Source organism: Notamacropus eugenii, chromosome 2, assembly GCF_028372415.1.
Source record: "Notamacropus eugenii isolate mMacEug1 chromosome 2, mMacEug1.pri_v2, whole genome shotgun sequence".
In the NCBI taxonomy this organism is placed as follows: Eukaryota; Metazoa; Chordata; class Mammalia; order Diprotodontia; family Macropodidae; genus Notamacropus; species Notamacropus eugenii.
In genome coordinates this window covers 316,448,517-316,570,412 of record NC_092873.1, presented here as the reverse complement: position 1 = coordinate 316,570,412, position 121,896 = coordinate 316,448,517, and the positions used below count along the sequence as shown (strand labels likewise).

The window sequence follows — 121,896 nt, the reverse complement described above, 5'->3', positions numbered from 1 at the left end:
CTAAATATCCCTGGGTCTAGTATCTGGACTGAAACTGAACTTTCTTTTCCAATTAGAATGAATTTTTTGAGAACAGGGACAAGTGCACCTTTCTGTTTGTATCTCAGGGCTTAGCATAATGTTTGGTACATAGTAAGCACCTAAAAATGCTTTTTTTGCCCATTCTAATTACTATTCTACATGTTAGGTCTTATGTGTACACAGAAAAGATAGTCAACTTTGAGATATTTGAAGGAATACTTTCTGTAACATTGCTCTGATAAAAAGTTTCTTATATCAGAAATAAATTTATTTTGGTAATTAAGCTATATGATAAAATTACAAATACCCTCAGAAAGTTTATGATAAGTCATTAACCCTCCAGTACAAATTGATATTACCAAGTACTTTTCTCTTGACTTGTTAGTTAAGATTAAAGTATAGAGGGAATGGGAGTTTGAGAAGGTTGTATTCACATCACCTAAAATGGAGGCACTCAGATTGGAGATAACCAGGAACTGGTTCTGGGAGAAGATATTCTGTGTTCACATGGGTGGGAGCAACCTTTTTCCAGGGTTTTTATTTTAATTTTAATTTTAATTTAATTTTAATTTAATTTAACAAACATTTACTATGTTCAAGACAGTCACTGTTCAAGGCACTGGAGATACAAACAAAAAGTAAACATTGGCCTATTGGCCTATGACTAGGTTATCATCCATAGTTTTCCTCAAATGGAAAATTTTTATTTGGATTTCCTAAAACTATGCATAAGGTATAATCAGAAGAGACTACATCTTTTCAACCACTAGATTCAGACAGGCTCTCTTTTTCTGACTCTGTCCAAAGGGTGAACACAGCATGGGCACTGTGAACTGAGCTGAGTGAAGAAAAGGACTGCCATCTGTCTTCTTATTTAGACCCTGTGTTTTTAAGAATCAGGCTTGGGGTTTTGGTTTAGTTTACTCCCTTTGTCCTCTTCCCTTCTAAGCATAAACAGTGGAGTCCCCAGATGTCTCAAGCCATAGTGACCTTATTTGCAAGATTTCAATCTAGATTTGCAACCGTTTAGCAGGGAAGCCCTTAGAAGTCAAAATAACCAGGACTTAAGCCAAGGGTGGTTTTAGATTTAGAAGTTGTTGGGACTAGGCTTTATAGGAACTGAATTAAAACATGAATCCTCCTCCCTCCTCCTTCAGAGACTGAGGTGGTGTTTGTATGTACATGGGGGTGGAGGAACAGGAGGATTAAGAACTCACATGGTGAATAGCTGGGAACATTTATATTTTTCTTCTTAGCTATATTTTTGAAGCAAATATTCTTTTATAAAGCCTAATCTGACTTTTAATGGTTAAATGGAACTAGAGTACAAGACCTCCCCCTTAAAATTGGGAGTATACAATTTGCAGTAGCTAGAGATAAGAGACATCTCTAAGCCTTTTAAGAATACTGAAGAACCGTGGGAGACGGGTGAAATGTTAAACACTAGTCTTCTAGGCAGTGGGGGCCAAGGTGGGCATCGTTATATACGGAAAGGAAGATAATTTAGAATTGTGGAAGACTGTCATGGAGGCTGTGTTGCAGGTTCTGGGCAACCTATACATATGGACACTGAGGTACATAAGAAACATGGGACAGAGGGAGATAGAAAACACAAATGTGCTAGAAAAGCAAACCACCCTCCAGTTCCCTCTCCACCACCCCAGCACCTATACTTATACCCTCTGCAGATTATATCTAGGAGTCCATTGATTCCTGAGTGACTAAGGCCATAAATATTGTGAATTTTGCATAAGATATCCCTAATCTTTTCTCAAAGCACATAATAACTGATGAATAGGTATGGCAAAAGAAAAAGACAGACAAGAGAATTCTTCGCAGTTTCGCTAATTTTTATCTTCTAGAATATTAAGTATAAAACAGAGTGACAAAGACTTTCACATTTTGTGTTTCTTCAGTCACCCAGAAGTATCAGGATTATTCCTCACTTATAATCTTTGTATGGACCTCCCTACTCTTCACCCGGAGCTTGTTGACCTGGGACTCAGCAATATCAGCCCGTTCCTCAGCTTCCTCCAGTTCATGCTGGATCTTGCGGAATTTGGAAAGGTTGACATTAGACTGTTCCTCCTGAGAATAGAAAAGAATTTGTGAGAGAATGAAAGACTGATCTGGAACCTGAGGATGTGGATTCAAATGTAGCTCTGTGACATAACACACATGACCATGAGGAAATCATTGAACCCCTCTGTAAAATGAGAGGCCTGAATTAGATACTAAGGCAAGGGCAGGGAACCTGATCTAAGGTAACTTTTGGCTCTAGAACTTTTGATTCATTGACTCTTCTTGAATCCAAAATCAGATAGGGCTTGAACCACTCAGTTTATTTTGGTTTTATGTTTTACATTTTAGAAGAACCATTAAGACTCCTGTAGAACTCATCTTTAAAATGTTAGAATTAATTTCCTTGATTTTTAACATTTAATGATTGGCACAATGGAAAGAATACTGGTTCTGGAGTCAAAACCCACCTTGGACACTAATTCTTGTGTCCTTAAAAGTCATCTAAAATGATAAGAGCATTTATGCAGAACTTTAAGGTTTACAAGCTGCTTCATACATTTTTCATGTTATCCTCACAGCTCTAAGAGATAGGTGCTATTACTACCTTCAATTTATAGATTAAAAAATTGAGGCAGATAGAGGTTAAATAACTTGTTCAGGGTCACAGAACTCAGGCTTATCCTAACTCTAGATCCAGCACTCTAACCACTGTGTCACCTTGTTGCCTGTTGGGACCTCATTTATAAAATGGTAAGGTAACTTCAGTCCTCCATCTATGATCTTATTTGATTTTTAAGCTCTTAATTGGCAATCTTCATTAAAGGAAAAATTGAACAGGGTATAAATTTGACATCCAAATAAATAATTGAAAGTCCCTAAGCTTATTTTTCTGTGACGCCAAGTAGGAATCAGCCACAGAAAACAAAATAAAAATGCTTACCACCTATGTGATCTGATCTTTGCTATCTTATTTGAGTTTTGATTGTACATTACTGCCACCTTACACTATCTATATTTGTGAATTCAACAGTTTAATTTAATTTAATTTAACAAATATTTACTATGTTCAAGACAGTCACTGTTCAAGGCACTGGAGATACAAACAAAAAATAAACATTGGCCTATTGGCCTATGACTAGGTTATCATCCATAGTTATCCTCAAATGGAAAATTTTTATATGGATTTCCTAAAACTATGCATAAGGTAATATGAGTTCAGAAAACAAAATAAGATAAGTAGAGAATTTCATTTGTGACATCTATCAAAAGGATAAATCTATTTTACTTCCAAATGGAAACTTTGAGTATAGCCAGGGGTCAAATCACTCAACTTGGTTTTGTTATCACTGAAAATGGCTTTTAGATGTTACTGCTCTGCTGGTAATAGTCTCCCCTCCTCCCTTTTCTATCTCTTTCCCCTTCTTCCTTGGTCCACTTTGTTTATTTCTCCTTTCCTCCTAGTTAGCTCTGGAACTGAACTGAGCCTAGAAACCCAGGTGAACAGCGAGCTTTGAAAACATCCTCAATCTGAAAAGCACTGGGATATCATCGAATCAGTACTGATCATTGAATCAGTATCGAACTTGATGTTAGAAAACCAAGTTTTGAGTCCTGGCCCTTTGCCCTGGTAGATGGGTGATTTTGGGCAAGTCACTGATACTCTTTATGCTCCAGTGTTCTCATCCATAAAATGGGAGTAATAATAACTGTACTTCCTTCACACGGTTATAGCAAGGAAATAAGATGCCTCACATAAAATCCTTAAAACTTAGAGCTGTACAAATAAAAGACATTATTATGAACAAATCTATACTCACAGCTTCCTCGGCTTGTCTCTTATATGCTTTCACTTTAGCTTGCAGTTTGTCCACCAGGTCCTGAAGCCTGAGAACGTTCTTACGGTCTTCTTCAGTCTGAAAGATTTTGTAAATCAGTGGTTTATTTGAGAATCAAATATTCATTAGCCTTACAAGAGAAATATTTGTAATTCTACTGTAGACTGTGCCAGAGTCCAGAAAGTCTCTTCCTCTTACTTGGTAAGTGAGCTCCTTCACTCTCCTCTCATGTTTGCGAAGACTCTTCACAGTTTCAACATTGCGTTTCTGTTCACTCTCAACCTCTCCTTCAAGCTCACGCACCTGAGAAAGGAGAGAAGATCTTGACTCAGCGTACCACCACTGCTGGCTGCTTTATGTTTCATTTTGTTTTGTTTTGGGGATTTATTGAAAAAAAACTTTTATTGTGTTTGAAATAGTGCAAAAAAAAATTTACAGACATCAGGAATACATACTCTGGCCTCCAGTTTCTGGATCTGCTTCTTCCCTCCTTTCAGGGCCAGCTGCTCAGCCTCATCCAGGCGAAGTTGCAAGTCCTTCACTGTTTGGTCCAGGTTCTTCTTCATCCTCTCCAGGTGGGCACTGGTGTCCTGCTCCTTCTTCAGCTCTTCAGCCATCATGGCTGCCTGGTTAGCAAGAAAACCAAGACAACTATAAATATCATGTAATCATATAAATAGATCAAGGAGGGAAATCAATGTGTTTTCTGCTCACATCAGTGATAGCCTTCTTGGCCTTCTCCTCTGCATTCCGGGCTTCCTGAATTATGTCTTCCATCTCACCCTGGATCTGAGTAATGTCTGTTTCCAACTTCTTCTTGGTGTTGATCAAGCTGGTGTTCTGGGTAAAAAAATAAAAACAAATTGCCCTTTTTCTTCTTTCCCAAAAACTACTGGAGATCATAATCTTTGGGAAGAGGGGAGGGAGGAGATGGAGACTTGTGATTTCATTAGTGGGAAGAACTTCAAGAGGAAACTCCCTATATCCATACATGTTAGAAAATCAGCTGTAGTATACGGTGTTGGTGGGTTGCCTGGGGTTGCTGAGAAGGTTAAATGCCTTGCCCAGAGTCACACAGCCAAAAGTAAGGTCTTCCTCACTCCAAGAGTGGTCATTTATCACCATGCTATGCTGTCTTTCAGAAACTATAATTACAATGCTTAAAATGCTTTATACAGTCAGTTATTGATCATTAAAGTTAGATACAGAGAAGCACTCCTAGTAGGGATTCAATGCAAGTCAATAAGTATTTTTGGAATAGTTGCTTTATGTAAGGCACAACTATAGACCACCAATAAGTTGCAATGATGAATAAAACATAGGTCCCTCACCATGGAATTTATATTTCAGTAGAGTATGATAATATAAAGCTAAATAAGTATAAGTGTAATAAAGGATGTACAAAGTACTACATGGGTAGAAAGGAAGAAGGGATCATCTTCTGTTAAAGGAAGCAAAAAAGAGTAGGCCTTGAAAGATGAGTAAGATTTTGAAAGTATAAAGCAGAGGAAAGAGTAAAAAAAGACATAAGATTTTGAGCCAAGGTTACTGGAAAGATGTTAGAGATATTAATAAAAATGGGAAAATCACAATAAATAGATGTAGGTGACAAGAATGAATTTAATTTTGAGCCTGTTGAGTTTTAGGCATTTGAAGGAAACATGGGTGGAGAAGCCCATTGAATATTTGGGGACTGAATACTGGTAATCTAAAAAGCTAAAAAAAATAGTAAACTTTTTTTTTCTCACAGAACTTCCTTAAAAGAGTTCTGACAAGTATCTAGATATATTTAAGCAGGATCTAATTTGAATTTTTCCTTTTTTTCTATTCTTCCAATAGATGGTTGTTATTCTGTTGTCCAGACATGTCTGCCTCACTGTGACCTTATGGAACATAGCATGCCAGGCCCTTCTATCCTTCACTGTCCACTGAAGTCTATCCAAGCTCATATTCTTTGCTGCCATGACCACTATCTATCCATCTCATCCTCTGCCATTCCCTTTTCCTTTTGTCTTCAATCTTTTCCAACATCAAGGTCTTTTTCCAATGAGTCTTATCTTCTCGTTAGGTGGCCAAAGTATTTAAACTTCAACTTAGTATTTAACCTTCCAGTGGATAGATCTCAATACAGACATTGTTGTAATTGTGCTCACCTGAGTGTGTAGGAGTTGCACACGCTCACTGGCATCCAGAAGCTCTTGTTCTGCCATCTTCCTGCTCCTCTCAGTCTGTTCCAGAGTTGCCCGCAGCTCCTCAATCTCAGCCTGCAATAGGTTGGCTCTGCGCTCCACCATGGCCAGCTGCTCTTTCAGGTCCTCTTGGCCTCGGAGAGCATCATCCAGGTGGAGCTGGGTATCCTGGGTACAGCAAACAAAGACCATTATACATCATGCTCTCAGGGTTCAGCTAAAAGCAGCCATTTAGGGATAGCTCCACTTGCCTTAAGTATTCCTTGGGTATTTCTGTAGTTCCTTAGGGCCTCTGCAGCCATTCTGTTGGCATGATTCAGCTGGATTTCCATTTCATTCAGATCTCCCTCCATCTTCTTCTTTAACCTTATAGCATCATTCCTGCTTCTGATCTCAGCATCCAGTGTGCTCTGCATTGACTCCACAATACGGATGTGGTTTCGTTTCAGCTGATCAATTTCTTCATCTTTTTCAGCAATTTTCCTGTCAATTTCAGACTTAACTTGATTCAACTCAAGTTGGATACGCAGGATTTTGCCCTCTTCATGTTCAAGAGATGCCTTAATGAAAGCCAACAATCAAGTGAGTAAAAGAATGAAAGAACTCTCTGTTCTAATAAACTGAACCCCCAAGGAACCATTATTCTGTTTATTCTGTATCTTTCTTTAGGTCCCTCCCTAAATACCCAGAGTCAAGCCCAACTCCTTTCTGAATGTATTGGTCTACAATCTGTGTGTACCTCAGCTTCTTCCAAAGCAGCCTGAAGTTCACTCTTTTCTTGCTCAATTTGTTTCTTTATTTTCTCCAGTTCATGGATACGTTTGCCTCCCTCAGCAATCTGCTCTGTCAGGTCAGAAATCTCCTCTGTGGGTAGATAGGTAGGTAGAGATTGAGTGAGATAGGTGGAAAAATGGAAGAGTCTTCCAAGTTAGTGTTAATCAAGCAAGTGAAAGGGACTCACGTTGCAAGTTCTTGTTTTCTCGCTTCAGGGTTTCCAGGTTGTCCAAGGATTCTTCATAAGCATTCTTAATCTTGAATAGTTCCGTGCTAAGGGAACGAGACTCCTTCTGGGAAGCTTCTAACTCAGCATGAGTTTCCTCGTATTTCTGTTTCCATTCTGCCAAGATCTGAAGAAGGATATAGATTTATCACCCTATGCAATGGAAGAAGTCAGAAGGGCTGAATTCATGTATTTTGTCAACTCCCATTCACTTGGAAGGATATGTATAGTAAACAACATTAGATAATAAAAACCCACAGATATGCCCTTTAGGTTATTTGGATTTTAGCATTTCTTACAGCTGTTTCATCTGGTGTTGTCAATTTCATCTTTCCCTCACATGTCTCTTATATCATATAATATGAATACAGGGAGAGCAGCATGACCTACCATCTAGGTATTTTGTACTTATGGTAGCATATGGCCCAAATTCATATAGCTCTGTAGATATGAACCACCTCAATCAGGTATAACTAGGTATAGTGCATACATATATACACAGGTGTGTAATGGTAAGTGCTTAAGAACTAGTGCTTGGGAGGGTGGAGAGAAAGAGGGATCAGGAATACATACAACATACTTTAAAATTTAACCTGAATTATTAGCATTTTCTCCATCACTTTCACTTGACCATAAAAAAGCCCTGATTTATAGATTTGCAGATTCCAAGGTATAAATGCTCCCACTGAAAATTTAACAATAATTGCTCAAGAGTGCATAGGAGTTAATTCCAGCACACCGCTGGAACCCAAACAAATAATCTTGATGCTAATAATAGGGAACTGACTATATGAGAAACAAAACTTAGGATAAAATACCTTATCAAAATTCCTTTGCTTTTTATCTAGGGCTGCACAGGCTGCATTTGTCCTCTCCACATCGATCATGAGGTCTTCCACTTCATTCTGCAGCCGTTGCTTGGTCTTTTCAAGGGAAGCACATTTGGCATTCACAGCTTCTACATGTTCCTCAGCATCCTGTAGACGCTGGGCCAGCTTCTTCCTGGAAAGAGAAGTTTTCAATTCAGATTAGTGATCATAAGGAGCTCTGTGTTTTGGAGTATTGTGGAATTATATGAAGTCTCTCTCTCTCTCTCTCTCTCTCTCTCTTTCTCTCGCTCTCTCTCGCTCTCTCGCTCTCTCGCTCTCTCTCCTCTCCCTTCCTCTTTCTCTTCCTTTCCCTCTCTCATCAGTCTCACAATAACTATATTTGACTATCTAACTTGGAGTTGGTAGGAGTGGTCACACATTTAGTAGCAAGAATAGTTTTTAGAAATTAGATTTGTGAAAATAATTTGAAGAAATAGAAGAAATGAAGAAAAATAAAAGAATAGTTATTTTTCAGTTCATTAAGCACTTTTATGTGTTGACAGCTCACTTATTTAGTAAAGCAGAAACACTTAGTTAGAATAGTTAAACTAGGAAGTCATCAGATGGGACTAATTAATAATATCCATCTAAGAGGTTATATTAATTCTCCTTCCAGTATTCTAATACTCATAATCCCAACTCCAGATAAACTAAAGTTTTGCTATTTATTACTTGTATTGTCTTCATATAATGAATTACAAAGTTGACTTGGGAAAGTGTTCCATGTGGCTTGTCCTAAATGTCAAAATTGCTAGTTATAGCTCTGTGCAAGTGTAAAATGTCCACTCTGTTCTGTCCAGTGTAAGCCAGGCAATCTGTGGAAGGCTACTCTCCTGATCCGCATGCTGGATTAGGTTATTTAGATAATTATCTTCATTAGTTATGAACATAACTCCTTCCCATCAATTCTAGCAAGCATACTTGGCCTCCTCCAGTTCCTCTGTGCGCTGAATGGCATCTGTCTCGTATTTGGTCCTCCACTGGGCCACCTCACTGTTGGCCTTGGACATTGCCCTTTGTAGCTCAGCCTTGGCTTCCTGCTCCTCCTCATATTGTTCCCGTAACAAGTCGCAATCATGGCGGGATGACTGCAGGGCATGGGCCAGAGCATTCTTGGCCTATGGGAACAGAAAATTTAATGTCATTATTGCATTTACTTTTTGGATATTTGAACCAAGATTACTGATTCCTCATCAATAAAGAAAATCTCTAAATTTAGGCTAAGGGAATCACTGAAGATTACCTTTATCTCTTCTTCAAGCTGCCTCTTCAGTTCCTCAATTTGTTGAGTAAATGCTTGTTTGCCTCTGGTCAGCTGAGAAACTAAAGATTCTTTTTCATCTAGCTGACGTGAAAATTCACCTGTGGTGGAGGGGAGAAGGAAGGGGAACAACTTAAACAGCCTGGAATTTTAAATTAAAAGTTTAAATTAAATTTTAAATTAAAAATCAGATAACAGAATAAAAAGTCTTTTAACACTTGTTTTTTGAATGAGGTAAATGGTCTATAAGAATTTATGAGTCGTAAATCTCATTCTTCCTTCCTGGATATATCAAATTAATGGAGGTAGATGTGGCTTTAGGAGTAAAAACCTTATCAAGTCTCTACTATGTTCAAACCACTGTGCTAGTGTCATTCACAATTTTAGGGCTCAAACTCTGACCTATGGACCACTACTGTGTTTCAAGACTTTTTAGTCCACATGCCACCAATATCATCTGGTTTTTGATAGGAGGTTATATGAATAACTGAAAGAGAAAGAATGAGACCAAAATCTGCTTAGCTTGGATTTGCCAGTCAAATAAAGTCAAATAAATATTCAAATGAATATTTAAGACCATAAGCTTTCTGAGATTAGGGATTGCTTAAGTTTTGGTATTTATATCACCATCACCTATCTCAAGGGTTACTGGACTGGATCAACTGTTGTCCTAATTTTCCAAAAGTAGGAAAATAATGGATATTAGGATAGAATATCTAGGATATTGAACTTGACTCTGGTTTCTACCAAAATTCTAATCAGTGAGAAAAGGAAATAGAAATCATAAATCATCCAGAACATAGGTCATATAAGACTAATCCTACTTGCTTTTTGACAGAACCTTTGATGCTCTGCTTATGATGTGGGCAAGATGATAGTGTAAGTATACGGATAGAAATCTGAATGACCAAACAAAGAAGTGTCATTTGTTTAAAGATATCTTAGAGAGAAGTTTCTAGTGCAGTCACAGGACTCTGTGCTTGGCCTTGTGTTGTTATTTTTTCCATTTTTAATTTATGACTTTGTGGCTTGGATAAAGATATGAATGCTTATCAAATGTGTAGATAACAGAGATGGAAAGATACCCAAATATCACCCACAGAGTCAGAATCTCAAAAGATCTCAATCAGTTAGAATGGTTGGCTATCTAAAAGATGAAATTGCATAGGAAAAAAGTAAAGTCCTGTACTTGGGTTCAAAAAATCAGCTACCCAAGTAAAGGATGGTGAAGGCATGGATAGAAGACAGTTCTAGTGAAAAAATATGTAAGGGTTTTTATTAATAGAGTTTGATCCTTTTAAGTTATATCATATATAACATTTCTTTTTCATACCACTTAGCTCAGAGCTCTCATACACTTACCACAGACTTGTTTCCCTTGCAGTTCCTAGTACAATGTGAATTGTACATAGTAGCTCCTAATGAATACTTATTCAATTGATTTAATACACCAGACTTTAAAACAGTTTGGAACAAATGGTCCAAGGTGGGCAGCAGTCAGTTACTTACCAGATTCAGTCTGCAAGCGCCCTCTCTGCGCAGTCAGGTCATTGATCAGGCGCTGCTGTTCCTCTTCCTTTGATTTAAGTTCACTAACTTGATCTTCTAGAGTGCGGCACATTTTTTCAAGGTTGCCCTGATTACAAAATTATAAAAGGAACTGTGATGTTGAATCAGAGGACCTGTGTTTGATGACCAGCTCTACCACTCACTACCTTGGAAAAGTAATTTTACTTCTGAGCCTTGGTTTCCTCATCTATAAAAATAAGGGGATTGGGCTACACGATCTCAAACATTTAAATAAAAGTGTGTGCTTATCTAAAGTTTTTAGATACAGCAAGTTTTTAGGCACAGCACTTATTTATTAGAAGAATAAAGTAACTTATAAATAGATAGCATACCTTGAAGTAAGGAAAAATAAAAAAAACCTAGGGTCAAGTCCTGTCTCAGATATGGGGCAAGTCACTTAAATTCTCAGAGTTCTATGCAACTCTTTAAATTGAAGGAAATATGCCAAACTGCTACAGAGATTCCTCACCACAAAGAAAAGTTGTTGTAGAAGTTCCCTAAAGACCAAAATTGCAGGGCCCAGCCTGGCTGTGCAGAGATAACCAGCGTAGGTGGAAAATTTTGCAACCAAGAAATAGAGGCATGGTTTCTCTCTTTTCTTTAGCAGGGTTAAGTGACTTGCTCAGGATCACACAGCTAGAAAGTGTCTGAGGCTGAATTTGAACTCAGGTCCTGACTCCAGGGCCAGTGCTCTTTCCACTGAGCCACCTAGCTTCCCCCATACTTATTCATCTCTCGTTGTCTTGGTTTTCTTATCTGAAAAAAAGTCGTTGCATCTCTAACAGTGTATTTGTGAAGATCAAAGAAATACTTGTAAAAAAAACCTTTAAAACTTTAAAATTTAATAAAATATAAGATATTATTATTATGTAAATAGAAATAATAGCTTTAAAATGAGTAGAGTTGTATTTCCGAAGTTTTGTTTCAAGGGAGATTTGAAACATGATGAATCTACTCTTCAGGAAACTGTACATTCAGAGTTGGGAGGGAACTCATTTTAGCCAAAGCCTTCATTTTACAGATGAGAAAACTGAGGCCCAAGGAGCTGACGTGACTTGCCTAGTGTCTCCTTGGCCCTCATAAATAGCTAAACTCTTCCTGTCAGGGAAAAAAAGTAACCTAATAAATTCGCTGTAAAATGTTACTTTTTCCCAGGGCTGATAGCATTCTTTATCCCCAAAGGAATGATGTTTAATTGTAGCACTTAAGGTATTATGGGACCTCATATCGCTTATTCTCATTAAAATAAATTCAGGGACCTACTTTAGCTTTGGATACAGTTTCCATATTGCTGGCAAGGTCGTCAATCTCCATCTTCATTTCACTCTTCTCCTTCTCCAGTTTCTGCTTGACCCTCTGCAGGTTGTCGATTTGCTCCCCAAGCTCAGCGACACTGTCCGCGTGCTTCTTGCGCAGAGTGGCCGCTGTGGCTTCATGCTGCAGGGTGGCCTCTTCGAGGTCCCTGCGCATCTTCTGGAATTCAGCCTCTCGCTTCTTGTTCATCTCAATCTGAGCTGAAGTCGCCCCACCAGCTTCTTCCAGGCGCTCGCTGATCTCCTCGAGTTCCCTGGAGAGATCGGATCGCTGCTTCTCAGCTTTAGCCCGAGAGGCGCGTTCTGCCTCAATTTCCTCCTCCAGTTCTTCAATGCGGGCCTGGTAATAGGGGAAAACAGATCCATCAGCCCCTTCCTGTCAGTGACTGATTCTCTGAAGGCTAGAATGCAGGGAAGTGATGATTTTTTACCTGCAACTCCTTTATTTTCTTCTGCAGCTGCATAGCCAATGCTTGTTCATCTTCAATTTTGCTTTGCAGGTTGCTCATTTCAAACTCTTTCCTTTTAGAAAATCAATACATGTTAGAAACCATAATTCCATAAATTTCCCTTTACTTTTAAAAATTAAACATTAGAATCCCTCTGTAATACAGCTTTTGGAAAACAGGGCTAAGAGACACCTACTAAGTCAATTGTGCCTTGTAAAACTTTTCCAGTGTCTATTTTAATTCTTCTTGGGACATATTTTTTTTCCACCAATGTTTTTATCTCAAACATGTGGCAATGGAATTATGCTCTACTTGTACTTACTTTTTTAACTTTTCATCAAGCTGTGCTTTGTCATTTTCGATATCCATTATGGATTCTTGGGCCAATTTTAGGTCACCTTCTAGTTTCCTCTTTGCTCTCTCTAGGTCCATACGAAGTTTCTTTTCTTGTTCCAAGGATCCTTCAAGCTGAATTTTTAAATACATTTTATTAATTTGATTTCTTAGAGTATGAATCCTTTGTCACCTATATATATGCAGTGAGATGGAAAATTTTAAGCGACACCAACTTCAAATTTTCAAATAGTAAAAATCATTAGTGGAAAATCAGTTATGTTAAAATTTTCGTGAATGCAGTACCATTATTCCTTCAATATAAAAACAGTTTATTTTATATAAAAGAAGGAAATTATATTTTTTTTATTTCCAGCTTTAAAATTCTATGAGTCAATCAGTATAAAAAAAACTCTAGGTCTATGTGTTTTTGCACTCACATCATCCACTTGTTGTTCCAATTTTGTTTTGGCTTTAGTCAGTGTATTCACTTTGTCCTCCTCTGCCTGCAGGTCATCCAGGGTCTGCTGATGGGCCTCTTGGAGGGCTTTCTTCTCTTTGGTGAGCTTAGCAATGTTTTCATCCAGCCCTGCCATCTCCTCTGTGAGGTTTTTCACCTTTATGAGGGAAAATGCTTTTCTATAATTGTGCGTTTAGTATCATACTTACATGTACCATATACACATTATAAATTATTTTGTTTACATGGGTATTATTTGTACCTTGTTCTCAGTAGCATGTTTCTCCTTTTCCACCTTGGCCAGTGTCAGCTCAAGGTCATCAATGTCTTTCTTGAGTTCTGAACATTCATCCTCCAGTTTCCTCTTTTTGGCTGTCAGTTCAGCATTAATCTCTTCCTCATCCTCAGCTCTTTCAGTGACTTCTTTGATTTTAGCCTCAAGTTGGATTTTGGTTTTGATTAGCTGGTCACATCTCTCCTCAGCATCAGCCAAACTATCTGCTTCCTGAAAAGGATATTAGACTAGTTTGGGGGGGGGGGGAGTTCTTGATGCTTAATTTTATATCAATAATATCTTTTCTATGCATTGGCTTACTTGGTTTTACCTCAGTCAACACACATGTAAATAAAAAAAAGACTACTTGTATGTCCTACTACAAGGTCAATATTTGTTTAATTGAATTAAGTCCCTACCATTTGTAAGGCATTAGGGAGTAGAGACATAGAGAAACATATAATCTCATATAATTTCCCAACACATGATCTTAGTAATTATTAAAAATTCTAGAACTTTATTTTAGTGTTCTGAAATTTAATCATTAGCAATATCTGTCCTTATTTTATATTCTTCTTCAGAAATTAAGTAACATATGGCTTTCTCTGACATAGGATTAGTGTAGATGTCTACATCTTTCCCTAGTGTAGAGTAAAGGGATAAGGAAGTATCAGACAAAGTGATTGATATAACCCAGAGACAGAGTAGATTGGTACTGGAGCATCATTTCTGGAAATGGCACACAGGTACCCAAAAGAGAAGGGTTAGAACCTGCAAGGGTCATACTTAAAATGTGTGCTGCTTAGAAAGAGAGATAAGGGTTTGAGACAAATAGCATGCATGCTATTTGGCAGGAAAAGGATGCTGAAACTAAACTAAACTAAATTAAACTGAAACTAGAACTAAATTGACGGGAATGGATAGTTGTGAAGATCAAACAGATGATGTATTCAAAGCACCTTATGAATGTCCACTTTTTAAATAATCACAATCATTATTATGAGTACAAATACCAAAGCTTCAAACAGTGATCTAGCTAGAGATTTCACTCATTATGCAGATCTTCCCCCTTCAGCACTATCAGCAATAATCTTTTGTCACATGGACTTCTCAATAGTAAATTTTTCGAGAGTACATTGCCTATCCTCTTTCTCTGAGTGAAACAAAGGTGGTAGGCTAAGCTAAAATTTGTTTAGTGTTTTATTGGTTACAGAACATTTTCCTACATATTATCTCATTTGATTCTGACAAGAACCTCTGTGAAGATAGACAATAATAATGAAAGTCAATATTTCTACATTAAAGTTCACAAATTATCTTTTTCACAATAGCCCTGTGGGCTAAAGGAGCATAAGAATTTGCTTCATGGTTTTGAAATTAGGCTGCCTGAGGATCAACTTCTGCTTCTAGAATTTACCAGCTATGTGATATTAACAAACTGCCTAATCTCTCTGAGATGATTTCCTAACCTGGGAAAAAAATGGGAATAATAATAGCATCTACCTTAAAGGGCTATTGTGAGAATGAAACGTGATAATATATGTAAAGCCCTTTGCAAAAATTAAAATCCTAGATAAATACAAGCTTTAAACCTTGCAAAGCATTTACAAATATTATTTCATTTTGTCCTCATTACAACCCTGGGAGGGAGGTAGTATTATTATCTCCATTTTCCAGGGGAAGAAATTGAGACAAACAGAAGTTAAGTGACTTGTCCAAGGTCACAAAGCCAGTAAGTGTCTGAGATTGAATTTGAACTCAGGTTTTCCTGAGTCCAGGTCCAGTACCATCTAACTGCCTCAGAACTGGAGGTTCAGAGAGACCAAAGTCAATGGGGAAGTGGCCAGTGGTAGTTAAGTGGTGAAGACAAACTCCAATACTCTTTCCAGTATATCATGTTGTTTCTGGGAATCCTAGTTAAACCAGATATTTCTGAATAAAACTACTACCCCATTTTTTTAAAGGAAAGAAATGATGTTGCATATGAGAAGAATCATTCATCTATGACTACAGGAGACTTGACAATCAAATATTTAAGAAGCAGAAATGCAGAAAGAAGCATTACATTTATTTTTTAAAGATCCTTGAGTTAAAAACCAAATCTTTCTGTTTTAGACTAGGATCCAGTAAAGTGATACACAACACTCACAGATTGAACTTGGAGCTGCAAATCATTTTTCTCTTGCATCAAAGTCACCATTTTTTCTTCCAGCTCTTTCCTTTTTGCTTCTGCCTTTGCAAGGCTTTCTTTAGTTTTCTCAAATTCTTCCTTCATGGTGGCCATCTCCTTCTCTGTCTCTGCACTTTTGAGCAGGGGCTTGATTTTGAAATACAGCTTCATCCAGGGCCAGTGTTTGACATTCATAAAAGAACGGACATTGTACTGGATGCAGAAGATAGATTCCCTGTGATAGGATGTAAATACATACGGTTTTTGTTAGCTGGAGTAGCTCTCTGAGAAGGTACAGGAAGGCAGACAGGGAAAAATTAGGTGATGCAAAAAAAATCTATAAAATTTATTGAAAAAATAAAATGTGTAATAGATCCAAGGTAAAAATAGAATGGCAGACCAATTTTAAGACTTGTGCCAATTGGGATAAATAAATAAATTTACCTTCTTTCCACCATCTTCTGGTACTCCACTCTTGCTAAGAAACCCCGACACATGGCTTGAGTTCGAGTAATAAGCTGTGCCAACTTGTCATCTCTCATCTCCTCTAGGAGACCCAGAAGACCAGCTTTGAAGAAGACCTACATGAGGGAGTCATTACAGATCATTGGTTTCATTCTACAAAAAGTAGAAGCTGACTGGATCTGGCTCAGGTAGATTTTACAGAGTTAGTACCTTGGTGTGGCCAAATTTATACTGGGTGTGGTCAATATCTATAGAGCCAAGAAGCTTCTCAGAAGCTTTCTTGCTATCAATGAATTGTCCTTCAGGAATAGCACTTGCATTTAAAACCTTGTATCTGTTGAAGTAAAAAAAAAAAATCAAGCTGGTGTCAATAGTTAATAGATATTCTCTTCCCATCCCACTGTAAATATGGGTTTTTTTTTGCAACATGATTATATAATAATTATATAATATATAATAATTATATAATAATAGTATTCTCCTACTTAGGGTTTTTGTTACATATAAAAGGTAGCTTAGGTCTCTAGATTTACTGAGTTAAAAGTTGTTGCTTATATCATATTACATTAATTTGTCTCTTTCACCATAAAATCAAAAAGCCTTGTCCTTTTTTCTATTTCTAAATTTAAACCTAGAAGGAAAAATGAAGCCCAGAGAGGAAATGACTTATCTGAAGACACAACTAGAAAGCTCAGTGGATAAGGTGCTAGGCCTGGAATCAGGAAGACTCCTCTTCCTAAATTCAAATCCAGCCTCAGACACTTACTAGCTGTGTGGCCCTGGGCAAGTCACTCAACCCTGTTTGCCTCAGTTCCCTCATCTATAAAGTGAACTAGAGAAGGAAATGGCAATATGCCAATAAAACCTCAAAGGGGGTCATGGAGAGTCAGACACAACTGAAAAATGATATAACAAAAGGTCACAAAAGTAGTCAAGACTCAAATCTAGCTCTCCTGAAGCCAAATCAGCTGTTTTCACTGTCCATTTTAAAAGATTTTTCTTTAAATGGTAAAATTTATGCTGCTAAGTACCAAATATTCAGAATGGAATAATTCAGAATGGAAAGAGGCTGACCTCTGTTTGAAGTCAGCATACAGGATTCGACTTGGGAATCCTTTCCTGCAGATTCTGATGCCTTCTAACACACCGTTACACCTCAGCTGGTGCAGGACAAGTTCATGTTCCATGGCACCTGAAACAACCCAAATGTATGTGGCTACCATACCACAAAATAAAAAGAAAAAGTCAAGCTGTAAATTTGAGTTCTAGAAGTCCTTACCAGGAGTTTTGGTTTCATTGGGAATGATACACCGTACAAAATGAGGGTGAGTGCTCCTCAGATTGGTCATCAGCTTGTTTAAATTCTCCTAGGAGACCACATGAGAAGGATAATTGAATTAATATATAATTTTATTCATATGCAATTATCACTGGTAAGTATCGTGGTCTTTGATATAGATTAATATGAAGAAAAATGTCCAAAAGTTGTATCCAAAGTGACTCAGTTCAATACTGGTTCTATCAATTACTACCTGTATAATACATCCAGCAAGTCACTTCGTATCTCTGGGCCTAAGTTTCCTCGTCTACAAATGGAGGAGTTGGACTAGTGGCCTCTAAGATGACTTCCATCTCTCAATCCTGTATTCTCTATATTGCTTCTCTCTCCTCATATTTGCTAAGAATTACACAACCCTATTTTTTCTAATTTTTTCTAAGCATCTTTCTGGGACTCAGTTCTTTTATTTGAAAAATGAGGGGATGTGATATTTAAGTCCCATTTCTGCTCTCAAGGTAAGATATTAATATACCACTGAACATTTCTGCAACCACCTAATTTCAGCACTACGTCAATTTTATAATGTAAATTTAAACCCCTTGTGAGTATGGACTATGCCATTTAAAAAAGCTTTGTGTCCCAGTGGCACGTATATATTACATGCTTAATAAATGTCTATTGAATTATAAAGAATATAATCCCCTTTGTTTGTTTACTGATTCCTAGTTTTTCAAGTATCTCCCATCTTTTAATTCTCCCTGCTGAAAAATTCTCTCTCTCCATTTTATTGTGACTTTCTCAAACTAGTCCCTTCTCTACAGAGCCCTTCTCTCCCTACATATCCATGAAATCCTACTCTTTATTAAATATCAATACTTTATCAAGTATATAAATCCTGCTATCTTTATCTTTATCTGTTGATCTGTCTTCCCATTTTGCCACATAATCAGTAATCAATTAAAAATCATTTAGATACTTAATACCCATACCCCCACACACAGCACTATCTGTATCTACATATATATTCTAGTTCTTTCTACATATTCTAGTCCTCCACCAACTACCTGGTGATTTTAGTTTTTTGAAACATTATAGAGGACAAATGAAGATCATACCCTGAAAAGAGCTGACACAGTCTGGAAAGATGAACCCTTCTTCTTGCCACCTTTCTTTCCTCCACCACCCTCTGAGGGAAAAGAAAACACGTAATCAAAGTGTACTTCTCAAGATCATATAAGTTTAACAAAGTATTAACTACGCAGAAAAATACCTGCTTCACCAGCACCTGCCCCAGTGAAGAGCAAGGCCAGAGTTTTCATTGCAGATTTCTGGTACAGCCCAACCACGGTATCATTCAGGGGGTCCTTGTTCTTATCTAGCCAACCAGTAATGTTGTAGTCTACAGTGCCAGCGTAGTGTATCAGAGAGAAGTGGGCCTCAGTCTTCCCTTTGGCAGGCTTGGGTTTCTGGAAGTTGTTGGATTTCCCCAAATGTTGTTCATATAGTTTGTTCTTGAAAGAAGTGTCTGTTGCCTTGGGGAACATACACTCTTCTTCTAGGATGGAGAAAATGCCCATTGGCTAAAAGGAGGACGATAAAGACATGATTATAGTACATCATGGTATAGTGATGAACACTAGACTTGTATTGAGAAGATCTGGGTTCAAAGCCTACCACTGGTATTTCTATACTGTATGACCTTTGACAAATCACTCAACTTTATATACTTATATGTGTGTGTACATGCATATACATATATATGTATGTATGGGTGTATATATGTGCACATATGTGTATATATGCATGCATGTATATAAATATTATTGTAGGTTCATTGATATTAATCAAGGTATATTTCCTTAATGTGTTTTGGTGAGATTCCAAGGATCTGCTATGCTTATTAAAAACTTATTGAAAGGTCTCAGAATACAAGATCCACATGCCCCAATTTCCATTAAAATGTGACCTAGAATATAAAATAAATCTTATCCACAAAACATCAAAACATTCCATCCTGTAAAGCCTCTTTTTATCCACCCATCCATCTATCTATCCACACATACACATATATTTAAGTATTTGAAGATTACACAAACAGCCAGTAATAAATGCTAACATTTATGTAGTTCTTACTGTGTGCGGGCACTATGCTACGTACTTCACAATTATTATCTCATTTGATCCTCACAACCCTGGAAAGTAGGTATAGAGCTGAAGAAACTGAGGCAAACAGAGGTTAAGTGACTTACCCAAGTTCACACAGTTAATAAATGTTTAAGGCTGGATTTTAACTCAGATCTTCCTGATTCCAAGCCCATTTGTCTATCCACTGTGCCACCTAGCTTCCCATAGAATACTCAAGCATACAGAGGAACAACTTTCTCAAGGTCACCTAGACCAATTGGCAGATCCAGGGCTCAAATGAATGTTATATGTATAAAAACTGGAGAGCTGGCCTGAGAGTCAGAAAGACCTGATTTCAAGTCATACCTCTTACACACAACACTATGGAACCATGGACAAATCAATCAGCCACTCAGGGCTGCAGACAGCTTTTTAAAATAAAGTAGGTATAGATGGCTTTTAGTATAGCGACTTCCCTCACTGGGAATTGCTATATTATAGCAAACACAAGCACAGTGCAAGTTCAAATATATGTATGTATATATATACACACATATATACATATTTAAACATATATAAGTACATATATATCTATAAGTAAATGTATATGTATACTTATGTAGGTATGTATGTGCATATATAATATACATATATATTTCTATATATCTCTATAGATATATAGCTTGTTTGTGATATCCAAAATTAGGGATTATTAGCAGATTCCTTGCTATTTCATTTGTGAAGGGAAAAAAAAGAAAATCTTTCAATGTAATAAGTACCAAGATATTATGTTTCTCTTTCAAAGGCCACAGTAGTTTTGAATGGAAGGCCCTTAAGCCTTCAGTTTGATCAATGGCCAAACACACCTTCTCAATGAGCTCGATGCAGGCAGCCAGGTCCATCCCAAAGTCAATGAACTCCCACTCAATCCCTTCCTTCTTGTACTCCTCCTGCTCCAGCACGAACATGTGGTGGTTGAAGAATTGTTGCAGTTTCTCATTGGTGAAGTTGATGCACAGCTGCTCGAAGCTGTTGAACTGAGTGTGTCAAGTACAAAACACTCTGAGTGATTGGAAAAAACAAGTCAAGTTGAAGAAGAGCAAATTATGTAGATTTCTCCATTTAACGTTTTGTTTCCTCTAACAACTTACATCAAAGATCTCGAAGCCAGCAATGTCCAAGACTCCAATGAAGTACTGTCTGGGCTGCTTGGTGTCCAGCTGCTGGTTGATGCGAGTGACCATCCACAGGAACATCCTCTCATAGACAGCTTTAGCCAGGGCACCCACAGCATTGAGCACCTGAAGGACAGATAAGTACAGACATATCAATAAACATGTAATTACTGTCTTTATTAGAGAATTGTAAGGAATATTTATTTTCTATGTATCAATATATGTACATGTTATCTCCACCAATAGTTTGTAAGTTCTTTTCATTTTCATCTTTTTCAGCACCTAGTGAAGTGCCTGATATATTTTCAGCTGTTTCAGGTATTCAGTCATTTCAAAGTCTTTGTGACCCCATTTGGGGTTTTCTTGGCAAAGATGTTAGATTGGCTTGTCATTTCCTTCTGCATCTCATTTTTACAGATAAGGAAATTGAGGCAAATAGGGTTAAGTAACTTGTCCTGGGTCACATAACTAGTAAGTGTCTGAGGCCGGAATTGCATTCAGGAAGATGAGTCTCCCTGAGTTCAGATCCAGCACTCGATTCACTGCCCCACCTGATATCTAGTAGGGGGTTAATAAATGTTTATTGATTGTTTGGTAACTAAATCTCTAGCTAAGAAACTAACTTACCTGTTGCACAGTCTGACCTTTGGTGACGTATTCATTGCCAACCTTCACTCTAGGGTAGCATAGAGCTTTGAGGAGGTCAGCAGAATTTAGATTTTGGAGGTAGGCAGCCTTGTCAGCAACTGTGGGGAAAGAAAGGTAGTAATGATAGATATAACAGGCCAAAGAAACCCATTTATTAAAACAAAGTTTTTAACATCTAAAGCCTCATCATAATATAGAGCTGACAATGACCCAAAGTCTAGGGTCTGACCAAACTTCAAATTCAATGTCTATTATATTTTTAATATTGTATATATTGAATTGCACATGTTACATGCATTATGAATTGTATATCTTTTATCTGAAAACCAACATAACTGATTTCAGAAAATTTCATCAAGAACTTGACCACACAACAACAATTTTTTTAGCAAGCCTTTTGCCATCCCCTACAAGTCTTCTCCTTACAAATTCATGAACTCTGAAATTCCTCCCTCTGCCTTATGATTCTTATCCCTATTCTTTGTTCATACCATGACCTCCAATCCCTTCACCTCCTGGTTCTTCCTGAATACATCACTCTTGTATTGTTTACTCTCTCCCATTTCCTATCTTGACCACTTGGTGAACTAATTCAACTCTACACACTTTCCTTTTCACCTGAATTTTTGCTTCTTTATCCTATCACCAATCTTGTCTTGCCAACTCCAAGGCTTAGATTACTCCCACTCTTTGTTGCTTTTCTCCTATTTACATGTTGCCGAACATAGCTGGAGAAAATCACTAAACTGTGCTGACTGGGTCTGTTACAATTTTTTTAAACATAATCTCAGTTGGTTCCTCATTGCAGCAAGACAGTCCTTTTACATCTCCCCGACTCACTAACTCATTCACCACAGTGTCATTTCTATACTTTTTCATTGTTCCTTAAGCCTCTCATAGCTCCCCTCCCCAATTCTTTCAGCTTAGTATTTATATCAAAGTTCACTGAAAAATTTCAGGACATTCATTAAGAGCTTCCTCTTTTCCCCTATTCCTAATCAACCAATCCCCAACAGCTATCACTGTATATCTTTTGTAACTAAACTCTTTTAGAAAATAGTTTATAATTTGTGCCTCCTCTTTTATTCTCTATCTCTTATTAATTCTCTGTATTCTGGATTCTAAACTCATCATGCAAACTGAAACTGTTCTCTCCAAAGTTACCAGTAATTTCTAAATTGCCAAATATCGTGACTTTTTCTCAATCCTCATTCTTCTTGACCTTTTTGTAGCCTTTAATACCCTGTAATTTTCAACCCCTTGATATTCATTTCTCTCTAAATTTTCATGATATTCTCCTAGTTCTTCTGCCTATTTGACTACTACTTCTAGGTCTCCTTTCTTCATTCAGGTTGCCCTTGAGAGGCACGAGTATCCTCCAAGGCTCTGTCCTGGGCTCTCTTTTCATCCCTCTCTTTGTTATTTTGCTTGGTAATTTTATCAGCATTCTTGTTCTCAATTATCATCTCCATGTAGATGTATGTAGATCTATTTATCTAATCCTTATCTCTCTTCTGACCTCCAGTCTTGCATTTCCAACTGACTGTTGGACATCTTGAACTGGATGTTCTATAGACATCTGAAAACTCAACATGTCCAATATTGAACTCTATTTTTTCCCCCAAACCTTCCTTTCTTTCTAACATCCCTCTTGCTGTTGAGAACATTACCATTTTCTCTGTCTTCTTAGCTTAGATATCATCCTTGACTCTTCAATCTCTCTCATCCTTATCTAATTCATTGCTAAATCCTGTGGATTCTACCTTTGTCACATTCCTCATAGATGCCCCATTCTCTCCTCTGACACTGCTTCCACTCTAATGCAAGCTCTTACTACTTCATGTCTGGATTGTTATAATAGCTTTCTAGTTGGTCTTCTTAAAGTCTCTCCCCTCTCCAGTCAATTTTCCATTCAGCTGCTAAAGTGACCTTCCTAACGTACAAGTCTGACATTGTCGCTTCCCTCTTCCCTTAAATCCAGTAGCTCCTTCTTAACTCGAGAATCAAATAGAAATACTTCTACTTCCTTTTTTAAAAATATTTACTCTGAACTTAATAAAACAAGCATTTCCTTAACATAGTAAAATAGGAAAAAAGATGATTGTATGCGAAACTGCAAATCTGTTATAAATAACTTGCTATTCCTTTAGAGTATATAATAAAGTTATCATGTAACTTTTTTTTCTTCTGTTCTCCCTCCCCCACTATCCTAGAGGTAACTACCATGACACAAATACACACACATATGTAAAGATTTTCTATACATACTCTATCAATTTTTCTCTGGATGCAGATAGTGTCTTTGTTCATATGTCCTTTGTAGTTATTTTGGGTATTTATAATAGTAAAAATGACAGTCACTCAGAGTTGTTCTGAAAACAATATTGTTCTTACTCTATACATTTTCTCTTGGTTCTTCTCATTTCACACTTCATTATTTTGTGCAAGTCTATTCATATTTTCTAGGATCATGTTTTCTAGGATCATAGAGCTCATAATTTCTTGTAACACAATGGTATTCCATCACAATCATATAATACAACTTGTTCAGTATTTATATTCATAAATATTTCCCTTAAGGTCCTTCATATCATGATCCCCTTCTATCTTATCAGTTCTTATGTCCTACTCTTCTCCACATACTTGATGATCTAGTGATTCTGGCCTCCTTTTTCGTCACACAAGACATATCATTTTCCAGCTCTGTACATTTGCCTTGGCAGTTCCCCACCTCTGAAATGATCTCCTCCTAATCTCTTCTTTCTGGCTTTCCTGACTTCCTTCAAGTGCCAGTGAAAATCTTATTTCCTAGAAGAAGGCTTTCTTGGTCCCCCTTAATGCTGGTGCTTTTCCTCTATGTTTATTTCCAATTTATCCTTCATATATCTCTTGTAAATAACTGTTTACATATTGTCTTCTCCATTAAATTATAAGCTTCTTCAGGGTAGGAACTGTTTTTACCTTTCTTTTTATTCTCAGTGCTTAGTAGAGTGCCTAGAACATAGTAGGTGCTAATAAATGCTTGTTGCCTTACTTTATGAATATTTACTAAATCAAATGAGACAATACAGATAAAAGCTGTGCAATCATTGAAATACTATTTAATGTTTTTGTTATTAGTGTTGTTGTTGATACTGAGAGTTTGTTTCACATTGTAAATATAGACCTGGTATCAACATCGAAAAAAGGTCAAGTCCTACACATATACCCTTGGCAAGTCCAGCCCCCCAAAATAAAGTTATTATTATTAGATATGTCTGAGATGAGGGACTGCTACTACCAATGTAGTTGTAGATACTTGAAACAATGAAGTATGGAAGGGCTTTAAAAAGGCCAGAAGAAGGCTTGCAATGGTCTCAGGACAGCCTTTCAAACACTCCTGACCAATTTTGTCACTGATTCAAATATACTTGTACAGACACCTATTCCTATGTATCACAGGATTTTAGAGTTGGGAGGAATTTGCTGATGTCAAACTCTTACTAGCTGCGTGGGCAAGTCACTTAATCCTGATTGCCTAAAAAAAAGGAAAGGAAAGAAAAGGAAAGGAAAGGAAAAAGGAAAGGAAAAAAGAAAGGGAAAGGAAAGGAAAAAGGAAAGGGAGGATGAAGAAAGGAGAGGAGGGGAGGGCAGGGCAGGGCAGGGAAAAGGAGGGAAGAAAAAGAAAGCACATCTAATCTAAACTTCTTATTTTATAGATGAAGATACTGAGGTCTTGACAGATTGGGATGTGATCAAAGTCACACAAGGCGTAACGACAAAGCCAAGATTTAAATCCAGGTTCCAAATTCCATATTCACTGCTCTATCTAAAATAACATGATCCACTTCTTGAGTTTGTAGTGTTGTCATCTATGGTAACCAAAAATTTGGCAGTAATTCTTAAATACTTGAATTCTTAATTCTTAAATTCTAATTTCAAGACTGGAGAGTCTATGTCCTCCATGATACCTTTAGCCCTCTGAGTTTTTCCATTAATTTTCCATTAATTAATTCCATTAGTTAAATTTTCCATTAATTTTCCATTAATTAATCATTCATTAAGCACCTAATATAAGCTACCATGAACCTATATTTTTACATATGTATATTCTGTCTCTCTAACTAGACTGAAAGTTCCTTGGAATCAGGGACCATACATTGCAAATCTTTTCTTTCATCTTCCAGCTTCCATCACAGAATTCTCCATACATTAGATAATCAGTAAGTAATTTTTGATCGTGTCTTTTTTTTCTAGAGGAAATTTTAAGAGTATAATCTCAAGGGGAACATAAATTAAGAATAAGATTTTTTTCCCCTAGTTATTTAAAAGTAGATGAGGATTACCTTCAGTGCCATCTGGCTCAGCTTGTTCCTCTCTTTGCTTCTGCTTGAATTTCATGTTCCCATAATGCATGACAGCCCCAGTAAGTTTGTAAATGGATACTTTTTCATCAGATGTGAAGCCCAGGATATCAATAGCACTCTGCAAAACATTTAGTTCTGTGAAGACCATATAATAGAACTTTAACTAATTTTGCTTCCTATCATTTACTTACATCAGTAGCAATTAGCTCTTCCTGGTCATCAATGCTCGGAACAGTGATCTCCCCTTGACTGACAAAGGCATAGTCATATGGGTTGGTGGTGATCAGTAGCATCTCTGTAAGAAAGGAAGAATGTATGTCTTAAAACACTGGAAAATCTTGAAATCTCCTTAAAATTTTTTATCTTTCTCCCTTATTAATTACCAATCAGTTCTGGTTTCTTGTTTGACGTGATCTGATAAAATATATGATAGCTTCTTTCAGCCTTTAGCTGGAAAGTAACCCTAGACTTCTCCAGCAGATCTGAAAGAAAATGTATAATTAACAAAATCAGAAATTAATAAAGAAATTCAGATAGCACAGATTTACAAGTTTCATTATTTAAAGCAGTAGAATATGTCAAGGGATTCAAACAATCGATTCTCATCTGCTGAAATTCATTTACTTCTTGAACAGTTACTCAAATATGCTTTTAGTGGTTGATTCTAATCACTTACATGTTTCAATGTCAGCTGAAGCCAGTTTCCCAGTAGTACCAAAGTGGATCCTAATAAATTTACCCTTGAAATGAAAAAAAAAAGTATAGGTATAAAAACATGGAAGGCAAATAAATATATTTATCAAATTGTTAGCTATGCTAGTGGAAATAAATACCAAATACAAATTTCTTACAATGACCAGAGAACTTACAAATCGAGAAGAGTTATCATTCCTCACAGTCTTGGCATTGCCAAAAGCCTCCAGCAGTGGATTGGCGCTAATGATTTGATCTTCAAGCGTCCCCTTAGGAGGAACAAATTATGATATTAGGGACTTCATACATACACCTCGGAGCATAGGAAGAGGTTTCATTCTAATTCTGGTAATGGACTCACCTGCATCTTTCCAGGCTCTTCCTTTTTCTTCTCCCCAGTCACTGCAATTGTTGCAAAGTACTGAATGACACGCTTGGTGTTGACAGTCTTTCCAGCACCGGATTCTCCACTGCCAAACACAAATTGTAGTAAATATAAAATCTTCAAGACTTTAAGTTAGAGAAACAATAGAGTCACCCTCAACTAGACCCTATATTTTATTCATTTTCCTACTAGTAGAAAAGACAAAAGCATTGGATTTCAACTCTATGATGCTACTTTCTCCAGGTCTTTCTGCCTGGGTACCTGACATTCTTCAAGCTTCATGCTTATTAGAAGTAGAAAAATATGGAACTAGTCATGCCCTTGGCCAAGGAAGAAAAGAGAGAGATATATGTGACAAGCATTGCTTACCCCATCATGGTTCTTATCCAAGTAATATTATTCTTTCCCAAAATTCCCATAGAATTTATTTGTGCTATTCACAATAAGAACAAAAACTAGCATTTATGTAGCACTAAATGGTTTGCAAAGTGCTTTACAAACTATTATATTTTATCCTCACAACAACTCCAGGAAGCAAATACAATTATCCACATTTTACAGATAAGAAAACTGAAGCAGACAAAGTGAAGTGACATTTCCAGATAAATTGTCTGAGGCAATATTTAAACTCTGGTCTTCCTGACTCCAAGTCTAGCGCTTGTCCACTGTGCCACCTGGTTGCTAGTTCATATACTGCCTTACATTGTTAGTTTTTCTAAGAAGATTGTAAACTCCTAAAACACATGATCTTTTATTTCCTTTATTTTCCCTTTTCTAACACTCTCCATCTCATTTTCCACAAGGTCCTATAATATTTTTGCCATTCAATAAATTCTTGTTGAAAACCAAACCCTAATATTAAAGTAAAATTTAAAGTTTAATCACTCAGGCAACTTGCATTTATTAAGCACCTACTATGTGCTGAGCTCTGGACACATTGTGTTAAGCACTGAGAATTTTTTTCTAAGGGAGAAAATTAAGCCACTTCAATAATTTTTCAGAAAAAGTTTGGACACTTCCATCCAGAGCAGTGTTCTAGATGCTAAGAAGATAGGAAGATTAAACAAGACAGCCCTTCCCATGAAGCTTAGAATCTAGGGATGAAACAAGGATACCTTGAGCAGAGCCTGATAATAACTTTCCTTACTGGCTATGATGGTATTTCATCTAGCTACATGTTCAGAAAACTGCATTGTTCTGGCTATGCTTTAAAAATGTGATGCCTTCTATTCACTAGTAAGCACTGTAAGAGGCAAGAGAGCCCCATCTCTGGAATAGACAGGCTAAAAGAAAAACAAAATGAAGAGAGATTTATTGTGACTCAAAACTTCAGTACTTCTAGTACTCACAATCTCTCTGTTTATGCTGGTTCCTTTTGGAGAACACACATGGTACCGCAGAAAGACTTAGAACTATTAATGTTTGAACTACCCACCTTACTAGGCTTTTATAAGGAAAGTGTTTAGTAGATTAAGTGCTACATAAATGCAAATTGTTATTATTTTAGATCAAACTCAGCTTCTCCTTTTGTTCTCAATAGCTAATGGATCAAGACTAGACTGGGAATTCCCTAGGCTGTTGCCTGTGCTATAGATCAGCATGTGAAATGCCTGAGAGTTCTCTCTCTCTCTCTCCCCTGACCATAATTTTACATTCAGATGAAATCTAAGACATCGATGAAAATGAAAATTGCTGTGTAGACCTGTTCTGATTCTGCCCCTGCCTTGCTAGATTACTGGAGAAATTTTTCCACTTCTCTTATTTCTCATTTTTGTAACTGCTGAAATGCCTCTTTGGTGTTAACATAAAAATACTTACGTGATCAAGATAGACTGATTCTCTCTATCTGTAAGATAAAAGAAAGTGAGAGAGATTTAGTAAGTGCATAATCCACATATACTAACAGTCTGGCAAATAGACCCTTTGACTGGCAATAGAATGGTGTATTGGTTCTCAGTGTCAGCATTTGAATATTTAAACTTGGGAACACTCACTCCTTTGATTTATTCTTCTAGTTAGGGGTGGGGCACTTGTGACTATTGTAGTAGTTTTTATTAATAAAGCATTTATAGCACTGGCTATATGCCAGACATTGTGGTAAGAGCTGGAACTGCAAAGAAAGGCAAAAACACAGCCCCTGCCCCAGGAAGCTTATATTTTAATGATGGGGACAAGTAAATTACTAGGTAGACAAAAGATCTAAGCAGGGTAGATAAAAAGGCACTCTGAGAGAAGGTTTTAACCAACTGGGGTGGAGGAGTGAGATGAAGAGGGGAAACCAAGGGAAGGCCTCCTGGAGTAGGTGAGGTTTGAGTTGAGTCTTGAAGGAAGTTAGAGGAACTAAAGGGTAGAGGTTAGGAGATGAAACATTCTAAGCACGGAGAACAGCAGTGCATATTAGAGGAATAGCATGTAGTCTAGAGTTGCTAGAACACAGTCTATAAAGACTAACAAAGAAGGAAATGGTCAGGTCATAAAGAATCAAACAAAGCAGTTTGTATTTAGACCTATGTGATGGGAAGCCACAGGAGCTCCTTCCTCAGGGTTTTCTTTCTGACCCAAATTCCATTTCTTACCCTAATTCTATTTCTATCAGAAATGCTGAGGTAGACTTCTAATTAGACATCTTACTTTTATTCCCTCCTCACACAGATATAAAAATAATCTCCCTGTCACATATTTGATCATATCTCTCCCTTGTTCAAAAATACAAACTTTCCAGGCATGTATTTAAGATCCAGTGGAAGTACAAAAGGGATAGCTAGATAGAACAGTGGATAGAGTGATGGGCCTGGAGACAGGAAGAACTGTGCTCAAATTTGAATTTTGACATTTAAGTACTAGCTGTGTGACTCTGGGCAAGTCTCTTAACCCTTTTTGCCTCAGTTTCCTCATCTGTAAAATGAGCTGAAGAAGAAAGTGGCAAGCCATTCCAATATCTTTGCCATGGAACCCCAAATGAGGTCACAAAGAGTCAAACAGAATTGAAATGACTAAAACAATTACAAGCAATGAAAGGAAGTACAAAAGAGGGAATTAAAAAATGTCAGGGAAACCTTCCTGATAATGAGAATTGTCAGAAAGTAGAAGGAGTTGACTCAAGCTTTGGTAGATTTCCTCTTGCTGAAAGTCTTCAAGCAGGGGTTGGTGGACCACTTGATGGGCATGTTATAGCGAGGATTCTTTGAGGGATATGGGTTAGACTAGAATCCAAACTTCATAGAACAAATCTGTCAAAGGGCTGCACTTGAGGAGGTAGAGAGCCTTGGTTCTCCACCTCTGGACTAGATGGTCACTGAGATCCCCTTCCAACTCAAAAATTCTGCCATTCTATAATCCTATTCATTTAATTGTAGGAATTAATTTGGCCCTTCCCCTATGAATATTCCAGGCTTTTAGAGAGAGCTTTAATTATCTTTTTTTAATGGATGAAAACCTATGATACAAATCACAAATCTACAGATATACAAAGAAAAACTCTACATTTTAAAAGCAAAATGCCTTACTACCTGAATGTAGGTATGTCAGCCTTTAACTCAAAATCTCCTGTGTTTGTGGTGAGAAAAGCATAAAGGGATTATCTTCCTAAGCACAAAAAATGAGCTCATTTTCATTTAGTTATGTGTTATCACATATTAGATCACCAGAATTGTTCTCTAGTTATCACTTGCAGGCTTAATACATTCTCTTCCAATATATACATTCTCTTCTAATCCTTGGTTAATATGGAAAGTCAGGAACATGGGAAGACCTTTGGATTTAGAACTAGAAAAGTCCTTAGAGATAATCTTGTTCAACCTCCTTACTTTATGGATGAAAAAAAAAGCCTAGAGAGAAGTGATTCTCCCAGAGTCGTGCAGCTAGAACTATATGACAAAGGACAGAACTAGGATTTGAATTCAGGACTCTGACTTAAAATCCAGGGATTTTCTACTCCATGTCGCTGACTAATTAGATGAAAAGATATTAAATCATGTTTGAACTAGTTAGTTTAGTTGTTAGTGCTCAGCAAAAGGTGGTGCTAATTCACAAGACTAAGGGTGGGAATTTTATCTCCATGTAAATCAATTAGCTTCCCAGAGGAAGTGGGAGACAATTCTATTTCCTAGCCACAGACTATAACCCAAGCCCAGTCGATCATCTCACAAATGCTCAAAGGCTACCAAATGAAAGGTAATGGATAGATCAGTACTACATATCACCACTACTGGAAAGCAATTCAGAGCTTAAGCCCTTTTGAAAGTAGGTCAGTGATGTATCATCTTCATAATGGAATATAATATTTTAATAACTCTTACAACTTCTAAAAATTGATGACAAATAAGTAGCCTAGATTCTTGAGAGATTTGGCTTAAATAAAGCATTCTGATTCTACTCTAATTTCTTACTCTGAATCCCTTTGTTTAAATTTCTTTGCAGAGGGCACATAACTTAAAGAGACTATAAATAAAAGCCTCAGATACCAACTATGCAGTAATTGATGACATAACTAATTTTACAAAGAACTGAATTCCTCACCAGTTAACATGAACTGATAGGCATTGTCAGAGATAGAGAAGATGTGGGGAGGAGCCTCTTGACGCTTTTTACCCCTGTAGGCAGTTACCACCTCTGCATTATACACTGGCAGCCACTTGTAGGGATTGACAGTGACACAGAAGAGGCCTGAATAGGTCTGCATGAGAAAAAGGAATTAGAAGCACATAACAGGCAATTAAGTAACTAAGTAAAATGAAAATTTTCCAGGAGATAACCGAAAGGGAACTCTTGCAAATTTACTTACGTAGATCATCCAGGCTGCATAACGCTCTTTGAGGTTATACAGGACAGCTGGTTCATGCAGGTGAGTCATCATGGCCATGTCCTCAATCTTGTCATATTTAGGAGGGTTCATGGGAAACACCTGATCATCTTTAACAGTCACAGTCTATTAGAGAAAATAGAAAAACAAGTATGAAATAAATGAAGCAGATAAGAAATAGGTGGGATAACCTACAGAGAGCTTGCTTACCGCTCCTGCTTCTGTCTTTGCTGTCACTTTTCCCCCTTCCCGGCTCTGAACAACAGCCTTTACAAATGATTCTTTAGCATCCACCACAAAGACAGACGACTTAGCATCAAAAGGCTTGTTCTGGGCCTCGATTCTTTCTTTTTCAGACTTTCGGAGGTAAGGAGCAGCCTCTCCAAAGACGGCCATGTCAGCATCCGAACTCATGGTTGCGGATTATTTGGGGGTCCACAGGAGAATACTTTAAGAGGAGGAAAAATGATAGGACAGTGAAAATTCAGGATTTAGACTTTATTCTCTTACTAGTTTATCTCTAAGCATAATGTTGCTCATGTGTAATCCCCTGGCTTTGTTTCAGGTGAAATGTTAAATCCCAGGTGCCATTTGCTAGTGCGGTCAGAAATCAGTCATGCCTTTGGAAAGAGACAGAGAATTTTGGCTCACCTACTGTGACATTTTAAAAATGTTTTCCCTGCCTCATTTGTCACAACATCACTTCATAACTATGGTTGCATGGGGTGCCACAGACCGGGAGCACTTGCTTTTCCAGGAGCTTATATTGAAAAAAAACCCCAAGATATTTCTCTGTTATCTTTCTCTAGCATTTTCATGTCCTCGCTTGTGTTTCCAGGTAGACTATATGCTGCTTGAGGGCAGGGACTATACTTTCCATTTACTATGTATATCCTGGAGCTCCTAGCACAGTGTTGGGTACCTAGTACACTCTCAATATATTCTTTGTGAACTGAAAATAGAAAAAATGAAAATAATAGCAATTATTTTGTAATAAATGAAAACTGTCAGTAAAATAATTGTTTTGTTAAAGGTTATCTTGTTTAAAGAATGATTTTTGTTTGTACAGCTCACTTTTATGTAGAGCATTATACTTTTTAAAACATTTGTCTCACAACAACCCTGTGAAACCATATGTTTAGAATATATATATATATATATATACACATATATATATACATACAAATATTTATTAGGCAGTTTTATTATACATTCTGGACTACATTGTTCCATCTAATTCTAAATCTATGATCCTAAGGTAGAATGTAGTATGTGTAAGGGAAAGATCCAGACAAAGCTTTCTAAGAAGATTTGAGAAAGGAGAGAAAGAAACAAGGGGTCAGAAAGGTTGTTGTTGATGGTTGTGGTGGTTGTTTTTTTAATGTGAGTATTATTATTCCCATGCTACAGATGTGAACACAGGTTCAGAGAAGCTTAAATGACTTGACCAAGGTGAGACAGTCAGTAAGTTTGGGAACCCAGGCTTGTACCTCAAGCTTTGACTCTAAGAAAAGCATCCTTTCTGCTGAGCCCCACTGCCTCTTCTTTATATGTCCTTTATACTTATACTTTCTTATTTCCAATCTTTGCTTTCCTGCTATTGCTTTGAGTGTCCCCATTTTTCTTAAAAAGATTCTTCTCCCTTTCTAAATACTCTAAATCCCATCCATCAATTCTTTTTTGACATCACTGTAGAGGATTTTGTAATAACAGGAATGTAATATTGCAATTGTTTTCTTGAAAGTAATTTTCTTAAGGACTTGATAATGTCATCCCATTAAACAGACTATTGTGAGGATGACAAGATTAAAATGGTTTGTCTCCTATCTTAGTTTCACTGATAGAAAATCAAGAAACAGGTTCAAATTATACTGTGCAAAGTCACTGGAGACAATTAAACATTGTGTACTCATCTATTAGGCTTCATCTTTAGAAATTTAAGTTCAAATTATGCATTTTGACATAAAGCACCTTTGACTAACACTGTATAAAATGCCAGTTATATGTGCACTTCCCCTACAAGTAAAGAATACCATTCCAGAACATAGCAATTTCCTGCTCGTTGTAATTTGATCATCAAAAGAATATTGTATCAGATATTGCCTACATGATAAAAACAAAAAAGCATGCTATCTAGGGATCTGAAAAAAATGTTTGCTTGTGGGGCAAAATTTTGGATTTGGTGAAAACTCCTTCCAGAATCCCCAGTTGCCTTTACACGTTGTAACTACTGCATATTCATAGTAAAAATCCGTATGTTTAGATGCAGCAATATCAGATACTAAGGGATGCAGAAGGAAATGCTTTTACTATAGGTTGCCTCCTCTACATTCCATCTGTAGAATGGGGTAATAAAACTCACATTAAAAAAAAACAACACCTTTCTGAAGCCAGGGAATAGGAATAGGATCTTACCTTTTGTTTTACAGATGAAAAAGATGCAAGCTTGAAGGAGGTCAGAACTGTGAGAGAAAGAATAAGTTCCTTCTGATTGACTTATTCAGGCTCCAGCAATTGCCTAGCTTTAAAATACGAACCTTTGAAAATGACTGGGAACATTAAAATACCTAATTAAAATCCCTACAGATCAAGTTGATATTGTACTGAAAGGACTGCCAGAAACAGCAGGACCAAGGATGAATGGCATGCAAGTGGACAGCCAGACATGCTTTCCCTGATTCCCATCCCTTACAGACACAGAGCTATCCTCAGACACACTTACCTTGAAGCTTTATGTGGAAGGACAAGTCATTCTCATTTCACAAGGCACTTTTATAGGATCAAATATGGAAAATATGTAGCCTCCTCCTCTTTCTTAAGTCAAAACATTGTTGGCAAAACTTATTTTGGCAATCTAGTCTCCTAGCATAATTCTCATTCATATTAAGATGTTTGGATATAATTAGAAATATTTTATCCCATATTGAGTAAGTATGTGAATCAATCTCCTATAAATAATTCAGGAAGGGAGCAATCTGAAAGTGATCTGAGAGAGTATGTTGTTATAATGTAGGTGTTGTCTGAGAGCTTGTTCAAGGATTAAGATCTCTGGATTTTGTTGCCTACTGTACTCAACTCAGTGTGTTGTCTTTTTCAAACTCCAAAACTTTCTAAATAATTGCAAATATATATTTTTGGGAAAGTTTTTTACTGATAAAAAATATGATTTTTCCCCATGAAGACAGAGTCTTTATATAAATTATTTTGCTTATTCATAAGATGCGTAGAAGTTTAAGTGAAAAAAATAGTTAAAATAGATCTCCTGTTTTTCATTACCTACTTCTGAGCCTGTCCCCTGACTCTTTTGAGGTAAAGCTGTTTAACCCTGCTTAACCATTTCAATCTCATCACCAGCTTTCTTTAGAGTTGCCTTCGATGCCTGCAATGTTCTCCCATGAAGGTCACCAATTGTTCTTTACTTCTCATCAACCAAGTAGCTTGAAAAATCTGACTTCTATAAGACTTGAGTTAGAAATTTCCTTTTGATATTTCTTTGTTGAAGTATACAATATTCATGGCCCTCCCTCCTACCCCTCTGCACCAAATAATATACTTTCTCCCTGTTATTGCTACTACGGATAAATATATTGCTTATGCATTTATTTTCATATGTAATTAATATTGAAATTGAAATTTTTAAATGTTTGTCATATTGGTATATCTGTTAGGACTGTTCATGTTAGTATTGTCTGTTTAAAATAGGGATCATATCCGTTTAGTTTGATTAAAGTAGAATACTCATTGAATTGCTTAATACAGTGCATATCTCTTGGTTGATATGGAGAGTATCAGATGATAAATGTGTGTCTTTTGACTCTTCTGGAAACTTCCAAGATCATCTAAACTCACTTTGTATCAAGCTAGCAGACTACACAAAGAGCATGCATTTTAAAGTAAATCATTTAATCGCACTGAAATAATTATCAAAGGACAAGGATCTGTTTCAAGATTCCTATTTAGGCATGGAAAAGGGCATGGTATTTACAATAGCTAGCATTTATGTACTGCTTGAAAGTTTGTAAAGTGTTTTACAAATGTTATCCAATTTTATGAGAAAACAGATTAAGTGATTTGTCTTGGGTTTCACACCTAGGAAGTGTCTAAGGTAGATTTGAACTCAGGTCTTCCTGAATTCAGCTCCAATGTTTTATCCACTGTGCCACCTTGCTATTAACATAGCTATAGTAACTGAACTGAAGTTTGTTTAGAGGAAGGAGACAGAAAGTAGAGTTTCATGTAGCATCTGGATCTCTCTGCTAACATCATCTGCTGTTTTCTTCCATCGGTCATAGGTAGAGACCTCTTTCAGCTCCCTTCATTTTATCTCAATAGTCATTAATTAGATGTACTGTTGCTGTTTTCCCTTTTATATCAGGTGCTACCATGATTGTTTCTTTCCTCGTCTTTCTATAAAGTCTCCACACACCAATGAAAGTTGATGCTTCACGATACAATCACTCTGAGCGTAGGCACATAGCCTTAAAAGAAATATAGTCCTGAGAAATACAGCCTGGGCTACTTTTTAATAGGAAATGTGCCCCTATGACATCTGAAATTGGATGCCTAGAAACACTGGTTGCAAATATAAGCCATAGAATATTAGTGGTAGAATGCAGAGATTATCCTAGATTTAGTCCAATTTCAGAGAGTAAAAGTGACTTCCCCAAGGTCACTCAATGAATTAATAACAGAATAACCAACTTCAGTACAACATGGTTTTCCATTTCCCATCACCTATATCACTTGAGAGTTTGGAAATAGATATTTCATTGTCTTGTTCAGTAGTCTATTATAATGTTAACCTGCCTTCTGTAAGGATAAAGTACTTCCTTTAGACTGTAAGTTCATCTTTATCTTAGATATCTCCTAAATGGTACCAACTAAAACCAAATTCTTCTTTCTTTCTATATATGGAAATGGAAAGGTTTTATTTAGCTCACTCTTTCCACTCCCTAGACCTGTAGCTCTATTGAACTCAGTTTAAAAATCTTCTTTCCTCTAAAAATATCACTGACTAATCTAGATCCAGGTTTAATTAGTGCTCCCACACTGCCTTATTGCAGTAAACTTCTGATTAGTTGAATTTAGGATGAATTTTTAATAGCTGAAACTGACATTCATTAGTGTTCAAGCTTCTGGGAGTAGACAGATCCTAGTACTACGGTGCACCTGGGTAGTAGTATCTAAGCAATAATTGTGGCCATGCAGCCAGTGTTTAATTATATGAGAATGCCTTGGGTATGCATACTTGATGAAAGTTATCAAGAGAAGACAGAATTATTGTGAACAAAAGGTATAGACCAGCCTCTGTGTGCACATAATTAGGGCCAGACTGTATGTGGATTTGAAGTCCTGGGCATTCATAATGGGAAGCCCCAGTGAGTATATCAGCAAAATTGGATTATATGGGAAAAAGATGAAAAGTATAAAAACATCACACTAAAGTTTCAGGTCAGTCGGGCACACGTTTCAGTCTGACAAATTCTTGCCCTTGTTAATGTGTCATAAACAGCACTAAAATGGATACTGTATTTCTTATTCAGCAGCAGACTGTTCAATGTTATGAAAAAACAAATTTTTAGGACAAATAATTAAAAATAAACTCCAGTCTTAAGGCATTTTCTTTGCAAAATATCCTACAATTTTTATTTCCTTAAAGTGAAAGTCACGGTTAACAATAAATACAGAGTAAAGTGACCAAGAACTTCACATTGTGTGCATTTCTTGTCACCTTGCAGCACCAGGCAGTCATTACTCTTCACTTACAATCTTCGTGTGAACCTCCCTGCTCTTTATCCGCAGTTTGTTGACCTGAGACTCAGCAATGTCAGCCCGCTCCTCAGCCTCTTCAAGTTCATGCTGGATCTTGCGGAATTTGGAGAGGTTTGTGTTGGACTGTTCCTCCTAATGAAAGAAAGGAATTTGTCAGTACCAAAGGACAGGTGTTTCTGAGCCTAGGTGGGAAAGGTCCTGATATTTTCTGACCCTTTAAAATAATTAACTAGAAAATTTAATAGTAACATGACCAATTCTATATTATTTTTACCTTTAGAATTAACTTTGTAATTTGAGGTTTCTCTTTTCATAAATTTTTGCATATCTACTTTTGTTACCAAGCTCTTCACACTATGAAACTTTCAGGTGGTAACTTGCGCTCACTTCTCATGTGTGGTACTTCCACAATTAGACAGTGGTGACCATAGTCTTCCACTTCACAAGATACAAATACACTTAATCAATGGGGAGTTTTAGTGGCATCAGGTATATTTTAGGATCAAAGAACAAGAGCTAGAAGGAATCTTAGAAGTCATCTACTTTAACCCCTTCATTTCACAGATGAAGAAACTAAAGCCTGGGGAGGTTAAGTGATTTGCCCAAGGTTACACAAGGACTGAGAATCAAGAGACAAAGTTTGAGGCCAAGCCCTTTGACCCCAAAGTCCTGTTGTCCCAAATCTTTTAACATATAACAAAGATCACCCAACCTTTTCCTGGGAGAAAAAAATTTCATTTACTTTGGAGCTTAGGTGGGAGTATTGGAGAAATGGAAAGAAATTAGTGGATTTTTTTTTTTTATTTTTAAAGACAGTACTACAAAGGATTAAAAAAACTGGCACGTTAACACTTAGACTTTGGGGGCACATAAACAGGACACCACTAATGGCATAAATCTTATGATATTTTGTTAGGTTTCTAGCCCTGAAAAATTATCTTTTCTAGTTTCTTTTTAAACACTTATTTCTTTTATTTTTAATTTATGAAATAAAACAAGGATTTCCATTATGTAGCGAAGATACTTACAGCCTCCTCAGCTTGTCTCTTGTAAGATTTCACTTTTGCCTGGAGTTTATCCACTAAGTCCTGAAGTCTGAGAATATTCTTACGATCTTCTTCAGTCTGGAAAAATTGTAGATAGGTAGGGACTAATCAAAAAGAAGTGATTGCTATTCCTTTGCTGATAGCAATATTAACTTGATACAGATACTTAAAGGGATCATAAATATAGGACTAGAAGAGATCTTAGGGGACATCCAGTCTAATCCTTCATTTAATCAATGAGGAAACTATTGATCAGAGAGCCAATTGTATAAGTTCACATAAGCAGTAAAATGACACAGGGAAAAATCCTAACTCCAAATCCCCTCTTCACCATATCTCACCTATTATTGCCTTTTCCAGGTAGTTACCCTGGATAAGGTGTTTACCCTTACCTGGTAAGTGAGCTCCTTCACTCTCCTCTCATGTTTGCGTAGACTCTTCACAGTGTCAACGTTTCGTTTCTGTTCACTTTCAACCTCACCTTCAAGCTCACGAACCTAACATAAAGTATTATATTTGTTTTAAGTTCTTTGCTAAAAATACTGAATAGGATAAGACATACAATGCAAAAATTTAGGATAGGTACTCTGGCCTCCAGTTTCTGGATCTGCTTCTTCCCTCCTTTCAGAGCCAGCTGCTCAGCCTCATCCAGGCGAAGTTGCAAGTCCTTCACTGTTTGGTCCAGGTTCTTCTTCATCCTCTCCAGATGGGCACTGGTGTCCTGTTCCTTCTTCAGCTCCTCAGCCATCATGGCTGCCTGGTTAGCAAGAAAACCAAGACAACTATAAATATCATGTAATCATATAAATAGATCAAGGAGGGAAATCAATGTGTTTTCTGCTCACATCAGTGATAGCCTTCTTGGCCTTCTCCTCTGCATTCCGGGCTTCCTGAATTATGTCTTCCATCTCACCCTGGATCTGAGTAATGTCTGTTTCCAGCTTCTTCTTGGTGTTGATCAAGCTGGTGTTCTGGGTAAAAGATAAAAATAAATTACTATTTTCCTTTTTGCCCAAATAAGTACAGAAGATCGTAATTTGGGGGGAGTGAAGAGGGAAGAGTTGTAGTGATTTCATCACTGAGAAGAACTTCAGGAGGAAACTCCCTATACCCATTCAGATTAATAAATCAGCTATAACTTAAAGTGTTCCCTGGTGGTATTGTGAGTGTTAACGTTAGGTCTTCCTGACTCCAAGGCTAGCCATCTATTCACTGTGCCATGTTGCCTCTCAGAGCCTATATGCCTAAAATTATGATGTCATAATGCCCAATATTATTTGGACAGTAAATTCTTAATCATTGAATGTGACATTCATAGTGGAGATTCAATCTAATTCAATAAATATTTATTAATACACAATACTAAGCTACTGTGTAGTATGGAAAAGATGAATAGAAGACAAGCTTTCTCATCATGGAATTTATATTCTAATAGAATGTGTGCGTGTTTGTCCTTTGTTGCCAAAGAAGACCATGCCATCAGAGAAATAATGACATGACTTGCTCTTGACTTTGTTTTGAGTGATGGAGGGCTGTGCTGGTCACCAGCCTCACTTCTCCTCCAGAGCCATCTGAATCCAGTGACCAGATATTCATCAGGACGACTGGAGATGACCCAGGATGAGGCAGTTGGCAAGGTCACACAGTTAGTGAGTGTCAAGTGTCTGAGGTGAAATTTGAACTCAGGTCCTCCTAACTCCTGCACTGGTGCTCTATCCACTTCACCACCTAGCTGCCCCTCTAATAGAATATAAGACAATGCTGAATAGTATAAGTATAATAGCAGATGTTACAAAATGTTAAATGAGTAGAGAAGAAGAAGGGATCATATTTCATGAAAGGAAAACAGGAAAGACTTTAAGAAGGAGGGAATTCAAAGCCTCAAAGGAGGCTTTGAAGGATGGATGAGACTTTGACAGATATGAAACAGAGGAAAGATAACACCAAGATGTTGAGCCAAAGTGACTGGAAAAATGGTGGTGTCATTAATAAAAATGGGGAGGTCAAAAAGAACAGGTGCAAATGTAGAGGAAGAGAATAAGTCTTGTTTTAAACAAGATAAATTTTAGATACTTGAAGGACAATCAAGTGGAGATAGCCTCGAAATAGTTAGATATTATACACTAATAATATAGATAGATGGTGCTATAAAAACAAGACTAGACTTGGATTCAGGGAGGAACTGAGTTTGAATCTTTCCTCAGATAACTATTAGATATGTGAGATGGTAAGTCATTTAACCTCTCCCAGTCTCAGTTTCCTCATACATATAATGGGGATAATAATAACACCTATATCACAGAATTGTTGTGAGGATTATGTGATGCAAAATGAAAGGTGCCTAGAAACATTAGAATACATAAAAGTGCTTGTTATCCTTATTACTATAAAGCTACTTTTTTTTTAAAAAAAACTTATTGCCTCATAGAAACTCCTGAATAGAATTTTGACAAGTACCAGGATATATTTAATCAGGATCTGATTTGAACTTTTCCTTTTTTCCATTCTCCCAATATAGACATTGTTGTAATTGTGCTCACCTGGGTGTGTAGGAGTTGCACACGTTCACTGGCATCCAGAAGCTCTTGTTCTGCTATCTTCCTGCTCCTCTCAGTCTGTTCCAGAGTTGCCCGCAGCTCCTCAATCTCAGCCTGCAATAGGTTGGCTCTGCGCTCCACCATGGCCAGCTGCTCTTTCAGGTCCTCTTGGCCTCGAAGAGCATCATCCAGGTGGAGCTGGGTATCCTGGGTACAGCAAACAAAGACCATTATACATCATGCTCTCAGGGTTCAGCTAAAAGCAGCCATTCAGGGATAGCTCCACTTACCTTAAGTATTCCTTGGGTATTTCTGTAGTTCCTTAGGGCCTCTGCAGCCATTCTGTTGGCATGATTCAGCTGGATTTCCATTTCATTCAGATCTCCCTCCATCTTCTTCTTTAACCTTATAGCATCATTCCTGCTTCTGATCTCAGCATCCAATGTGCTCTGCATTGTCTCCACAATACGGACGTGGTTTCGTTTCAGCTGATCAATTTCTTCATCTTTTTCAGCAATTTTCCTGTCAATTTCAGACTTAACTTGATTCAACTCAAGTTGGATACGCAGGATTTTGCCCTCTTCATGTTCAAGAGATGCCTTAATGAAAGCCAACAATCAAGTGAGTAAAAGAATGAAAGAACTCTCTGTCCTAATAACTCGTGCCCCCAAGGAACCATTATCCTCCATGTTTATTCTGTATCTTTCTTTACGTCCCTCCCTAACTACCCAGAGCCAAGTCCAACTCCTTCCTGTATATATTAGTCTAGAATCTGTGTATACCTCAGCTTCTTCCAAAGCAGCCTGAAGTTCACTCTTTTCTTGCTCAATTTGTTTCTTTATTTTCTCCAGCTCATGTATACGTTTGCCTCCCTCAGCAATCTGCTCAGTCAGGTCAGAAATCTCCTCTGTGGGTAGATAGGGAGGTGGAGATTGAATGATAAAGGTAGAAAAATGGAAAGGGTCTTCCAAGTTACTGTTAATCAAGCACGTGAAGGGGACTCACGTTGCAAGTTCTTGTTTTCTCGCTTCAGAGTTTCCAGCTGGTCCAAGGATTCCTCATAGGCATTCTTCATCTTGAACAGCTCTGTGCTGAGGGAACGAGACTCCTTCTGGGAAGCTTCTAACTCAGCATGAGTTTCCTCATATTTCTGTTTCCATTCTGCCAAGACCTGAGGAACAAACACAGTTAGTTTATTGCAAAAAGAGTAATTAAAAGAGAAATTAAAGACTTACATATCATAAACTGTTGCATGGCATACCTTATCAAAATTCCTTTGCTTTTTGTCTAGGGCTGCACAGGCTGCATTTGTCCTCTCCACATCAAGCATCAGGTCCTCCACTTCATTCTGCAGACGTTGTTTGGTCTTTTCAAGGGAAGCACATTTGGCATTCACAGCTTCTACATGTTCCTCAGCATCCTGTAGACGCTGGGCCAATTTCTTCCTAAAGGATTACATATATTTCAGCAAATAGATAAGAATAATATTAAATAAGAATAATTAAGAATTAAATTAGAATTTATATAATATAAAAATTAAATTAGAAGTAATTAAGAATTAAATAAAAATAATAATCATGACAAGGAATCATGTTGGAAATTCATTAAATATTGGTCATTATGAAATACAAGCAGAATTTGGCATAAAGTGAACATCTTGAACTCCTTGAAGAGTAGGCATATGTACCTACATAATACACACACACACACACATGTGGGATGTAGTGTGTCAACATGGATAAACATCCAGCCTTTAAATGGAAAAATCTGAGTTCAAACCCTGACTCAGACAACTGAGTATATTACTCTGGGTATATCACTCAATCTCTCATTGCCCCAGGTAATTACAAGATTATATATTATAGGAAAGCTGCTCATCTGTGTTAGTGGAAAGAATTTCCATATTTGGAGTTCCCAAACCAATGAATCATTAACCTAGTACAATAAAAACTATGGTATTCTCACAGATAACCATTCAGGATTCCTCAGCATAGTAGGACTCTCCCTGCCTCAAATATATCCACACACATGCCTTTGAAAGAATACCATGATGGGTAATAAATGTTACTTCATGCACATGTGTATATGGGCATGTATACATAGATATGTATATATGCCAAAAGGAACCTTATTATAAGGTAATGCCTCCTATTGGTCTCAATATTGGACCTACAAGGTAGCATTTTATTTACCTATCAGTGTTCATTCAGCTATAATCTAATACATGATCGCTTTAGCTCTTTTAGAATCCACCTAGAATCTGTTTAGAATTCAGTTATTTCTCTTCCATTTAATATATATAGTTTATTTTTACTCTAAAAAAATCCCTGCACATACTTGGCCTCCTCCAGTTCCTCTGTGCGCTGAATGGCATCTGTTTCATATTTGGTTCTCCACTGGGCAACCTCACTGTTGGCCTTGGACAGCGCCCGCTGTAGCTCAGCCTTGGATTCCTGCTCTTCTTCATATTGTTCCCTTAACAAGTCACAGTCATGACGGGATGATTGAAGGCCATGGGCTAGTGCATTTTTGGCCTATGGGCATATATCTGGGTTAATTTTCTAGCATTTAATAATACAAGACAACGTGAGGCTGAATGTAATTTTTATAATAAAGTCAGGGAAAAAGTTTTGCAATACCTTGATCTCTTCTTCAAGTTGCCTTTTTAATTCTTCAATCTGCTGTGTGAATGCTTGTTTTCCTCTTGACAACTGAGAAACTAGGGCCTCTTTTTCATCCAACTGACGTGAATATTCACCTGTAGTATATACACATGAATGTAGATGTGTATATGTGCATGTGCACATATTTGCACAAAGAGAAAATTACCAATAGTACTTAAAGGAAAGACAGTCTTGGAAATCCATTTTATGTATTTTTAAGAGTTATGTTTAGAATTAATTACAACAATCATTTCCCTTTAAATCTAACTAGATTCGATGTAGGATGATACTTTTCATTATTGAAATCCACATATTCTTTATCAATTTCTATGTACAGTAAGAACTCATATGAATTAAATTGGTAAGAAACTATTAGTTGCATTCTATCTTTCTATTCTAAACTCTAGATCCTTTCAAAGTGATGTGACATGATGCAAAACATGTGAGTCTGAACTAGGACAGGGCAGATGCCCTTCTCTAATTTTCTCCAGATTAATGGATATTTGGAAGTTTAGGTTTGTTCCATGATCATTTTAAGAGTTTAGACTTCTTTAGTCCAGGGTCAAACAGAGAACTAAAGTGAACTGAGAGCCATTAGATCTATTATGAAATGTACCCAAGTCAGACACTTTTCTAGGATTAGCCAAAACTGGACAATTCTGTCCAATTTGAAGCTTTTATCCCTAGGCTGCCTCAAACAGACCTCTGCAGGTAGACTGGCAGGTTGTTCTCTGACTAACATTTGCCAAAATTTCATGCCTTTATTTTTTAAAATTTATTATTAATTTTTGGAATTTTAAAGTATTTCTATGACATCATATAATAAAAATATGATTGTATATGAAACTGCAAATTTATTATCAGTAATAAGGAACTTACCAGATTCAGTCTGTAAGCGTCCTCTCTGAGTTGTCAGGTCATTGATTAAGCGTTGCTGTTCCTCTTCCTTTGATTTAAGCTCACTAACTTGATCCTCCAGAGTGCGGCACATTTTTTCAAGATTCCCCTACAAGTAAGAAGGAATACATGGAAAATATAACATTTTAAAACATGATCCCAGAGTTATTTACTTATATATAGATAACTTTAAAATAGAAACAAGAATGATGATATCAGAGGAGAATATTTTTCTTACCTATCTTGAAATTGCAAAAGGACATGTTTAAAATTGCATAATTAGTTCAAAGCATGGATTAATTAATCTATTCTCAATCATTTACCAAGTACCTACTATGTTCCAGGCATTGTGCTAAGTAGCAAGGGTACAAAATCAAAAATGAAGCAATCCCTGCCCTCATGAAACTAATCAGTGGAGACAACAGGCACATCAGTTCATATTAACGTTATTCAAACCTGCCTGAAAAGTACCCCATCTTCTAAATAACAAAGATGTTTAAGCAAAGAACTAAGATCTTAGTTCAACCTGCATAAGAATGGTACAAGAACAACACATTACAACAGCTGTACAGATTATTTTATCACTCCTGCATGATACAGTTTTAAAATTTAGATATTTTCTACTACCTTGGCTTTAGAAACAGTTTCTACATTGCTGGCAAGGTCATCAATCTCCATCTTCATTTCACTCTTCTCCTTCTCCAGTTTCTGCTTGACCCTCTGCAGGTTGTCGATTTGCTCCCCAAGCTCAGCGACACTGTCCGCGTGCTTCTTGCGCAGAGTGGCCGCTGTGGCTTCATGCTGCAGGGTGGCCTCTTCGAGGTCCCTGCGCATCTTCTGGAATTCAGCCTCTCGCTTCTTGTTCATCTCAATCTGAGCTGAAGTCGCCCCTCCAGCTTCTTCCAGGCGCTCGCTGATCTCCTCGAGTTCCCTGGAGAGATCGGATCGCTGCTTCTCAGCTTTAGCCCGAGAGGCGCGTTCTGCCTCAATTTCCTCCTCCAGTTCTTCAATGCGGGCCTGGTAATAGGGGAAAACAGATCCATCAGCCCCTTCTTGTCAGTGACTGATTCTCTGAAGGCTAGAAGGCAGGGAAGTGAAGACTTTACCTGCAACTCCTTGATCTTTTTCTGCAACTGAACCCCTAGTGCTTGTTCATCTTCAATTTTGCTTTGCAGGTTGCTCATTTCAAACTCTTTCCTTTTTAGAAAGTAAAAGGAGACATATTAGTGTTCACCAATATTTATAGTTTAATTTAAAAAATAACTCTCCTCTACTTACTTTTTAAGTTTTTCATCAAGCTGTTGTTTCTCATTTTCAAGATCCATGATTGATTCTTGGGCTAGTTTCAGGTCACCTTCCAGTTTTCTCTTTGCTCTCTCCAGATCCATGCGAAGTTTCTTTTCTTGCTCCAGGGACCCTTCAAGCTAAAAGTTAACAATACCATAAATGACCTTCTGGGAAGAGCATAACTTCCATTTTACTGTCATAAAAGAGCTGTATCTCCTTTATAATTTCAGACTCACATCATCCACTTGCTGTTCTAGCTTGATTTTAGCTTTGGTCAGTGTATTCACTTTGTCCTCTTCTGCCTGCAGGTCATCCAGGGTCTGCTGATGGGCCTCTTGGAGGGCTTTCTTCTCTTTGGTGAGCTTAGCAATGGTTTCATCCAGCCCTGCCATCTCTTCTGTGAGATTTTTCACCTTTTGAGTGAAAATTATTTTAATTAAATATTTTCTTGTTCACTAAGTACTATATTTATGCTATTTCACATATAGCCATATGCTTTCTTAGGTTTCTTTAAGGTGAGATTCATACCTTATTCTCAGTAGCATGCTTCTCCTTTTCCACCTTGGCCAGTGTCAACTCAAGATCATCAATATCTTTCTTGAGCTCTGAACATTCATCTTCCAATTTCCTTTTCTTGGCTGTCAGTTCAGCATTGATCTCCTCCTCATCCTCAGCCCTTTCAGTCACCTCTTTGATTTTAGCCTCAAGTTGGATTTTGGTTTTGATTAGCTGGTCACATCGTTCCTCAGCATCGGCCAAACTTTCAGCTTCCTTGAATAAGAAGGAAAGTCATAATTAGAAAAGCAAAGAAGAAAAGTAAGGCTAGACAATGGAAGGCCTTGAATGAAAGTTGGAAGAGTTTGGACTTAATAAAATAAGCAACCAAAAGCCAATATGGGTCATTCATTCAATCATTCAACCAATATTTACGTAAGACTTACAATGTGAGAGGCAGGGTACCAGACTCTGCCTTAGGGATAGATGCAATTCAACATTGAGGTCCTATAGGGTCCTAGGCATGGTTATATGCTGAAGACAAAGCCTGTATCCTACCAGGAAATGGGAATGACATTTGCCAAGATAAATTTTAATATAAGGTAAATATTGGAGCAAATAAATAAGAGACCCAACTAAGTATTCTATGACCATTGAAGGGAGAAAGAACGGATGTTACTTACAGATTGTACTTGGAGTTGCAGGTCATTTTTCTCTTTCACCAAGGATACCATTTTTTCTTCCAGTTCTTTCCTTTTAGCTTCAGATTTGGCAAGTTCTTCTTTAACTTTCTGAAATTCTTCCTTCATGGTGGCCATCTCCTTTTCAGTCTCAGCACTCTTGAGCAGAGGCTTGATCTTAAAAAACAGTTTCATCCAAGGCCAATGCTTGACATTCATGAAGGCTCGAATGTTGTATTGGATGCAGAAAATGGATTCCCTATTGACATATTAATTAATGTGCATTAAAAGTTATATAAGCAATGAAAATAAACTTTTTAGAAAAGATAGCTTTATGGCCTCCTTGAAATAGTTTTGAACTCCCTCTCTAAATGGATTCATACCTTCTTTCCACCATCTTCTGGTACTCTACTCTTGCTAAGAAACCCCGGCACATGGCTTGAGTTCGGGTAATAAGCTGTGCTAACTTGTCATCTCTCATCTCTTCCAGGAGACCCAAAAGACCAGCTTTGAAAAAGACCTGCATAGGGGAGAGATTACAGATCATTGCTTCTTTCTACAGGAAGTACAAATGGGCAGGTTTTGGATAAGGTCATTACCTTTGTATGGCCAAATTTATACTGGGTGTGATCAATGTCAATAGATGCCAGAAGTTTCTCAGAAGCCTTCTTGCTATCAATGAATTGTCCTTCAGGAATAGCACTTGCATTTAACACTTTATATCTATTGAGATAGAATAAATGTCATATATGTGACCTTTCTGATAATTAACTGATGGTGAAAATGAAATAGTCAATGAAGAAACAATGAATTTTTCTATACTACTATATTCTTAGTGAAATGGGACCACTTTATCAGGATGATTGATCTAGCCCTAGCCCCACAGAACCATTTTTTGTTCTTTTCCTCCCCAAAATTAATGTCTTCCCCTTCCCACCTTCAAGTGTCTTGTGCTTTCATGATCTTTGCCTTCCCATACTGCTCTACCAAACCTGTTTTCAGGAAAGGACCTTATGGTCATTCTCACTAAAGTTAAAATGACTGATAACATGTAATCATCTACTTATAGAGGATTCCCAAATCTTTATCTCTAGTCTCAAATTTTCTTCCAGTCTGTGACTTTAGATTTCCACTTTCCTCCTGGACATTTTTTTCTTGGATATTCTATCTGGCATTTAAGATTCTTTACAATGTTACCTCAGTCTGGTTTTCTGGCTTCATCTCCCACTGCTCCTCTACATCAGTGGTTGTCAAACTCCAATAGAAAGAGAGGCCACTAAACTATATATATAAGGATCACTGTATATTGACTCGGGACATCACATATATAATATTAGCTATGTTCTACTGTATATACCTCAATTACATTTTAATCCAGTTTGGGTCCATTCCAGGAGTATTAAGTATATGTGACATCTCTGTTCTTCACGAAATGTCCATACCATTCAATCTGGTTTTCCCTCTTTGTGCTCATCTTTCAGCCCTCCCCACACCTTAAGATCCTACTCTACCTCCCTTCACCTATGCCAGTGCTAGATATCCTTGAAAGCCCAATTTAAATGCTATTTCCTCCATTAATTCTTCTCAGACCATTCCAGTCTAAATGTTGATGGCACTTAATGTCTGTAACACTAATTTAATGCATAGCATTTTATGCCTTGTATTATTATTTACCATTTCATATGTATACTTGTCTCAGTGATAACACTGCAAGTTTTATGAAGGTAAGAACTATGTTTTCTGCTTCTTTGTAATCCCCACAAAACTTACACATATAAGGTACTCTATAAATATCTGTTATTGTTATTTGACTGCCTAATTATATGTCAGTAAGTCCATTGCAAATTCTACAAAGTATTTAAAAAGTTGGGCATTAATTTTTAAGCTATTTTCAAGATTATGGTATTACTTTTGCCTTTTTCTTTTGCAATGAGCTCTAAAGAATTCAGAAATATTCAAAGGATTATATTAAACCAAAAGCCAAAATCCTCAAAAAAAAGATAATCGTGAGGATACAGTGAGATAATATATGTATAGAACTTTGCAAACCTTAAAGTGTCATATAAAGTCTAGTAAAAAATAAAAACAACCCAAGCAAACAAAAACAATACAGAGAGGCTGACCTCTGTTTGAAGTCAGCATACAGGATTCGACTTGGGAATCCTTTCCGGCAGATTCTGATACCTTCTAACACACCATTACACCTTAGCTGGTGCAGGACAAGTTCATGTTCCATGGCACCTGAAACACCCAAAATGCATGTGGCTACCATATTACAAAATAAAGAGCTTATTGTGTATTTTAATCTGAGAATATCTTACCAGGAGTTTTGGTTTCATTGGGAATGATACACCGTACAAAATGAGGGTGAGTGCTCCTCAGGTTGGTCATCAGTTTGTTTAAATTCTCCTAGAAGATCACATGAGAAGACTCATTTAAAGTGTGAAACCTAATCCAAAGGAAGGATACTCATGTAACTTTAACAGAAATTTTTATTGTAATGTCAGATTAAGGTCATTTAAAAAATCAACTCACAAGAATTTATTTGGTACCTACTGCTGGGCTAGATAAAAGCAGATCCTCCCCTCAAGGAGCTTATCATCTCTCAGGAAAGACAACACATATACATACATGTATATATAAGATGAATCCTGTACAATGCCATTTCCAGAGAGATGCACTACAGGTTGGAAGGATCAAGAAAAACATCACATAAAAGAAGGAACTTGAGCCAGGCTTTGAAGGAAATAATCTTTCCAGAAGCTACAATTTTCCCCACCAAACAAACTTCTTTTTTGATCCTTACGGGAAACACCTATACAAATCAATCTTGAGTAGAATTTTCAAGACTCATTTGAAAACTGAATCCTATTCAGCTCAAAAAATTGCATTCTTTTTTAGGCACTCACTTCCCACTCTCTCTTCTCCCACTCCTCTGCTACACACTGACTTTTCATTCTACCAAATTTCATACCACTAAGAAAAGATTCGCATCTGTCAGCACTGAATTCTCCAGGTCTCTTGACAAACATGGATTTCCTAACTATGTGGGCTGCTTCCAGATTATCTACAGGATGAGCCAAATGACCATAAATAATCAAGAACTATGAGTACCAAGGAGAGGCAGACTACTTTAAGTTACTTTTAGGCCTCCTGCTTTATATTCATTAGTCTCTATGGTTTGTTTTGCTGCTTGTTTAAATGAAGTTATGGAATATAACATGTTAGCCTTCTGAAAAAAAAAACATGACTCCTTTCTCTAGCACAACATGAAGGATGAGCATGATTCTAGGCAATTTAAATCCTCTATCCTAAGGTAAAGTCAAGGATTTGCAGAGGAAAGGGGAAAGGAGAGGAAGGGTATCTCTTATAGATTAAGGTTAGGCCCTACTGAAATAGTTTGGGTTTTTTTTTAAAATCAGGTACCAGATTAATATTTAGTGCTGGTACCTAGTACCAGGTATGAAGAAATCTCAAATCGATTTCCTGCCTTACCCTGAAAAGAGCTGATACTGTCTGAAAAGAAGAACCTTTCTTCTTAGAACCTTTCTTGGCAGGTCCACCAGCCTCTGAAGAAAAGACAAAGTATGAGATTTAAATATGGCTTTGGGTCATCCATGTTCCTTGTTACCTCTTTACTCCTTTCTCAAAGCAAATGGATTGCTTTGAGACTGCTGCTGGTTCTTCTCTCTCTTCAGAATTAGAATTTTATCTCATTAAAAATACACTACTAAATTTGAGTATACCTCTATTTATCCTGCTAAATATACTGTTGTGTATACTTAGTAAAACTGTGGAGAGCAAATGTCGTATAATGGATAAAGGGAATAAAAAAAATCAAGTCAGAAAGACAAAAATTCATGTATCTCCTCTGATAGAACTTATTCCCTCAGGTAATCCTCCAAGACAGTAGGCTCTGAGGGAGTTGCTGATTACATTGGTGGAGGGCGTTACTACACCAGGAGCTTCTCACTTTAATCAAATCATAGTCCTATACCAAAAAGAGGAAAATTGTGGAAACATTGCTTTAAAAATTTGCTGATGGAGGTCAAAGTATTGAGAATCAAGTGTTTGCTTTTGACTTGGGTAGATTGCCATCTTCCACTGCCCAAGATTCTGAAGGCATGGAGTTGGAAAAAAACCAAAACATTTTAGAAATGTTTTGAAGGGAATGAAAATATATACTGGTATGCATTTGTCTATAAATGTTTAAACCTTTGGAGGTTTTTGGCACTTATCAAAGAATGTAAGGGAAGAGTAAAGCAGAGTGGCAGAAATGGGGATGAAGATGATTCCAAAATGTCCTCCTGGACTTATTAGCAGGGATTTTGCTGATAGGACCATAGAATAAAACTTATCAAATGAGAATGTCCCCTGTGGAAAATTTCATGTTTCCTCATGTCTATGTAGCACCAGGGTGATATCAATGTTGGAAAAGGTCATGAGTGGGTTGTTAGAAGAGAAACCACTAACCACAGGTCTAAAGGAACAACTAGTTGCTTTGTACCTTCAAAGTCAGTTGCCTAGATGAAGTCATCACAAGAAAAGTACCACCTCCAGCTTACAATAATGAGTAAGCGCTATCTTTCAAGAATTACCTGCTTCAGCAGTCTGTGCCCCAGAGAAGAGGAAAGCTAGAGTTTTCATTGAGGATTTCTGGTACAGCCCAACCACAGTCTCATTCAGGGGGTCCTTATTCTTGTCAAGCCAGCCAGTAATGTTGTAATCCACAGTACCAGCATAGTGGATCAGAGAGAAGTGGGCTTCAGTCTTCCCTTTGACAAGTTTGGGTTTCTGGAAGTTGGCAGATTTTCCAAGATGCTGCTCATATAGCTTGTTCTTGAAAGAAGTATCTGTTGCCTTGGGGAACATACACTCTTCTTCAAGGATGGAGAAGATGCCCATTGGCTGGAAGGAAGACAGCAGATACACAATGATTATGTAGTATATAGATTTTATTCCGACAATAAAACTGAAATGAAATTCACCTATGGAAATTTTCATGAGTTATTTTTAATGTCTAAAAATCCAAACACACCTTCTCAATGAGCTCGATGCAGGCAGCCAGGTCCATCCCAAAGTCAATGAATGTCCACTCAATGCCTTCCTTCTTGTACTCCTCCTGCTCCAGCACGAACATGTGGTGGTTGAAGAATTGTTGCAGTTTCTCATTGGTGAAGTTGATGCACAGCTGCTCGAAGCTGTTGAACTGAGTGTGTCAAGTACAAAACACTCTGAGTGATTGGAAAAAACAAGTCAAGTCGAAGAAAAGCAAATTATGTAGATTTCTCCATTTAATGTTTTGTTTCCTCTAACAACTTACATCAAAGATCTCGAAGCCAGCAATGTCCAGGACTCCAATGAAGTACTGTCTGGGCTGCTTGGTGTCCAGCTGCTGGTTGATACGAGTGACCATCCACAGGAACATCTTCTCATAGACAGCTTTAGCCAGAGCACCTACAGCATTAGTCACCTTAAAATAGAAAAATGTAATTCCTATAGTTATCAGAAAAATGGAAAAGATTCCTGAGTCATTTGTGACTAACAAGTCAGACACATACCTGCTCTACAGTCTGGCCTTTGGTGACATATTCATTACCAACTTTCACCCTAGGACAGCACAATGCTTTGAGCAGGTCTGCAGAATTCAGACTCTGGAGATAAGCAGCTTTGTCAGCAACTGTAGGGACAGAACAAGAGGAAAAATTATATGCATATGTAGAATTGTGCACATATATACACGCATGTGAAATATATACATACATGCATAAATATGTACACATGCACATATACACACACATATGAAGATTAGCACCAACCACACCATGGTGCTTCTCTTTGAGCTCAAGGGTAATAGAAGATAAGAACCAGATTTGATTTCAGTTATATAATCAAGCAATTTAAGAGGAAGTATTCAGTGAATACCTTCAGTGCCATCTGGCTCAGCTTGTTCCTCTCTCTGCTTTTGTTTGAATTTCAAGTTCCCATAATGCATGACAGCCCCTGTGAGCTTGTAAATGGCTACCTTTTCATCAGCTGTGAAGCCCAGGATATCAATTGCACTCTGTCAATAGAATCGATGAGGTAAATGTCAGAATAGCATCTGAATTAATACTCCTTTTTCAGGTTAGCCTGACAAGGAATAGATATAGATATTCACTATATGTCAAGGTGAGGTCATTCCTTAAATATATACAAAGAAGTAAAACTTAAGGCAGTCAGAGAATATGATGCTTTGTAGAATATATAAAATAATAATAATAATTATTAGAGCTTCCTTGATGACAGTTGTAGTCTAGTGTCTCATCATGGCATAGAAGTGATTTATTCACAGCAAACTTCTGAAACAGAAAGTGCAACTATGTTTATTCCCATTTTATTAACAAGGATTCAAAGGTGCAGGGAAATTAAACTCCCAGGGTCAGACATCTCATGAGTATTTGAATTACAACTCAGTAATCCAAATAACCTCTCATTAAGAACAATATTATTTCCATTGCAACATACATTTTGTCACTAAGAAGTGATGCAGATGGGAAAACAGGGATTTTTATGACAAGTTTAGATAAATGTAAGGATGATAGAGCACTCATGTGTTATTAAGGGAAATTAGGATTTTTAAAAAATTTTTGATGGAGGTAATGCTTCCATTAATCTTTTGAGAAAAGGCAAGAAGGACAGAAATACTCATCCTTGATCCATCTCTTGCTGTTATAGTCCAAAAAAGAATACTTAATTTGGTGGGCTTGAGATCTCACCCGCTATGGAGTTATTCAAGTTCTTAAATACTTACATCGGTAGCTATCAGTTCCTCTTGGTCATTAATGCTGGCAACAGAGATCTCTCCTTGACTGATAAATGGATAATCATATGGGTTGGTGGTAATCAGAAGCATTTCTGAGGATAGAATTGACAGGATTATCCTTCTCATAAAAAATCTAGCATATGTACACAATTAATATAACCAGAACCACAACAAGTGATTAATAAAAAATAAGAATGGCTGAGAAGAAAACCCAAACACATTGAGGTTGAGGTAAGAGATTACTCCTCCTCCACCTCTCTCTATTTAAGGAACTGAATGTTTAACTAATCTTTAACCTTTGATCCAAACAAGTTCATCAATTTTGCCATTTCATTTAATGAAGGGAATTATGAAATGTCTTACCAATTAGTTCTGGTTTCCTGTTTGATGTGATCTGATAAAAAATGTGGTAGCTTCTTTCAGCCTTTAACTGAAAAGTAACTCTTGACTTCTCTAGCAGATCTGGAGAGATAGGCAAACTGTAATTAGTCAAAATTTAAAAGTGAATACAAAGCTTAATGTTCAAACAAGAAATCATAGACATGACAAATGGAAAAAAATTTGAAGGGTATATTTGGAAATCACTTCAAGATTAGTAGAACTTGGTCACTTACATGTTTCAATGTCTGCTGAAGCCAGTTTCCCTGCAGTATTGAAGTGGATCCTGATGAACTTACCCTGAAAAGGAAAAAGAATGATATGACCTTATTTTTGTGTAGCATTCATATCTGAGCAGCCAAATACCCATTATACATGTAATCACTTCTACAAATACTCTCATATTGTAGGAAAAATCTGAGCATACCCCTTTGAAAGGTTTGTATTTAAACACAGGTATTAAACATGGTAAAGAGGCAGCTGTGTGGCTGAGCGGATAGCTCACTGAGTTTGGAGTCAGGAAGACCTGAGTTAAAGTCTGACCTCATATACTTACTTGCTGTGTGATCTTAGGCAAGTCACTTAACCTCTGTTTGCCTTAATTCATTGGAGAAAGAAATGGCAAACCACTCCAATATCTTTGCCAAGAAAACCTCATGGCCAGTATGGTCCATGGGATCACAAAGAATCAGACAGGACTGAACAACATTAAATATTGTAATATCATATATAACAAGCCAGGGGTAAAATGAGGAACAAACTTTTCCTTGTTGGTCCATGTTAATATGAGACTAATAACTCCCAGCAGCCATGCTGTTCCATCATCAAGTAGAGAGAATGCATTTGTGTAACTAAGAACCATAGTGATGCAAGGTACTAGGTAATGTGGTCACAGCGCTCACATTTATAATTCTCATTCGTGTTCCCAAAGAGACTTACAAAGCGAGAAGAGTTGTCATTCCTCACGGTCTTGGCATTGCCAAAAGCTTCCAACAAAGGGTTAGCACTGATGATTTGATCTTCTAGTGTCCCCTAAAACAATAACAAAAACAAGCTAGTCCTCACATCAGGGAATCCACACAAACACCAAGGGGAACCAGCAGAAATTTGGCTCTGATTTGGTTCACAGCCCCACCTGCATCTTTCCCGAGGAATCTTCCTTCTTCTTTTCCCCAGTCACTGCAATTGTTGCAAAGTACTGAATGACACGCTTGGTGTTGACAGTCTTTCCAGCACCAGATTCTCCGCTGTCAAATTCATAGAAGAGAAATGGTCAGATTCTCCAATGATTTTAGGCAATGAAATACTCAAGCCCCAGTACGACATCTACATACGTGATCAAGATTGACTGGTTCTCCCGATCTGTGAAAGAGAAAACAAAGCAACTTTAAATAAACTTGACTTTGAAAATAAGTGGTATGTTTCCTACTTTAAAGTCTCCTGTGTCCTTTAAAAATCACCGAATTACAGCTTACAAAGGCCAGATATGATGAACTTCTGAGGTATTCTTCCTTTCATAAAATAACCCATGTTGTTTTAGGTGCAATAATCTGGCAAGTAGGCCAGAGCCAGATTTTCAATCCCAGACTAAGGAGTTTATATTACTGCCCCTGTTCCACCCCCCAAGGAATAGAGGTATATTGAAGTTTTCCTTGAATACAGGAGTCATGTAGTCTTGTCAAAAATTCCTGTTATCTTAACTTTTCAAAAGGATAAATTTAATTTTAGGTATTTGCTCTCTTCTGGAGGAATTGAAACGCAGGAGTTAGATTTCAAGTATGTTTTTGAGTTGTTTTTATAGACACTCTTATTTCAATTAGTAAACAAATGTTTATCAAGCATCTACTATGTGCTAGGTATTGTGCCAAGCACTTTCAATGATGTTTTAAGGTTTACAGAGAGCACTATTAATGAGTCCCTTATGAAAGAGAGTATAAGTGGTATTATCCCTAATTTCCACAATAGGAAACTGAGATTCAAAAATTATGTGCTCTGGGCCAAGCAACTACAGCCTTTGAACCTAGGATCTGACCCAAATTTTCTAAATCTAGGTGAGCTATTGCTATTCCAGTAAATTAGCAAGTTTAATTCCAAGTACTTTAAGCATTAAGGCAATAATCCAAGTGAAGATCTCTTAATTCTGGGGGCTTGAATATTTTCTTGCAAATATTTGTTGCTGTTCAGTTGTTTTATATCTGACTCTTTGTGACCCCATTTGGGATTTTCTTGGTAGAGACACTGGAGTTTTTGCCATTTCCTTCTCCAGCTTATTTTACAGATGAGGAAACTGAGGCAAGCAGAGTTAAGTGACTTGTCCAGGGTCACATAGCTAGTAAGTTTCTGAGACCAGATTTGAACTCAGGAAGATGACTCCTTCTGACTACAGGCCTGGTGCACTCTCCACTGTGCCGTCTTGCTGTCCTTTAGTGCAAATATATTGCCTCGTAATTTACTGTTTCAGTTTCCATGTCCTCATATGTATGTTTTATGTCCAAGAACTTAGCCTTGGTTTTCTAGATCAGTTTTGAAATAGAAACTTCTTAGCGTTCCCTAGTTACTTATTAAATATTGACCCACTCACCAGTTAACATGAACTGATAGGCGTTGTCAGAGATGGAGAAGATATGAGGAGGAGCCTCTTGACGCTTTTTGCCCCTGTAGGCAGCCACCACCTCTGCATTATACACTGGCAGCCACTTGTAGGGGTTGACAGTGACACAGAAGAGGCCTGAATAGGTCTGCATGAAAAAGGAAGAGACAATAATCTTACTAATGTTAATTAAAGGAAGGGGAAAGAAAACACTTCCAAAGGGAAGTTTTTCAAGGCATGAATATTTTAACTATATTATAAACAGAGTAAAGAACATGTTTTAAAATCATTATATCTCTAACAGTTCCGAGCAGCATACCTTATAGTTTATATTTGCTCATTGATAATTCCTGCTAAAAACTGAGATCTTTTGAATTCTTTTGGAATTCTGAAAATCTTAAACCCAAAAGAATCTATGCTTTGCCTTAGGCAATAGATGGAATATACATTTTAGTATATTTAGCATCATACACAGAGAGTGTAGCTTCTCCCCTTTGCCCCTAGAAATCACAGAATGACAGAATCTCAAAGTTGGAGAGGCTCTCAGATGTCATCTAGCCCAATCCACACATATAGGACACTCATTAGAGAGGGCACTGGATTTTGAATAAGGTAGACCTGGAACATCAGCTCTGTTATTTACTACCTACTACCATTTTTAAAATTAGAAAGTTGGACTAGATGTCCTCAAAGGTCTAGTCTATTCCATCTCTAAACCCTTGATCTAACGAAAGAAGAATTCCTTCTATGGTCATTAAACCTTAGCTTGAAAATCTCCATTACCTCTAGAGGCAGCCCATTTCATTTTTCAATAACTCCACTAATATGTCTTCCCCCAACACTAGTCTAAATTTTCCTTTTTTTTGACATTTTTATTGATTCATTACTCCTTGTGTTTGCCCTCTGGGGTCAAATGAAGTAAATTTAATCCCTCTTTCGCATGATAATCTTTTCAATACTAGAAGGCAGGACTCACACCGTTCTGTAAACTCTCATTTCTCCAGGCTAAGTACATCCTCTGCCTTTAGCTAGTCCTCATGTATGTATGCATTATATACAGTCACCATCCTGACTATTCTCTGAATGTCCTTCAGTCAATCAATGTCCTTCCTAAAATGTTTCACTAGAACTGAATGCAGGGTTATCTACTCTCTAGTCCTGGACATTATGCCTCTCTTAACACAATCCAAGACTGCATTCATTTTTTTGGTTTTCATCTAATACTATTGATTCATTTTGCACTCAGAGTCCACTAAAATACCATACGGTTTCCAGTTGATCTGCTGTCAAGCTATACCTACCACAAGTTACACTCTTGAAGATGAATTTTAAATTCATATAAGATTTGTTTCTGTTGAATTTTATCTTATTAGATTCATCTCAATTCTCTAGTTGCTGAGATCTTTTGATTATTCACTATTTGCCAACAAATCATCTACGGATCCTAGCTCTGTCATCTGCAGATTTGATAAGCATGCCATGTATGCCTTCATCCAGCATTCTAACAAACTTATGTAATCACTGAGTTTCTATAATTAGAAATGGGGAGGGGGAACCCTCAAGTGATTTTCATGTTTAATTCAGTTGACAATTAAGAGTTGCTCAAATGCCTATTCATATGATCTGTAAAAAATTGGAGGAAACTTTCTTGCCTTTAGCTAATGAGACGGTCATGGGGCCATGGTGGTCAGGGTAAGAGTAGTGTTATGGGTTTCCAAAAGCCATCATGAACAGAATTATAACTTGGAGAGAGTATTTAGAAACATTATTCCATTTGGGGATCTCTGAGTTTGTTTCATCCTCAGACACTAAACTCTTTTTCTTTAATATTCCTTGGGGAACATACAGTTCTAATTATGGCTACTTAACTTCTTGAGAACTATAGTAGGGCTTTTCTCTGAACTTTATTTAGAAGGTCACATAAATGAATTTAGAATTGACAGCATGTGTTCTAAATCACAGATACTGTCGTATATACTCACATAGATCATCCAGGCTGCATAACGCTCTTTGAGGTTATACAGGACAGCAGGCTCATGCAAGTGAGTCATCATGGCCATATCCTCAATCTTGTCATATTTAGGTGGGTTCATGGGGAAGATTTGATCTTCCCGCACTGTTAGTGTCTGGAAAGTAAGAAAGTAAGAAAGGCACAAGTTCATATAAGTTAGGAGAAAGAAGAAATTGAAGGTGAATTCAGGGTGGTAAGATTTTTACTTACTGCTCCAGATTCTGTTTTTACAGTCACCTTTCCTCCTTCTCGGCTTTGGATAGTGCTTTTTACAAAAGATTCTTTAGGTTCCACTGCAAAGACTGATGTCTTGGCATCAAAAGGCTTGTTCTGAGACTCAATACGTTCTCTTTCAGACTTTCTTAAGTAAGGGGCCGCTTCCCCAAAAACGGCCATTTCATTGTCTGAACTCATGACTATGGTATATTAGCCAGAAGACTTAAGAGAAAGAAGATATATAAAAGGCATCATTCAGGATTTGCATGACCATACACATACTTTCATTCATGCACTAATTTTGTTTGTGCTTAATATTTACTGCAGAATTACAGTCAACGATGCCGTTCTAACTATTGAAAAAATTAACTCACATTTTCATGCTTCATGACTTACCTTCCCATAAACCCTGTCAGTAGAACTACTATTAGGAGAAGACAACCATGGTCTTACTCAAAGGTGCAGAAATTTAGAAGGTGCTAACAGTTTTTGTAGTCCTTCAACAATATAGAAACAATTGAGCTTAGCTTCCCCCACTGGGATGTTGCATCCCAGGTGAATTCCTCCTTGACATGCCCTGCCTTTCTCTACTTCTCATTCCCCTTAGGGAAGATATTTCTTAGCAGGACATACACAGTGTCTTTTGGTTTCAATTTCCACCATCACATCTCAACAGAATTGAGAGTATATTTAGTGCTTCTTGCCACAGAGGGAAAAGTGGTTAGTCATGTCTTATACTTTTGAAAAACCTATTACTTCCTCTGTGTGTACCTAGTTCTGACATGTAAAAAGAATTTAAACTTCACTACCAGAAAAAGATATTGTAGATTGATGCTACTGCCTCTCCTAGAAATTTTCCCTACCCCCTCCCTCCCAAAATTATTTTGATTACATCTCTCTTTGGCAGAAAAATTCCTCTATATCCATATTTTTTATTTTTAACTTATGGGTTCTTAAAACTCTGCCTTCCACAAGATGAAAGTGCTAGGAGGAACCTTAGCTCTCACTTGGTTCTAGGCCACTGGCTGGTTAAGTGACTTGTTTAGGGTCACTTCCTCATTCTCTATAAATGAAAATACAGAAGGGTATAGGAACTTTCCCAAGAACATAGAGCTTGCAAATGGTTATTCTCAGGTCTTCTTTCCTCAAGTGGAAAGAACATTAAATTTAGAGTCAGAGGTCCTACATTCAAATCTCCAGTCTGTCACTATCTGTTTGTCCTTGGAAAAATTACTTAACCACTCTGACTCTCAGTTACTCATTACTGCAAAGCATGTATTCTTGCAGGGCATGGTATCAACCTGTCTTCCCTGCTTTTCTCCTTCATCTCTAGGGTTTGCCTCAGACTTCCATGATTTGAGGTTTTATAGGGCTTTGCCGTTGTTTAGTCGTTTCAGTTGTGCCTGACCCTTTGTGACCACATTTGGAATTTTCTTGGCAAAGATACTGGAGTGGTTTTTCCATTTTCTTCTCCAGTAGATCCACTTTGTCAGGCAATCAGAGGTTAAAGGATTTGTCCAGGGTCACGTAGCTAGAAAGTGTGTGAGGCTGGATTTGAATTTAGGTCTTCCTGGCTCCAGGTCTAGTGCTCCATCCATTGAGCCACCAGCTTGGGCTAGGATGCCCCTAGTCCTTCACATAGTTTATTCTTCAAAAACTAGCTTTCCAGTTAGGAAAACTGACTTCTACTCCCATATTTGCTACTAAATACCTATAAGATTTTAGGCAAACCATTTAAACTCTCTCAGTGACAATTTTTTATTTTGGCTCAGAGCTATAATTTCATCATTGTAGAGAGTTTTCTCTTGAGGAAATTCCCTCTATCAATGCAAATCAACAATGGTTCTACAACTTTCATACCTGGAAAGTTACCTGGACACTGAGAATTTAAGTGACTTATCCAGTCTTACAATCAGTCTGTGTTAAAGTCGGGCTGTATTTGAACTGAAATCAGTCAACTCCCAAAGCTTGTTCTGACTTTCAAGTAATAAAGATTGCTTACATTTATGTGGGATCTCATGGTCACAAAATACTTTACATATCTATCACCTTTGATCCTCAGAACAACGGTCTAAGTTAGGTATTACAACTCATACTATCTTCCTTTTGTCATTGAGAAGACTGAGTCAATGAATGAGATTCTTAATAATACTGAGCTCATAAGTGATAGAGCTGAAATTCAAGAATGTGTCTTTTGAGGAAGAATGCTAACATCTTATTTCTCTGACAAAATTCTTTGAAGCATGTCCTCTACTTTGTCCTCTACCTCTACTTTGGAGTTATTTGAGAATTAACAATGTCATAATAGTTCATTATGATTAATGAGTGTACCATGTACTACAAAATTTCTCAGTCATACATCTCCATGAGAAATTCACTTAGGATCATAAGATCATAAAATTTTAAATCTAGAAAGTACTTTGTAGATTTTCTAGTATCGTCTTCCATTCAATGGAATAAGTAAATAAAATTAAGTTTTTAAGTGCAGTCTCATCTGAAACAAAGTTGATTGAGGCTTTTTTGAATTAAATGTGAACTCTTCCACAAGGGAATTTTCCCATGGATCTGTTTTTTAGCTAATATGCTGAAAACTTTATTCTCTCTTTTCCCAGATGGTATCTTGTTTCATGAACGACCGAAGCACTCTGCTAGAAAGAAAGATCCACTTTCTAGTAACTTGCCTGAAGCATGAGTTGGAAGACAAAGGTACTGAGATAAGCACTTTCTAGAAGGATGCTAAGTTACATAAATCCCATCTGGTAGCCTTTCTTAATATCCTTCCAGTGATTAGTAAATCAAGATCTTACCTCTTATGTTAGGGAAGAAGATGGGAAGAAAGGAAGAAGATGCAGACTTGAAGCAGGGCAATGCTGTAAAAGAAGATAAAGAAATTATATTACATAGTCTTAAAATCTCCTTTATGCATGTATGATGACCCCAAGGTGGCTAAGGACACAACAATGCCAAAATAAAACAAAACAAAAATCTCCACAAATAAGACTGGTAGCAATTCTATCAGTCACAGCTAAAACTGGCTGTGTGGTCCCTTTGCTTACCCTCTCTGGAAATCCAGGTCCTTGTCACACTTACCTTAGAGCTTTTTAAAGCAAGACGAGTCAGACTCATTCCAAGAGCTCTTTTATAAGGATAGATATGGAAACAATGCAGCTGCCTGTTCTTTCTTAAGTCAAAAAAATTGTTTGGCAAAGCCTGTTTTGGCAATCAAGAGTCCAAGCATAATTCTCATTCATATTAAGCATGTTTGGATATAATTAGACATATTTTTCTTACTGGGTATGTGAATAAATCTCCTCTGAATAATTTGAGAGGATGATATGAAAGGAGGAAGGAGGGTGGTGAGTAAAGTAAATATGGGGCCAAGATACTCAGTTTTTCTTGACAACTTTGCTATTATCTTACTAGATTCTTTAGGGATACCATCTAATATAAATTTTATTACACTGGCATCTTTAACATTGTGTTGGCAAGATATATTTTTAAAAATATCTTTTGCAAGATTGATCAGTCTGACTCCCTGTTTCCAGCTTAGCAAGAGTTAGCAGAGCTCTTTCCCCAGATTTATGGAAGAAAAAAAATACCTCCATTTGTTGCTTCTATCTTGAATGAAGCCAAATATTCTCATCCCCTCAGGAGTCTTTCAAGAATGTCCCTGCACAGATTTACTCCACTCCTGGTCTCCAATCTGTGGTCCATTCATTCATTCATTCTAGCCTGGGATGATGGCACATGCTTATAATCTCTTCTGTTAGTTAGGGGAGGCTGAAGCTAGTAGAACACTTGAACCCGGGAGTTCTGAGCTGCAGTTTTCTAACCCCATTTTGGGTGTACTCAGTACGTATGGAAAAAATTATGGGGAACTCCTGGGAGAGGGGAACCACCAGGTTGAAGAAGTAAAGATTCCACAGGTCAATAACTGAATCAGGACTATGGGTGGTTGCTGTCCTTCCAGCCTGGGTGAGATAGAGACACAATTGAGACATAAATCTCAAAAAAATAAGCAAATTCTCTCTCTCTCTCTCTCTCTCTCTCTCTCTCTCTCTCTCTCTCTCTCTCTCTCTCTCTCTCTCTCTTCATGTGTAATTATATACAGATATAATTTATGTTTATATATTATATACATATATTATGCACATACATAAACATATATTCAGGGGTTACTATAAGAGAGGATACAAAAATAACAAAGATATAATTCACGGTCTCAAGGAGTTTGTATTCCAGTAGTGGAAATAAGACAAGTACACAAATAACTATGATAGGAGTACAACATGCTACCAGAATTCAGAGGACACGGTGATTACCTCTGACAAGGGAAGATCAGAGAAGGCTTCATGAGGTGGCTGTCATTTGATGTGGACTTTGAACAACAAGCAGGATTTAGATAAGCAAAGATGGAGGGAAGGGTATTTAAGACAAAAGGAACAGCATGAACAGAGAAGGGCATAGAGGCAAGAAAATACAAGGCATGTAAGAGGTTTAGGGAGTAATCAAGCTTTCCCAGAATATGGGATACATAAAAGGGAGGGTAAAGGATAATTGTTGTTTAACTTTTCAGTCATGTCTAATTCTTTGTGATTCCTGTCAAGATTTTCTTGGCAAAGTTTTTCTTCCATCCTTCCTTCCTTCCTTCCTTCCTTCCTTCCTTCCTTCCTTCCTTCCTTCCTTCCTTCCTTCCTTCCTTCCTTCCTTCCTTCCTTCCTTCCTTCCTTTCTTTCTTTCTTTCTTTCTTTCTTTCTTTCTTTCTTTCTTTCTTTCTTTCTTTCTTTCTTTCTTTCCTTCCTTCCTTCCTTCCTTCCTTCCTTTCCTTCTTTCTTTCCTTCTTTCCTTCCTTCCTTCCTTCCTTCCTTCCTTTTCTTTCTTTCTTTCTTTCTTTCTTTCTTTCTTTCTTTCTTTCTTTCTTTCTTTCTTTCTTTCTTTCTTTCTTTCCTTCTTTCCTTCCTTCCTTCCTTCCTTCCTTCCTTCCTTCCTTCCTTCCTTCCTTCTTTACTTTTCTTCCTTCCTTTCTTTCTTTCTTTCTTTCTTTCTTTCTTTCTTTCTTTCTTTCTTTCTTTCTTTCTTTCTTTCTTTCTTTCTTTCTTTCCTTCCTTCCTTCCTTCCTTCCTTCCTTCCTTCCTTCTTTCCTTCTTTCTTTCCTTCTTTCCTTCCTTCCTTCCTTCCTTCCTTCCTTCCTTCCTTCCTTCCTTCCTTCCTTCCTTCCTTCCTTCCTTCCTTCCTTCCTTTCTTTTTAGTGATTTGCCATTTCCTTATCCAGCTCATTTTACAGATGAGCAAGCTGAAGTAAACCAAGTTCAACGACTTGGCCTGGGTTGCAGAATTTGTACTCAGGAAGATGAGTTTTCTTGACTTCAGGCCTAGTACTCTAGCCATTGCACCACCAGTTGACTTTAGTCAACGAGCTATGGTCAAAATTTCATATAACCATAACTACTTAAAAGAGATCTTGAATTCTTGTGGCTATTATGTATCTTTTGATTGAAATTTATGTTACAATCCTGTTCAAGTGACTTCTAAAAGGAAATAATATTGGAGAGGTCTGCAGTAGGATTGCTAATAAAGTAAGAGTAAGTTTGGTTGACATCTTAAACTAAGCAGAGTTTATTATCTAAACTGAACAGAGTTCATTATCTTTCCCCAAAACTTTGCCACAATCCACCTTTCCTATTACTGTAGAGGGTAACACTATCCTCCCAGTACCTCAGGCTCACAGCCTAGGAATTATCCTTGATTTCTTTCAATATCTCACCCCACCCCCAGCTCTCATATCCAATCTGTTGTCAAGGTCTGTTGACTTCATCTTTGCAACACGTCTCATATATATCACTTTCTCTCTTATGGCATTGCTACTACTCTAATGTAGGCCTTTATATTTCTTGTCTAGTTTACTTCAATAGCTTGCTGGTGGGTCTACCTGCTTCAAGTCTCCCCCAACACCAATCTTTCCTCCATTCAGCCACTAAAATGATTTTCCTACAATGCAACTTGAACCATGTTATTGTTATTCTTCTAGTCAATAAACTCCAATGGCTTCCTATTGCCTCCAAGAACAAATACAAAATGCTTTGTTTGCCATTCAAGGTCTTTCATAACCTAGCCCCCTCCTACCTTTCCAATCTTCTTACACCTTCCTCCATTAACACATACTCTTCAATCCAGTGACACTGGCCTTCTTGATGTTCTCAGACAAGACACTCCATCCCTTGACTGCTGGCATTTTCTCTGATTATTTCCTAGACTTGTAATGCTCTCTCCCCTAAATTCTACCTACTGATTTCCCTGACTTCCTGTAATTTCCAACTAAAATCTCATTTTTTCCATCCTTTCTTTATTTTTCCTAGCTCCTCTTAATTCTAGTGCTTTTTTCTGTTAATTATTTCTTATTCATTCAGTATATGTCTTCCTTTTGTGTATATTTGCTTGCATTTTGTCTTTTCCATTAGATTGGAAGCTCCTTGAGGGCAGAAACTGTTTTTTGCTTCTTTTTGAATCCCCAGTGCTTAGCACAGCACCTGGCATATAGTAAGCACTTAATTAATATTTATTGATTGATGTTCAACCTTTTATTAAACACCTTTAGTAAGAGACAACCATAACCTCCCAAAACTCATAAATCTTTTCTTATTCAAAATACATATCTCCAATTCCTTCAACTGGAACTGATATGTATATGGTATGGTCTTCAGAGTCCTTACTGGTTCCCCTTCTTTGGAAATGTTTCAAATTTTGCCAGTATCCGTCCTAAAATGTGTTACCCAGAACTTTATACAATTCTTCAGATGTTCTCTAATGAAGACAGAATATAGAGAATCATCTCCTGTATTCTGGACACCTTTATGATGAGTCTAAAGCTGGGTAGTACTATATTCATTAGCATCCTTTTCTAAAATGTCGCTGGGATATAGTGGTGAACTTAATCCTTAAAGGCTATGTTAACACAACATAAACTTTGGCAGACCTTATCAAGATGAAAAGGCATTAAGTACTTTCATGCTAGAAAGTTGAGCTTCTAGGGTTCAGCGTTGCTAGTTACAGGAAGCCCATCACTAGCAGGTTAGCTACCAGTAGATGAATTCTTTGGATGTGGCTACCTTTGAAACAATCAAAAATATTAAATACCTCTTAATTCTATTTAAACTCCCTTCTACCTTGGCAGGTACACTTGCCAAAAAGACTATTTTATGGAGAACTCATATGGAGTAGGTGATCACATGGTGGTCAGAAGAAGAGACACAAAGACATTCTCAAGATCTCTCTCGAGAACCTTGGATTTATGTCATCTCTAGTTCAATCTAATTTCAAAGTACTTAACTGGAAAATGGGCTCATCATCATTTCTGTATATTGTTATCATCATTTACAGTTAATTATTACATTTGGTCTTGAACATCTCAGGAGAGATGGAATTTAAGAAAATAAAGTTTGAAATATCAGGCAGAATTGACATATAGAAGAAGTCTATTCTGATGGTAACATAATTTTGAAAGTGCTCAGAGAATTTTCAATGCCTCTCAAAGGAGGAAAATTTATTAATTTTTTAAAAATTATGCAATATTTTAAAAAAGTAAATTAGAAGATGCATCAACTATGGCTCCATATGCCTACTTTCTTATCTTCATAAAATCTTTTTGAAAATAACCTATGCTCATAACGAGGGTAATCTATGAAAATTTAGGAAAGGAACAGATGGGTTTTTTGCAGATGATTCTCTGTTACATACCATATCACCACAGTCACATAATTGACTAAAAATTATACAGAAAAAAAGATTCTGCTAAGTCTAAAGAAAATGAGGGTTAAAGGTTCTACTCCCATGAAATCACTTCTGTGCCAATATAATAGTGTAACTTGTCATTAATTGGAGCTCTAGAGCATTGCTTCAAGTGCCCACAGTGATGAATAAGGGGACTGTTTTTCCTTAACAAAAGATCCAGAATGTCTGACTCCTATGGGGCCTTGTTTATGCCTGTGATTATTCAGGTGGGTTGAACTGGTAAGAGAGAAAAGCAGTGTTTCCAAAACCATAGGAAGAAGTAAGCAATGCTCTAAATCACTATTGATTAGAGAAATGCAAATGAAAATAACTTTTAAGTACCACATCACACCTATCATATTGGCTAACATGACTAAACAAGAAAATTGTAAATGCTGGAGAAGATGTGGGGAAATTGGAACACTAATGCAATGTTAGTGGAGTGGTGAACTGACCCAATCATTTTGGAGAGCAGTTTGTAACTATGCCCAAGAGGCTATAAAAATGTGCATACCCTTTTACCCAGCGACATCACTTATAGGTTTGCATCCCAAAGAGATCATAAAAATGGGAAAAGGACCCACATATACAAAAATATTTATAGCAGCTCTTTTTGTGGGGGCAAAGCATTGGAAACTGAGGGATTGTCCATCAGTGGGGATGGGCAAAAAGGAATGACTGTATAAGTTGTGGTATATGTACTATAAGAAATGATGAGCAGGTGGACTTCAGAAAAACCTGGAAAGACTTATATGAACTAATGCTGAGTGAAATGAACAGGGACAACATTGTACACGGTAACAGCCACATTGCATAATGACTAACTGATAGATTTAGCTGTCATCAGCATTGCAAGGTTCTAAGACAACTCCAAAAAGCATATGATGGAAAATGCTATCCACATCCAGAGAAAGAACTATGGAGTCTGAATGCAGATGGAAGCATACTATTTATACTCTCTCTCTCTCTTTCTCTCATTTTGTTTCTTCTTTCTCATAGTTCATACCTTTGGTTTTAATTCTTCTTTACAACATGCCTAATGTAAAAATGTTCAATATGAATGTATATTGGAACATGTATCAGATTGCATGCTATTTTGGGGAAGGGAGAGAAAAATTAAAACAAAAGCTTGTGGAATTGAATGTTGAAAACTAAAAATAAATTAACTTTTCAAAAAAGAATCAAGTATGATGAGGGCAGCTGCAAGCAGCAGTCAGAATTGGGGGCAAGGAGGAGGAAGAAAGGCAACATGGAGTCAACTGCATGACAACTGTGACCCTGGAACTGAAATGAATACCAATTTTCAGCCTGTCTTGAAAAGTGAGAAGATCTTCATGTTGGCTTTTAAGAGTATGTTGACAGGAGACAAGGTAGCTAGTAACTACTCATATCACACATATGCTTAGATTGTATAAGATTCCCTGATAGATGCAGTTATAGATAGTTGTTTATGATCTATTGATTTACAGTGTTAAAAAAAAAAGTATAGGCAGGGTAATGTTTGCTATTCAAATGATTTTCCAAGTGTGACCAAGGATGCCTTTTGCAAAGTCCAAACAGAAAAGGAAAATGGTAAAAATCCTTCAGTTCCCATTTGCAGATGACATTTTACTGATGATACTGAGACCTGGAATACTTTAGAGACTCTTCAGTGAAATCCATAGTCACTCAAAAGAGATAGGCTTAGCGATCCCCACAGGAAAAACCCAATGGATCAAGTCCACACACTGCTCAGATTGCTACATGTTTTTAATTGTATGAACATCTCATTGAGTTAATTCATCACACACTTCATAGAGACAATGAGTTGGGCCTAGAACTTGGCAGGAGAAAGACAGAGGACCAGATTTAATTTGGGAAATTTTAAAGAACTTTCAAAGTTGTTTGTGTGTTTGTTTCACACAAAATCCCATCTTTTGAAAACTAATATCCTCCTGGTCATTGCATGAATCATGAATAATCTCCAAAGATTAAAAATTGAAAGTGACAAAAAGGTCATTGGAGATACTCATGATAAGTGTAAATCGATAACAGATAATGCAGATGCCATTAATGAAACATATGAACAGAAAAGGAGCTGGACCAAGCATAGCAAGAATGAAGGATAAAATATAATCTGATTCTGCTTCTAAAATATTAATAGGCCTATAAGATGGGTCTTCATCATTTCAGGTAAGATCAACTATGGAGGATTTCCAGTTCTTTGCCATTATTAAAAGAGCTACTATGAATAGGAAAATCCATTATTATAACTTATCGATCTCCAAAATATTTTGCTCTCATCCTACCTAGGAGAAAGGAAACTTATATTATTAAAGGAGACAAATTTGCTCATAGCCATTATCTTAAATTGGTGATTTTCAAGGGACTTCACTTCCTCAAAACCGTTTTGTTTTACTTTTAAGCTTTTTCTTTCAAGTCAGGCAACTAGCTCAAGAGATGGCAAAAATCAAAAACAAGGTTGCGCTCCAAGGAGAGGAAGTATTTTTAGATCCTGAGGAAGAAACTATTTTTTTTATCTGAAGTAAAGGATGTCAGTGCCATTCAAAGCCCTAGTAATGCAAAGGAGTAAATACCTGGCACAGCTTGAGAAGCATACTTCTAATGTAATGTGAACCAAATGTCAGAGTGACTGTGAAATCAAATGGTATGCATATTCAAGTCATTCTTCTGAGCCACATGAAAAGTTAGAGGACAAATCTAAGGATGAATGTTCTTGCTTTTCATTCCTTAAAGTCATCATTGACTTAATTTTTTCTTGCTTTGCTCTCCTTACACTTCCAGGTTGCAATTGAGCTATTTGATTCCTATGTCCTTGCCCTTCAATGAGAAAGAAGGAAAAAAGATAAAAATTTAAAGGTATAAATTATCGTGTCATTTTGTAGAAGAGATATTGACTGGAAAACTTTTAATAGCATGCAAAGATTCACATATAGAAATAGTTGACTGAAGAGTGGATGCCTAAACACTCATCGTTGAAACTTGACTAGAAGGGACCTGCCAGATCATCTATCCTAAAATTTGTTTTACCAATAATGGAAATTAGGGGTCAGAAATGTTAAATGACTTGCCCAAAGGTCAGCAGTGCCAAACCTGAGATTTAACACAGCTCATCTGACTTAAAATCCAGCATACTTTTTTTTGTGTGTGTGTGTGTTTTGTTTTTTTTTATTTTGTAATGTTTAACAATCACTGCCATACAATTGTGATTTTATCCCCCCCACCTACCCCCCACTACCCCCCTCCCTCCCCACAACTGCATACAATTCTGTATAGATTCTACATATACTTTCCTATTGAGTATATTTTCACTATAGTCACAGCATACTTTTTAATACTCTTACAATGGTTCATATGTTTCCCTTCCCTGCTCCTTTAAGATATTTACGTTAAAAATGGAAAGTTAAGAGTAACAGTCACAATTTCTCTAAGCCCTCAGTTAAGAAAATTTTTAAGATTTACATAGAGGTTTGGCTCTTTATGTCAATTTGTTTATATGTGCAACAAATTTTTGTTTATTGCTACAGGAAATTTAAAAAATGGAACCATCTAGATTTTGATTGCTAAGTTAGATTTCAAAACCATATCAATATTTTTACTTAAAAATCATGATTTTGATAGCCTGGTCATTGACCTAAAAAGTACAATATGAGTAAAATATGGAAATAATTTTTGAAAATTCATGACTAGAATTTTTTCCAATTTATTATTTTTTATATCCTTTTCAAATTTTGAATTGAAAAATTATCTCCCTCCTATCCCTCCTCAACCCGTTGAGAAGTCAAACAAAAGTATATCAATTATGTATGTGAAATCATACAAAACATATTTCCATATTAGTCATATCACAGAAAAATCAGGAAGGAATGAAGGAAGGAAGGAAGCAAGGAAGGAATGAAGGAAGGAAGGAAGCAAGGAAGGAAGGAAGGAAGAAAGGAGGGAAGTTATACTTCAATTGACACTCATCAGTTCATCAGTTGTCTCTCTATGAAAGTGGATAGCATTTCTTCATTATATGTCCTCTGGAATTATCTTGGATTATTGTATTAATTAGAATATCCAGATCTTTCACAGTTGATCATCTTTACAATATTGCTGTTGTGCACGATGATCTCCCAGTTTTTCTCACTCAACTTTGCAGTTTATTTAGGTCTTTCCCTGTCTTTTCTGATTCCACCCCTCTCCTCCATCATTTCTTATAACACAATAGTACTCCATCACAATCATATGCCTCGACTTGTTAAACCACCTCCCAATTGATGAGCATCCCCTCAATTTCCAATTCTTTGTCATCACAGAAAGAGCTGCTACAAATATTTTTGTACATATAAGTCCTTTTCCTTTTTCTTTGACTTCTTTGGGTACAGACATAGTAATGGTATTGCTGGGTCGAAAGGTATGCACCATTTTATAGCCCTTCCAAATTGTTCTCCAAAATGATGGTACCAGTTCACAACTCCACCAGCAGTTTATAGTATATTTATTTACCTTCATCCCCTAGAGCAATTGTCATTTCTGATATATGTGAGATGTTACTTCAGCTCTATTTTAATGTGCATTTCTCTAATCAATAGTGATTTTTTCATTATTTCATATGTCTATAAATAAGTTTGATTTTTTTTTGAGTGAAAACTGTCCATTGATATTCTCTGATCATTATCATTTGGGGAATGATCTTATTTTTGTAAATTTGACTCTGTTCTCTATATATTTGAGAAATGACTATCAAAGAAAATTACTTTTCATCAAACTATACTTTCCTTTATTTCTTTTAATTAGATCTATTTTTACTTTTGCTTGGTCTGAGGTAATGATCATTATCCTTGCTTTTTTGGCTTCAGCTGAAGCATAATAGATTTTGCTAGTCATTTATTTTAACTCTATATATGTGTTTCTGCTTCAAGTTTATCTCTTGTAAACAGCATATTATTATATTTTGGTTTCTAATCCATTCTGCTATCTGCTTCCCTTTTATGGCTGAGCTCATTCCATTCACGTTCAGTTGTGAATATATATTTCCCTTCATCCCTATTTTCTTCTGTTTATCCTTCTCTTTTTTATCCTGTCCCTCTTAAAAAGTCTGTTTTGGTTTTGACCACTGCCTTCGCTAATCTGACCTGCCTTTTATTATGCCCTCACCTCATATTTCTTGTCTCCTTCCCCTCCTATTTCCCTACAGGACAAGAAAGATTTCTATAACCGACTGAGTACACACACACACACACACACACACACACACACACACACACACACACACACACACACACACACACACAGAAAGAGAGAGAGAGTCTCCCATCTTTGAACCAATTCCAATGAGAATGAGATTCAAGCGTTATTCATTCCTTCTCATTTCCCACTTTACTATAAAAGCTTTTCCTTATGTGCCTGTTACATGAGATCATTTCCCCCCATTCTCCCTCTTCTTTGCCCCTTCTCCCAGTGCATCCTTCTTTCTCACCCCTTCATTTTTTGAGATCATCCCAACATAATTAGCTTATATGCATGTCCTCTGTCTATGTAGACTCCTTCTAACTACCCTAATAACGATCAAGTTCTTAGAAGTTACATATATCATCTTCCCATATAAGCATGTTAAACAGTTGAACTTTATTGAGTTTCTTATGATTTCTCTTTTATGTTTACCTTCTTCTGATTCATTTGAATCTTCTATTTGAATGTCAAATTTTATAGCTAGCTCTGGTCTTTTCATCAAGAATGCTTGAGAGTTCTCTATTGTATTTCATTAAATGTCCATTTCTCTCCTCCACCCCCCACAGGATTATACTACACTTTGCTGAGTAGCTTATTCTTGGTTATAATATCAGATTTTTGGATTCCTGAATGTCATATTCCAAGCTCTCTGCTCCATTACTGTGGAAGCTGCTAAATCTTATGTGATTCTGGCTATGATGCCACAATATTTCAATTGTTTCTTTCTGGCAGCTTGCCATATTTTCTCTTTGACCTGGGAGATTTGGAATTTAGCTATAATATTCCTGGAAGTTTTCATGTTGGAATCTCTTTCTAAAGATGCTACATGAATTTTTTCCATTTCTATTTTGTCCTCTGGATCTAAGATATCAGCAGTTCTCATTAATAATTTCTTGAAATGTGATGTCTAAGAAAGCACAGACTGAGTTGAATTAGAAGGAATGATATAAAAAAAATAAAATTAAGGGGTGAGAGAGGAATATATTGGGAAGAGAAAGGGAGAAATGGAATGAGGCAAATTATCACTCATAAAAGAGGCAAGAAAAAGCTTTTTCAATGGAGGAGAAAAGGGAGGAGGTGAGAGGGAAAAAGTGAAGTTTACTCTCTTCACTTTGGCTTAAGGAGGGAATAACATGCTCACTCAATTTGGTATGAAAATCTATCTTACACTACAGTAAAGTAGGGGAGAAGGGGACAAGTGGGGTGAGGGGGATGATAGAAAGGAGGGCAAATGGGAGAAGGGAGTAATTAGAAGTAAACACTTTTGGGGAGGTACAAGGTCAAATGAGAGAATAGAATAAATGAGGTGCAGGATAGGATGGAGGGAAATATAGTTAGTCTTATACAACATGGCTTTTATGGAAGTCTTATGCAAAATTACACATATATAGTCTATATTGAATTGCTTGCTTTCTCAGTGGGGATGCGTGGGGAGGGAGAAAGGGAGAGAAGTTGGAATTCAAAGTATTAGAAATGAATGTAGGGAGTTGTTTTTGCATACAACTGGGAAATAAGAAATAAGGTAATGGAGTATAGAAACCTATCTTGCCCTACAAGAAAAGAGAGAAGATGGGGATAAGGGAAGGGTGGGGTGTTATAGAAGGGAGGGCATATTGAGGGAAGGGGTCATCAGAATGCAAGACATTATGAGGTGGAGGGAGGGGAGAGGCTGAAGAATATTTGGAACTCAAAATTTTGTGGAAATGAATGTTGAAAACTAAAAATAAATAAACATAAAAAAGAAATGTAATGTCTAGTATTTTTTATCATAGCTTTCATGTAATTCACTAAATCTTAAATTATCTTTCCACAGTCTTCTTACAAGTGAGTAGTTTTCCCAGTATATTTCACATTTTCTTCTATTTTTCCATTCTTTTAACTTTGTTCTATTGTCTCGATGTCTCATGGAGCTATTAGCTTCCACTTACCCAATTATAATTTTTAAGAAAATATTTTCTTCAATGAACTTTTGTGCTTCTTTTTTCTTTTTGGCCAATTCTGTTTTTTTAAGGAGTTCTTTTCTCAAGTGAATTTTTATGCCACCTTTTCTATTTGATCTAGTACACTTTTTAAAAAGGTTCTTTTCTTTAGTGAATTTTTGTGCCTCTTTAATTCACCATTAGGCCAATTCTGTTTTTTAAGGTGTTATTTTCTTTAACATTTTTGTGCCTTAAAAAAAGCAAGCCATTAATTCTCTTTTCATAATTTTCTTACATCACTCTCATTTCTTTCCCCAATTTTTCCTCTACCACTCTTATGTCTTTCTTTGACTCTTTCAAGAATTCTTGTTGGGCCCAGTTAGCATTTTTTCTTTGAGACTTTGCTTGTAGATGTTTTCATATTGTTATCTTCTTCTGAGTTTATGTTTTGGTCTTCCATGTCTTGTTCAGTTATTTCAGTCATGTTCAAATCTTTGTAATCTCATTTGGGGTTTTCTTGGCAAAGATACTAGAATGATTTGCCATTTCCTTCTCCAACTCATTTTACAGATGAGGAAACTTAGGCAAATGGGGTTATTGCTCAGGTCACATGGCTAGTAAGTGATTGAGGCAGTATTTGAATTCAGAAAGATGAATCTTCTTGACTTCAGGGTCAACACTTTATCCACTGCACCAACTAGCTGTCCCCAAGTAGTAGTGGTTTTCTATAGGCAAATTCTTTTTTTGTTGTTTGCTCACTTTCCAGCCTATTTTTTGACTATGAACTTTATGTTAAAAGTTGTGCTCTGTTCACCTGGGGATGGGGAGGCACTGTTCCAAGTTTCAGGCCTTTTCGGGATTCTGTTTTCAGAACTGGTTCTGGAAGTCTGTAAGTTTTTGGCGTTTCCAAGGTGGTATGATCCAGGGAGAGATATGATTATTGCTCTTCTGGTCTGCTCTCTGGTTTTCACCCAGGAAGGGATCCTGCTTCCCTGCAGCCACAAGAGTTAGTGTTGTTCTTGGCCCTGGAAACCCTGTTTATGTGTGGTCACACTGCTAGAGCTTCTCTTTGCCCTGGAACTGCAGTCCTCTCCAGCCTGAAATTATGACCTAGAACTGTATATGGGCAATTGAGCTGTCAAACAACTCCAAGTTCTGTATCCAGTGCCAGGAAAAAGCGTCTGCAATCTCTTTCTGACCAGTTGTATGACCCCCTTACCATCTCTGGGCTGAGAGCTTCTGGGGCTGCTGCTGTAGAGTTGCCTCCAAGGTCCACTGCTGGTCCTCTTGCTGTGCTCAAGGCTGGCCCTGAGTGTCATAGATGTCTCCTGCTGACTTCCTAGGCTGAAAAAATGTCTCATTTGACCTTTTATTGACTCTGCCACTTCAAAATTTTATTTGAGAAGTTATTTTAAAGTTGTTTAGAGAGCAATGTTGGTAGAATTCAGCTGGGCTGCTGCTTGTACTTACATTTATACTTGTGTTTATATTTATCTAATAGCTGGTCTTTTTATGGTTGAGGCAAAATTCAGGACACTAGAAATGGTTAAGTAATGTTACATTATCTATTAACAGACAAGAACCAAAATGAAGACTTTAGGGAAAAGAATAGGTATTTTCTTGGCACTTCCCATGGGTCTTGCCGAGGTGGGTACCAGTGGTGGCATCATCCCAAGTCTTCTACCCCAAGGTTTCCAAAGGGTTGGTGGTCCTCCTGAATCTCTTCCTTCTCTGCAATAGTTCAATCCTACATTATCTCTATCCTTTTGCTGGTTGTCCCTGTGTGGCTGACTCTTTAATTCAGCCCTTGATGTACCCACTCTTTTCTCTCCACTACCAGATCCTCAAAATGGTGGAAATATAATTAATTCCAATTAGCTCTAATGGCTTTATATAGGCCAAGAGCAGCTAGATGGCACATCTAGGGTAGAATGTCAGGCCCAGAGTCAGGAAGATATGAGTTCAAATTTGGCCTCAGATACTGTGTGATCTTGGGCAAATCTTAACCCTGTTTGCCTCAGTTTCCTCATCTGTAAAATGAGTTGAAAACCAGGACCTCCAGGATCTTTACCAAGAAAAACCCAAGAGTTGAATATGACTGAAAACAATTAAACAATCACAATTTAGATAGGCCAGAAGGTAGGACCAAATTCTCACAGTCAATTCAATGATACTTTCTGTTGAACCTAAGAAGATGCTTAGGCCATATTCATACCTAATGAACAATTGAGATGTGTTCTAACCTGATATATATCAGGGCACAGCATATTATCGTTTACTTCAACTGGAGTGGGGTAATTCCCTAAACTATCCCCAATACTTTCAATTTCCATCATATCATGATGTCTCCTCTAAATGATATAGCAAAAAAGAGGATATTTTGGAAACATTTTGTTACCAGGCAGTCTGGGACTACTTCATGGAATCATATAAAGTAAATCTGTAGAGGTATACCGACCAAGTTGTGAAGAGTTTTAAAAGACTAGCCAAAGCATCTGTATTTTATTCTAGAGGAAATAGGGAGGCACTGATGTTCCTCAACACAGGAGTGACATGGTCAGAACTGTGCTCTAGGAAGATTATTCTGGCTTCTGTGTAGAATATAGATTGAAGAACGGGGAGAATGAGAACCAGGAGTCCTCTCTGGAGGCTGTTAATTTGGAGGGGAGAGGTGATTAAGTTCTGAACTCTGTAAATAGATAAGAAAGGACAGATGGAAGAGATATAGAGACAGAACTGACAAGAACTAGTAACTTTTCAACCAATATTCCATCTGCCTCATTATTTTAAGGTCTTTCCTCAAGTTTCTGTGACCTGGCTCTGCTCTGAAAACACTACATCCCTTGAAGTTGTCTCACCTGGAATGTTATCTTTCCAAGCTCTATGACTCATAGGCCAAGAAGGAGGAGTGGACATATTCCTTGCTCTCTATTGCTTCTACTTTTAATTTTATCCTTCTATTTCCTTACCTTAATGACCTTTCTTCTTTCAAGGTATTTTGATAATAATAAAGAGTTAGGAGAGACTTTGATGGGTCATATTTTTTAATCCTCATAATTTGCAGATGAGGAAATTGAGGCCCAAAGAAGTTAAGTGACTTTCCCAGGGTGACACAAGTAGTAAGTAAAAAAGTTTCTATCCAGGGTCCTCTGACTCCAGAGTCATTGCTTTTCCCACAGCACCATGTAATTTTCCTTCTTTCTTTCCTGGTTATTGTTACCTACTGACCATTTATCCTTCTATCTTTTTTATTCTTCTGCTCATATCACACCTATTCTTCCACCTTATCTTGTCCTTTATTCTTTAATTCATTTTATTCTCTCAGTTCATCTTTTCTACTCAGGCTTACATCCGGTAACAGCAAGGACCCTAGCATACACAGGCGGGCCAGCTGTACAGATTCTTAGATCTGGTTTTCTAAAAGGAAAGCAACTTTTTCTAAAAGTAAAGCAATCTACTTTAATCAAGCACATATATCATTCACCTACTTCAGAGGAAAAAAGTCAGCACCCTGAACTTCAGAGAAAATACAAACAGAAATTACTAGCAGAAATTACAAACAGAAAGACCAACAGACAGGGATTCCAACTGTCTGCTTCAGTTTCCTCACTTATCAAATGGAGATGATATTGACCATAGACAATACATATATCATTACCAGAAAAAAAAGCACCAACATCTGGGTTTTCAAAGCTGGGGGCTCCTTAGTGGCTAACCACAGTGTCATTTGACACACAAACGTTCTTCTAAAAAAGTAAGCCCCAAAGCAAAATCTCACCTCAGAGTATATATAATATTTTCAGGACTGGAGGGCACAACCCTCATGACCCAGTGCCTGACTAGAAATTAGCAAAAGGTGTATGAGGCCTATTAATGGGTAGATAAGATCTTTAACTCTTCCCCCCACTCACCATTAACCTTTTGTTAACATTACACATCCATATAAAGTTAACCTGTTAAGTTCCTTTAGTGTTTCACTAGCTAGGACACTAAAATCCCTTGGCTTCTGAAATTCTGTGATTCATGACCTATGAGTTCTCACCCTTGAGTATAACTTCAAGTGATTTCTCCATTCTTGCTATAGCAATACCAAGCATTGCTACAGAAAGCCATGAAATTAAGCAGATTCCATCCACTACAAATTTATAAGCCACAACATTACTGTTCCTCATTAATTTTCCTATTCTACTTTTATCAACTCCTTATGCCATTCCTCACAGTTACTGTTCTGTTTTTCTCCTATTCTATTGTTTCCTTCAACCATATGCCCTACAACACATTTACTGTAGATGACTTAACCTGCTATTTCACCAAGAAGACTGAAGTCATCCAAGGTGAATTCCCTCAGTTTATATCTTCCTTTCTTCAGAACTTTACAGCATCACCACCCTTTTGTCTTTCCCTCTGGCCATTTGAGAGTCTCCCTACTCTCAAATTTCATACTTCCACCTATGCTTTTGATTCAACTTTCTTGCATCTCCTCTAATAATTTAAGACCTTTCTCTAGCAGTCATATCCACCTCTCATAGTCTTTGATCTTAGTTTCAGTAGGACTACTTTCCATCTGTTCATAAACATGTTCAAGTTTCATATCCTTAAAATATCTTGTTCTTGATCTTATTATCCCATCCAGCTCCCATCCCATATACCTCTATTCCTTTACTACTAAAATTCTTTTAAAAATTGTCTATACCCAATGCCTCTACTTCCTCACTACCCACTTTCTCCTCAACCCCTTGAAGTCTAGTTTTCAACTTGTTGCTACTCCCTTGAAACTATTCTCTCAATGTGAGGTGAAGGAAGGGAGAGAAAAGCATTAATTAAGAGCCTACTACATGCTAGGTATTGTGCTAAACACTTTGTAGATTTGATTCTCACAGTAACCCTGTGCTAATATTATCCCCATTTTATAGATGAGGAAACTGAGGCAGAGAGAAGTTAAATTACTTTCCCATAGTCACAGAACTAGTAAGTGTCTGAGGTAGTATTTGAACTCAATCGTCCTTGACTCAAGGCCCAGCACTATGGTCACTAATAATCTCCAAAACACCAAACTGAATGTCCTTTTTTTAGTTTTCATATTAACTGCCCTCTCCATAGGCAGGTAACCATTCCCTTGGACTAAATACCAATGCAAAGGTCAAAGCTGTCATGTCAATCTCATTAGCACTACTCAGTGCATTGTGCAACATAGACATAAGTGTCTGTTGAATTTGTTTAACTATATCTTCTAAACAGTCAAGCCATCATTTGTGTTTATCTATACCAATATTGTTGAACTAAAAGCTGCATAGATACAAGATTGTTTTTTTCCCATCAATTTTCATCAATGATTATTTCTCCAGCTCTTATTCCCTATGCTGACAGTTCTTTGCCATTTGAAATAACTTTCCGGTGAACAAAGAATGTCTCCTAATTTCTTTGCTCCTGTAATTCATTTACTCCACCTTTCCCTACCCCCAAAGGAACTAATACTCAGCTTCTTCAAGTTATGTCCTAAAGTTAAAGGATCTATACAAAACTGTTTCATAGACTTCTTGAACTTGACTTAATAAGTCTTGTATTCACTTCCAGCTCTCACTAAATCTATGAATCTATAAATTGATCATCATTTTTATCCTACAAATGAAGAAACTAAAACTCAGAGAGACAAATAACTTGTTCAAAGTGACATTATTAGATGACGACAAGCCAGGACTAGAATCCATGTCTCCTGACTCCCAGGTGAATAATCTTCTTCCATAATCCATGTGTTTTGAACTCCCAATTACTTCATTCTAAGTAATCTATGATGTGCTCTTAATATATACAACTTTATCTCCAAGTACATACCTTATAGTGCCAGGCATAAAGGAAAATAGCATTTGCAGGCAAGTCACAGATCACTTAGAGATTTTTTTCCTACTTTATTAACAAACTGGAAACTGTAGGATGCTCTGAACAAAAAAATTACAAACTATAGAACTGATGAGTTTATAATCTCCTAATAAATCCTTAAATAAAACATGTATGCCTCTGACTACTTCCAGGGTTAACTGGCCCTCATTCACTTCATTAAATGGTCAGTCATCATCTTTTCTTGGAAGAGTATACATACACCATATGGCTAAGGAGTCAAATACAATGACAGAAATAGTCAAAAAGAAACTCCTGTATCGCCATGTCAATAATTATATGTCTGAATATGCGCATTGAATCCATCACCTCTCTGTCAAGAGAGTGTTAGCTTGTTTCACTATAAATCCTCTAGAAGCATGGTTTGTCATTGTGTTGATCAGAGTTCTTCAATCTTTCAGAGCTTTTTTTACATTACATTTTCTTTACATTATTGTTATTATTGTATAAACTGTTGACTTCACTCTGCATCAGTTCAATAAAGCATCCTGTTTTTGCTGAAGCCTTTATCATTTCTGACAACACATTATTATTTCATAATATTAATACATCACATTCACCCACTTGGCTGGCATCTGTCTTAGTTTCCAGTTCTTTGCCACTACAAAAGAACTACTATTAAAATATTTATGTATTTGAGTATTTTTTTCTCATTCTGTCATTTCTTTGGGTTATAAAAATACCAGTTGTATTGTTGTGTCAAAGAATACGTTCATTACTTTTTGGGCACAATTTAAATTGCTTTCCAGAATGCCCAGACCAATTAATAGCTGTACCAGCCATAGATTAATGTGCCCATTTTCCCATAGCTCTGCTAACATTTGCCATTTTCCCTTCTTGTTAATTTTGATAGTCAGAGAGGTATGAAATGGAAACTTGGAGTTACTTTAATTTGCAATTCTTTAATTATTAGTGACTTAAAATGTTTTTACTTATGACTGTTGCTAGTTCCTCTGAAAGCTGCCTCTTCATATCCTTTGATGACTTATGAAATAGAAAAGGACCCGTTTTTTTCTTACAGATTTGGTTCCCTACATATCTTGGAAATAGTTTCGTTTTGTTTTGTTTTTGTCAGAGAAACATGCAAAGTTCTTTTTATTCTCTAGTTGTCTGCTTTTCTTATAATTTTATCTTCATTGGTTTTGTTTGTGCAACATCTTTTTAAATTTTATGTATTTAAAATTGTTTATTCTATCTTCTATAATCCCCTTGTAATATTTCCACTTATATATAAATATGACAAGTAATTTCTTCCTTGATGCTCTAATTTGCTTTTGTCACCCTTTATCAGTGGCTAAGTCAAATGTCTTTGTTGCTATTTTAGTAATTTTCTCTAAAGTAATCCTTTAGTATTTTGATTGGCATTTCACTGGACAATTAAATCACTTTAGGTACTATTTTTATTTTTATTATATTGCTTTGACTTACCCATGAGCACTTAGAAATTCTCCAATTATTTAGAACTGGCAGTAGAACTTGCAGAAGCCATGCATTTCTATTTGGGGGACCTCACTTATTGATATATATGTCACTCTTTTGTAAGTACCATAACCTGAACTGTTGAAAAGGGAGCTAATAGACCAATTTGGGGGGATGCTACTTCTTCCCATTTCTTTTTCTCCTCAAACTCCTTTGCTGAATCATCACCAGGTCATAACTATTAACTCGTTCTGCCCTAGGTCCTCTTCTCTTTTTTCCTTCTAATCATTTTGCTTAGTGAGTTCATCAGCTTCCATGGATTCAATTATCAAATTATACAAATGATCAAATTATCACTATGTATGGTAGAAATTGGGCATTGACCAATATCTTACACCTTTTACCAAGATAAGGTCAAAATGGATATAAGACCTAGATATAGAGAGATTTTAAGAAAATTTGAAGAACATGGAACATACTACTTGTAAGACTTATGGATAGGTGAACAATTTATAAATAAATAAGTGATAGAGATCAGAGTGAGGTATAAAATGGATAATTTTGATTACATTAAATTAAAAAGGTTTTGTACAAATAGAGCAAATACAGCCAAAATAAGAAGGAAAGCAGAAAATTTAGGAAAAAAATGATAGTTTCTCATTTAAAGTTTCATATCTCAAATACGTAAAGAACTTTGTAAAATCTACAAGAATAGGAGTCATTTCCCAAATGATTAACGGTTTTTGTCAGGCAGTTTTTAAATAAAAAAATCAAAACAATTAATAGTCAGATGAAAAAAAATTCTCTATGTAATTGTTGATTGGATAAATACAAATTAAAACAAACTTGAGGTATCATTTTATACCTATCAGAGAGGCTAAAATGATTGAAAGGAAAAGTGACAAATGTTGGAGGGAATGTGGAAAAATTGGGACACTAATCTGTTGTTAGTGGGATTGTGAACTGATCCAACCATTTTGGAGAACAATCTGGAATTATGCCCAAAGAGTTATTAAACTGCACATACCCTTTGACTAAATAATACCACTAGATGTTTTTCCAAAAATGACCAAAGGAAAAGGAAAAGAACCTTTATGTTCTAAAATATTCCTAGCAGCTCTCTGTATGACAGCAAAGACCTGGAAATTGCAAGGATATCTGTCAATTGGGGAATGGCTGAACAAATTGTGCTATATGATTATGATGGAATACTAATGAGTATAAGAAATGATGAATTCCATGATGTTAGAAAAACATGGGTGGGATTGTATGAGATAATAAAGAGCAAAATGAGCAGAACTAAGAGAATGTTGTATACATTAATAGCAATATTGTTTTAAGAATAACTTTGAGTGAATAAGTCATTTTGACTATTATAAATACCCAAGAATATATCAAATAAGATGCCATCTGCATCTAAAGAAAGAACTGATAAAAAGAAATATGTATAGAATGATTTTATATTATATCTATCTATCTATAATATACATTTTTACCTAATGGTAGTCATCTTTAGGGCAGAGGAGTAAAAATATAAGAAATTTACATGATAATTTTGTTAAAAATTTATAAGAAATAGAAAGTTGTAATAATAGATTTGAAATTTCATGTGCAATCATCTTTTTTTATTATACTATGCTTGTTTTATTCCAGAAATTAAAAATAAAATAAATTATCTGTATTAAAATTATTCTTAGATCTACTTATCCGACCTAATCTTTCTCCAGATCTTTAGTCTCATATCTCCAACGCTTATTAGACATCTATAAGTCCCATAGATTTCTTAAACTTAGCATGTCCAAAACTGAACCTGTCATCTTTCCCCAAAACCCTCCTCTCTTCCTAACTTCCCTAGTTACTGACAAGGACATCACCATCCTCCTAGTCACCTAGGTTCCCAAACTAGGTGTCATCCTGGACAATCTCTTACCTGTCCCAATCATTTGCCAAGTCCTGTTGTTTCTCCTTCTGTAACATCTCTTGTGTACATCCCTTTCTCTCCTCTAACACTACTACAATCCTGGTGTAGAACCTTATTACTTCATGCCTGCACTATTACAATAGCATTCTGGTTGGTCTTCCTGCCTCAGGAATGACCCCATGCCACTCCATCCTCTACTAAGCAATTAATGTGATCTTCCCAAAGTGAAGGTATGACCAAGTATTATCTTCCTCCCACCCCACCCCTCACCCCTATTCAGTAAACTCCAGTGACTCACTATTACCTCCAGCATCAAATATAAAATCCTCTCTTTGGCATTTAAAGTCCAACATAACCTGATCTTTTCCTATCTTTTCAGTCTTCTTATACCTTACTCTCCCCACTTTCCCCACCATTTATTCTGTAATCCATTGACACTGGCTTATTTGTTCTTCCTTTCACAAGACATTCCATTTCTGGTCTCCAGGCATTTTTCCTGGCTGTCCCCCATTCTTGCAATTCTCTCTCTCCTCATCTCTGTCTTCTAGCTTCCTTCAGGTCTTAGTTAAAATCCTACATTCTGCAAGAAGCATTTCCCAATTTCCTTTAATGCCAGTGACTTCAATGTAAAATTGACTTCCATTATCTTGCATATACCTTGATTGTACATAATTATTTGCATGTTGTATCTGCGATTGAACTGTAAGCTTCTGGAGAGTAGGGACTGGGTTTGTTGTTTGCCTTTCTTGGTATCCCCAATGCTTAGTACTTGGTATACAGTAGGCACTTTATAAATGCCTATTGACTTGACTTTCTATTTTTCACATTTGTTGGAATAAAATTGCCTTAATTCAAATTGCTTTCATTGAAATTAGTTAAATTCAGATCTTCCTAGAGGAAACCCTCAGTAGAGTTACAAACCAGTAGATGATTTAGGAGAAGCTTCAGAGATATAAAATCAAGTCTATGTAAATGCAGAGCACATTAAGTGATACTATGCTTTCCCTAAACTAAATATCAGTCTTCCTCCCTTTTCTCTCACTTATATCCTCACTGTTTCTTTAAATCTTGCCTCAAGACACATTACCTGTAGGGAATGCTGTGGAAAACACAAGCCAGAGAAATGATGTGACATACAACCTATCACTTAATGTGTATTACTAGCTATCAATGCAGAATATTTTTCTGAAATTTAGACTCAGTCCATATGTTGAATGGCTATGTTCCTTCAACATTTTTGGTTACTCAAGCTTTATTAATTGTTTTCTGGCCCCTTGTATTCTGTGTGGTAGGAGCAGTATTTGGAGCTAGGACACAGGACTGGTAATTCTAGAAGTTTGAATATTTGTGAACAGCAACTGAGTGTAGCACTTTTGCATCTGACTCATATGTCTTCACCTTTGCAGCATAAAGATGTGTAAAGATCTGGTTACTGCCAGAGACCATCATTTTGAGACTAATTAATACAACTATATGCTTCTTCTTTGATAGCTTCAAAATATTTGAGGAAATTTCCTTATTCACACAGAAAAGTTTATTGGAAAGGACAAAGCTCAGTGGGTAAAAAAGATTCTTCAGCTTGATGCAGAATCATCGAAGAAGAGTTGTGTGTTTGTTTTTTGTTTTTGTTTTTTTTTTACTCTGAGATCTAAAGGGTTCTGGGATTTTCTCAGTTTGGTATAGGCCCTCATTCAAGCAATAGTCTTTTATTTAAAGCAACCTTTAAAGGGAATTTTATAGAGATTTTCCCCATGATCTCTATTCAAAATTCAAAAGATAAAAGAATCTAAGGGATAAATTTACCTTTGAAGTTTTATTTCTATTGAGTTTAGTCACAAATACAGGGACCTAAGGGCTTACCTTAGTTTGTACACTTATCTTTGTCAGACAGCAGAGTAGGATGGTGGAAAGGGCATGGATTTGGAACCAGATGATATGGGTTTGAATTTCAGCTCTGCTACTTAACTAGGTATGTAACTTTAGGAAGGTGATGAATAACCTCTCTGGGTCTGAGAATCCAAATCTGTAAAATGAAAGACATTAAAGCTCTCTCCTATTGCTCTGCTTAGTCTTAGAAGTAATAATAAATAGTAATCAGTTAAAGTTACAGAATAGGAAATTTTTATGTGATTTAAAGAAAGATTTCTAACCTTCTGAGTTATTCAAAAGCAGAATTTTTAAAAAAAATTTAATTCATAGAATGTTTTCATTACTTGAATCCCATCATTTCAGCTACTCTGTCTAGAGCTGAATGTATGCTTATAATTTTGCCTGATTCCTCTAGAAAAAATGAATCAACTCTAGAGGTAAAGCCTGTAAACCTGGATCCTAGTACCAAATATATTGTTTCCAAGATGTGTAACTTTGGGGAACACTGAAACTTAGTTTGCTCACCTGTAAATTGGGGTTATGACGCTTACACAGTTTGTTGCAATGATAATTCTATCAAATTAAACATACATTTATCAAGTGTTTCCTGAGGGCAAGCCCCTGTCCTTATCTTTCAGAGCAAATTATTTATGGGTGCATATGTGTTCCTATTCCCACATTCATATTTGTGCATGTATCATGACTAAAGATAAAAAATTTGCCAGGGTTGACATTTAGCCAGTGAATATCTATAAAAAGTAGAATGATTTATCTGGTTAATACCATCTTCTAAGTAAAGGACAATTCACAGGATTACAAGTTATAGAGTTAAAAAGAACTTCAGAGACCTAGTATTCTCTCTCTCTCTCTCTCTCTCTCTCTCTCTCTCTCTCTCTCTCTCTCTCCTCTCTCTTTACAAGTGAGGAAACTGAGACCCAGATAGAGGGAATTTACCTAAAGTCACATTGGTAGTACATAGCGAATCAGAATTCAAACTTTGGTGTTTTGACTCTAAACCAAACCATCTTTCTTATATATTAAATTGGAGGTAAAAATGTTATTTTCCATTGAAGAACTAAAGGGGGTTTTATAAAGAAGAAAGGAAAAGACTTGAATGTATTCAAGGTGAGAAGAGACATAATTGGAAAAGTTGAGAAGGGAGAAATGGTGGGGGGGGGTGATTGAGATAATGGGAAGGGGAAAGAGTTATAGGGGAAATAGGCAAGATAGATGGCTACCTACACATTCAAGGTTCCAACATGTCTATAGCTCTCTTAGTAAATCCACATTCCATAGATGATTTTATTTTCTTTTTTTGAAGGTAAACTAGCATGGCATGCAAGAAATTGACAGTTTGATGGTAATGTAGCACTATGCTTCAGATTAAGCAATATTCTCTCTACTTTGGACCTAAACACATAGCCCTGGGAATAGTGTTACTGGAGGATTATCTGGTATTTGGCAGATCCTTTACTAAACTTCCAAGTTGCTGCACTGCAAGCCTCAAAGACAGGAGATGGTCATTCAGTGGCAGGGCCATACTACTACTTATGGGCCATACTGCTACTTAGTTTATATATGAACAAGAAAATATAATCAAATAGCAAGCATTTATTAAAAACAGCTACTATGTCCTGGGCACTATCCTACGTAACATAAAGATAAAAATTAGACAATCTTTTCTCTCAAAGTGTTTATACTCTTTCAGTGAAGAAAACATGTATGTGTGTATTTATACACATAGAATAAATTCAAATCACAAATTAGGTACCATTTTGCTGAATGTATACAATGCTCTGGATAATGATGATAATCTAGGAAAGGAATTGATACTAGTTATGTAACATGACCATCGGAGATCACTATTCCAACCCACATTCCCACTGGTAGGTTGAGTCTCCAGAGGGATGACATTATTACCCTCAGAGTAGTGCTGGACATGGCTATACTCCTAAATGTTGTCTCATGAGTGCTTATGGTATGCCTCCTTCTAACAATCAGCCAGGAGACTCAGCTCTTTAGCAAAGGCATTACTCAAATGGCATAGCATCAAGAACCATAGTGATGAAACATTTTTCACAATACCAGGGTTGTACTTGCTCACAAATATGTCCATCATTCAAGAAGAGGAGGATATGAACTTAAAGTATATTAATAGTGATGTATACGTATAGGGGCAGCATGTGGTCAAGGCAACTCATAATTCTGGTCATATAAGACCCCAGTGTCCTTTTTCTCTGCAGAGGATTTTCACAAAGTTTGTACAACTTGATTTTGTGACTTCTGGCTCCTTATCAAGCTCAGCTGCTGCTGAGACTGAACAGGGTTGATAACTCAGTGGCTCCTCACCAGACTCTACAACTGTTGGCTTGGGCCATACAATTTCTAGTTAGTATCTGTCAGACAAAATCTCCCAAGCCAGCTATTCTGTTTCTGGGCAGTGGCTGTCAAGTTGGGCTAAGCAGGTTGCTTGACCACTGGATTTTTCTTAAGGTTCAGCATCTCTGCTAGGGGGTCAATCCATTGGTTTCCCAAGCAAGCTTAGGCAACTGCAATCTTTTCCACATCCATCCATTGTGTGAACTGGGTAGTACTGAGCTCTTTCAGCTAGGGCTGAAATTACCCTTAACTTGGACTTGGCAGAAGCTTCTTTGCTTTGAGCTCCTCAGAGTTGAGGCTCTGAGGTTGTTTGTTACCTCCTGTCATGAGAAGGCTTGCCTCTCTTATCAACAAATACTTCATGGTTCAAAAGCTTTTTCCCTCAGTAAGTCACTCCATGTTTCCTGAGGGTTCTTGATTTTAAGTTATTCATTTTCACCTCTCTTGCTCCTTTTTAAATCTTAAGTAGAAGAGTGTGCAAAAAAGTGAATATAGTCTTTGCCCTAAAAGCACATTCTTTATCTTGCTGACTTATTTACATGCAATCAAGATTTTCATATTACCCACGGTTTCTCTTTCCCTATCAGCATCTCTGCTTTTACAGATCTTCAGCTTTTGTCAATTCTCACTGGGACATCCATACTTTATGCATACACACACATAATACAACATACATACATACATACATACAGTATGTATACATATATGTGAATGCACACACATGTTATATAATACACATGTGTATTTATGTAAGTATATTTATATACATATGCATTCATGTGTAAACCCCCACACAAATCCCACATTAGGGTACATGGTACGATGAAAAACACATAGCATTTGAACCCAGAGTACCTGAGCTCTGCTCCTGGATCTACTACATATGTGATCCAAGGCAGATGATTTCACCCATGTAAGTTTCAGTTTCCCAATCTATACAACCAGGGGGTAGACCAGATGATTTCTAAAATCACATCTAGTTCTAAATCTTTAACACTATGATTTTTGAAGCGGACAAGGAGAAAGGGTTAGACTAAATAATTCTAGAACTCCTTCCTAAATTCCTAAGTCACTGAACTTACAGAGTCTACTTGCATCTAAATATTTTAATCCATGATAAATGCTACTAATAACATATTTTGGGAACAGTACTGTGTTGAATGACCACAAAAAAAGAAACCAAAAGCAAAAGCAGCAGCAGAGCATACCCTCTAAAAGAATAGACAGAAAAGTTTTTTTTAACATATTATTTTATTTTTCCCCAATTACATCTTAAAACAATTTTTAAACTTGTTAAAAAAGTTTTGAGTTCCAAAATCTATTTCTTCCTCCCTCTCCCTCCCCCTGCTCCGAGATGGCAGGCAATCTGATACAGTCTATACATGTGCAATTATGTAAAACATTTCCTTATTTATCATTTTGTACAAGAAGACTCAATTTAAAAAGAAGAGAATGAAGGAAAGAAAGAAAGTAAAAAATAGCATGCTTCAGTTTGTATTCAGACAGTATCAGTTCTTTCTCTGGAGGCAGATAGCATGCTTTGTCATGAGTCCTCTGGCCGTCTTAGATCATTGTAAGGTTGAGAAAAATTTAGTTATTCACAATTCATCATATAGCTGTTACTGTGTACAGCATTTTCCTGGTTCTGCTCACTTCACTTTTAGGCACAAAAGCTTGATGGTAACGTAGTGACAACAAATAGCTAAGCGACTTTCAGATATAAACTTGCCACCAACATCACTGTTAAAACTGAGTAGTTTAAGCAAGCTCAAAATGAACTAGAGTCAATTTGAAGGATGGGATGTGACAGTGTCATGAGAAAGAGCTTTAGAAAAAAAACAAGAAGAAAAGGGTCTAAATTTGTGGAAGGGAGCTCAAAAGTTAGACAAAAGGAAGTGCCAATATTACTTTGAACATACCTCACCAGTCCTCAAATTCTTCCTCTGCAAAATGAAGAGGCTGATATACATGGCCATTAAAGTTTCTTCCAGCTCTAAGTATATATTCTATGAATTTAGTTCAACAAACATTTATTAATTGCCTACTATTTGCAATGTTCCATATAAGGTGTTTGTGATACAAAAGAGAAAAACAATTAAGTTCCTACTGCCTTAGAGATGAAGGGAAAAGCATAATGACTTAGAGGAGTTGGAGTTTAATATCAGTGTCATGTAGAGTGTTAAGGAATGTGCTTCTGCTAATGGAAAAGTAGTGGGGCTGACTAGTGAATGGAAAGTAATTAAAAAAAGGAGGAGTTACAGCAGCAGTCTTGAGATAATACAAACTAGAAGGCAGCTCTAACCAGGTACTATTATATGGAATGAGCTAAATCTAATGGGTATGTAGCATGTGGAGGGTCTAGAGGGAGAGTGAGAGGCAAGAATCCGAAAAGCCATGAGATGAATTCTGAAACAAAATAGGAGAAGAGGAAACTAACGGTATTCTTTAAAGCTTTAATGAGCAACATATGAACATGGGATAAAAACAGCTGTGTGAGGAAAGTCAGTGAGGCAGAGGGTAGTCTAATTGCAGGTTCAGTTGTGCTAGAAGAGAGGGTAATCTAACCTCATACCTTCCTGGTATTAAGAGGTGGAGTCAAGCTCTGCTAAAGGGGTGCCTCCTTGGAGGGGGTGACACAGAGACAGTTTTGTCTCAATATTGGGAGAGGACTTTAAGGCAAAGTGCTGAGATGTCTATCACTGTGGAGAAAGAAGTGCACCCTCTGAGGGAAGAACCAATCTCCACATCTTCTACATGGATGTTGATAACCTGGACAAAGCCACATTTACCTCATACTAGCTTCAGTCCTGTTATTTTTATTTTTCAGATATGGAAGAAAATCAAAATCCAAGTCAAGGGACTGAAGGAAGAAAATAACTGAAATTTCTGTTTTCAGGATATTCTACTAGTACTTTGTCTATAGAATCTCAATCTTGAAATAGCTCCTGTGGACCCTAAGCAGCTGTTGCCTTCACTAGTCTCAGAGATAGGGCAAAAGTTTGGTGTTCTGACTGATGTTTAAAGGGCTATTCTAAGAGTATTCTGTTTTCCTTTTTCCGCTTGGCTATAAACTTGAGGGCTAAAAGTATCATCTTTCAGTCACATCTTAATTCGGAGTAAATCCTTAAAGCAAACTTAATTTGGACATTGGCTTGGTTAATTTAGATGGACTTGTAGCACTCAGAATGATCCAGTTACAGCATGTAGTAATAATTATAGCTATCATTTACATATACTTTAATGTTCACATTATATGCATTACTTCAATTGCATAATAAATATCATTCTGCTTTTTAAATAAATGGCTATCATGTTAGCAGGCAATATCTTAAATGTAACAATATTGCATTATCTTTTTCATTAAACTATAAGGGTATCAGAAGAGTTGGCCACTACCTTATCTCACTGCTATATTTCTCGTCCCACTAGTCTGATTTAGGCTCATGTGGCAAAGAGATAGGAAGAAAACAGAGCAAGAAATGAAATGTATCTTCTAACACTGGAAGAAGGGATTTTTTTATTTCTCTTGGGTTCTTCATAGCCTCTTTACCCCAACCAGACACGCTCTGGCCACAGACACATGAAGAGAAATGCTGCCCTAAGGGGTGTGTGATAAAGGTCAGGACTTGGGATGAAACACATACCACCTTAATCTGGAGCTCATAACCGCAAGCCAGGGACACATTTGTTATTTTGTGACTTTCAACTGTCCCTGACTACTTCTCCCTCTGAGACAAATACGACAAATAAGGCAAATAAATAAACGAATGAGATAAGTAAACAAACAAACAAACAAACAAATGAATAAATAACTTAAGACTAGATGAGAGTCCAAGGTCTCCTCCAGTGTCAGTATTCTGTCATTCTATGATTTAAAAATTCCTTTTTCCAAAGTGCGACTCGTGATTTTTAAGGCATTTCCCCCTGATCATAACCACTGTTCCCAAATCTAGTTTGAGGGCCTTTACGCTAGGAATTTCAAACTTGATAGATATTTTAGGGTCCTATTCTTTAGGGAAGAGGGTTCAGAGGCATAGACCGAAAGAACAAGATGTAGCTTCTCATGACTAAGCGAAAGCCCCAGAGTAATAGTATGTCTGGATGTCTAATTTTAGATGACTCTCCTAAGGATTACATATAATATTCAATATTCCATATTCCATATGATAATCTAGGATTGCCATTGGTGATGGGTTTGAATCTGATATCCAGGTACTCTACATATTTCACTTAACTTAGTTAATTTTGGCACAATCTCTTTTTACTAAGTAAATTTGGATGTTACAATAAATTAGATACACACTTCCAGTCTTATTTTCATATTATTTCCCTTCCTGCTCTTTCTATCTCAGCAGAACTGGACTGCAAAGCCATTCCTCATACCCATTTTCTGCCTCTGTACATTGGTATATCAGAAAGAATATTATCCTCCTTGTACTTTTTAAAATCCTTAACTTCTTTGAAAGCTAGGGACAGGTAACACTTACCCTAGTTCCTAACACATAGTAGGCACTTAATAAATATTGATTGATTGCTACTTGACCCTATCCAGTTATTCATGGTCTCTCCTGAAATTATTTTTTATGCATTTGTATAAATTTAGCATCTACTTAACATGTATATGTTTGCATTCCCATCCTAACCCTCCCCTTCATAAGGGAGCTCCACAAGTTCCATGAACTCATGGATGATTTTGTTTTTTTATTGTATTTTGTTCTGTCTTCGTATTGTGCTTTGCTTTTGTATCCTCAACACTGTACACAGTGCTTGGCACTTAATAAATATTATTGAAATTGTCATCGAGATGTAATTGAAATATTTTCAAGGAATAGACCTCGTCAAATGCTGTAAATCTATTGGGATAATATATCATTGCCTTATAAAGGACTGTCCTCTTTCAAATAGTTTAAAGAAATAAACTTAGAGAACGAAAAGAGAAAATATTTTTAAAATAACTAAAATAATAGAGATTTAAAAACTATAATCATTTAGACCCCAGTATTCTCTAGAACAGAAATACAGAAATCTTATGCCTGTCACATGCTACCCACATTTTCACACATTGAAAACAACAACTTCATTCCCCTTTTCAATATTTTGTCCTCGTGTTTATAGTTTCCAGCTCCTGACACTTAAATAGAGTACCTATTAACATACTCTCAGAAGGACTTAAACTCCTCTGGCTTGGGGGGCAGGGTGGTCCAAATCCATTTAAGAAGAAAACTTCTAAAACAGGATGACTCCCTCATATATTTGCTTGTTTTTCCTATTTAGATGTTTCACCTGGTTTCTGTGCTCAGTGAACATCAGTGCACCAGACCTGCTTAAATATATCAGTGATGAAAAAGGAAACACAATTGATAGTCTTTTTCCCTTTTTCAAAACTTGAAAGTTTTGTTATATGAGAAATGTTGGCAATATAGGCACATATTTATAGACATAGACATATGCTCATCATTGCAAACCTTTCTGGGATGTTGGATACTTTAATTACACGTTCACTCCCGAGCACTTTGAACTTCATAGCTGTACTTGGCAGCCTGTTCAGAGGTTCCTAAATTTCTATGACTTGGGTCTTTCCAGAATTAGAAACGTACGATCACATAACTCTGGATTGACATCTAGGGACTATCAATCCTTCAACATTGGCACCTTACATGCCTATTTTTTACTTAAGATAACTTGAGAGAAGACCTAAGTAATTCTTTATGGATGGTTGGATCTATGTTGTTTTCTATGCTGTTTAATGTTTAAAAATGAAAACTTTTGTAAATGAGAGAGAGAGAGAGAGAGAGAGAGAGAGAGAGAGAGAGAGAGAGAGAGAGAGAGAGAAGAGAAGAGAAGAGGAGAGGAGAGGAGAGGAGAGGAGAGGAGAGGAGAGAGAGAGAGAGAGAGAGAGAGAAGAGGAGAGGAGAGAGAGAGAGAGAGAGAGAGAGAGAGAGAGAAGAGGAGAGGAGAGGAGAGAGAGGGAGAGGGAGAGGGAGAGGGAGAGGAGAGAGAGAGAGAGAGAGAGAGAGAGAGAGAGAGAGAGAGAGAGAGAGAGAGAGAGAGACAGAGACAGAGACAGAGACAGAGACAGAGACAGAGACAGAGACAGAGAGAGGAGCATATTTTTACAAGTTTGGGTGCTTCTTTTTTGATTGAGGCTAAAGCATGAGATTTCATCAGCATGAAGAATTGCCCATATGGAAGCTCCCTTCACCAATTTAGATGGTCAATTCTTCTGTTATTTATGGTCCTAGAAAGTTTCCTGGGACACTAAGAGGTTAAGTGATTTGTCCAGGGTCACATAATCAGCGTGATTCAGGTGTGATAGAATGGAGGGCAGATTGGGGGGAGGGGTAATCAGAATGCATGTGTCTTGGGGTCAAGGGAAGGGAGAGATGGGGAGAAAATTTGGAGCTCAAAATCTTGTGGAAACTAAAATTAAATAAATTTTAAACAAGAAATGTCATAAAAAGACATGAAGATCCAACACTTTGAACCTGAAAGATCAACACCCTTCCTACATGCACACACACACACACACACACACACACACACACACACAATTGGTAGAGGTCAGGGTAAGAACCTGGGTAAAAACCAAGCAAGACCTATCACCCCACCTTTATCTTGGGGCAAAGTCCTAATTCAAGGACTGAAGTTGGAGAGATGATAAATCAAAGAAAATACCAAATAGCATAAAAAATTATTGCAAATCTTATTGTTTATCCTTCATACTTGGAAAGGACCAATGATATCATGATGTTGGGGTCAAAGTACAGTGAACTTATCTACAGCATTCAAAATTTCTCAATTTGCTATAACCAATGGTTCCACATATGGATGGTGGGTGTAGTGCTGGTTGATGGAAAGCTTCTGTTTTCTTGGTATTGATTGTCAGGCCAAAATTAGCACAAGTCACAGAAAATTAATCCATATTCTGTTGCATCTTAACCTCAGAGGCTGCATTGTGTGCACAATCATCTGTGAACAAAAAGTCACAAACCAAGTCTCCTTCTACTTTAGTCTTGGCTAATAGCCTTTTCAAGGTAAACAGTTTACCTTCAGTCCAATAGCTGATGATACTGTTTGATACCTCTTGGAAGCCTTCTGACAACATTGCAGAAAATGTCATGCATGGGAGTAAGCATACAACCCTGATTCACTCCATTGGTGACTGGGAAACTTGAAAGCATCATCCTTTATCCAGAATCTGTGCAAGCATGCCAGCATAAAACTGTTGTATTGATGAACTTCTCCAGACAACTAAATTTCTCCACGAACTTCCACAAACCCTCACAACTGACAGTATCAAAGGAGTCAGTAGCTTTCAGAGATTTGGCATACAGCATCACATTTGCTCCTCTGGACCAGAAACTCACAAAAATCAGGATGGGTTTGATGAAAATGATGAGGAATTTCAGAAGTTAATAAAGAACAAGGACTCATTCTCTAAGAAAGTATTATTTAACTCTGTTGCAGACCTAGAGATCTTCAAAGGAAGGAGTTAGTGACTGTGTTTTAGCTCCCTTATCTCAGAGCCAGGCAACCTACATCACCTCCCTCAAGATTCTAGCAAACCTTAAGGGATTACAAATCTTTTTCTCTGCTGTCATTAGCTCAAATTCCGATCAGCTATTGTTCCCCATCTCCCTTTGTTATGGACTCCACTATCAATTTACCACTTAACATGAACTGAACTTTTATAAAGGTGTGTTTATGTCAAAGATATTGCACAAACAAATGTACAAACATTTCCTCCAGTACTTCTGGGGCATAATCTCTTCTTTACCACTTTGGTATTTGGAAGAGTAAACCTAAAACTTAGCTCAGCTCCTATGTACCATTGGTATAGTCAGAAGCAGCATAACTCTCAAATAAGTTCTTCCACAGGTCTGGGGTACCAAACTTTGCTCTTGAAGGTCATTCTTCTTAGGGCACTGATGCTGCACTGGCTGTAAAGTCATCGTAGACTTTGACTCTCAGATTTCAATGGTTCACTATCCCATGGTTTCTCTTCATCTAGAGTGGAAAAAAAATTAAAAAGACCAAAGATGCATATGGTCTCATTGATAAAGAGGGCTTTCACCTTACCTCATTATCTATTACCAAACAGTGCCATGAGCAAGAGAGTCACCAAGTTCCCTAGTTGCAAATGAAGAGGTGACTTGAGCTGACTCAAACCTTTCTGAAGAAGTAAAAATTTTCAGAGCACAGCCAGTATTTTAAAAGCATCCTCCTAACCACATGGTTAGGAGGTATCTATTATAGTATATCCATGCAAAATCAACAGTCATTCTAAGGCAAGACTTCCCTTATTCATCATCAAGGAGCCATATCCTTATCTCTTCCATGTGGAAAAAATTTCATCAACCAAGCAAGATAATGGAGCCTGAGCATATGCCAGGCCACTTACAATATTACTACAAACCAAGATTTAAAGGATAAAAAAAGGAAATTGCATAAGGACTTTCATGAATACCTAGAAGAAATGCAGCAAACGTTAAAAAAATGAAATAAAAACTCTGGAGGAAAGAATTAGGAGGATAAATAGAGTAGAAGAAGTGGTAAACATTACCCAAGTAATGGACTCCCTGAAAACCTAAAGAGACTAAATAGAAGCAAGTGATTACATGAGATGGCAGAAATATTAGAGCAAAATCAAAAAATTGAAAAAAAAAAAAAGAAAATGTAAGACATCTGATACCAAAATGACTGACTTGGAAAATAGCCCATGGAGAGATAAATTAAGAATCATTGAATTCTCTGAAAATTTCAAAGTTTTAAAAATGCATATGAAACATTAAGAAATCATAAATGAAAACAACTCAGATCTATTAGAATTAAAGAACAAAATAAAGAGAAAAAATCCACTGATCACCTCCTGAAAGGCATACCAAAAGAAAAATTTCCAGAAATTTTACAACCAAAGTCCAGTGCTCCCATTTCAATGAAAAAAAAAACTGAACGCATTCAAAAAGAAGCAGATTAAGTATCAAGAAACTATTTAGGGTAACACAAGAACTAGCAGCTTCTGCTATAAATGAGAAAAAATTTTCAAATACAATATTCCAAAAAGCAAAATATAAAGGGTTACAATCAAGAATAGCTTACCTAGAAAATTTGAGTATAAACTTAGAAGACAAAAAAAAGAATCTTTAATGGATATAAGGACCTTTAAGCTTTTCAGATAAAATGACACCATCTGAATAACAATTTTGACGTACAAGCATAAGAGTCAGAAGAAAGCCAGAAAGGTAAATTTATTTGAGCAATTAGAAGAGGTTATATTATGATATGGCACTAAACCTTCTAATGGGTGAAGAAACAAATATGTTTTCAGAACCTTGATACCTTTTGAGACAATTGTAGTTAAATAGGAAAAATAAAGTTCTGGCATTGGAATGATTTTTGTCTGAAGGTTAGATGGGGAAAGGAGAATGAATGGTAAAAGGAATACATTAGAGTAGAAAGAAAGAAGTAAGGTCTGAAGGTTTACTATTTTTCAAAATTAAGGTATATAGGATATAAACATGGAGATCAGGTGAACATCAAACAGAAAGAGGAGGAGGGAAGAGAGAGAGAGAGAGAGAGAGAGAGACAGAGAGACAGAGACAGAGAGAGACACAGAGACAGAGACAGAGACAGAGACAGAGACAGAGAGACAGAGAGACAGACAGAGACAGAGAGAGAGGGAGTAGGTTTAGTTTAGTTTAGAAATACCCCATACCCAACAGAAAAACAAGCAATAATGGAGAGGGAGGGGAGGGGTAGAGAGAGAGTAATACTAGGAGGGAACAGTCACAAACAAAACAAATTTTCTGATCCTAAAGGGAGGTAATTAGAAGGCAGAAGGAGAAAAGCAAAGAAATAGAATCTAAGAGGATCCCTTGAATGACCTCTTAGTCAATCAAGAAATGGCTGGACAAATTGTAGCACAAAAATATAAAAATATTATTGCTCTATAAGAAATGACAAAAGAGACGATTGTAGAACCAGGAGCACATTTTATATAAGGACGATATCACAACGAAAAATAATTGAAACTTAAACACCTTGATCAAGGCAATAATCACCTGTGTCTCCAGAGAACCTATGATGAATCCTGTTATCCACTTCCAAAAGAGATATGAATTCAAAGTACAGAAAGATATGCATTTTTTTTAACATGGCCACTGTGTGGATTTGTTTTGTTCCACTGTTTATTTATTGCAAGATATTCTTCCTTCCTTCCTGTCTCCCTTCTTTCCTTCCTTTCTTTATTTTCCATTTATTTGTCTTTGTTTTTATTTGGAGGAGAAGGATATTGGGTGTAGGAAAAAGTTACCATTAGGTTACCAATAGAGATTTTAAAAAGAGGGCCATTGAAACACTTTTTAATGCCATAGGAGAGAACTGCAATTAGAATAACATAAGATCTAGTAGAGTCTACTAAGTTCAGGAGGAAACACAGACAAGCAGGATAGTTTTGAAAGTAACGTACATAATTTATTATACACCTTTTTTTTTTTTTTAAAAAAAAGTAAGTGGTATGAAATAGGAACTCACAGTTTCATATAGAAAATGATCTGCTATATTCAAAGGAATGTTCTCTTACTTTGAGGTTTAAATTCAGAATAATTGTTTTAAAAGGAGTAACTAGCCCTGGTGTACATATTTCAGAGTTGTGAAACTAAAATTGTAGAGGCAACAAGGAAAGAAAGAAGGAAGAAAGGAAAGGAGAGAAGGAAGGAAGGAAGATAAGATGGAAAGAAGGAAACAAGTATATATTAAGTACATACTGCACTAAATGCTTTACAAATGTCATTTCATTTAATCCTCGTAACAAGCCTGGGAGATAGGTGCTATTGTTATCACTGTCTGGAAGTTGAAGAGACTGAGGCAGATAGCAGTTAAATAATTTGCGCAAGGTCACAGTGTCTGAGGTTGGATTGGAACTCAGGTCTTCTGACTTCAGGTCCAGCACTCTTACCATGGTACCACCTAGCTGAAGCTAAGACCTGGGATCGAGACTATGAAATGCTTCTTTCTTTGTCACCCTGAAGAAAGCTTCTAGTCCAGGGTCTCTATTCAAGGGGTCCATGACCTACAATGGGAAATTTAAAATTTAGAGTGAAAAGAGCAGAAGGCAGAGACTAAAAAAACCCCAAAAAACCTGGACCCCATTCTTGGCCCTGCCACTAACATTCTATGTGACCTTAAGGTAAGGCATTTCCCTTCTCTCAATTTCTTTTTTTGTTTGTTTTAATCTGTGAAATGAAGAGTTAGAACTAAAAAATTTTAAGGTCTGTTCTCATTTTGAAATCCCAAGATTCTAAATCTTGCTGTGTTCCTATTTTGGATTCTATGATCCCTTCTTCATAGTGTGCGTCCCTGAGAAACCATAAACCCAGGCTGTTATTTTTATGAGTGTCAGCAACCCTGCTCCCTCAGATTAGATTGCTTTACAAGAAGGTAGATTTTCGCTGACATGTTAATACTTTTAAAGGGTACTGGTGACTCTTGAAGAGTGAATGAACGTAGCATATGGTCAGCCCAGCTACAAACAGAAGTTGATATGTGTCAAGCAAAGCTTTATATGTTCGTTGTAAGCATCACCAGCTTTTTTTAATTCTTCCAAGGTCATCCTCCTTTCACATGTCCACAGGTCCTTGTATGGTGCTTTCTAGTTTCCTTAAAATAGATCTTGGGATCATAGAATCATGGACTTAGAGCTGTAAGGTATCTTAGAGATCATTTAATCCCACTCCATCATTTTACAGATGACAAAGTGCCCGTGTAGTGAAAGTGCTGAGGAGATAACTTTGGGGAAGGAAATGTGTTTCTCAGATTTCACAGGCCACCTGCTTTCGCTCATGTATTCTCTTAAGGATATTCCAGATGACAATCCAAAGGGAATTACTAAAAAAATTCTTTTTTTTTTTTTTCAGCCCATTTGACTTTTCTCAATAGACCATCTGACTCAATGACAAAGTGACTCCTTGTTAATAAATCAGTTCAATTCAATCCAATAAATAAAAGACACTACATACTGTGGAGGAGATAAGCTTATATTCTAAATGAGTGGTAGCCCCTTGACTGCCATGTCACTCCATTTGAGAAATCAAGTGTGATTGATTCTTTTAGGCTTTTTTTGGTTTCTTCACTGATGCAATTAATTTATATCAAATAAACTTAGGAACTAATGATAGTCTTTCTATCAACATCTGTCCTTTAATTATTTCTGTTTTTTTTGACATCAACATCTTCTTTAATTTGGTCATTTTGTCATCTTATTATAATTTTTCTATCTAATTTTGTAGTCCTGTTCTTTATTCCGAAAAGTGAGCAGTCTGATTGCACTTGTAAAAGACTCCCATATCATAACCAATGGTGTGTTTTGTTTCAAGATATGATCAATATTTTTCTGTGCTATGATTTGATGTTCACCACATCTAGCAACTCCCAAAACTTTATTAAAGGAAATATTTAGTCTATAAGTGTTAGGATTCCATGAGACAATGTGAGAAGCCTTGATATCTTTCATTTCTTACCCCTGAGAAATTTTTTCAAATATATTTTTCACCATTCTCCTCCATTCCTACTCTGAACTAAAATTGTTGAAGCGCTGTCCTGGACCCTCTTCTCTTTTCACCCTATATTATCTCTGGGTGAACTCATTAGTTCCTACAGGTTCAAATATCATCAGAAGATTCCTAGACCTATTGATACAACCCTAGATTCTCTCCAGAACTTCAGTTCTGTATTATAGCTGCCTTCTGGACATCTTAAACTGTATGTCCCATACAGATCTCAAACAACATACCTAAAATGAAACTCATTTTCTTTGTTCATAAAACTCTTCTCTTCCAAACTTTCTTATTACCACTGAAGGCACCACAATGTTCCTAGTCATCTAGGCTTACAACTGGATCTCATCCTCAACTCCTCAATTTTATTCACTCTATATATACAAACCATTTCCAAATCTTGTCATCTCTACCTTCAAAGCATTTTTTGTATATATCTCCTTCTCTCCATTCATACAACCACTATTCTACCTCTTGTGTGCATTATTATAATACTCTTTTAATTGGTCTCCCTCCCTCAGGTCCCTCCTCTCTCCAGTCCACACTCTGCTTAATTGCCAAAGTGATTATGCTAAAGAATAAGACCGACCATGCCACCTACTTAATGAGTAAATATCAGTGACTCCCTGTTACTGCCAGGACCAAATATGAGTCTTCTGTTTGGAGTCTAAAGCCTTTCATTACCTGACCTACCTTTACACATTTCTTATAATTTATTTCTCTCCATACACACTGCATCATCCAGCTGTACAGGCGTCCATGTCGTTCCTTGTCTCTGACACTTCATGCCTAGGCCTTTGTACTGACTGTTCCCCATGCCTAGGACAATCTCCTTTCTCAGCTCTTAGTTTCTTTAGTTTCCTTTAAGATTCAGCCCAAATCCCATCTTATACAGGAAGTCTTTCCCATTATAGCAAACTGCTGGAGCCCTCCCTTTTGATATTAACTGTTATCTATTATATATAGAAAATACATATCTTGTACGTACCTAGTTATTGACATGTTGACTCAGCCACTCAAGCTTCTTGTGAGTAGTCTGCTTTTGGGTTTTTTTTGCCTTTCTTTGTACCAGTGTTTGGGACAGTGTGGGGCACATAAAAAGAATTCAGTAAATGCTTGTTGACTGACTGATTGGATTATACTTTCTTATAATTGGTATTTATTTTTTTACATTGAATACTTTTCTGAAAGTTATAGGCTAATGTGAAGAACCAAGAAAGGAGTCATTTCTAAGCTTTTCTTTTTTTTAATTTTAAAAGATTTTCATTAAACTGGGAGCAAGTACTCTCAGGGGAACAGGGTCTCTGAGAGTCCAGAGCCAAAGCCCTTTGAGACTCTCAGGACCTTAGGGCACAACTGGATGTCTCGTAAAATACCTTCAAGTCCCAAAGTCTATAACAGTCTCTTTGGATTACTTTTTGTTACAGGACTATTCTTCCTATTTACTTTCTATTTACTTATAAGTATTAAGAGGCAGCTAGGTGATCAAGTGGATAGAGTGCCAGGCCTGCAGTCAAGAAGATTCATGTTTCTGACTTCAAATTTGGCCTCAGACATTTACTAGCTGTGTGTTCCTGGGCAACTAACTTAACCTTATTTGCCTGGGTTCTTCATCTGTAAAATGAGCTGGAGAAGAAAATGGCAAAGTGTTCCAGTATCTTTGCCAAGAAAACCCCAAAAGGGGTCACAAAGAATCAAACATGACTGAAAAATGACTAAGCAACAACATAATTCCAGAGATCAAGGAATATTTTAACCTTCTTGAATCCTAATAAAGCTGCCCCCAGCCGTAACATTCAAACTTCCTTATAGGCCCCACTGAGCAGCAGGCACACTGCCCCTACCTAACCACTCCCCTCCTCCCCGACAGAAACTCAATATACTAACTTCTTTATATATGCCTTCAAATATGCTTGCTAGGTATGTCCATGAACTCATATTTCTCACAAAACAGCAGACATGTTCATGTGATGGAATCCTAAACCACTGTCTCTAGCTAGCCACTGCCCCCAGACCCATTCCTTGTATTTTCCACAGAAATAGCAGGTGTTCAACCTGCGTTCAACCACAATCATATCCATCTAGCCTTAGACAGGACCACAAAAGTCAGCCAATCAGAAAGCAGCACTACCGGGATGCCCAAGCAGGATGTAGACCCCAAAACAATAGAAGGGACTTTCCCTAACTGGGCACCTGCACAGTAGTAGTATAGAACTGACCTAGAGTAAACTTATGAAGTAGAGAGGCTTATTATAATATAATTATCATGTGTACATGTCCCCCAACACATGGGTTTTTCTGTATGCACAGTTCTACTGTGACTAGGACCCCTCCACTACTACTTAATCCCTTAAACAAGCTCTTCCTGCCTTTTTAATATTCATAATTTCTGTAATGTAATTGCATCTCTACCCCGTAAAAATCCATCTTACTTTCTCTGAAGTTGCTGGTTCCACTTGGAACTTAGCCCACTTCATGGGAGGTGTCAATCTCAATAAATGCCTATACTTGGATTAGAGGTGGCCTTACTTTGAATTCTTTGAGACAGTTCCACCATGACACATCATGAAACCCAACAGTTTTGGTGTTTTTGGGTGGGCAGAGCCTAAATCCCAACACCCCTAAAGTGCCATACACTTGATAAATGATTATTGAGTGAATGAATGACTCTGTGCTACTGTTACACAGTAATTTTAGAAAAGATTCAGAATGTGAGGAGAAATTGTAATCTCACCCATTTCTACTTCAAGTCAATTCAACACAGAGAAGTGGAATACACAGTACATGTGAACAAGTAAGCGCTATGATGCTACCACCATATGGAACATACTTTTTGTCCTTGGAGAAGTCACTGAGCATTTGTTTCTCAAAGAAACGTTATAAAATTCAGTGGAGCAAAGTATTTGAAATGCTTGGAGATGTTTGGAAGCTACTAGATTAATCGAGGGAATCACTTTGTAAGAGCTCAGCTGGGCAGGAAGTTGGCACACTTAATAAAATCACATAGCATGAGTGTTCTAAGAAGACCTGATACAGTATGGCTGACCCCTTGCCCTGTCACTGTAGGGGCTCCAAAGTTAATAGCTCTGTAAGCTTCTGGAATGTTGACAAAGCACTCACCATATTACCACCCCATTAACTGGAAGCTATTGTCCTGCCACCCTCAGTCATTCTCATTGTTGTAATCATTCCGGGACCACAGCCAGCTACTATCTGGCATTTCTCTTGCATTCTCCTGATGAAATATCTATGTGGCACTTCATCCAGAGAAATCCACAGTGGGGAGGTTGCTTTTAATATGCAGAAGATACTGTACATGTGCTGAAATATTGCTAAAACAGCGTTTTTATTGAATTAGACCACAAAAAAACAGCTACTAGATTCTATGAGGGCACAGATCTAACTTTGTCTAACTTTTATATGTCCCACAGAACTTAATTCTATACATGATCATACTTAATAAATGTCTCATAAAATGGATTTAACAACCCAGGAATAATAGCCCAGAACTATGCAGCACTTCATAATCTTCACAAAACTCTTTTCTTGATACCTAATAGGCCTTGGGCATTAGTACAAATATACTGACATTTTATAGGATAAATGACTTGGGTAAGATCACCCAGTTTTAGAGTTGGGACTTTAATACAGCTTAATAATAAAAAATCATTAGAGACAGCCTGGTATAGTAACAGGGTGCTGATCTTCTGAGTTAGAAGGGTCAAGGTTCAAGTATAGCCTCTGACACTCATTAGCTTTGGAGAGGATAAATTCTCCTAGACTCAGGCAACTCTTTCAGATTATTTAACTCACTATCTTTTTCCCCAAACTCACTGCACTTCAGAGCATCTATATTATTATGGAGGCTACCACCCGTCCTTCTAACCAGATTCCCAACCTGGGGTCATCCTTGACTCCTCAGCCTTCCTCACTGCATATATCCAATGAATTGGCAAATTGTGATGTTTATGTCTCCACAACTACTCTCATAGGTTTTTGCTTCTCTACTCACGGAATCACAAACTTTTTTCAGGTCCTTATCACTTCTAGCTTGCACCTCAAGCCTCTCCCAATTCCAATTCATCCTCCACACAGCCACTATAATGATTTTCCTAAATCGTTAAGTCTAATTAATGTCACCACTGTTTTCTCTTCCCTTCTCCCCTTTCCCCATTCAATAAACTCTAGTGGTTCCTCATTACATATATTATCCTGCATAAACTCCTTTGACACTTAAATCTCTTTACAAACTGTGTCCTTTCCACCTTTCCTGTCTTACACAGTACTCACCTACACTCTAATACTAGCCTACTTGTTTTTGCGCGCGCGCGCGCGCACACACACACACACACACACACACACACACATACACACACACACACACACACACACACACACACACACACACACACACACACACACACACTGTGAAAGTCCCTGTTCCTGGATTGTTTTCTTTCTTTCTGTCTCTCCTTCTCTCTGTTTCTGTCTGTTGGTCTCTCTCTTCACCTTTGCCTTTTGGAATTTCTAATTTCCTTCAGTATTCAACTTGTGCATAAAACCTTCTCTGATCTCTCTCAGTGGCCATTGTCACCTTTCTTCCAGAGTTATCATGTATTCATTTTGTATATTCTTTACATACTTATGTAGAGGGGTTTGGATTAAGATATACACCCATGGAAGGTTGAGCCCAACCTTGGCTAATTTCTGGGAGAATATTCAGCTGTACAAAGTCTTTAGGTATCTGGGAATAAGAAAGTGATTCCCTTATAAGTACCTTAACCTCCTGATAACAAGAAGCAGCAGTATAAGTTTTGAAAGTAATGACAGCTTCTGGTTCTTTCTCTTACTTTCTGTCTATGGCACATGGAATGCCCTTGGTAAAATTATCATGAGGAGGTGAGGGAGAGCAGCACCCTTCCCTATAACCCTCCTGCAAGGCAGCTATAGAACAGGGCAGCTAAAGCAGGACTCAATTAGACAAGTAGAGCCTGTGCCTTCAGCTCCTATTGCCTTTTCTGCTTTATTTTTCTGTAAAGATCATAGGAGACTAAATAGCTGCCCAGAGATGGAAAAATCTAATCTTAGAGGTACCTTCGTGCATTTGGAGAAAAAGATCCTAGGCCCTTTGGTAAGAGTTGACTGGCAACAGATGGTGTTTCTGAATTGAAAAATGATGACCATTGACAGAGGGAGAACTCAAAGGCTCACCTGTCCTGTGTGTGTTCATCCTTCATTGCCTAAGAAGACCATGACGTCAGAGAAATGATGACATGACTTGCACTTGACTTTGTTTTGAGTGAGGGAGGGCTGTGCAGGTCACCAACCTCACTTCTCCTCCAGAGCCATCTGAATCCAGTGACCAGATATTCTTCAGGATGACTGGAGATGACCCAGGAAGAGGCAATTGGGGTTAAGTGACTTGCCCAAGGTCACATAGCTAGTGAGTGTCAAGGGTCTGAGGTGAGATTTGAACTTAGGTCCTCCTGACTATAGCACTGGTGCTTTATCCACTGCACCACCTAGCTGCCCATCACCTGCCCTAGCAGAAGTCATAAATGGGCTGATTTGTGTGATGCAGATCCAAGGTGACATATAAAATGCCAATTTAGCAATCCTATAAAATGCTTCATATTTTAATAGTTTTAAATATCAACTTCCTGGATTAGTAAAATACTTTTGTACATCCATATTGTCTCACTCTTTGGAATATAAGCTCCTTAAAGGTAGGATTCATTTCATTTTTGTTTTCCTGTCCTGAACTTAGTATAATGCCTGGCATGCAGTAGGTACTTAATAAATGCCTACTTGATTGATATACTAGGTTAAAGTTCTGTTTCAAAGAGAAATCAATAGACAACAATGTTTATTGATATATATTTCCATTCAGAAGTATCTTCCTTTCATCCCCCTCTACTGCCAGATTGGGGTGGGGGTAGGGAGACTGCAGTTGATAGAAGAGAAACAAAATACCTACATTCCATATATCTTGTCTATCATCTCTTTAAGATGAGAGAAAGTTAAGATCCACATCTACTTTTTCTCCTGGGAACAGATATAAATAAAGTGTCCTCTGGAGTACTTGAAGTGCCTGGTTACTTTCTTCAGGATGTATAATTAGGGACCTGACAGTTGAGTTATTTTTGTCAAATGGCTTGGAGATCAATAGTTACAAAATATTCTGGAATCATACTCACAGCATCATACCCTAAATGGAGCCTCCAACCGTAGTCATTGCAGAATTTAGAACTAACTAGAACTTCCAATCTGAGCTAAGGATGCCTTGGAAGATCCACAAGCTAGAGACCCAAGATGAGTTGGAGTGGGTACCTTCTGTGGGTCATCTGATTGTTAATGATTCTTATTTGTATCAAGCTGGAGATGAAGATTTCTGAACATAGTGGTGATATCCCTAAGATGAACTGAATTTGTCAGGCATGGTTGATAACAATTTTAAGGTTGATAAAATAATTTATATCATTTGATCCTCACAACAATAATGAGGTCAACACTGTAGCTATCTTCATCTTTATTTTTAAATGAAAAAAACATGCTCAAAGTGGTAAATGGTTTAGTCACTATCACATAGCTAGTTGATAGTTAAAGCAGATTTGAACCTACATTTCCTTGACTCCAAATCCAGAGTCCTTTCCACTATAGCATGTCACTGAATTGTGTGTAATTGAGCATGGTTTCTCATATGTAAAATAAGAATAAATTTTATTTGCATTATATGCATTTCAGAATGTTTGTAAGGATCAAATGAAATAATATGCCATGTTGTATAAATGTTAATTACAATTAATGAGTTTTTGTTTTTGCCTCTACCCAATGTCCTCGAATTTGCAGAATGTCCTTATGCTCTTTACCAAAGAAGAAAAGGATCACTCTTTGTTTTTTCCCTTTCAGGCTTACATTTGTTATTTATTTACTTACTTTTGCTTTAAATTAGTAATTTTCCCCAATTACATATAAAAATTTTTAGCGTTCATTTTTACAAGATTTTTGAGTTCCAAATTTTTCTCACTCCCTCCCTTCCCCTCTTCTGAAAATGGTAGAAAGTTTGATACAGTTTATACATGTGCTATCATGTAAAACATATTTCCATATTTATAACAGTTGTAGAAGAAGAAACAGATCAAAAGAAAAAAAAACATGAAAAAAATGTACTTGAATCTGCATTCAGAGTCCATCAGTTTTTTATCTGGATATGCATTGCATTTTCCTTCTTGAGTCCTTTGTACTGGCCTTGGAGGGGGCACCTAGGTGGTGCAGTGGATAAGAGCACCAGTGCAGGAGTCAGGAGGACCTGAGTTAAAATCTCACCTCAGACACTTGACATTCACTAGCTGTGTGACCTTGGGCAAGTCACTTAACCTCAATTGTCTCATCTTGGGTCATCTCCAGTCATCCTGAAGAATATCTGGTCACTGGATTCAGATGGCTCTGGAGGAGAAGTGAGGCTGGTGACCTGCACAGCCCTCCCTCACTCAAAACAAAGCCAAGTGCAAGTCATGGCATCATGTCTCTGATGGCATGGTCTTCTTCGGCAACAAAGGATGAATACACACACACTTGCCTTGGATCATTGTGTTGCTGAGAAGAGCTGTTATTCATAATTGATCATCCCATGGTGTTGATCATACTGTGTACAAATTTTCCTTTTTCTGCTCATTTCACTTTATATTAGTTTAGACAAGTCTTTCCAAGTTTTTCTGAAATTTGCTTGTTCATCATTTCTTATTGCATAATAGCATTTATTACATTCATATAGCACAGCTTGTTCAGCTATTCCCCAATTGATGTGTATCCTCTCAGTTTCCAAAATTTTGACACCACGAATAGGGCTACTATAAATATTTTTGCGCATATAGATCCTTTTCCCCTTTTTTATGATCTCTCTGAGATCCAACCTAATAGCGGTGTTACTTGGATCAAAAGGTATACACAATTTGGTTTCTTGAGTATCACTCTTGAAAGCAATTTTGCACGAAAAGCTGCTCCTTGATATCCCAGGAGCCAAGACTCTTCAATTGTTGTCTCTCTAATTAGATTGTGAGTTCCTTGAGGACAGGGACTGTCTTTTGCCCAACATTTAGCACAGCCTTGAAACTCAGTAGGCCCTCAAAGCTGGAGATGAAGGTTCTAACAAATATTTATTAATTGAATTAAACCCTTGAAGCTCACCACAAAATATAAAGGTTAACGACAGAGAACTTGTACTCATCAGTTTTGACTCTGCTACTGTTTGGAACACTTTTGTGTTCTGAATGGATCACTAGCTTCACTTGTTCTAAGTAATGAGAGAACACCCCATTTTTCTGACTAACAGATTTGGAGGCTTATAGTTCAAAAAACTATCTCTTCAGATCTATGTATGGTTTGATTGTTGTAGGGCAGTGGTGGCAAACTCAGAAAGAAAGGAATCCTTGTCAGCTGCACGTTGACTTAGGAAACCATAAATTAACATCATCTACACTGTATTACAATTTTATTTATGTTGTTAAATATTTCACAATTACATTTTAATCTGGTTCAGTCTAATCTCACTTTTGTTGCTACATGCTGCCAGTGGGCCATGAGTTTGATATCTCTGGTGTAAGGAATTTCCTTTACCAAATTTATACTGACATTCATAATCTTGGAAAGTTGTGTGAGAAACTGAGAGGTGAGGGATTTGCTTAAGATCATGCAATCAGGAGTCAGAGGAAAATCTTGAACCCATTGTCTTTCTTTCCCCTAAAGCCAATTCTTTATTTACCATACCGCTCAATTTCTCAAAAGATAATTAGTAAGTCCTAAATTGTCTTCCTTGTTAAGAATCATTTCTTCCTGCCAATATTTTTTTCATATTTAGATGACATTCTACAGATGAAAGATCATTAGATGGTTCTAGAAAATTATCATCTTTTTATTCTGATTGTCAATATTTTCTGAACACTCAACTCCCCCCCAAAAATATTAAAGCTAACTGAGATTCTCTTTGAAGTGATCCTTGTAGCTAGGTAGGCCCAGGAATGGCTGAGTGGCTACTGCAATTAGTTTCTGAAAAATAGGCCCTGTGGGATTTTCAGCTTGTGCTGGTGGCTCTCTGTCAAGTTCAGAGTGCCAGAAGGACATGCCTAGCAGACTCATCGAGTCCTCAGATTACCCTCCAGGAGAGTCATCCAGAGTCTTGGATAACATTAACATTTTTGTAGCTATGTTTGTAAAGTGATCCTGCCCTACAGTCCTCACACCAAACAAACAAATGCTTCCAGGGTCTAAGGTTCCTTGTGCCTACACTTAAGCTAAGGTAACTAAGAAACGACCTTGGAGACCCTTCAATACATTTTCTTCTCTCTGTAAGTATCATACATGTTTAACTGATGAATTTCACACGATCTAATTGAGCCATATCAGGTAAATATGATCCTAGCATCATAGAGATAGAGCTGGAAGGGACCTTAAAAACCCATCTAGCTAGCTCAACCTCCTTAGGTATCCAAATAAGACAACTTCATAAACTTATGAGCAGGTGAGGTGACTTCCTAATGTCTCATAACTGGTAAGTGTCAAAAATGGGATTCAAATTCAAGTCTTATGAGTTCCATGTGCTCTATCCATTATACCACAATGCCTGCCATTCTATTTGCTACATTCTAATATTTATCAAGTTTTTTCCCCGTAGCTGTCTATACAAATATTTAGGGTGCATCAACACCCTTAGTATTACTTGATTTCAAAACAATCTCATATGATGGAAGTTCATTTGAAGCCAAATATTTCATGAGATGTAGGAAAAAAAGGTAAAAACAACATTAACAAAACAGTTTCTGCAATGTGGATATAATTTTTATCATTGTGATTATAAATATACAGATGTATTGATCCTATTATTTTCCACCTTTCTCATCAAATGTGCTGCTACCATCCTGAGATGTGTCAGAGGCCTCTGAACCTTCCTCTTTTCCCAAGTGAATGGAGAGCAGGGATAGGTCTTTGTTCTTTATACCTAAGGTGTTCTACTCACCATATTATTGCTAGTTAAAAGAAAACCATTTTTCTTAAACATAAACATAAAATCATACACAGTGAGCAAAGAAGGAAATGATTAGAAAAAGTAGTTTCAGGAAAAAGTCAAAATATTTTACTTAAGTAGAATTTTAGGATGTGAAACTCTTGTAACAAATCTCAGCCTCCAGTCTTTATAATTACCTTCAGCTAAAGACCTGTGTAATTTACAGTAGAATGAACTGAGAAAAACCAATCATTGTCCTTCTAGCCTTTGATCCAAACAGCTGAAAGGCTCTAGTTACTTAATAGATGAGTGACATGGAAATCTTTCGGAGCTAGAGAAGGGGAATGAGTAGGATGAGAGAGGTGATGAAGATAAAGTTAGAAGAGAGAGAAGGATAGTGAGTGAAAAGGAAGGTTAAGGGAGGAAAAGGAATGAACCAACTGAGACATTATTAGTAACAGCTGGCATATAGCCTTAAGGAAAAGAGCAGGACATCCCGTCTCTGATTTCTTCCACAGCATTCTATCTGTGGAACTCTGGAGGATAAAAAATAGCTACCCCTTTGCACCTCAGCATATAGTTGTTGAATTCAAATTGCAACTTATCCTCATTTAAACATATTTTAATATAATATTTCCACAAATTAGATGGAAGATCAAATATAGAAAATGCTCTATTTGCAAATGGGCAAACTCATCAATGTACAGGTGAATACTCCTCCACCCACACCCCCTTCTCAGAGCTTATTTTGGGTCTTTTAAAATTTCAACATTAAGAAATACTTTTCTGAATTAAAAAACAATGTTTGAAATAATTAAATCATTTTATCGATTTGGGAATTAAATAAATAAGAGAAGGGGAAATGTCCGAGATTTCTCATTGGGCTGGTAAGTTCAAACTAGAAAATAAAAATCTTAAGTACTCCCTCTTTATCCATTCTAGTTAAAGAGGGTATTTCCTTGCTCCTTCCAATTTTACCTCCTCACTCTCCAGGTATCAAGTCTGCTATTCTACAAAGGCTATAAACTCTTCCCATTGTAAGCCTTGGTTGTAGAGAATTGTTTAGTTAATGCACAGTCAACTTTTCCTAAATTTGCATCAACAGGAAAATTTCAATAATTAACAATTAGGGGAAATGTTCTCTTTCTATTCTCCAGGTCAGAAATCCTGTATTGCATTTGGGAACTGTTACATGAAATGCAAAACAAAATTAATATGTGAAAAGAAAACCAGTGTTCTTATAAAGAATTCTGCTAATAAAGCAGAGTACCAAATTTAAAATTCAGTACATATAGGACATGAAGATTATAGCAACTCTGAAGCTATACGTCATTCCCATAAAGTCGGTAAAAGTGACAAAAAAAGGAAAATGAAAATTGTTTGTTCGAGCTGATAGAAAACAGTCACAATAATGCATTATTAGTGGAGATATGAATTGGTATTTGATTTTCAAAATCAATTTGGAGCTACACTTCCAGAGTCACTAAACTATGTTAGGTCTTTACCACAAAATGATTTTTTTAAAAAAGAGAGAAAGGATGCATAAAATATTTAGAGCAGCTCTTTTTGTGGTGACAAAGAAATGGAAATTAAGGGAAGGTCCAGCAAGTGATAAATGGATAAACAAATTATTGTATTTAGATTTAATATATGTATATATAATTATACATGTATGTATATATATATGTATATAAAATAAAAAGGATGATTTCAGAAAATACTGGCAAGCCCTGAATGAACTGATGCAAAGTAAAGTCAGTGGAACCAAGGACAATTTATATAAACTATTTTAATGAAAAAACAACTTTGAGAGACTTAAGAACTTTGATCAATGCAATGATCAATATAATTCTATAGAAAGGAACTCAAGGTTCAGAAGGAGACAAATATTTTTGAACATGGACAACAGGGAAATTTGTTTTGCTGGATTTTTTAAAAATATAGAATTACCAAATGATTTTTAAAATGTGGAATAACCAAAATGAAAAACATAAAGAAGAATAAGAAAAGAAGTTTACCGAATCAATTTTTTAAATTGATTGTTTCAGTAGGGAACACAAATAGGATAGCTTTGAAAAAAATTGAATTTATTAATATTTTAAAACAAACTCACAAAACTGATTCACAATTTCAATCCTATTTTTCAGGTTTACTTTGCATGTTGTTTATTAAATCCAGAATTTTATAAAGTTAATAAAAACAAAATTCCAAGAGGTTAGATAGTAACATCTATTCTAAAAAATTTCCTTGTAATTTGTCTTTGACTCTTCTGAAAGAATAGTTCAAAGGGTTTCCTTTCCCCTCGAGAGAAATTTCAATATGTTTGCACCACATCAAGGTTATTCCTTTAAATGACCTATTGCCACAAGGAATCCATTTCATATATCATTCACTATGATTTTTGGCAATATTGCTAGGATTTGCCTATCTCCATAGATAATCAGAGGTCTTCTAATTAGCCAGCAGTCATTTTCATTCCCTGTGATCTTAGTAGTGAATAAATAAATAGTGATGGTCTCCTTCTGTGCAAACTAATTGTAATCATCTGTAGCCATCACAAGGACTTGAACAAATTAATTTGTGATTTTCATAAATCATGGTATAGTAGAAACAATACTAGATGTTAAGAACAACTGGGTTCAAATTCTGGTTCTGCTACTTATGATGATAAGATCTCAAACAGATATAGTGCCAACACGATATTCACGGTGTCTAGGGTGGCCATGAATATGCCAGTGCAATTCTGAATTGTGAAATACAACATACTCTCCAGATGTAAGACAGAACCAAAACATTTATTCAGACACCAGAAAGCCAAATCCCAACACCAGAAATCCAAATCCATCATAGTAACAAAGTTATCGATACACAATAACAATGTAAAGTGCAACACTATCCCCAAGTCTTCCCTCTGTTAGGCTTCCCACAAACTAGTTCCTTTAAACAAATCACAAACAAACTCTCTCACTCATGCTAGTCAGCTGCCTCTTTTCCTCTCTTTCCCTCAGTTTTGACTACTCTGATGAATTTCCTCTCAGTTCTGCTCTAGCTCCCCCTCTTCCTATTCCACCCTTCCTGCTTTACCCCTTCTTGTTCCACCCATTTAGCAAGCTTCTCTTACCACAGGATTCATGTGACTCAGACTTCCATGTGACCCTGGCAGGTCACATGGCCCTATTAACGCATGGGAAATATCTTCCCATTAAGAAGCAAGGTTACATTAACAATAAGCAAAAATACATTATCAAGACAACTGGAAAGTAATTTAGAGTTCATTTAATTCAAATGAAGGTATTGTGACAAATTCATTGGTTTTTCTGCTATCCCTTATTGCCCAGGAGAAGTGGTATCATGGTGATGTATTAATGGATATTAGAGTCTAGGCTATCATTCAACAAGCATTTTTTGAGTACTTATTGTGTGCCAGGTACTATGCTAGGCTCAGGGGATACAGTGACAATGAACAGTATGTGCTTTAAAGAACACAGGTGAGACATCATGACTCATTAAACAGTAACAGATTCTACCTTTCTAGAGTTCATTTTCTTCATCTGTCAAACAAATCAGTTATACTCAACGCAAATCTGTACATAGGAAATTATGCACAAGGGGCAAAAGAATAGAAATTATCTCAATTGGGCCAAAGCAGGATGAATTCTCCAAGATGGGGGTGGGGTGGGAGAATCTAGCTCTATGGATCAATTGATAACTTCTAATTTAATCTAACCTAGCAAGTATTTATTAAATGCCCATTACATGCAAGGTTCTATGCTAAGCACTGGGAATACAAAGAAAAGGAAAAAAGTATTCTTGCTCTTAAGTGGCTTACAATCCACTATAGAGATACAACACATAAACAAAGAAGTTTATACACAGGCATACCTTAGTAATACTGCAGGTTTGGTTCCAGACCATTGCAATAAAGAGAATATCTCAATAAAGTGAGCTACATGAAATTTTTGGTTTCCCAGTGCATATAAAAGTTATACTTACTCTGTACTGTAGTCTATTAAATGTGCAATAGCATCATACCGAAAATGTACATACTTCATTTTAAAAATGCCTTATTGCTAAAAAACAAAAAAGTACATGATCATATGAACCTTCAGCAAGTAGTAATCTTTTTTCTGGTGGAAGATCTTGCCTCAGCGTTCATGGTTGCTGACCAATTGAGGTGGTGACTGCTGAAGTTTGGGGTGACTGGAGCAATTTCTTAAAATAAGACAACAATGAAGTTTGCTGCTTCTATTGACTTTTCCTTTTATGAAAGATTTTTCTGTACCATGTAATGTTGCTTGATAGCATTTTACCCACAGTAGAACTTTCAAAATTGGAGTCAACTCTCTCATATCCTGCCACATCTCTATCAACTAAATTTATGTAATATTCTCCAATAGCATTGTGTCTCATAGAATATAGTCCCAAGAAGAGGGAAAGAGATGGGGGGTGATAGCTGGTAGGTGGAGCAGTCAGAACATATAAAACATTTATCCATTGTTTGCCATCTTATATGGGTATGGTTCATGGTGCCCCAAAATAGTTACAATAGTAACATCAAAGATCACTGATCACAATAGGAGATATAATAATAATAATGAAAAATTTTGAAATATTGTGAGAATTACCAAAATGTGACTAAGAGACATGATATGTTGGGAAAATGAAGTCAATAGACTTGTTCAATACAGGGTTGCCATAACCCCTCAATTTGTTAAAAAAAAAAAAAAGCAACATCCCTAAAGTACAATAAAGTGAAGCACAATAAAACAAGGTATGCCTGTACAATGATTTAAAGAGAGAAATGACTAAGGGGAACAAGCACATCTTCCCTTAGGAAAAGCTGCATGGGGTAAAGCATGGAGAGGTCTTGGGCAAAGACACTGAGGTGAGAGATAGAATGCCAAATTTCAAGAATAGCAAGCAGACTAGTTACAATGGTAATATAAATGGGGAGATCTTTCCCATTCATTAATAGCCCATGTGACCTGCCTAAGTCACATGGAAGTCTGAGTCACATGGAACTTGTGATGAGAGGAATTTGCTGAACATCTGGAACAGGAAGGGTGGAGCAGAAAGGGTGGAACAGAAAGAGGAGGAGCTAGAGCAGAGCTGAGAGGAAATTGGTCAAAGTCTAGTAAGAGCAGGGAAGGATGCAGGCAAGCAGGCTGGCTGGCTAGTGTAGGTGAGAGAGCTTGTTTGTGATTTGTTTAGGTTATCTAGTTTGTGGGAAGCCTACCAGGGGGAAGACTTCGGGATGCTGTTGTGCTCTGCATTGTTATTGTGTATAGATTTTTGTTACTATGATGGATTTGGCTTTCTGGTGTCTGAATAAATGTTTTGGCTCTGTCTTCGATGTGGAGAGTCTGTTGTATTTTGTGATTCAGAATTGCACCAGAATACTCATGGCTGCCATAGGCACTATGAATATTGCATTGTTGCTACACTAGTTTAGCTAGTTTGAGAATAGAATGTATGAAGAAGAAGAATATTTAATAAGGGTTGTAATGGTAAGATTGGACTTTAAAGGCCAAACTGAAGAATTTGTTTTTTTATTCCAGAGCCATTAAAGAAGTCTTAAAGACTGTTGAACAGAATACATAGTTATCCTCATTCTTATTAAATTTATCATGGCAGCAATGTGAATGATAGATTAAGGAAAGGAGAGAATGGATTCAAAGGCTTAGTCAGTATTCTAAAAGAGAAATTATGGGGCTCCAAATTACATGGCAGCCAATTGAGCAAAAAGAAAAGAATGGATGTGAAATATATTGTGAAAGTAGAATCTACAAAACTTGACCTGATTAACTATGGCAAATATGATAAAAAGAAGGGCTGAGGATTGCAACTTCAGTTTCTGAAAGTCTGTGCCCTCAAAAAGAATAGGGAAGCTTGGGGGGGGGGGCAGAGCCAAGATGACAGAGTAGCTCTAGCTCTGCCCCCATAATCCATAAAATACCTGTAAAAAATGACTCTAAACAAATTCTAGAGCAGCAGAATACACAAAACATCAGAGTGAAAGAGATTTCCAGCCCAAGGCAGCCTGGAAGGCCAACAGGAAAGGTCTATTGCACCAGGCTTATAGAGGAGCCTTGGATAAGTGGCATGGCATGAACAGGACTGGAGCAGGCTTCAGGGTACAGAATCATGGGTAGCAGCTGTGGTTCCTAGATTTCTCAACCCACAAACACCAAAGACAGCTTCAGAGGTCAATGAGAAAGCTCTTTCACCCAGATGAGAGGGGAGAGAGGTCCAGCCTGGCCCCAGGGCAGCAGCAGCCACTGTGGTAGCAGTGTCCATTTTTGGAACCCTTGGTCTAAAAACCTTGGGGGAATTGAATGGCTGATCTGAGTCTCAGTCCTGAGTGACAGTCCTGGAGTAAGGAAGAGCACCAATGTGGTGGAGCTGGTGGAAGCTCATGAAAGGGAATTCTACTTGCTGATCCTGGGCAGAAAAGCTATGGTAGTTCCCAGACCAGAGCCAGAAGAGGAGTAAACTCCTCTTCCTTGATTGTGCCAACTTGGGAGGAACTGAGAACCTACAGGTCCCTAGAGTATACCTTCCACTTGGCAAAGGACTCAAAAGTGAAGTAACTGGGCTGGGAAAATGCCCCAAAAGGGGGAAAAATATGATAGAAGGTTACTTTCTTGGATGAGAAAGAACAACGCACACCATCAGAGAAAGACATAAAAGTCAAGACTTCTGCATCCAAAACCTCCAAAAAAATATGCAATGGTATCAGGTCATGGAAGAGCTCAAAAAGGACTTTGAAAATCAAGTAAGAGAGGTGGAGGAAAAATTGGGAAGAGAAATGAGAATGGTGCAAGAAAATCATGAAAAGTGAGTCTACAGCCTGCTAAAGGAGACCCAAAAAATGTTGAATAAAATAACACCTTTACACATAGACTAACCCAAATGGCAAAAGAGATCCAAAAAGCTAATGATGAGAAGAATGCTCTAAAAAGCAGAATTGGCCAAATAGAAAAGGAGGTTCAAAAGCTAACTGAACAAATAGTTCTTTAAAAATTGGAATGGAACAGATGGAAGCTAATGATTTTATGAGAAATCAAGAAATTATAAAACAAAACCAAAAGAATAAAAAAATAGAAGACAATGTGAAATATTTCATTGGAAAAAACAACTGATCTGAAAAATAGATCCAGGGGAGACTATTTAAAAATTATGGGACTACCTGAAAGCCATGATCAAAAACACAAAAGAATGTAGACATCATCTTTCATGAAATCTTCAAGGAAAACTGCCCTGATATTCTAGATACCTATATTAGGGTACAATAAATATTGGAAGAATCCACCAATCACCTCCTGAAAGAGATCCAAAAAGAAAAACTCCCAGCAATATTGTAGTCAAATTCCAGAGTTCCAAGATCAAGGAGAAAATATTGTAAGCAGCCAGAAATAAATAATCCAAGTATTGTGGAAATACAATCAGGATAACACAAGATCTAGCAGCTTCTACATTAAGGGATCACAGGACTTGGAACATGATATTCCAGAAGTCAAAGGAACTAGGGTTAAAACCAAGAATCACCTACCCAGTAAAACAGTATAATACTCCAGGTAATTCAATGGTAATGGTAAAGGTAATTCAATGAAATAGAGGACTTTTAAGCATTCTTGATGAAAAGACCAGCGCTGAATAGTAAATTTGACTTTCAAATACAAGAATCAAGAGAAGCTTGAAAAGGTAAACAGGAAAGAAAAATCATAAGGGACTTACTAAAGTGGAACTGTTTATATTCCTACATGAAAAGAAAGTATTTATAACTCTTGAGATTTTTCTCAGTATTTGGGTAGTTGGAGGGATTATATACATACGTATATATATGTATGTATGTATATATATGTATATATATATATATATATATATATATATAGAGAGAGAGAGAGAGAGAGAGAGAGAGAGAGAGAGAGAGAGAGACAGAGACAGAGAGAGAGAGAGAGAGAGAGACAGAGACAGAGACAGAGACAGAGACAGAGAGAGAGAGGCAGACAGACAGACAGAGGGCACAGGGTGAATTGAATAGGATGGATGATATCTTAAAACAAATTAAGGGGTGAGAGATGAATATATTGGGATGAGAAAGAGAGAAATGAAATGGGGCAAATCATCTCTCATAAAAGAGGCAAGAACAAGCTTTTTCAATGGAGGGGAAAAGGAAGGAGGTGAGAGAGAAAAAGTGAAACTTACTCTCATCACATTTGGCTTAAGGAGGGAATAACGTGCACACTCAATTTGGCATGAAAATCTATCTTACACTACAGGAAAGTAAGGGAGAAGGGGATAAGTGGGGTGCTGAGGGGATGATAGAAGGGAGTGCAAATGGGAGGAGGGATTCATTAGAAATAAACTCTTTGGGGGGGCAAGGCCAAAAGAGAGAATAGAATAAATGGGGGGGCAGGATAGGATAGAGGGAAATATAGCTAGTCTTTCACAACATGACTATTATGGAAGTCTTTTGCATAACTACACATGTATAGTCTATAATGAATTGTATGCCTTCTCAGTGGGGATGGGTGAAGAGGGAAGAAGGGAGAGAAGTTGGAACTCAAAGTTTTAAGACCAAATGTTGAGAGTATTTTTTGCATGCAACTGGGAAATAAGAAATACAGGCAATGGGGTATAGAAATCTATCTTTCCCTACATGAAAAGAGAGAAGATGGGGATAAGGGAAGGGAGGGGTGTGATAGAAGGGAGGGCAAATTGGGGTAAGGGGTAATCAGAATGCACGGTATCTTAGGGTGGGGGAAGAGAAGAGATGGAGAGAAAATTTGGAACTCATAATCTTGTGGAAATGAATGTTGAAAAGTAGAAATAAATAATTAAATTTAATTTAGAAAAAGAAAAGGGAAGCTTAAAAGAAGGGTAGACTCTTGAGGGAAAGGAAATAAACTGTATTTAAGACACATAGAATTTGAGATTCCTTTAGTCATTAAATTGGAAATGTCCAATAGTTATCTGGTGATATAGATTGTGTAAACAGGCCCAGCAGCAAAGAAGTAATAATTGAAGCCATGAAAGTTGACGAAAATGAGAACAAACAGAATATGGAGATGAGAAGAACCAAGACAGAGCCATGTGAGTAGACTTGTACATGAAGAGCATGATATGGAAGATGATGTTGCAAGACCAAGAAGTGCCTAAACATGTAGCAGGAGAACTAGTAGAAAAGAATAGAATGAAAACTCAGAAAGGAAAGACTATTAAAGATGAGGAAGTGGTAAATTGGATCAAATATTGAAGGGAGGTTAAAAAGAGAAATGGCTAAATGGAATTGTGACACTAAATACTGGCTTCTAAAAATTAGGAGAACTTAGCCAGGAGGGCAGGGAGGGAAGGAACTTGGACCAATAGCATTGGGGATAAGAAGTACAGAAGAATTCAGAGCACAACTTGCTATGACACAGCCCCTGCTTTCTTGTTATTTACATTCTTTTGGGGGAAAATAGGATGTTAACAGATGTGCGAAGGAGAATAGCACAAAATAATAAATGATAAATGCTCAAGAGAGTTGTCTACGAAGTTCTATTTGAAATTCAAAGGTAGGAAGATCATTGTCAATTGGAGAGATAAGGGACACTTCCTGGGGGAGGTGAAATTTGAGTTTAGAACTTCAAAGAATGGGTAGACATTCACCTGGTAGAGAGGGTTGTTGGGTTGTTTTTTTTTTTTCAGATACAGCATGAGCAAAAACATGGGGTATGAATACACTATTGGAGAGAGGAGTGTACAGAGGATGGAGTGTATTTTCCTCAAATAAATGCACAATGGTATGACAAAGACAACTAGATGGTGTAGTGCATAGAGTGCCAGACCAGGAGTCAGGAAGATTAATCTTCCTGAGTTCAAATCTGACCTCAAGCTAGACACAACTAGTATGTGCTGCCTTGGGCAATTCACTTAACCCTGTTGGCTTCAATTTCCTCATCTGGAAATGAGTTGGAGAAGGAAATGGCAAAGCCTTCCAGTATCTTTGCCAAGAAAACCCCAACTGGGGACATGAAGAGTCAGACATGACTGAAATGACTGAACAACAAAAATAATATAAGATAAAAATAGAGCAGTGGAGTGGTACCAGACTGTGGATGGCCTTGAATAACAAAGGCATTTGAACTTTCTCAGTAGGTAACATCAAACTTTTTAGTGTTTTTGCATGTAGGAATGATATGATCACAAGTCTGTGCATATAGTTGGATACTCTGTCGATGCTGCGAAGAATAGATTGGAAGAGAAAAAAAAGTAGAGGCAAGAAAAACCAGATATGTGGTAATAAGGACCTAAATTAAGATAATTAAGTATTTCATGGGGCACAAGGCACTGGAGAGTGGGATTGTTGTCCTTCTTTTACCATTTTCTTTCTGTCTGTCACAGAGTTCAGTTTTGCCCTTCTCACACTACCTCATGTGCCTTTGTTGTTGCTTCAGTCATGCCTGATTCCATGAGCCCATTACAGATGAGGAACTGAGCAAACGGGGAAAGGATATGATGTCCTCAGAGAAGCTAGATTTCTGTTACAGCAAGGAGGCAGAAAATGTGCTAGAGGAAAAGTTCAAGGATGTAGAAACCCTAATGAGACTGGAAGGATTCCAAATGTCATAATGGTACAGAGTACGCGTAGGATAAAGAAGATTGAGTCTGGAGATGAGTAAGGGTGAGTTGAATAGGAGTTGAATAGAAGGTTTATGAGAAGGTAATAGGGACAAGCAGCTTATATTTATAGTACAATTTGAAAACTGGGAATGTGGAGGCATTATGAAAGGAGAGAGAGATTAAAGAGACACATAGGTGGTAGGAACCTGGAGAATTTACTGGTTTCCAAGTTCTAAAAGAAATGTGGAATGCTGGTGTTTCAGGATGTATCTACATGAGATCTCATGCCTAACTGTTTTTTAAGCCTACATTGATAAAACCTATGAAATTCCTGTGTCAGGATAGCAGTTGGTGTAAGATAAAGAGGAAGGTATATATTGCTCTTTTGGGGTAATATTGCACCCCCAAATAGAAAGCACATTCTTTGATGGCAGATAGCAGGGGCCAAGTCTTTTACTTCCTACAACATTGTGCTGTTAGGGCTATCTGATATCATTCATTTGTCTTCTTTTTAAACTTGTTAACCTTGTGCTTTTAGGGGGTTTCATTGCTGAGAGTTTTCCATTCCTTTGGAGATGACTTTATCTGTAGGGTTTTTTTTAATTAATTTATTTTAAACTTAAATACACAATAAAAAAAAAGAATAACACAAAAAGAAAGGATTCAAAATGTACTGCAATAAATTTCCATTTCACGAAAACCTATATAATAAAAACTATACATTGTGTTTAGAGCTATCTTTTCTTTGCTTCCTTTAAAATTTTTTTTTTGTTCTCTGCTGTGCATGTTTTACTTTGTTCTTTTTTTCTCCCTTTCTCTACCTCTCCCCCAAGAAAACTACATTTAAGCATAGATATACACACATTATTTACATACATATACATATACACATATACACATTTACATACATATATACACATATACACAAATATATATACACATATGTGTGTATATATGTGTATGTATACACATACATAGAGATTTTTTTTTATTCAGGATTATGCTTAACTTTGCTGGGTATGATATTTTCAGCCACAACCCAGGTTCTTTTGCTCTTCAATATATAATGTTCGCTATATTGAAAACATATATAAAAGACCTCTGGTCTTTTAGTGTCATTGCTCTAGGTCTTGTGTGATTCTAATTATGACTCAATCATATTTGAATTGTTTTATTCTTGTTGCTTGTAATCTCCTTGAACTGAGAGTTTCAGAATTTAACTATGATATTCTTGTAGGTTTTCCTTGTAGGATCTCTTTCAGATGATGATTGGTGGGTTTTTTCTATTTCTAT

At 37.0% G+C, this 121,896-nt stretch overlaps 2 protein-coding genes and 1 long non-coding RNA gene across 4 annotated transcripts; 1 reads left to right on the top strand and 2 right to left on the bottom strand.

Annotated features, from left to right (window-relative positions):
• Positions 1 to 1,850: 1,850 nt before the first annotated feature.
• LOC140527847 (myosin-4) lies at positions 1,851 to 34,426 on the bottom strand. The gene is made up of 40 exons (XM_072645083.1): positions 34,404 to 34,426; positions 34,097 to 34,143; positions 31,892 to 32,129; positions 31,664 to 31,807; positions 31,399 to 31,555; positions 28,699 to 28,726; positions 26,857 to 26,965; positions 26,672 to 26,764; positions 26,479 to 26,542; positions 26,186 to 26,284; positions 25,994 to 26,097; positions 25,782 to 25,920; positions 21,436 to 21,554; positions 20,785 to 20,934; positions 20,500 to 20,670; positions 18,780 to 19,089; positions 18,625 to 18,695; positions 17,510 to 17,597; positions 17,305 to 17,422; positions 16,441 to 16,564; positions 16,210 to 16,346; positions 15,745 to 16,000; positions 13,584 to 13,826; positions 13,302 to 13,478; positions 12,851 to 12,996; positions 12,511 to 12,601; positions 12,030 to 12,419; positions 10,707 to 10,833; positions 9,180 to 9,298; positions 8,858 to 9,054; positions 7,886 to 8,069; positions 7,029 to 7,194; positions 6,807 to 6,931; positions 6,319 to 6,627; positions 6,032 to 6,235; positions 4,593 to 4,718; positions 4,334 to 4,504; positions 4,077 to 4,181; positions 3,861 to 3,956; positions 1,851 to 2,109 (listed from the first exon to the last, which is right to left on the bottom strand). The coding sequence occupies exons 3-40, from the start codon at positions 32,093 to 32,095 to the stop codon at positions 1,957 to 1,959; spliced, it is 5,814 nt and encodes a 1,937-aa protein (XP_072501184.1). The 5' UTR covers positions 32,096 to 32,129; positions 34,097 to 34,143; positions 34,404 to 34,426; the 3' UTR covers positions 1,851 to 1,956.
• LOC140527848 (uncharacterized) lies at positions 31,850 to 42,624 on the top strand. 2 transcript variants are annotated; one of them, XR_011974947.1, is made up of 4 exons: positions 31,850 to 32,047; positions 37,420 to 37,564; positions 41,551 to 41,657; positions 42,328 to 42,624. It is a non-coding gene; the product is annotated as an uncharacterized lncRNA (long non-coding RNA). The 2 variants fall into 2 exon arrangements; XR_011974948.1 differs by having other exon boundaries at positions 42,070 to 42,624.
• LOC140527845 (myosin-2-like) lies at positions 37,292 to 61,930 on the bottom strand. The gene is made up of 39 exons (XM_072645082.1): positions 61,866 to 61,930; positions 59,053 to 59,280; positions 58,814 to 58,957; positions 56,823 to 56,979; positions 55,576 to 55,603; positions 55,377 to 55,488; positions 55,181 to 55,273; positions 54,478 to 54,541; positions 54,227 to 54,325; positions 53,852 to 53,955; positions 52,984 to 53,122; positions 52,620 to 52,738; positions 52,382 to 52,531; positions 52,097 to 52,267; positions 51,657 to 51,966; positions 50,554 to 50,627; positions 49,380 to 49,467; positions 49,182 to 49,299; positions 47,658 to 47,781; positions 47,442 to 47,578; positions 47,062 to 47,317; positions 46,412 to 46,654; positions 46,120 to 46,296; positions 45,875 to 46,020; positions 45,703 to 45,793; positions 45,224 to 45,613; positions 44,579 to 44,705; positions 43,676 to 43,794; positions 43,374 to 43,570; positions 42,298 to 42,481; positions 42,042 to 42,207; positions 41,819 to 41,943; positions 41,327 to 41,635; positions 41,040 to 41,243; positions 39,345 to 39,470; positions 39,086 to 39,256; positions 38,892 to 38,996; positions 38,482 to 38,577; positions 37,292 to 37,585 (listed from the first exon to the last, which is right to left on the bottom strand). The coding sequence occupies exons 2-39, from the start codon at positions 59,254 to 59,256 to the stop codon at positions 37,433 to 37,435; spliced, it is 5,820 nt and encodes a 1,939-aa protein (XP_072501183.1). The 5' UTR covers positions 59,257 to 59,280; positions 61,866 to 61,930; the 3' UTR covers positions 37,292 to 37,432.
• Between the last annotated feature and the right edge of the window lie 59,966 nt (positions 61,931 to 121,896).

Bases quoted from the DNA above. Each gene is read 5' to 3' on its own strand.
- LOC140527847 (XM_072645083.1), bottom strand. From the start codon at position 32,095: ATGAGTTCGGATGCTGACATGGCCGTCTTTGGAGAGGCTGCTCCTTAC. The intron at 20,671-20,784 runs GTAAGTTGTTAG...TGACACACTCAG, and splicing joins CTGGCTTCGAGATCTTTGAT to TTCAACAGCTTCGAGCAGCT. The intron at 3,957-4,076 runs GTAAGAGGAAGA...AAAATCTTTCAG, and splicing joins TGAAGGAGCTCACTTACCAA to ACTGAAGAAGACCGTAAGAA.
- LOC140527845 (XM_072645082.1), bottom strand. From the start codon at position 59,256: ATGAGTTCAGACAATGAAATGGCCGTTTTTGGGGAAGCGGCCCCTTAC. The intron at 52,532-52,619 runs GTATGTGTCTGA...TTCTATTTTAAG, and splicing joins AAGGCCAGACTGTAGAGCAG to GTGACTAATGCTGTAGGTGC. The intron at 41,244-41,326 runs GTAAGTGGAGCT...TGCTGTACCCAG, and splicing joins ATACCCAAGGAATACTTAAG to GATACCCAGCTCCACCTGGA.